The sequence below is a fragment of the Amborella trichopoda genome, chromosome 12 (genome assembly GCF_054954075.1).
Source record: "Amborella trichopoda isolate Santa Cruz 75 chromosome 12, AtrichopodaSantaCruz75HAP2 v2.0, whole genome shotgun sequence".
NCBI lineage: Eukaryota > Viridiplantae > Streptophyta > Magnoliopsida > Amborellales > Amborellaceae > Amborella > Amborella trichopoda.
Window position 1 is genome coordinate 30,084,299 of NC_142347.1, and position 144,179 is coordinate 30,228,477.

Here is a 144,179-nt window from a genome sequence, read left to right on the forward strand (position 1 = left end):
CTCGTCACTCTGACTCAAGACCCCAGTGAGCCAGTTGACAAATTCATCGCTCGATGGAGAGAGTTGCCAACCTTTCATGCCACTCCTATGACTGAAAAAGAGGTAGTTAAAACTTGCATACGAAATATGCTGCCCGAGATCACTCTGCATGTTGAGGCATCCAATCCACCCTCCATGTCAGAGCTCATCTCTAAAGCAGTTCATATAGAAGGTCAATCCAAACACCATGGCGGATCTTGTCAGCAGCCATCTAGCTCCGAAAACGACTGGGGCAATCCTCACTCCAACAATCGGGGCAACTAGCAAAAAGTGGTGATTAGTGCTGCTGTCACCGTGACCGACACTAACAAAGCCGCCCCTCAAACCTTGGACGTCCCCAAGGCACAACCTCTCAAACCAGGGGCAAGCAGCAGTCCTACAACAGGGTCCTGTCCCCCAACAATACAAATCGAAATGACTTTTGGATCCAGCACCAGAACAAGGTGTACCCCTTCGAGAAGGAGTAGGTTCCTGCGCTGCTTTAGCAACTGCCAAAGACATTATCGAAGCCCTTATTAACAAGATGAAGCTCGAAGAGTTAAAGATAGCATATGGGGCAACAGAGGCTGCCCACATAGTGAATATCCAAGAGGATGACGAAGCACCCACTATCCTCTGTGAACTATTCTCCAAAATGCTCGAAGAAGGACTCATCACGCCAAAGCCGACAAGGCAGCCCAAGTTCTTGCCCCCAGGAACTGAGAACCTCTGGTGCTCTTATCACTTGATACTAGGTCACGACCTGAGTGAATACAGTGGCTTCCATGAGCTCTTGGCAAATAAGATGCAGCAAGAATAGGAAGTTCATGGTAACCTCGAAGGACACCCCCAAGTCTCTCATCCACTAATGCAAAGAACTCTCGACACAAGCCCAGGGAAGCGCTAAGCCAGACCCTCTGCAAGCCCTCTTCGAGGTAATGCGCAAATAAGGTCTCGTCACTCCCAAGCCTGTTAGGGAGCCTAAGTGTCTTACCGAGGGTACGGAAAACCTCTGGTGCCCATATAACCAAGTATGGGGCCATGAGCTAAAAGAATGCTCTAGGTTCGAAGCTATAGCCGTGAAGAAAGTCCAGAAAGGCCACATTGTTTGTGTCATCCTCTCAAAATGCTTCCAAGCCATCGCTCCCACTCAAGAGGAAGCCCCACTATAAGCCCCCTATGAGCGTACACTGGACCTTTTAGAGCCCTCGACTTCTTAGCCCTGGGAAGTCTACCATGGGCAAAGTAGGCTCAAGTCCCTAAAGCGTGAGGCAGTCCACCAAGCTAGGACAACTCACCAGCCCGATAGGGCTGACCAAACACCTCCTCATTGCTCCAAAAGGAGACGAGCACCTAGGTCAGCCCTCCAAAGGAACCACATCCCTTAGCCACCAATCGAGGAAGAATTTCTCAGGCCTCTTCCCCCACTACCGACCTTACAGGACTTCTTCCCAGGCGCAACTCACCTTATCCCATCATCTGATCACGTGGACATCCTTGAGTCATCAACTGCTCGGGACTCGTCCAATATGGGTGACAATGCTAAAAGCATCCCTCAACGGTCAGAGCCGGGGCAAGACCTTAAATACACCCTGCACACGTCCAATTCTGATGATGAAGTAAAAATTTGCCCAGAGCGTACTAACTCTTCTTCTTCTCCCTCCTCTTCTATTTCTTCCACAGGTGCGGTTCGATAATGCCCAGACTTCGAAACTTTAAACAGAGAGCTCAGAGACACCAACCTCAGCAGGTCACAATGGAAGCACCTAAGAAAGATGCTGGCTCAGGCGGTTGGATTCTTGACAGTCACCGATGCCCTAGCCCAAGCCAAGACCGAACCATCTCTGAGCTCTTATTCCCACGAGGCCTGCCACATGATTCAAGTTCATGAAGCGTCACCCAGCTCGGGGCCAGTATCAAGTGACCCACAATCATGAGAACTACGAATTATGAACCCCTATCAAATCAAATGCTAAGGGGAAGCAACTGCTCCCCCATTCAAGGTCATTAGAGCCACGGTAAGCTGTCAGAAGATGAAGCAAGGAGTGGGCTATCCTTTTTCATCTCACACGGTGAAAGGGCAAAAACAACGAAGAAGAGAAAAAAAAAAAAAAGAAAAACAAAAAAGAAAGTGCCTTTTCTTTACATTAGAAGGAATAAAGAGAAAAATAGAAAGAAGGCAATAAAAAAGATCAATGATCTCAATGACCTTCCCCCTGCACTCTTCGGCCGAGGCCCTGGCTCGCTTGATCCACTCTTAGTTCGCCCACCAGCTCCGCCTCACTCGAGCGGCCAAATCATGACGCTTGCGTACCCGATCGACAAGAAATCAATTGCATTATGTGTGTAAGGTCAGTGGCTATCTCTGGTCCAAACCTCACTTAAGATGAACATGTGGATTTCACACATAGAGGCATTGAAGCTTCTGTAAATTTCGACCGCCAGATTTCAAGATTCCGGCCAAAAACTCAAGACGACGAAATCTTCATCCAGACATGAAATCGAGCTGCATTTGTTGCAACGTGATTGTGATGGCATACTTAGTGTGATTCAGCGAATAAAGTAAAGAAAAACATTAAGAAATGAGCACCCAATCGATCAAAAGTTTTCAAGATTCAAGCAAATTTCAAGTTTCATGATCATGGCTTAAAAACATGATTCATGGTTGGAAGTTCGTATCAAATCGATCGTCATGCAGAGCCCCACTAGAAAACAATCATCTTTCAATCAAACAGGCATCAAAGCAACATCGGATCAGTCATGGAAGATCACGCAAATTCTCGAGCAGCAATAGGGACTATTCTGAAATTTCACACATTGTTAAGTAGGGGCAAAACAATCCTTTTACACCTATTTTGAGAATTTATTTTAATTCAATTAAATTGTAATTATCTTCAATTCTATGTAGTTTTTGGCCATTCACCTATGTTTGGGTCCAATTCTATATAAGCATGTAAAGCCAAATTGTAAAATTCCCTTGGGTTCAATCTTAAAGATTCAATAAAGACTTCATTTTGCTTAAGCTCGTGGGTTCGTCTTGGAGAGAGAGAGAGATATAGGAGAGAAAATATAAGGGCTGATACCTTTTGATAAGGTAATTTTCTCTCTCCTTCCCTCTATATCTCTCATCCCCTCTTTCTCTCTCATCCCCTCTTTCTCTCTCCTCCCCTCTTTCTCTTTCCTCTTCTCATCTCTACCTCTCTTTCTCTCTCTTTTTCTCATGTTTACCTCTCTTTCTCTCTCTTCTTCTTATCTCTATCTTTATTTATCTCTCTTCTTCTTATATCTATATCTCTCTCCTTCTCATCTTTATCTCTCTTTCTCTCTCTTCTCCTCATCCTTATCTCCTTTTTGCTCTTCTTCTTAAAACACAGCCAGTAATGCCTAGCGCTGATTGTGTCTTTCTCTCTCCACTCTTCTTAAAACACAGCGGCAATATCTAACGCCGACTGTGGCTTTCTCTCTTTGTTGTTCTTAAAACACAGTTGGCAATGCCTAGTGTCGACTGTATCTTTCTCTCTCCGCTCTTCTTAAAAAACACAGTCGGCAATGCCTAGCCCCGACTGTGTCCTTCTTGCCCCCTCTCTTTATAACACAGTCGACGATACCTAATGTCAACTGTGTCCTCTCTCTCTCCTTCTTGCCCCCTCTCTCTCTAACACAGTTGACGATACCTAGTGCCGACTGTGTGCTTTCTCTCTCTCTTCTTCTTCTAACACAGTCGATGATGCCTAACGCTGACTGTGTCATCTTTCTTTTCTTCTTCTAACACAGCCGGCGATGCCTGGCACCAACTTTGTCCTTCTCCCTCCTCTCTCCTTCCTTCTTTATTCTCTCACACTCTTCTAATTCTTTCTTTCCCTTCCTCTCTTTCTTTCTCTTCTCCTCTTATTCTCTTACTTCTTATTCTCTCTTTATGATTTTCATGCCTTCTACTATCCTTTTGTTTGACTAAGAGGGGTTGAAATTAGCCTCTTATGGTAGCCCTATCATCTAATCGTAATGTTGTTGTGCCAGAATTACTGTGCCCGCTTTATTGCCACGATAAACTAACCATCGCGTCTAGCTAGTCAGTACCGGTATTGACGTCTAGTAATAACTCTGTTGAGCTAGTCTTAATTATTGAGCCCGTTTTATTGCCATGTCAGACCAATTACCTACCAACTTAGTCACTGTGCTGATCTCCCAGCCTAGTCAAATTCTTTTCTTCCCCACCTTTCTTCTCTCATTATTCTTTTCTTCTTTGAATGTGCACACCTGCATTTGTTCATCAAGAAGGACATGTGAGGTCTGCTGACCCACTTATCTTATAACCTTTTCCATATGTGTGTGTTTGTAGAAAACAGGAGAATACAAGCGAAAGGGAAGCGACTTCAAACCAGTTTCACGACTGGGAGGCTTTCTTCATGATCTAAGAGGGCGCCCACGCGAGCCAGCTCGAGTAAGTCCCGAACCACCTTAAATTCCTCTCTCATCGGTTGGTAATACCTGCTCTTATTCTCGGATGAGGTTCCCTACAGAGAGATCTCAAAACGTCCTGGGTCACCCCTGAAACTTGAGACACGTGCGGCCTGATCATCCAAATCTAGATGGTGAGATCGAGGCACCTAACCAGCTTGGCAACTCCACTAGGGACTTACTACCTCTTAGTCGGATCGTACTTGTTTAGCTAGTTTCTCCTTTTTATTTTTTGTATTCACACATCACTTATGGCTTGCGGGTTCTGTAACCCATTCTTCTAGATCAGGGATTTTCTCATCACTGCATTTTCAAGTGTCCCTAGGGAACAAGTTTCTCCAACTTCGTTCCCAACCATCCTTTTGAGCAAAGACCCCTTGTCTAGCTCCTAGGTCTTTACCTGAATTGGTGTGAGGAGGGCCTTGAAGGTCTCTCTCTCCCCATCTCCTCGCTCTGGTAGAACCTCCGCCAAGGCACTCTGCATTAGCAGCATGTCTGTCGCCACACATAGCATGCACCCAGCCACCGGCAAGTCACTTGCCAGTCATACTGCCGAGGTACGCCAGAAGGCTGCCCAGTCCCTCTTTGCAGAAGGCAAGCAATTTGCCATTGCTTTTGTGGGTCGCTGCAAGGCTGGCCCCCACCTTCCTGCACCACCACAAGTCCCTATTCTTAGAGGCTCGACACATAGAGGCGGAGGCCCTGTGGCCTCCACCTCTCACAGACACCATAAGGCTCGTGGGTCACCCACCCGAGCCACACCTCAGGGCAACTCTTATGTTAGCTCGAGTCCGTCCAGAATCAGACCCCCCAAGGCCAGGTCCTGCACATGCTGCTCATATGTATCCCACCACACGGGGCAATGCCGTCATTGCGCCAACCCGAGTACACAGCAGACGACCTCCTTGTCCTCCTACTCAGCACACACAAGCACACCCTGTAAGGGGCATGTCTCTACCTGTTCTCTTACAGATACCTACTCGCAGTTCTCTGCCTCCTAAAGCCAGATCACTTGCTCGAGCTCATGCTAACCCTCAAGTCCCCCGTGATCCTTCTTCAAGGGGATCACACGCGTCATCGCCACAAACATCCCCTCGCCCTCGACTCAGACCTCCTCATGAGTCAACCCTACTCCTGCCTGGTCCTACTTCTTCGAGCAAGCATCTTCAGCCTTGGTATTCAAAGACCTTCCCCAAGAGTACCATAAAAAGGCAAGAAATCGACACACAAAAGCAATTCCTAATTTGGGCCTGAACATTGCCCTAGTCTGAGTGGCACCACTCATGTTGCCCAGTCTACGTTGGGCGACACACCTAGTGTTGGCCAAGCCAAAGTTGGCCCAAACTAAAAATTTATACTTCAAGTGTGTTCCTCAGCCTCTTGTGAAGCTCTCAGAGAAAATTTGGGTCAAAACGGATTTTTCTACTATTTTTAATGATTTTTTTAGTAAAACAGGGTGTTTACAAGTCTCTGGATGAAAACAGGGTATCTGCAGGGTTTTGGGTAGGCAAAATAATTATGGGTCACATGGTAGGCGATGTGGGCTATAGATTTGGGTTTACTAGGATAATGCGGTTCTAAAGGTTCAAAAAACCATAGAATTTGCCATATTTAAAATGGGGTGTCTACAATATCTTTGTCCACTTTTAAAAATATCATTAATATAGTCAAACGAGCTCAAAAAAAACTAATGAGGTGGTTAAACAACTTTAATTATATTATTTCATTTCATTTGTGTACTTTGTTAAACAACACTGAAAATGCGCCTTGTTATCGTTTAGAATCCTCAATAATCAAGTGTACTTTAGTTTTGTTGCCTAAGAGAAAACCGGGTCCAAAGTTATCAAGATGCTGCCTGTTGAATTCCACAATCATCATTTTTAATGTCAATATTATCAACCTTTTAAATTTTTGATCCAAAATCTAGGGCTGGTCCATACATGTTGGGGTCTTTGCACGGTTGGTCCTAACCATCCTTGACTGGGCTAAAAGGGCCACTGGCCCATTGGGCCGGGCAAAGCCCTTTTGGCCTGAGACGGGCTTTAATTAAACAAAAATAAAAATTATGCATGCCTGGTGTGGCTCGGCGTTGTCATGATTCTAACTTGGCTCTCAGGCCACATTTTTTTCTCCCACTCACTATTTTTTGAGGGCCGGGTCACTAAGCTCATTTCTAGCCATGCCGAAATCCATCCCAGATATTGACGTAGAGGGCAACCAAATAAACAAATGAGCCCGCTAATGGGTCGAAATCTCGAATTACCAACTCTGATTTTTAGCTTTAATGCGTAAGGGTACGTCCATATCGGACCGCGTCCCCGGAGAAAATCCACATAAGATCAGCACCATATCGTAAATGGACGCGTCCCCGACGCGCCAAACCCTACTCCCGCAAGTAAATGCATGCGGAGTTTCGTTAACAGTGAACATGGTTTTTGACGTTTATGAGGGTAGTTGGTTGCCGACCCTCTGCTCTGCCTCTCTCTCTCTCTCTCTCTCTCCAATTCTTTGTTTTTCTCACTCATCGATTGACTAGTCAACAAGAGCGTCCTCCCTTTCTCTCTCCCTTCTCTAGATTTCTCGGTGGCTCCAAAGTAAACCATGGAAACGGTTATCCAAGTACATTGGTAGCAGACAAGTGTCCATAATCCATAAAGCCCACATTTTAAGCCAATGTCAAATTTCTCGGCCTTTTGACCTTAAAAAACCAGATTCCCCACCCTCTGGGCAACTGCCCTCCCTCTGTAAGTAAATAAAACAGCTCCCACAACAATCATCTTTCTCCTTCTCCTCGTCCCCTTGTTTCTCCTCCTCGATCATCGTCATCATCTTCTTCTGCCTGTTGGTTCCGTGCTTTCTTTTCTTTATCTTTTTGCTTTTGTGGGAGCTGTTTTAGGGCTTGATGTCTAAGAAGATGTCTGATAAGGAAGGCTCGGATGGGTCTGAGACTGGTTCGGAGGAGAGGTCGGTGGGTTACTCAGGATGGGTCTACCATCTTGGTGTCAATTCAATTGGCCGCGAATATTGTCATCTTAGGTATCTGGTTCTTCGCGGTCAATATGTTCAGATGTACAAGCGCGATCCCATTGAGAATCGCGGTTTGGTGAGGATGTTTCTCTGTCTAAAAAGTTCATGGTTCTTCTCTGGTTGTTGAATTCGTTTTTCACTTGGGAACTTGTGGGTGTTAATTGGTGATGAATTTGATCTTATTGAGAATTTTTGTTTGATGAATGTGATCTTATTGAGAATTTTCTACATTTTCTTCTAGTTTTCACTTGAATATGTGGATTTATTGGTAGCGTTTAAAGATTTACAGATTTGCTAGTTGGACTCTTGAAACTGGGTGATATAGAGATTTGTTCGTTGTGTTTTTATCTACTTACTAGTTGGTTAAAATTGGGGCAGTAGCATATAGGTATAACTTATTTTCCTTGTAAATTATAAACTGATGATTCGATTTTGTCTGAGATACATGAAACAGCACTTTTGTGGTGGCAAGAAATTCCCTTATCGTTCGTATTTTATCCTTGGAGTTGCCAGTAAATCTTGACCGAATCAGCTTCGTTGGGACATGAGTGAATTCCCAATGCTACAATTGCGTCTGAGATACTTTCATAATTTCCATGGCATTGAAAGAAGTCATTGTTAAACCATTTGATGTTATTCTCTGAATATATCTCAGTGTTAGCTGGTCCATCAAAGTACTTTCACAAAAGCAACCTCCTTAGAGGGCCTTATAAGCATTAGTCTTATTTGAACATTCAAGTACACTGGCCCTGAGTAGCACTTAAGTATCACATCGACATTTCTGATAGCCCCATTTCTACTAGCTTGGCTGAGGCTTCTTGGAATCTTTGTTGAAATCAATGTTGATGGAATTCCTTTGAGCAAGCTTGGCCGAGACATTTCTGATAGCCTTATTTGCCAGGCTTCTTGGAAGCTTTGTACCAACTCATTGAGGGAGTTGAGGATCTAGAGAGAGAAAGTGAGGAAGAGTGAGGTTTAGAGAGGGGGAATCACGAGGAGGCAAAAACAAGAGAGGATAGGAAGTCACGGTGGGTTCTGAAATCTATCCACACGTCCTCTCTCCTAGTATGTATATTATTAATTTTAACTTGTGCACAATGATATTCTTTTGTGAGGGAAAGCCACATAAGTCCTTAGGGACTTAAATACAATGGGAAAAAGTATTAACTTTAACATGCACAACACTCCCCCACAAGGTGGTGCATAGACGTCCCTCATGGCCAACTTGCTTAGGTTTTCACGTATGGAAGGCAAATTTCCTTGGTAGCAACTCTTTTTTGAATGAAATGTTGGTCTACCTCCACCTTCTTGGTTCTATCATGCTGGACTGGATTCTGAGCTATACTAATGGTTGCCTTGTTATCACAATACGAGGATATTGACCCTTTCACAGGATAACCGAGCTCTTGTAATTAGAAATTTAACCACAACAATTCACATGTTCCTTGAGCTATCGATCATTCCTCTAGTTCTGTGCTTGAACGGGCTACAATTGACTTTTTAACTCCCAAGTCATTATGCTACCCCCAACCAGAGTACAATAGCTTGATTAATAGAACCAACCCAATCTGCATCTATATGAGCGTCAATTCGTAAGTGTCCATGATTAGCAAACAACAGGTCTCTACCAGGCGATGATTTTAATATGTAGGAACTCGATAAGCAGCTTCAAGATGAGTAGTTCATGGAGCATGCATGAACTGACTAATCACACTCATTGCATATGCAATGTCTTGACATGTAAGTGAAAGATATATCTACCTGCCCACTAACTTTTGAAACATACCAACATCTTTGAGAGCGTCGTCCCTTTGGTTGTTTTGTTTGTCGTTTTGGTCCATAAGAGTATCAATTGGTTTGGTCCTAAGCTTTCCCATTTCCTTAAGAAGGTCCAACACATAATTCCTTGGAGAGATAAATATTCCCATTGTAGACCTACCACTTCAATCTCAAGAAAATACTTCAATCTACCTAGATCTTTAATTTCAAACTCCCTGTCAAGAATCTCTTAAGTTGAATTTTTTAAAACAATTACCTATTATGGCAATATCATCCACATATGCAATCCACACAGTGATACTAATTTCGGTATGTTTTATGCACAATGATACTAATTTCGGTATGTTTTACAAATAAGGTATGGTCTGCATGATGCCATGTTTATCTTATTCTTTGAACAACACCACTAAACCTCTTAAATCAAGCTCAAGGAGACTGCTTTACTCGATAAACGGCCTTTCTCAATCTACGAACTTTTTCTTCATAGCTAGGAGTTGTAAAACCAGGTGGACGTACCATTTACACTTCTTCTTGACATCCTGTTGGTTCAATGACCACTCCAACTTAGCTATTAAAGAGAAAAGGACACTAATGGAGTTCATCGTAGCCATAGGAGCAGATGTTTTACAATAGTATATTTCACATGTCAAAGTGAACCCTTTGCCTTGTACCTATCAACTCTACCATTGCCCTTGTGCTTTATAGCGCAACCCATTTGCAACCAACCAATTTTTTTTTTTTAGGAGGGTGTACCAGATCCCCAAGTACCATTATTGATTAATGCTCTAATATAAACAAATAAAGCTTCAAAAAACATTGGATGGAATAACAGTACAAGATAAAGAAGACAAGAAAGCACGATAGGAAGGAGACAAGGATTCATTAAAACAGAGTTGCGAATTAGGTGCACAGTGCAGCTTCATTTACCTTTTTGTAAAACAATGTGCATATCAAGATCGTCACACTGATATCTAGTGGGATTGCCAGAATCTGAGGTATGCAATTGGCTTAAAAAGGCTTGCCAACTATGGTGGTCTCCACTTTTTTTTGTTTTTGCCGAATATAGACTTTTGATTTTTTCTCTTTACAATCATAAGATTGCTCCCCACTTTCCTCCTAAGTTCCAGAATCAGGGAAAATAGGAATAACAGGAGGAACAAAAAATCCTATTCCACATCACGCTCCCCTTGAATAAAGGTGTGAAAAAATGGGGTGGACACAAAAAAGGTTACATCCATCAAGCCAAATGTCTTCCTTGACATAGGATCATAATATTTGTAACCCTTTTGAGAAAATGAATAACCAAAAAAACTACATTTTACACATTTGGGATCTAACTTCGTATGGTGCGGACCAGGCATGAGCAAAGCAAACACAACCAAGGACTCCAGGGGATTACAAAACTGTGGGCAATCAAGACGGAGAAGTTTATAGGGAGATTAGTAGTTGAGATCATGACTTGCATCTGATTGATAAGATAAACTGAAGTGGGCACAACTTCGGACCATAATTCTTAGGTACATTCATTTTCAAGAGAAGAGCATATAACCAACCTCTAAGCAGTGTCTATGCTTTCGTTCAATGACTCTTTTTGTTTTGGTGTAAGAACAAGAATTTTGATGTTACAATACTTCCCACCTTAGTCAGATCTTATTATCGCATAGATCATCTTACGAAAGATCTTGAAGATATTATGAACTTCATATTTGGTCTTCATAGTTGAAATCCATGTACACCTTGAGTTATCATCCACCACAAAAAAAAAAAAAAAAAAAAAAAAAAAAAAAAAAATATATATATATATATATATATATATATAGGGTTATGTTTGGGTGCTGACACTATGGAGCATTTTAGAATTGTACTCAACAAATTTGGACACTTATATACCTTGTTTTGTATATGGAGCATTTTCTTAGTAGGGGTATTTTTTGTCATTAGGAGGGTTGTGAATGTGACGTCATCCACATGGGGTGTGACGTCACCCTCATGGAGTACACTTGTGGCATTTGGGATCTTGGATCTATAGCAAACCCTTGGGTTTTTAGATTTAAAGTTAACACCTTTAAATGGTTTGGGTCTGAAAGAGCCATCGAAAAGTTCGGAAAATAGTTAAAGTAAATCGGGCCATTGCATAAACTTGATTCTACAATCCCTAATAGGGAATCAGTGAACCGCCTATGTCTGTTATCTCTAAAGGTTTTATTTAGACCAGTTCTAGTCAAGGGTTTTATTGCTGCTTGGACCAACCCAATATGCAAATAATTGAAATTTTTTCTTTTATGTTCCTCTATTATCCTATTTGCTAGGAGCTGGAAACTATCTTGGGTTGGCATGACATAAATTGTTTTTTCAATTGTCTTAATTGGAAAGTCTCTTTTGAAATCAAAGTGCCTTTCTTGTAAACATCATGAACTGGGACCTTAAGGATGTTCCAGTTCTGTATTTGTTTTTCTATGTTATTGATAATTATTTCCTCTTTATTATTTACACGTAAAATATTACTAAATTGTACTCAACTATATTTCCTTTTGCACTACAATTGTTATCATGGTAACCATCGTTGAGTAATAACTTTATCTATAAGGTTCACATATTCTTGATTTCTCAACTGAGTTTTCCCCAGAATATTGCAACTTTTTGTTATTGGTGGTGTTGGTAATCATTCATTAAGTTATCGAACTCATTTTCATCATTCAGTTGTTCTTTTCCCTTAAGAGAGGCTGTAGCAGCTAACTCTAATACTTGGACTCTAGTTTTAAGAGTCATAAGTTCGTTGCGAACTTCATTCAGCTCATGTTTTAATTTCGGGATAGATGGCTCCCTTACGGTTTGATTCTTATCTTGGACCCTATGGAAAATTTCTATAAAACTATAATCTTCTCTAGGTGGAATAAAAGAAGGTTTAGGGGTGACAGGCTTGGAAGTATTTTTGGCCATATTGATATATTGGACTAAAGCCTCTTTTTTGGCTTCAGGATCATTGATTTTGTTAATTAGTTCCAGAATCAAATTTTCTTCTTTTAAGAGGGTATTTAAACTGAAGCCGTTCATATCGATGATAGCCTTATAAAAATTACAATGGCAAGGATCACTTTGATCTTGCTTCTGGCCCTCATTTGAATCAAAATCAGAGCTTGAGAAAATTAGATCTTCGTCTTCTATTTCTCCTAATAGCATTTTTTCATCTAATTCAGAAGAGCTATCCTATGATTCTTCTTTAATTAAGAAGATATTAAATAATTGCCTCTTGATACTATCTTCTATTTCAAGAGTATTAATTTTCTTTTTAACTCGGCATTTATTTTTATAATGTCTGACCTTTCTGCAGTTATAACAAACTGGTATCTTCCGTTTTCCTTTTTTTTTAAAAGACTGATCCTTTATAAACTTCTTATAAATTTTTCTTTTCTTTTTTGAAGATGAATCATGTCTGGATTTGCGGGGATATTTTCTCCCTCGACCGTCATCCTCTGCTTATCTAATTGTCTCTTAAGCTTAAGATCTGTACAAAGGGTAAGTCCTTCGGTAGATAATTCTCTTAGAGTATACTTAAGTATGGGATAATTCCAATATGCTTGTTTTTAGGTATTGTCTTGACTTTCTCTGCATACAGATTTGGAAGATCGGAAATAAAATTTTCTTTCCAGTGATCTGCTTTGCTATCTTCTCTTGATAACAATCTTGAGTAAAAGACATCCTTGTACCATTTAAAATGAGATAACGTTGGACATCTAAGATTGGATAATAAATCTTCTGACCTAGTAGCTAAGAGAGCAGTACTTCCTACAACATGGAGTGTAATTGTATAAATCAATGTATTGACTGCATCCCCTTCATCTACTAAGGTCTCATGGATTTGTCCTGGGCCTATTTCTGTTTTTACAACCCATTGCCTCGTGGCGTTTAAGATTTGGTTTCTAGCGGCTTCATCTAAGTGGAAATCCCACCAACCTCGAAGCCAGCCAGTAAACCCACATCTCCGCAATTTCATGGTCCTTATTACCACTGGTTTTGCATGCCGTAGCATACATGGTCATATGCTTCATTAAATTGTGAATTTGGGTTTCTGACATACCATCTATGTTCCAATTAACAATAGATCTACCCGAATATGAAACTGAACTTGTTATAAGATCTTCTTCTATTTGAAGATCTATATGAGTAGCCCTGGGGTGTAATACATCCTCGTTTGGGCTACAGGCCTAGTTTTTCTTCCATAGTCAATTCTATTCAGTTCTAGACTTTCTGTTCTAAATGCGTTTTCTATTTCGACTTTTTCTTGATCAGTATAATTCTGATCCTGTTATAGGACATGTAAGTCTCCTTCAGTAGGGATCTATCCTTTCTCCTTTTCTGTAATACTCAATTTAGAGACTCTCTTGACCAACTCGTTTACCAGTTCCTAGTTGTCTCCTTTTTTTTTTCATTCCTTGCAGGCTAAATTTCCTACTTCAATGATGGGTGGAGGTTTGAACAACAAAGCTTCCACGGGTTTTTCTTTCTTTTCCTCTCTTAAGGTGTCTTTAAAGCTATTTAGGGTATTTTCAATCCTGGTGGTTTGGTTGCCTAAAGATTATAGGAACAGGTTTGTATAATTTGTCCTGTTCATTGATATGATGTATACCATCTAATTGGTCTTTTGGTCATCACCCTCTTTTGGTCCTAATTTAAAAGGTGCGGCTTTAGTTTCAACCTTTCTTCCTCTAAGCTGCAAAGCGGTTTTAGGAGGATGTAAGGCTTCAATAGTTCTACCGTCACTAGTATGAAAAGTCTGAAAAGTTTTTTCAGCCATATTTATTTCAAGCCTTGGAAAAGTTGGAACATATATCCTTCTTTGCTTGAGGACATACCAGAGCCATTTGAAAAATTTAACATTTTTCTTATGCTCCATCATGAATCTATTGAATTTTTTATGAAAAGCGTTTTGGAGTTTCTCTTTAAATTCTTAAAAAATCATTTCTGATATCTTTATTTTCATCAGAGTAAAAATCCTTTGCGATCCATTCTTTATCAATCAAAAATTCTTCTTGTTCTTGAATAACATAGGCTTCAAACTGAAAGGCTGAGAACGTAGGTTCTTCTTGCTCAAGTCTTTTGGTTGGATGAGAAATCAGCAGTATCAACTCTAAACATAGGTTGTTGAACCTGATCTGAGGTTTTTCTTAAACCATCAAGAACAATCCTTTCATTATGGGATCGTTCGTAATCTGTTTGAGGAATAGAGGAGGTAGATAGAGACTCTAGAAGGTACCCTAGGAGGAGGATTAGCTATACTCAACCTCGTCCTCCTAGATGATGGAAATTGTATTTCAATTTCCCCATCAAGGTACTCAACAATTTGTTCAGGTTCTCTGTTTTTAAAAACTCTCGACTGAGTTTCAGATTGGAGAGACCACCTTTCTGGTAAGGTAATCTGACTCCAGGATACCGTCTTAGGTATCACAAGATTAGACTTTTCAACATTTTTTTGAAAAAATACAGTTTGACCCTTAGTATCCATCTCTGCCTGGCGTGAGGGCATAAGGTATTCATTACCTTGTAACAGATTTTATAAACAAAGGCAAGGTTTTGGGATCCTGGATTCATATCAAACCTTTGGGTTTTCAGATTTAAAGTTAACACCTTTTAAAGGTTTGGGTCGAAAGAGTCACCGAAAAGTTTGAAACAGTTAAAGTAAATCGGGCCATTGCATAAGCTTGATTCTACAATCCCTAACATGGAATCAATGAACCGCCTATGTCTATTATCTCTAAGGCAAAGTAAGACAGAATTATTTAGGCCCGTTGTAGTCATATTTTTATTGCCACTTGGACCAACCCAATATGCAAATAATTGAAAATTTTTCTTTTATGTTCCCCTATAATCCTATTTGATAGGAGCTGGAAACTATCTTGGGTTTCCATAACAGAAATTGTTTTAATTGAAAAGCCAGTTTCGAAATCAAAAGTTCCTTTCTTGTAAACATCATGAACTGGGACCTTAGGGATGTTCCAATTTGGTATTTGTTTTTCTATGTTATCGATAATTATTTCCTCTTTATTATTTACACGTAAAACATTACTATTTAGACTAGAGCTGGTAGTAGCCGATCTATTTGATAAGGTTCTGAGGAATTTTCCATTTGAATTAATATTGCAACTTAGGTCCGAGTCAACAGGAAACAGTCCCTATCCCTTATTACGCCTTCCTGGCTTTATAGGGATTATCGGGTCATTGTGACTTTAGAACGTTACTGTAATATTAATTCTTCAGACAAATTTTTGACAGTTAACCACTGTTTTTCCAAGCTCTGATACCAAAAAGAAGATGAAACACACACAAATGAAGTATGGATAGAATATCAAAGTATGCATCAAAAGGAAGATGAAACACACAAAAGGATACAAACTTTATATAAATTTCATAAAACAATCACAAGCTTTGTACATAAACAAATACAAGCTGAAAACATACGTACATAGCACAAGCTCTTTCTGGAGGCAGACTGTAGAGAAGGAAGCTTACACACCACCAAATATAGAGAAAGAAAGAGAGAGAGAGAGAGAGAGAGAGAGAGAGAGAGAGAACACTCTGAAAGACTCAGGCTCCTATATCTAGGCTAAACTCGAAGTGTCCCCTTCTAAGGTGAGACCCCCCTTTTATAGATTGAGATTGCGGATTTCAAAGATTCATAAATCCGTAATAGTATGTCGGTGGACTTCAAACTCTTTTAAGTCCGCACAGTAAGTTGGTGCAGAATCTTGAACAATGGAAAAAGGTTGCCGCAGTGTTTTGCATAATTATTGCTGCAGTATCTTCTCGTAATATTAGATTCTTTTGGGACATGTGCCCTGGATAAGGTTGGAGTCGTATCTTCCCTTGCTTTAGTAAAGTAGATGCTTTGCTTAAAGCACAATTGGCTACTTTATTTTTGTCTTAGGAGAAAAACTGATCCCTGCACAGTCATCCCCATTTAGGGGGCTATAGTGTTCTTCTTCATCTTCTCCTTTTGTTGATGTTGACATATTATCTTCTTCTTCTTCTTCTAGGGCCATTAGTAATTTTTTCTTAAGTTCTGCCTTAGATAGTTTAGGATTATGTTGTTGCATCATTGCTACGTAATCCATAAGCTCATGATTTTGGGGGATGGAACTATTTTAAGTTCGAGATTCTCTATTTTTAAAGAAGTGTTTTTATAATTATTGTACCAGTTTACCAAAATTTGCCTTTGAAGTTCAGGGATATAATACCCATCTATCATTGTTATCCTCGGTTATTTTGTATGACCATTTTAGGCTCCAAGGGACTTGATATAAAGCCATAAAATAAATGTGATAACTCCTTTTAGGAAAATGCTTATTAAAGTCGACAAATTTTCTTTGAGATATTAGTACCTCATCAGGGAGGATTTCTGTGCATGATCCCCATAAAAAAACCAGTTTTTGAACCAGTTTGGGAATTCGGTAAATGCATTGAGTTTAATTTGGATATACCAGCTATGAGTATTCTTAAGATTTTGATAAGCAAAGATTTCATCCCACGCTTTGATATATTGAAAGTAATGATAAGTTTTAATTTTAAAACCTTTTGTATTTAGTATCCTTGGTTTTAAAGAATCAAGTCCCCAATCTCTGTAAGAGATGATCTTATGTATTAGAAGCTTTGAGAAGACAATTTGAGAATCATTATTCCTATAGTTATGAACTATAGTTACCGATCCTGTTTCAATTAAGATTGCTTCATAATATTCCCTGCATCTCTCCCCCTTTATTTGGATGCAAATGGTTTTTTAGATATATTGCTGCTATCTCAGTAGGGGGTTTTGCCATGTGATCATCCTCTATAACCATTAGAGGTATATATGCAGTATCCACAAAAGGTGGCCTATTAGGACTTTGAATTGCACTATAAGTCCTTAGGGGCGATTGTTGATAAGATATTTCAATCTCCTTATTTTGCCTTCATATTTCAACCGTTGCATGAAATTGTTGTCATATATATATATATATATATATATATATATATATATATATATATATATATATATATATATATAGGGCACAGTTTGTATAGAGCCAAGGCTCTAAACAATCAAATTTGAACCCACCTTCAAATAGTGTTGAAAAATATGGTTTTAATATTGGAATTTTTTGTAAAATATTAAAATATATTTGCACCTTTAATTATAAACTTTAAAACTTTAAAAATAGTGTAGATCGAGCAGATCTATGAAAACTTTAAAATCTTGAAAATTGACGGAAAAAAGTGTTACGAGATGCACTATTTCCAAAACTTGAAATCCATTTTTTTCTCATGTCCATGCATCTTGATGTCGAGATGATCAATTTGATGATATTTGGGTATCAAAACAACCTCTTTTAGTGAAATTTTTGAGATAGGATCTAATTTGATTGTTTAGACCCTAGGCTCTATATAAACCTTTCCCATATATATATACTGAGAGGCAGAAATGGATTTAATAGGAGAGGGACCTCAAATATTCGAATGGCAATAACGAAAGGACAATGCTTGACTATTATTGCATAAAAAAGAGTTTCTATAATGTTTTGGCTATTCGTTGACCTCATATTAAAACTCTAACATATTAGTCGAGATAAACAACTTAGGAAACAAAAGTTCTAATGACTGAAAAGATAAATGGCCAAGTCAGAGGTGCCTTTGCCAAATCTAATAACTAAAGGGTTTGAGGAGTAATGTTGCCGAGTCTATAATGTAGAGACCACCAGCTTCATGACCACTGTCCATCATCTTCCTGGTATTCAAGTCTTGAAAAATATAGTGGCAAGGAAAGAAGGTTATACTTCAATTTAGCCTCTTGGTAATGCTACTGACAGTCATTAAATTTTTTGCAAAACTGGGGTGAAGATTTGATAAAAATGACATTTGAGGGGAAATATTTATATTTCCTTTTATAGAGATTGAAGTAAAAGATCCATTGACAATCCAAACTTTGTCTCTACTAGAACAAAGGGAATAAGAAGAAAACAAGGAAAACGTTGTCTAAGGCTCATGAATCAATAATCTAGGATGGTTCAGATGGTGTAACAATTACATGATGAGCGAAAACACGAACATCTGAGTGGGCAAAAGATGAAGTGTAAGTAACGGATGGGTCATACTATTGAGAGAGAAACTGACGAAGGCATTTTAAGTAACGGATGGGTTATACTATAGGATGGTTCACTCCCTAGGTTTTGCAATCAGCTTTCCTTTCACCTTTACCAAAAATAACCAAGACATTTTAATTGTGGTGACATCAAAACTCCGCTCTCTAGAATATCCCTCGTTCTCTCTTTCTCTCTCATTAAAATCTCCTGGTCCCCAATGAAGAGAAACTACTACAAGGTGCAAACTATTATTTTTAATCTTACGCATTCCTCCCTTTGTTTTTGTAGCAACCACAAACAACGTAGGGTTTTTAACTACCAAGTCTGGAACAACACCATAATCTTTTAATTTCTCAGCTAGGTTTCTCGTCAACTTCCATAGAAATCCTAAGGGTTTGATCCTCGCATTCTTTGCAACTCTTCCTCGAGAAATCCTCGAGGAAGCCCCTTCAATCAAGGTTGCATGCTTAGAGCAGCTGGGGCAAGAAAGAGCACAACAGAGGCTGAGAAGAGAGAGAAAGAAGCTCGAGATAAGATCAGTACTGAGATGAAGCTGAGGGTTCTAAATCGCAAGCTACTGAGAACAAATAGGAAGAAGCATAGAAGAGAGCAGAGGCGATGGTTAAGAAAGTAGAGGCTCGAAGATTAGCTGAGCCTGAAGATAGAGATGGATAAGTTTGGTAAGATGCCTGATAAGAAGGCGAAATAGGGTTTCAATCCATGTTCCTAAGGTTACTGAGGCTGGGCGGCTAGACTATATAGATTTACATGTTTTCCTTGTCCTCTTCTGCTGAATCTACGCAAATGTGGCCGAATCTACCCAAATTTGGTCGAAGCGACTTGATCAAGCCGAATCTGTGGATTTTTTCTTCACTTCTCTTCGGTGTAGAGGGAGAAGTCTTTGGCCTTTTCGGTCGAAGCGAAGCGAACTTAACAACACTGATTATGAATATTGAACTGACTTGAACAGTTGAAGCTAGCTGGCTGGCTAACTAGATCCAAACAAGTTCCTTTATTATGACCATGACTCGCACAATGATCAGATGTCATCTTACTTTTATAGCCTTGATTAGGCCCCTCTTTTCCAAATTTTGATCTCTACCTCGTTATTGGTTTTAGGAGGTAATGAGACTAAAGTGGGAGTGGATCGATCAACTACTTGAACAGATGCCATGACATTTTTTCTACTCTCCTCATTCTGGACAAAGGAATATACTTAGCGGGGCGACAAAAGAGCATCCTTGATGAGTATTTGAACCCTAGCTAACTCAATTTAGGTTATGGTTCTGCTCCACAAAATGCTTGTATTTTTTCCCCTTCTTCCTTACAAACTGTTGGTAATGGTGCAACTCCTCCCACATGCTACATTGTAAGGAGAAATACGTAGCAAGAGATGTCTTCCCTTGTCGAAGATGAGAAATTTCCTGTCTCGGTACACTAGAGCTACAATTTTGCTTTAGGAGTAGGTTTGATATGTGAGGCCCCAAATCTTCTTGTAGTTCAAATGAACAAGAAGCCCATACTAATAGATGATTGCTTAAATTGTAATAACCAAGACATTATGGTCAAATTCTCAGTTTCGCACTTCTCACGTAAGGGATGTGTTTCTTTGGTTTCAATAATCTTGCCATCGACGTACCCCATTTCCCAATCCATCAATTAACATTTTGAAGACTATGATCACCCTAAATAATTCGTTTTATCAAGTTTGACAGTCGTAGCTTGCATTTCAGGGTTATCTCCATGGATATGCATATGGGAGGTCACACTTGGACTAGTAGAGATGGTAGAGGTATTAATAATATTAGTCAGGTTGGCCTATAGTTACTGGGATCTCCTAAGAAGGTGGCACTTCGGATATGGAAGCTCGATCCTGTGCTCAGGGATAAGGGATCTGGATTCTAAGCATTTTTTGAATTTAGGGATCTCGATCTGCAAAATCGGGGATCTAGATCCTTGGTATATGGGGTCCAGATCCCTCTCATCCAAATAATAGGTTGATAAATAAGTGGAATCAAGCCTCCACTAACATAAAATCGATTTTTTTCTTTATTGGTATTGAAGATCACGAGATTCAAGTCTCATGTACTGATCACCCTCTCCTTCCTCCTCCTATCCTCTCTTTGATTCCCTAGACAACTCTCTCTCTCTCCTCACTCTCTCTTTCTCTTCATAAGAAGTATGCTGACAATCCCCACGATTCGAGTCCGAGTTGTTGGAACTGGAATTGGTTCGGCAGCGGATCACGAAATCTTGGCGATCTTCTCTATCTGATTAGTGGAGTCCTTTTTGTTAGCCCTCTATCTCTCTCTCTCTGTACAACAACGTATCAAGAAAATTCTGAAATCTGAATGGGCTTTTGGTGTAAAGATCAAGTAGCTGAGAAACAATCCCAATGTACCAGTGATTTAAAAAACGGACCGCCCATTGCCTGGGCAGCCGCTTAGGCTGTCTAAAAGGCCTGGGCTCATCGCCTAGGCCTAGGCGGGAAAAAAGGCGGAAATCCCTGGGCGCCCGAGAACCAGCCTAGGCTGATGCCAGCTCCTAGCCCTGGGTGGCTGCTCAAGGCCTGCACCCCACTCAAGGGCGGAAATGTCACTCGTTGGGGGCCTTTTTTGGTCATTTTTTACATATTCAAGGGGCAAAATTGTGGGTTTTAGGTTCATTTGAAATCTAAAACCTATTAGAGCCTATTTTAGAGAGAGAAAAACCCTAAAAAACTAGTTTTTGGTGATTTCCATAGGATTGAAGGGTTTCTCAAAGTTACGAGAAATTGATCTAAGCATCACCCATTAATATTAGATTTAATTTTTGATATTTTATTAATCTATTAGAGGGTTTTTTAGAAGATTTTGAGTCCTTAGAAACTGGGTTGCCCAGGTTCAAGGTGCTCTCCCAGGCGCTGGGTGGCTTGGACCCCCGTGGCCGCCTAGCGCTCTTTGAAACACTACAATTTATACAATAATAACTACGGCTTGAAGCTTAAAGTTTGACCTTTGAATGTTAAAGTTTGACCTTTGAACTTTGAGCCACTAAAATAAGCACCATGACATGCTGACTGCTATCATATTATGTTATAGAACTCGTGGATGAAGGAGAGAAGCTACAAAGCTAAAGCTTTGCCATGTCCTACCCTAATCCTTTTCATTTCACTTATTGGTTTTATCCAATTGATCTTTGTCTCTAATGCGCTCATGTTGACCATATCAGAGACCCTTGCATATTGACCCTTTCTTTGCTTGTGGACCCTTTTTTTCCATCTGAATCTAGAGAGCATTTGACCAGTTGCATGCCCAATCGCTTGTAATTGAAAGGACCTAAACTAGGGAACACAAGGACAATGCATTTGCATCAGACATTAGAACTTCTTTCTTGCTTGAGGACTGAAATTTGAATCTTCATTTTGGGTTTTGAGTTTCACTTCTCAGTTATGAAAAGCACTCCAATGATAACAAAAAATTTGAAAATATTTTAGCATTTGGATTTTTTGTATTTAATGATATTTTGGTTTTCAGATTTAGAAAAAACTATTAATCATATCATTCAATGGATTTTGTTCCTTAGGGAGCCTCAACTCTTTGCTGGACGGACCTCGATCCCATATACTTTATATTCGATCCTCGATAAATTTGGATTGCACTCCGTTCATTGGGATCACAATCCTTGTAACTCATGGTGTATGGATCTCGATTCCTATCCCATTTATCTTCGTGCATCTCTCGATCCCTTGGTTCTGGTCCGGATAATACTAGTAATTATGTGTTGTGGCCAACATATATCAAGAAAACTCACTAATTAACAAAATGAGTAACTAAAACCACATTAATTCTACAACTCAAGTTACTTCTTACAGGGATCCATGACAATCCATGCAAGAGATCTCCATAAAGGGAAATTATTTCATGCAATGGTTGTATAGTTATATAATGCAATAATCTTCAAAAACAATATTAGGGCCATTTGTTTGATCCAAATTTGAAAATGTACACTCTTTTCTTTCTAATGAACAATCACAAAAAAAAATGAAAACACAACGTAAAATGCATTTATTTAGCGCAATTAACATAGACCGTCCATTTTAATAAGATGCTTAGATCTAGGCCTTAGAAGGATTTTTTCTTTTCCAATTTTTTTAGATGAACAATGCTAAAAAATAAAAAAATAATTTTAAGTTTGTAAAGGTTAAGATCTTGAAATTCACCAAATGAATGGTCTAGATTCGTTGTTGGAAGGGACTCATTTTAACCATATCTACTGTTCAAATTGAATTTTTACTTTTTTCGGATTGATTATTGAGATGAAGAGAGCATGTGTGCAAAATTTTTAGTCGTACAAATACTACAAACATGGTTTTCTAGAAGTGTGGTTGCATTATAATATGATACAACCGTTGCATTAGATCATTTCTCCTCCATATATTATTTAGTCCCACAACTCAAAAATAATGGTGCAGCCTATTTAAGGGTTCCAGCACACCATTGAATTATCTTGATTAGATCTAATGTTTTGAACATCATCCCAGCCAGTTCTAGGATTTTTAACACCATAGAGTCATCCTAACCAGATCTAGGGTTTTTTACAACCAGATCTAGGGTTTGTAAAATATCATCCCAGTTAGTCTTAGGGTTTTTAACACCATTGAGTCATCCCAGAGTTATAATCCAACATCAAGAACCTGAAACCATGGTTTATCAGTCCATACCTAGTTTTCCAGATTTGGTTTTCTGACTTTACGGCCGATTGAGACCCTCGATGTTCAGATTACATCATTAAGGTTGCAAGAACCTTTGTCTAAAGTCTCTTGCCGTGTTACCAAGATAAAACAGAAAGAAGATAAAGAATGAGGGAATTGAGGATCTAGAGAGAGAAAGGTAGGAGAGAAAGAGAGGAAGAGAGAGGTTTATAATCTTGATTACATGCAAGCAACTGCACCAACAATTTAACAAACTGACTTACCTCTGGACTCGTCCTGGTGTTGAGCTGAGTTATATTGGCTTTAATCAGCTTATCACAATAAGACTCGATCGAGTCTACTTGAGTAAACAAAAAAGGAAGGAGCCTGACTCGGGCAAGTCTTGTGATAGAACACGAGGCTTGCTCGGTTGCTGAGTTGGGTTGATTCGGGCACTATGTTACAAGGACATAGATACGAAAATCTGTGTAACTCAGATTTAAATAATCCAACTCAGCTATCTATATTTTACCAAGTCTAGCACAACATGTCTGTACAAGCCCTTGCACACATCTGTTTAGAACTTTTTATGTAGCGAACTAATTTTTTACTTTTAATAATAAAATTAAACTTAACGCTATCTATATTTTGCCAAGTCTAGCACAACATGTCTGTACAAGCCCTTGCACACATCTGTTTATAACTTTTTATGTAGCAAACTAATTTTTTACTTTTAATAATAAAATTAAACTTAACGAAAAACGTGTTTGTTCGAATCAAAGATGCATGTTTACATCATATGACATGTGCCCCTTGATGTTTTATAAATGGAAATGCGCCTTGTAATGTAGATGGCATATCTTACACACGGATCGTGAAAATTTTTAGATATGCATGTCGACAGGATTTCTCATCTGTATGTGTGTCATGCTTTTCAACACATACGTCTAGTGTGTTGGCATATTGGGTTCTCCTAAATGCATATGACAGCTCGGGCAAGGCACTGGCAAGAACAAGTTTTAAAACATTCAACACCCTATGAAATGAAGACTTGAAAGTTTTACCAAACCATCTATACCAAGAATATCTGTCATCCATTTCCCACTTCTTTTATTTTTGTTTAATGCGTGTTTCCCACTGCCATTACAACATCATTCGTTATTTCACTAATCATGCCTACGATGAGTGATAAATATCCGTCAACCTCTTCGAGTTCTTAAACTTTCTTATTTTCGATGAAACTCGATTAACTCCCCCATTACCAAGCACCAGTTCCATTTGGATTGCAGTTCCTTTTTAACCAAAGTAATTTCTCAAATTTCCAGGTCCTAGAGCTTTTTATTCACATAAGGATTACTCAAGGACCCAAGAAGAGAGAGTCCTGTTTTCTGAAAGTTTATATTTAATGTGGGCTGCGTATTTTCTAGTTCCTCCCAATTGAAAAAATGTAATTTGATTCTGACTGGTTTCTGGTGCATTAGTCTGTCGTCAGCATGAAGTCGATATTACATCATTTCTTTCTCTTTATAAATTTCATATTCAATTAGTATTGAAACTCGAATCTCTTCCATTTGTCCTCTTAAATGCTTTCTTTATGTTCTGCTGGCACTGCCGCCCAGAATTCTAGCAATGTTTTTGATGGCCTGAATTTTCACACTTCTGTTTTGTTTGCTGTAGAAACCCATCCGGAAAGGTGTTGTGGGACCATCTCTTATGGTGGAAGAACGAGGTCGTAAGAAAATCAATCATGGGGTAATTCTCCATTGGTAATTTGTATCCGGAAGTACGATGTTTAATGATGCTTCATTGTTCAGGAAATTGATTGACTTGTTTTTCCAATTGACCTGTATTAGCTTTTTCAGATAAATGGGCTAAGTGGCTTGCTTCTTATCGTTAGTGAGAAAAGATTGGATAGTTAGCTTTTAATGTAATGCTTACAGTGATGTTCTCTGCGTAGGATGTTTATGTGCTGAGGTTTTGCACTCCACTGGATGATACAAAGAAAGGAGAAGTAAGTACTGAATCTATCTCCTAAGAGTATGTTACTCCATGGTTTGTTGTTGCCTAATCGTCTATAGGTCGTTGCCGGCTTCTGCTGGAATGTTTTGAATACCATTATGTCTGCTTTTCTGTTTTGAAGTTAACATGGTGCTGATGGTTCTGTTACAAGTATGGGATTAATCATTTGAAATTCCTTAAAATCTTCCAATTTGGCATTAGTGTTATGTTTTACAACTTTCCTATTTTAGTTTCATATAGATAAATTTTTGGCCTGTTTATAATTTTAATCCAATATGATGGGCTTTTTCCTTCTCTTCTATCACTTTGCCACCGTAACTTACTACTGCTCTGGTGGTTGTGTGACTTGTCACATTAGATTAGTCACTAGAAATAATTGCACTCCTATGGTCCCTGGATGTACTACCGTTGTTGGAGATGTTATTATATTGAAGGTGATCAGATTAATCTGGTTGTATAATTGGAGTTTCAGGGAATTCAGATAATCTGGTTGTAAAATTGGAGTTTTAGGGAATTCAGACCATGATATACTTACTGCCTGTATAAATATGGCACTCCTCTTTACTATAGTATCTTGGGTATACTGATTGGATCACTTGAGTGCTTATGAACTTATATCATGGTTTATTTCAGCATTTGTTTCTTCTTTGCTGTCCAGTTATCAATTGAATAGAAGCTTAAATTCTAACAAGGAAAGATGATTCAGTAATTTTTCCATCTCCTACCTTGGAAAACAAGAACATGGAAATTAATGGCATTTATTATAGCTATGAGAGGAATGATTTGGTAGTATCTGGTTCTACTTTAACTATTATAAGTCAAAGAGTAATCCTGTGGGATCAATTCCTTTTTATCATGATTTGTGGCATGTAACATGCTGATCTAACCAGTGTTTCAAAAAGCGCTAGGCAGGTCCTAGGCGGCTTGGGGGGTCCAGGCCGCCCAGCACCTAGGCGGCCGCCCAAAACCTGGCCTGCCCAGTCGAATAAAAAAAGGATGCCCATTTGAATAAAAAAAGGATATATAGTATAAAAATTAAAATTAGGTATTTAGGGTACTTACTTTGAGTTTGATTGCTCAATCTTCGAACTTCCACCTCAAAGATGTTTCTAAGGACTCAAAATCTTCTAAAAAACCCTTCAATAGATTTATAAAACATCAAAAATTAAATCTAATATCAATGAGTGATGTTTTGATCAATTTTTGTCAACTTTGAGAAACTCTTCGATCCTAAAGAAATCACCAAAAACTAGTTTTTTAGAGGCTCTCTCTCTCTAAAATGGGCTCCAATAAGTTTTAAATTTCACATGAACTTAAAACCATCATTCTAACGCTTTATATTTTTTTAAAAAATCAATACAAAAAAAAAAAATTTTCGCCTCTAGGCGGGGTGCGGCGTTGGGTGCCCGCCTAGGCGGATTCCGTACAGCCTAGGTGACCGCCGCCCAGATTGGCCACCTAGGCTTGGGTGATGCGCCCAGGCCTTCTGGACCGCCTAGGCGGCACTGGGCGGTCCGCTTTTTGAATCACTGGATCTAACATTATCTGGGTAGAATCAAGGTGAAAGGAGAATGATCTAATGTTCTTCTGCTTGACGTTATAATATTTGGGGTAGAATTGCTTCCTAGCTAATCATTCCTCAAAGTTTAATTATATGCCTGCATATTTTTTCTTTTGCATCTTTTTTCTTTTTGTTTTCATTTTCTGTTAGATTGAAACATATATCTTGAAAAATAGGTTAGCCTTTAGAATCATATCCCTATTGACTGGCCACACAAATGCAGCAACTGACCGTGTTCATACAAAACGTAGGCAACAAATTTGATCCTGAAACATCAGAGACTCTTCTAAGAAGATTTTCATTCCCCCTCCTCTCTTCCTAATTTATATGACTTCACTATTTACTTATTAAACGTCCTTTTGGGAGAACAGCAATGTAAATGAATCATTTGAAATTGAAATGATTTTCCAACACATAAAAATCATAAAACGCTTCTGTGGATGTACTATGTCATAGTAATGTCACATACTAATACTATGTCACATACTAATCTTTACCCTTTTCGTTCTTATTTTGTATTCTACCAATTGAGATATTTCTGTTGTTATGAATTGTTCAAGCATCCCATGCTATAAGAATCTTGGAGTTAAGTGCTATAAGAATCTCAGAGTTCAGATGTACTGAAATAATGGACACCCTTCATCTCTCTGAAGATGGATTTGGAGCATCAATAACTACAATATGGGACAGAAAGCATGCGGATTGCAATGCCATTGAAGCTACCAAATTTAATTTCTGCCCTGAATTTATCTGCTTCATGCATATAAAGATATAGTCTTTTATGAGTTCCATTTACCTATTTCCTTGCACGCTATAGAAATTTCGCATTCAACTATCTACTTTAGATGACATTGTATTCACAATTTGATGTAACTAAGTCTATTTTGTTCTTTAAGATTGCTTGTGCTAGTGCTGGAGATGCAAGGAAGTGGATGGAGGCATTTGAGCAGGCCAAGCAACAGGTACCTTTTTTAATAGTAGTCCTTTCTGTAAAATCATATGTTAATAAAAATTATGAGATATGCCAAAAAAAAGAAATTAATATTTTATCAAGAGAATGTTTGGTTCAGTTACCACTTTACATATCCTCTTATGATACTGTTTATTTCATATGTATTTCCTTTTTGTTAATTGGGGTTTGCAAAATCATTCAGGTGCTATGGATTTTTGTTTTTTTTTGAAGGAGTTAGGGTGCTATGGATGTTACTTGCCCAATAAAATTATTCATGCTTTTTGTGGAATGAAATCCCGCTGAAGCCGATGCATGCATATCATTTTATATTATTTCCGATAAGAATGCTAGGATTTAATAGTATTCATACATACAAGCTGCTAATTTGCCTGCCTTTAGAAACATTGCACCTAATTTAATCCTTGACATAGGTCTATTGTGCTTCAGGTTACTGTCTGCCAAGTTAGATTTTTTATTTTCCTCATCTATTTGATTCGGCTGCTTTAATGTTCTTCTCATAGCACTCGAATGCTTTGGATTACTCCAGAGTTATCAAATTCCAAAAATCTAAAAACGAACTTTCTAAACTTTAAGAACCACCCTAGGGTTTATTGTTTTGAAACTTACTAACTGTGATACAGCTAATGAAAAATTCTAAGGACCATAGAAATATTCAACAGTGTGGAAAGTATGGAAAGTATTATAAAATATTACTGTTGTAATGAGTCTTCGCATGCTGAAATTTACAACTACCTTGAAGTATGTGACCAATATCCAAAGCATATATAAATGGAAGTATTTACTTAGGACAATGGTAACATTTACAAAAAAGTTCCATATGATTTTAGGTTCGTATCATAGGCCTAATGGAATTAGAAAAATACCCCAAACACCATCTGATGTAGGGACATCACCAAATAATTCCATTGTTACAATGATGGAGTTTTTAGTTGGGCTTTAGCCAAACCCTTGTGGTTTGAGGATCCTTCTTCAAATCTTGTATGTGACTTGAGGTTTCCCCTTGAACTTCATTGAACTAGATATATGAAGAGAATGAGGTTTTAAGGGCTGAGTTATAATGTTTGTAACGAGATCAATGCATGCTAGACTTGTGTTGGAATTGTTAGTACTACATTCGCCAGTGGAACAACATCTGATATATAAAATATTTTCTCTTAACTTAACATGGTGATCCATGGAGAGTTGATGTATTGATTTGGGTATATTGGTAGCAAAACCTAGATGCAATGATATTTTTGGGACCATTGGTTCATCAATAATGTCTTCCTGGTGTACATTCCCTTGAAATGGAGGAACAATCATGAATCATGTTATCTAATTTTTTGTCAGCAAAACAAATGAATCTTGTAGTCTAGGTTGCCTCATGGAGATAACTAACTCTTAAAAGTGGTTTCCCATTTTTTTGTTAACATCCAAAAGGTTTGATTCTCCAACATTCTAAATTTAAGATTATATGTACATGCTGAGGAACTGGAAGCAATTTCACTCATGTAAGAAGGCAGCCAGAAAAAAGAATAATGAATTTTTTATTTTTTATTTGGAAAAAGAAGTTCAATGTGTTCTTGGGGAAGGCATCAAAATTTTACAATTTTTATTCCTGTAGTGCTGTTCTATCAGATTGATGTGCTTTCATTAATCGGGAATATGTAACTATCTTGAATGTTTGGTTTTATATTTTCCATTTTATTTCATCATCATCATCATCATCATCATTATCATCTAAGCCTTATCCCTACGATTTTGCGGTTGGATACATGAATCCTGTTCTGCCATTTTGCTCATAGGTTTCAATTTATTTCTACGTTCATATTTCTGTCACTCTAGGATCCAAGATGACCTGGAACGGTTTTACAGGCTGAGCATGCGCTTTTGAGGGGAGGTAGCCGGCATATAAACAATGAAAATGAGTATGCTGTGATTAAGGAATGATCACGCATGTTACTTTCTTTCTTGTTTCTTTAGTATCTTGAAAATTAGAAATTTCCATTTCCTTTATCATTTAGCAAGGTATATCTTACTTTGCTATTTGATTATGGCAGGCTCAATCTTGAAGGCCATCGTCGTCATGTCCGAAGATATGCATTTGGCCTGAGGAAGCTCATAAGTATTGGAAAAGGTATTTGCTGTCCTAAGTTAGAATTTTCCATGTGAACTTTTATTTGTGAAAGTATATTATATTCCTAAAGACTATGACAAAACCAAAGTATTTCAGGTCATCACCATACATTAAAATTATGGATATTGTGGACATGAATGAGAGAGAGGGACCTACCATTGGGTTCATATGTTGTCTGCATTCCTCTCCTCTCTGACACCTCATCACCGTCGTTTTCAAAGGATGGTGATGACCAGTCAGCGCATTATGAGTCATCCTAGTTGGAGATTTGCACTTTTGTTTCTTACCATGAGATTCTTTGTTGTCAGCGCTCCTTGATGCTGATAGTTCTTACCAGAGTCCTCGTGCTGACCATCAATCTTCTTTATTTAACTACATTATTCTGCCGACAGTATTTCTTTGAAAATGAGAGCTTAGAATGATGCAAATTGCTATCTTTATTTTTATCATAGGTCCGGAGAAACTTCTGCGCCAGGCCTCAAATTTAGGAAGTGATATTAGGTCTGATAGATATATTGGAGGGGATGTTGGGGATGCTGTTGAGCCGCATCAATGGAAATGCGTTCAAGCTGTTAATGGTATCATTCTTGGTCCTTTCAAGAGAACTATATAAGAGGGATTTCAAATAGGATTAACTGAACTTCATTTTTATAATTTTTCATTTGTTGTTATATGCCATGATGGTGATGACGTAAAGTGAATATGTACACACATGCATGTACGTATGTGCCATAATTGAAATTGCGAATATGAACTAATTATCATCAATTATTGGGGTTCCTCGTCTCATATACATAGCACAGAGACATTAGAATTACCTTCTGGGTTTGTATTGTTTGAGTAGGTTGCAGATGGAATTAACTGCCAATAAGCGAAAATCATATTTTTGTGGTCTGTCAACCATCTTAAGAATTTAGAGATTGCAAAGTGCCTATCTACAGTCTGAATGCTAATATGCCCCTAGTGATAGAGTTAGTGAACAAATCTGCATGTGGTCTCAGGTGGGTGAGCTAATATGCCCCTTGGATAGGGTCGATGAGCTACAAAATATGCTTGTTCATGAAATATTGGAGAATTTGTAATTTGGATTGCAGTAGTTCTGCCAGAAAATAATGGAAATGGTATTGTATAATAATCGTGTTAAGCTTGAAGCCGTATTACTTTGCTTCACTTTGAAGAGATAATTTATGCATATTCTTTGCACATGGCTTTAAGATGGTCAAATGTGTCTTGCCTTTTAAGATTCAAGAGAGGCTCAATGAAAATGAAAAACTTGAAGGCAAATCACAATATCGTGTCATCTGTGTATTTATTCAATTCTTGCTAGATTACATAAGACATTTCATGAGATGACAGAGTGTAATAGCCATGTTCAACTGATACTTTGATATAATTAATAATGTGTCATAGGTTTTTGAGGTATATGTGCTTGATTCTGGAGTGAGGTGGCTGCAAACATGAAGTTCGTTGGTAATATTGGTTAAATGCTTCACCAATAGAATAAGTGCCTTGACAATTTGTCTACATTCACTCGAAATTAAAGGCATAGGTACAAGTATTAAACCCCTAACCCCCAAAAAGGGTTTCTGTGTGGGTTGTTTTAAGTCATAATTGGTCAGGTTTATTTTAGTATTTTGAATACTGCTATACGTTCTTTTTGTATTTGTGGTTCATGTTCATTGTAAAGGACAAATATGTAATTTTTGGATTTTTAGTACTTTTATACAGTTTTCACTGTCACCTTTTTCCCGAAAATTCAGCATCACTTCCCCTTATTTAAGATAGTGCAAGAAGACTAATATCAGAACACTCCTAGTACTAGTCAGACTCCCGTAGGAATCGGAGCAGATTTTGGAAGTTACATCTGGGAATAGAAAATCTCTTAGTACCAATCAGATTCTTGTAGGAATCGGAGCAGGATTCAGAGGTTATATCTGGGAATAGAAACACTTCTAGTACCAGTCGGATTCCTATAGGAATCAGAGCAGGATTTAGAGAGTATACAAAGTGACAGTGTATTTCCAGGTTTCGGAGGCACAAGAGGAGCTCGCTTTCTTTGAAGTCTTGATCACCTCGTACCTACCCGGTACAAATTCGAGATGAAATTAAACAGAAATTGAAAATTAGAATAATTTTGTCTTGCATCATTCTTCCCTGGTTGGAGAAAACTCATCCTCGAGCTTTGAAATAAGTTAGAATGAATTCTACGTTGAACCCATGATATTCTTCCACCTTGAAGGCCTTGTCATGCTCCTGAGAACTATATCTAGATTTTCCTATCTCAAGATACACAACCGCTCAATAGGATATGTGTTCGTCATCCATCTTTTTATCAGTGAAATAAGATGCATCATAATCATCAGCCTCCATGCGTTGTTTGTAGTTCTTGATCATATTCTCAAAATCCTCATATATTGTATTCCTAGGCTTCCTGCTTTGTGTCTCCTTCATCACCTTATTTTCTTTCTTCTCCTAAAATCTTCACAGGCTTGATCTTGATGTAGGCAGAAAATGTGTGAAATTGAATCCACCTTTTTTTTGAACCTTAAACTAGTCAAATCAGCAATAATTGGGGGGAAAAAAACATGGCTGTAAATGAAGCCAAGTGAAGAACTTCTTTCTTCTTTTAGAAAATAAAATTCATTCCAACAACATAAGCTTCCCACAATGTGATATCTAATCTTTTAGAAGCTTACGAAACCTGAATATGATTTGATATCCAAGTACACATTCAAGACTCTAAAAATGTCCCAAAACAATGCTAAAGTTTCAAAAATACCCATGTGAACAGCAATGTGTGAACCGTATTTATTAAAAAAAAGAAGTAATGTGTGAACCATTCCTATGAATAGTAACATGAATAATACCCATGAATAGTACTAATTTGAATAATAAATAAAAAATGAAAATATAAAAAAAAAATGTAGATTCCCTAGAAAATTTAGAAGCCTTAAAAATAAATTCTAAAACTAAAAGTAAAATATAATTCTCTTGAATTAAACAAAAATTAAAAATTAGAATAATTTTGTCGTGCATCATTTTCCCCTGAGTGGAGAAAACTCGTCCTCAAGTTTTTAAATGAGCTAGGATGAATTTTGCATTAACCCCATGGTCTTCTTCGACCTTGAAGGCCTTGTCACAATCCTTAGAACAATATTCAAAATTTTCCATCTCTAGATACACAACAATTTGATAGGATTTGTTTTCATCATCAATCTTTTTATCAGTGAAATATGATGCATCTTCATCATCAACATCCATGCGTTTTTTGGAATTCTTGATCATATTCTTAAAATCCTTAAATGTTCTATTTTCAGCCTTCCTACTTTGTGCGTCCTTCATCACCTTATTTCATTCTTCCCTTAAACTCTCCATGGGCTTGATCTCCTGTGGGTTTGGGTCAACATTCTGCTTGTCCATCTCTCGTTGATGAGAAATTTAGATATCCTTGCTGCCTCAATGCCAACTTCTTTCATTTCATCTTGTTCTTTATAAAAAATAGGACCTTCATCAAATATGGGGTCACCTGTGACATCAAGGAATGATGATTCCAATTGAAGATCCAAACCTACTTGTTCTTCACCTTCAACTAGTTCTTCAAACTTTGGTAGATCAACTTTAACGTTAAACAAGTAAAATCAACAATAATGGAGAGAAAATATGGCTGTAATTGAAGCCAAGAGAGGAACTTTTTCCTTTCATTAAATAAAATTAATTCCAATAACATAAGCATCCCAAAATGTGATATCCAACCTTTTATAAGCCTATAAAATGCTAAAATTAATTTGAGATCCAAGTAAACATTTAAAACTGTAACCCTCAACAATATTAAAATTCAAAAAATGCCCCTATAAAAAATAATCCGTAAATAGTGCCCATGAACAGTAACATGAACAATACCCATGAAAATATCAATAATTATTAAACAAAAAATAAAAAGATAAAAAAATTTCTAGAATCCCTTGAAAACTTAAAAACCCTAAAAATAAATCCTAAATCTAAAATTAAAATATCCATCTCGAAATTAAACAAAAGTGGAAAACTAGAATAATTTTGTCATGCATCATGGGAAACTATAGCCAGGCCTAGAGTTTGTTGTTTTTGGGCCAAGTTTTGTCAAATCTGCCTAAATCTTGTTGTTTTAGTGAGTTTTTGCTGATTATTTACCTAGGGTTTGCAATTTTTGCGATCTCATGTCAACGAGAAGGGGCCGTAGAAGGGTTTTTTTTTATATCCACTTCATGATCCTAGAGATGAAGAAATTGAGAAACTTAGAAGGCAAGTTCAGTAGTAGACGCAACAATTTTCAAGCATCATTTATGGGCAAGGCGGTGATCTTGCCGCTTAAGTCAAGTCCAACTTTTTTCACTTTTGTGCTCTGCTTGAAGAGTCGAGTGAAGAGGAAAGCAATAAAAGACTTAGACATGGGGAACATCACTCTAGGGTTTTTGATTTGTAGGATGACACTTTATATTTTGACACATTGTGTAAATTATCAATAGGTTTTAGATTGGGATTTCCCAATAATCTTGGATATATATTCAGTTGAACAACAATATATATTAGGAGATCCGATCTACGATAAGAATCAAGATGAAGATAAGATGTTTCGAAAGAGGATCTTGCTCCTCAAAATATGGAGAGACGGCAGCAGGGGGGCTGATCAAAATCATGGCCATTGAAAATCTCAAAGATTCGATGAGGTGGACCATTTCAACAGATTTTACGCATTGGAATCAGAGTAACACAATGGAAGCATTTTCAACTCATAAACTGCAAATTGTGGCTCTGATTTCAGAGAGTAATGAAATAGATTTTGAGAAAGCCTCTAAAGGCCAGAAAGTTGAGTTTGAAGTTCCCTACTCAATTTTCAATGCGAGTTCAGCGATAGCTAAATTTGTTAAGTTTATGTCAATTCCTTATTATATATATACCAGGATCCGTTTTTTAGGATCTTCTTCTTACCATGAATAATATTTGAGCCGATAAAGAAGAAGAAGGTTGAAGAAGGTGGTTTTGATGCTAAATTCATCTTAGCACACTTCAAAACTCTAGGATGAGTTTTCTCCAACCAGGGGAGAATGATCCAACCAGGGGAGAATGATGAAAGACAAATTATTCTTCTTTTTAATTTTTATTCAATTTCAAAGGATATGTATTTTAATCTTAGTTTTACGTTTTACTTTTAGGATTTCCAAGCTTTTCGAAGGACTCTAGGGTTTTTCTTTTTATTTTTTATTCACTATTCATTGGTTGACTTAATACAACACTGGTTAGGAGGTGTGATTTGGTTCAAGTGGAAGGCTCTAAAAGGAAAAGAAGAAGGCCCAAAAGGACATGGATAGAGGTGCTATGAGAAGCTAAGGTGACTTTTGGTCGTATTGAGGGAATGACCTTGATAGAGAAGAATGGAGGAACATGATTAATGTAGCGGAGGCCAAAAATTGGGGTAAGGGTTGGATGATGACGATGATGATGATGATGATTAACTATTCACTGGTACTATTAACATATACTATTACAGGTATTGTTCATGGGTTACTGTTCACAAGGGTATGATTGTCATTAACATTTTTATGTTTAAGTTAAGACTTTTAGAGTCATTTTGATTATTGTATGGACATTTGATGTCTGTGAATATTAAATTATAAATATATATCTTTAAGTGTAGCCCCTCACTCAAGAACGAATTAGGAGTCATGTTACTCTTGCTTGGCTTCCTCTCCATCCATCTCTACATGTACTGCAACATGTTCTTTTCTCTCAAATATTCAAGATGATATTTTAATAGGTTGGATATATAAAATTCAATTTTTAGGGAGTCTCAACTTCTGTTGGAGATGAATGTGTTACTGTAATTGGCTTGACTTATGATGGATTATTTTTGAAGAGGAATGTGTAAGCTTATTGGCTAATGAATATCTTTAGCCATGATCTTTTATTCAAAATGGTTATAAGTGAGATTCATGATGGAACGATGACTGGAGCATTTTTATAAAAGAATGAGAATGCCATCCACTTGTAGTAAGATAATAATGGATCTGGATATGTTTGGAATGCACATATAGAGAATTTTGTTCTTGGATTGTTGTAGCTGGTTCTCTTGGATTAAGTGTCACGTTAAGGTTGTGCAAATTCTAATCTCCAGGAAATATTGATGGATTCTGAAGATGTGATTATTTTGGTATTTGGCACATTCTTTAAATGGTTGACAATAGCCCCTAACGGCCACTATCAACTTTCATACTTACTCGCTCACTTTAGTCGAATGTTTTTTCTATGATATTTTTTTTTTTTTTTTGAGTGATTTTTTTTTTTATGATATTATTGGGCAACCAATCTAGCCTTAAATCTTTCTAGACTCTAGAGTTTCACTTCGATCCAAAATTTGCCGATCCAAATCGGGAATTACTGATCCAGATTGTGAATCGCTAGTGATTGCGCTAATTCTCTACCGGTACCATCGATTTTTTAATGTTGCATATAACATGTATATTATATAACAGACGATCTAAAAGGATAACTTGGTAGTGCATACGTCTCTCTGGCTACATGTTGAAGGTTCGAATGTCAAGGGGTGCAACATGTTCTTTTTTGAAATGTTAAACACTAGATAAGATATATTCAAGGTTTATTTGGTAGGGTGTCTGTCGTTTGTTCAAGATGGAAGAGGTTCAAACCTCTAGGCTTTCATTCTATTTTTAAATGTGAAGACCTTTATTTGTCTTTAAAAAATTTCAAAAGCTCTCACACGGATATAGTGGGGGATCCAACCTTTGACCTTGTGATCATGGTCACGAGGTCCTCATAGAAAACCATGGACCTTCATTTGTCTTAGAATGCAAGAAATATAATATATATGTAGTAATCCCGTCTTTTTTTCTTTTTTTTTTTTTTTTTCTGCCTGATCTGGCCGATCTAGTGCTGTTTTGGTGGGTGGTCGATCGACCTCACAGTTTTGTTGTTTTAAAACATTGGTTTCACTCAGTGTTTAACAAATTGCTTATTCAGATCGAGAATTGTCGGTGGCCGTGTCGGTTCTAGTCTTTATTTATAATATATAGATTTTTTAACAAATAAGTTAAGAGGTCTTGTTGGCTAAAACTCCTGCGTTCTCATCTAGTTTTGGGGGGTCCTACCACCAAGCCATCCATGATTTGTGGTATATAAACACTATTAAATATATAATCTATTTTTTAACTTCAATTTTTTATTGTTTAAAATTTGTTTTGTCGAAACGGCTGATTTGGAGTGGGATTCGGCGGGGCGGGGGGACGATGTTTGAAATACTGGTTTCACTTGGTTTTTGTCACCCCATTCAAATATCTAGTTTTTATAGTTTTTGTTACTAGAGGTATAAAAACCGTGCTTTATATAGTTTCACACTGATTCTTATGGCTTGGTTGCATCCTCTTTGGTCGAAAAGATTAGTATTTTTTCTTTTTTGAAGAAAAAAACTTGATTGAAAGATTAGTTGCTGCCCTTTGTAGGTTATGGGTTTTGAAATATCTTCATAGTTGCATGAAATGCTCGTCGATATTATAATTTGTTCAAGAAATAAAGTATAGATGGAAGAACATTACTATAATCTTGTATGCAAGAAAAAATGTCAAAAGTAAGCAGCCAACGCAAAACTTTGTCAAAACTTTCAATGAATCGTGAATCTATGATGATGGAATTGTCCTTTATTATTTTAATCTATCTAGTGAACATTTTTGCTTGTCAATAGATGTTTCTTATTTTTGATATCTTTTCTGCCTATGTAACCATATGTCTTAATGGGAGATCATGCACCTGAATTGTTGTATTTGGGGACATAGCTATATTAACGCTATTTAAGTTCTAGAGGGAATAAGAAGCAAGTCTTCTCTTCATTCTTAAAATTAAAGTTGCTTTAGCTCATGGGTAGTAGTTGCCACCATAAAAAAAGGAGGGAAAAAAAACATAAAAGGAAAATAGGAAAAAAGAAGAAGGAAAAAGCGAAAAATTTAATAAAAAAAAGAGAAAAACGAAGAAAAGAAATAAATTTTTTTTCTATTCGCTCTCCTACAGGTGTTATGGGTGAGTGTTCATCACAGGGGAGGCAAAAGCCCACTCGTATGCTCTTGGGATAGTAATTTCCACAATATGCTACGTATTAAAGCACTCGGTTGGGCTGCCACCGCTTGGTACTTCTACCCTCCTTTGCCACACTGTTACCCTTTGAGCTGCACACGGTCTTTAATTGGCACGATTTCTTCTTTATATTTCATAGTCTCTTTGTTCTCCCATTCTGTTACTCTTAACCCCCATTGCATCTCTCTATGTTTTTTTTCTCTTACTCATACTGTTACTCTATCTCCCTACTCTATCCTGCTCTTCTTCTTGTCCATCTTCTCTCTCCTCTCGACCCCTAGTATTACTTTTGTTAATCTTTTTTCTCATTCTTTTCCTCTCTTTCTTTTCCTTTTAAGTTCTTTCACTGCTTTTGTAAACCCCTTCTCTTAATCACCTCTCTATTTCTGTATCTCTCTTCTCCACTCCTCTCTTACTATTTGCTGATGTTGTTATAATATTACACTTTATTAGAGCTCCTGACATGTGGGTAGCCTTTTTGGTGACTTTTGTTATCTTTTCAGCCCATAAGGGAACCTATCTCCTTGTTTAGTCATCCAATCACCTTGCACAACAACGATCTATCAACCAAGATAATACCTTTTTGGTCCTCTTCTTGTGTTCATCTCCTCAAAGATTGGCACCTCGTGGTCTACCGTGAATACAGGAGTCTTGATGGATATTTCTTTATTTTTGTTTTTGTGTACATCATTCATGCATAGGGCTTTATTTTTGTTGGGTGTATGGGAACCTATTTTTTGTATAGAGCTTCCAACATGCGGGCAGCCATTTATCTATCATTCTATCATACTTTAAATAATACAATCAGATCCTCATCTTCATTATCATTCGAGCCTTATCTCCACTATTTGGGATCGGCTGCACATATCATGTGCTATTCTTTCATTTCATACCCTCAGTCAAACTGTAAGTCATTATATATTTTCTCACTACTTCCACCCATGTCCTTTGCTTCCCCTTTCCCTTTTAGAGCCTTCCACTTGAATCAACTTACCCTTCTTAACATATGTTGTTCTAGGTTCACTCTGCATATGACCAAGCCACCTGATTCTATTTTTCCTCAATTTATCGCCTATTGGAGCTACCCCTAAGTTCTTTCAATTGTATTAATTGAAAATTCTATCCTTGTCTTACCTGTTATCCATCTTAATATCCTCATCTAGGCTATGCTTAGACATTTCTTGACCGTGTAATTTTCCATCCGATAAAGCATTGTTGGTCCTACAGCCATCTTATAGAACTTCCCTTTCAGTTTCATTGGTATTGTGATGATTATATAAGAATCCAAGAGCACATCTCCACTTCGTCCATCGAACTCTAAGTTTATGAGCAATTCCTTTCTCTCTCCTTTCTCATGGATTATTGTCCTAACATATAGAAAAAACTACAGTCAATATTCTCAAAAAAAAAAAAATGTTTCTTTAGCTCATGAAAAATGCTAATGGAGTTAACGATTGATGGTTTAGAATTAGAAGCATGCAATGTTCTAAAACTTGGTTGATATCTTCTCCTTCTGTTTTTAACTAGTAGTTTCTCATCAAATGATACTATCTTAGTGCAATATGGCTCTGTTTTGAAAGCGTTAATAGAGAATTGTAGCCTTACTTCAAAAGAATATTTATTTAATGCTTATGCAAGATGCTACTTCCAATTTTGAAAGTGCCGTTGGATTTGCAGGCATAAGAATATTTGAGGATGTTGCAGAGACAAAGGTAAGAAGATGGAAGTTTTCATAGATGTACTTACTTGCATTTTTAGTATACAGTGTGATATCAATGACTTGTGTGCATGATTTCTTAGATGGACAAAAATAATTTTTACCTCCGTTTACATTTGTTGATAATGGCTGTTGTTTGATGACTTCCAAGAGTCTCAGAATCAAACTGCTGGTGGTTCAAATTCCGTTAGTTTGGATAACAGTGCTGGGTCAACAGAATTTGAGGATAATTCTGGAGATTGTAAAAAGTATTAGTGGTTTTTGTGCTACAAGTCAAGAAGATTATGAGAATTTGAAAATTCAGAATAAGATTTTACTCTATTGTTATATATTTACTTATTTAGATATTGGTTTTAAAGAAAGAAAAAATCCCACATTGCTCTATTGTTATATATTTACTTATTTAAGTCTTTCTCAGTAACTTAAGGGAGTATTGTGATTATTGGTTCATGTATTACATTGAATCTTCTGTAAACCAAGATCATTTCTACATCACGGCAACTAAGATTTTTGATTTTCCAGTGTGAACTAAATATGATGAATGGATGAAGCCTGGTTCATGTAGAAATTTAACATTCAGAAGTTGGAAGTTGTCTACCATTTTAGTAGATCATTTCTTGTACAAAACTTCACATTGTATTGAGGCATGCCCTAAATTGATGCCTTGAAACATATATGAAGCTAACCAAGTAGAGTTGACTAAAGATCTAAAGTAGGTGGGTAAGCTATTTGCTGGGAGAGTTCATATTTTTGTATATATAGATCTAAGGACCCATGTGGGAATTTTTCTTTCTGTAGTACTGGTTTTGTCATTCTCCAAGAATGATTAGTCCGTTTGTCAATGTTCCAAAAATCGCCGGGCCGTGCCTAGGCTGTCGGGGGACGGGGGGGTCCAGGCCACTCAGCGTTTAAGCGGGTACCTAGAACCTAGGCAACCCAGTAGAATAAAAAGTTGTATTAAGGTTAAATTTTGTGTAAAAAACTAAGTACATATTGAGACATATTTTAGTCCATAATTCCATGCATTTCAAATTAAAAAATCAAGTTTTGAAGTCAACACATAAAAGCATGGGACATTAGAGTAGTAGGCCATATCCACAATCTATATTATAATCCAAACTTCATGCACTCCATAGTCCATACACAATAAAAACTAAAAACGAGAAAATATAATCCAAGATAACAACTTAGCAAGACATCGATTCATGATGTAGCAAGTTGTTCCACCTGTTCACAACCCTCTTGATCACTATCACCATGGGTGATGTTTAGATCGATTTCTTGTAACGTTGAAAACCTTTCGATCCTATGAAAATCACAAAAATCTAGTTTTTTGAGGTTTTTATCTCTCAAATGGGCTCTAATGGGGTTTATGTTTGAGATGAACCTAAGCCCCACTTTTTGCAATCTTATATTTAAAAAATGCCCCTCAATGAAGGGTATTTTTGTCTTTGAGCAAGGAGCAGGTCCTAGGCAGTGACCCAAGGCTGGGCGCCCACCTAGGCGATCGCCTAGCGCCAGGTGGTCCACTTTTTGGAACAATGCCTTTTGTGATTTTTGTGGGACAAAGTTGTCCTTTGTAACTTATTGTAATACATAGAGCACAAAGCCTAGGCCTATCGTTTGGCCTCCACCATGCCTCCTTTGCTTCTCTCCGTGTGTTCTCTCCCTTCCCTTCTCTTACTCGTGACGTGTTTTCTATTGATCTCTCGTATTCTTTCTCTCTTAGAGATTCAATCCAACAAACTTTACGTAGCATATATTAAAAAAAAAGAAAAGAAAAAATCTACTTACATGGGCCATAATATGTTGCTGTAAAATTAAAATAATGCCTTAGATACAACCTTGGATCTTTATTTTCACTATCAAGAGTAATAGAAACTATCCGGGACCTTGAAACTATCTTCCACTATAACTTTTATTACAAAATAAGTTCCTGGAAATTTACAAAAAACAATAGGCATAATATTGTAAATTAATTTAAAACTACTAGTATGACTTACTGGAAGATGCGTAGAGTTACCCTACGAGGACTTGGTACACCCCAACCCGATTCCTTGACTAATTGTGCACTTTAGCTCCTTAAGGTGTTGCTGAAAATTTTGAGATAGGGAAGCTTTGTAGGCAATACTTCTTTCTCTAGAGTTTTAGAGAGCTTAAAAATAAATTAGAGTTTATAGAAACCCTATTGGAACAAATTAGGGCTGAATTTGTGACTTAATCTCTCTCTAGGCTGGGGTTCTCTCTTCTTTTTTCAAAATACAGCAAACTCTTGCTCTAGGGTTTTTCTATAGAGCTACCTATATTTTTCTTTAAGACAAAATATTCAGGAGAGAGAGGGTGGAGTGAAAATTATGGGAAAGAGAATTTGGGTGTGAGAGAAAGCGAGAGAGGATCTATTTGTTATGTGAGAGAGGGAGAAATATCATGTAATGAGAGAGAGGGTTCAAACAAGATCTTTATATCGAAAGAAATCTATCTCCTAGATTGAATTGGGATCCTGAATATTGCCTTATCTAGTTTTCAGCTACAACTTTAAGATAAATAGGAAATATGTGGGGTGAGAGAGATTTAATGAGAGCCATCCATTCCATAGATCGGCCATTATGATTGTGGACAGAAAGATGGAAACCTTATCATTTTAGACTTTGACCCAAGTCTAACCCCTATTTGAATTTGAAATATAATCAAACTTAAACTTTATCTAGATTCTCCCATTCGAATTTGAAATACAATCAAGCTTAAAAATTATCTAGATCTCTGTATTTCCCATAAGGATAGGTAACCAAATCTAATTTAAAGTCAATAGGATTTCCCATAATATTTGAATCAAATATTAAAAAGGTAGGGTATGCCCCCATTTCTCCTATTTAAGTGGCAGTGCCAGTATTTAAAAATAGAACTAAAATTGGGGCATGCCCCCCTTTTTCCATAAAAAGGTGGCGTGCCAAAATTGTTTAAAACAAAATTGGGGCGTGGCCACCTAGGGGGTGCCACGTGGTCCCCACAATTGGAAACATAAATCACTCATGTAGGCTGGATCCTTGGTCCCACATGTGTTATTTTAAGTTCAAAAATTTCAAAAATGCCATTTTAATAAAAATTACAGCAGATATGATATTTTCAAATTTTGAAAAAACATTTAAAAATCATAAAAATATTTATAATATCAAAATAAAATATGTTTCAAAATTAACGACACTAAGGACACTCCACTCGCCTTAGAAAAACATGATCGACTACTGTTCATATATCCAATCTAATAAAGTCCCATAACCCACAGTCGTTTTGTAGGGGCTCATGATTGACTTGTCAAAGTTGGATGATAGACAGTGGGATCATGATCTTGGAATGTAGATTTTAGTTCCCCTTTTTTAGAGGAAGTCTTGCATTTGTCACCATAGTGCAAAATGAGGCTCTCTATGCTAATTTACACATGTCCCTCTCTAGGTCTGCTTCCCAGTAATGCGACTACCATGTGTATATGCCATGTGGAAGTTTGTTGAGGCTTTGACCCTTGCTCTCACAAGCCTACAACTGCTCACAAGAGACCACACAATTCTCTTGGTCTACAAACATGATCCCTGGGCATCTCTCCAACCTCAATAACGGATGACCCACTGCAAACCCTTCTCGGCAGTGCTATATGCCTAGGTCCAAGAGTTTTGGATGTGATCATGGCTATAAACCGCTCAATCCCTGGTCAGTCAATGCACACACTCTTATTGAAGTGCATATTCTGCTATAAAATATCATTTGTACAAGCTCTCTAGGCCGTTAAAGGCCACAAAACCCAACAAGGTTTGCAGTGATCATTACTTGCAACATTCAGATATTGGAGTTGAAGATTGGAAGAATCCAAAGGGTTTGAAGCCCATTTGCAATGATCAGATATCTGCACTTTTTACCCGAAATAATCAGTACTGTTTTTAAGTGTTTATGGATTGCCCAAGTATGTAATATCATCTTTGGGTGAGCTTTCTTTATCACATTTTTTTGCTAGCAAGTTATCTTGTCCATTAAATGGCAGATCAAAGGAATCCATCCTCAGCAGATCCAATGGCCATGCAAATTACTACTGTTTGGTTAAATGGAAATGGTAGCAACTATACTGCTGGGACTGATTTGATCAGAATAAATGAATGGTACATAAGTGAAATTACAAGAGTCGGACACATAGATGGTACATCCAAGTGCCCTGATTCTAACCCTAAGTATGAAGAGTAAATTGGCAGCAACTATATTTCTGGGACTGACTTGATCAGAATAAATGAATGGTACATAAGTGAAATTACAAGATTCGGACACATAGATGGTACATCCAAGTGCCCTGATTCTAACCCTAAGTATGAAGAGTGAATGGCATCAAGTCACTTATTATGGCATGGATTCTCAAATTTATAGATGAAACCATTAGAGATGGATTATATATCCCTGATTCAGCCCTAGAAATCTAGGACACCTGAAAAGAGAAAGTTTCTCAAAAATATAATATTCTCAAGGAGAGCAATCTTTGTCCGAATATAATGGAACACTCAAAGGCATGTGGGAGGAATTCAAACTTTATGAACTCTCACCATGAAGTGTCAGACTGCCATTTCTGAATAGCAGAAGCAAGTTGATAAGAGGCATACATTCAAACTCGTAGCTACAGTTAATGATGATTATGGGATAGTTCATACTCATGTACCATTTGTTGAAAAATTAGCATTGATAGATGCTGTCTATGCTCTCCTTCAAAAGGAAGAAAAGCACTAGGAAGTAACATGGGTTGTTTCGAAGGTCGCTGATCTAATCCGACCTTTGTTACCGATTTTCAATGCAAGAAAGGATAATCTGGGTACAACCAGCAGACCTAAATGTGGACATTACAGTCAATTAGGCCATACAAAGGATCGGCGATGGGCCTTGCATGAGCAGCCAGAAGCACCACCAATTATTCTAGCCAAGGTTGCAACTCACCAAGTGACAGACTTCTCATATGAAAAAATCAGTCAACTCATTGTGGTCCTTCAGAGCAAGGAATCCACCAAACCCTCTATCAGTGCAACTGCATCTCGAGAGACAGGTAATCATCAGTCCCTCTTCTGCACATTGGATTATTGACTCTGGTGCAACAAAGCAGAGGACTAGTGAGCTCCCACTACTCGCCCTTACTCCAGAAAACTCTGTTGATTACAACAGTTAAATTTACCCTTGCCAATGGCGCTCTCTTGCACCCATTTAGGGTGTAGGATCAGTTGATCTCACTCTTATTGCAAGTCTTTCATGAGTTCACTGTATTCCTTTTCCCCTAACTTACTATCTGTGTTGCTCATTGTTGAAAATTTGAATTATGGTGTAACTTTTTCTCCATCTTGCAGTGTCTCTCATAGTTGGAGGACCGGTAACATGACCGGTAAGGGGCATGAGACAATGTTACCGCATCTTCAGAAAGGAACCTGCAGCTGTAGTATTTGATAATAGAGAGAGATCTTTGGCATACTCATTTGGGGCATCCCTCAAGTCAAGTCCTTAGGAATCTCTTGCCGTCTGGTTCTTTTCCAGACCATATTATTTCTTTACGTGAAGCCTGTTATCTTTCTAAGCAATGTCATTTGGCTTTCATAAATAATAAAGTGCCTTGTTCAGAATTGCTCTCTCTTCTTCACTCTAATGTGTGGGGTCCTACACTTGTGAAAACTATCATAGGTTTACAATATTTTGTTCCGCCATTGATGATTGTTCTTGTACGGAAATCGAAGTGGACGTGTTTGAAAGTTTTAAGGTTTTCTAGAAAATGATCATTACTCGGTTCAATGGTGAAGTCAAAATCTTTAGAACTAATAATGGAATAAAGTATGAAAACAAGAACTTGATCCTTTATTTGCAAGAAAATGAGGTAATTCATCAGACCTCAGTCCTCGTAACACCACAACAAAACAATGTCAGAGGAAGACATAGAGTAGTCCTTGAAGCTACACGAAGTTTCAGGTCCTTGAAACTACAAGAAGTTTCAGGACTTACATATATGTTGCTTAGTCTTTTTGGTGTGTTTCTCTTGCCTTGTTAGCTTATTTCACACCTCGATTCTTAGTTGTTGTAGTTCCATTAAAAGAATAACTAGGAAAGCAACATATATGTAACATAAGCTAACAAGGCAAGAGAAAGTAACATATATGTAGGTCCTGAAACTATTGCCACCACCTTTCCTGTCAACCCCACCTCAATCTTGTCAAAAGTATAGTCAACCATTGCCCCACCTAAGATTTAGTTTTTCAATTGGATAGCCTGTTCCCAAAGAGCACTTACGGTGGACCAATTACAAAAAAGAGGGATTTCAATCCCTAATAGATGCTCTCTGTGTCTTTGTGAGGAGGAAGCCAACCCACACCTCTTTATTCATTGCAAATTTACCCATAAGCTGTGGAGTCTTGTGCTACAACTCAATAGGTCACACCACCCACGGTTAGGGCCCTTATATCTTACAATCTGAAAGCTCAGTGGCCTTTGGCCGGTAAAACCTTATGGAAGGCCACGGTGGCTGCTACCATATGGACAGTATGGATAGAAAGGAATAACATAATTTTTAATGGACTTCAACTCCATCCACCAGCTCTCGTCTATAAGGTTACCTCGCTGACCTCGTTTTCGGCCACCAACCACAAAATTTTCTCGGGATTATCAAGGAACATCTTCCTTTCTCAATAGGAAAGTGTCCTCCACCATAGGCTACCAAATATCTCAAGAGCTAGCAATTGGCAACCACCACCAAAGGGCAGCATCAACCTAAACTTCGATGGTTGCTCACTTGGAAACCCAGGCTTGATACGTGCTGGGGGCGTCTTTAGAGACTACCAGCGAAATGTCCTCCTCACCTACTCCATGTACCTCGGAATTAATGATTCCCAATACGCAGAAGCCATGGCTTTATTATTGGGTCTTAAAAATTTCAACCCATCTTGGGGCACACATCTGATTGCGGAAGGAGACTCTCAAAACACTATATCCTGGGCAAGTGGCACGATCTCTCCCCTTTGGCAACTGACAACAATTTTTGATGAAATTACTTACATATGCAGGGATATGAATGTCTTATGGAAGCATACATGGAGGACGTTGAACAAACTCGCAGATCTCATGGCGAAGGAGGGAGCTAGCTTCCAAAAGGAAGACCAGGCCAGGACCCACTCCTTTTTTGTTCAGGACCACAGCCGCACTACATAGTATGCTTCCACGTGAGCAACCAACAGCTCTAATGTCATTTTTTTTTAAAACCATTGTATATCTTGATACATGGACGAATCTTATAAGCCTTTTTGTACATGACTGACTAATGTATTTTTTACTGAAAGACACCCATAATTAGAGGGAGTCTTCAGTTCATCACAATTTTGTAAGTATTACTGTCTTAGTAATACAATGTTAACAATTCTCAAAAAAAAAAAAAAGATTCACTAGGAAAGCACCCAATTTATGTCATATGTATGTCTTTCAATGTACATGTTTTGGGCACCTTGATGAAATAACTAGTTGGATGCACGCTTAGTGAAGCGTATTTTCTTGAGGTCTTTTACTCAAAAAGGATATATGTGCTAGAATCCAAAGAAGAAGAAACAATACGTGTCGAGGCATGTGGTCTTTCTTGAGAACATCTGTTATGTACGTGAGAATCCCAAACTTTCAGTTGATAGCCAAGGGAACATTTGTTGGGGTTATGTCACCATTTAAAGCCCTTTTGAGAGCATGTATTAAAAATATTTATGGTGATATGCTGGTTCCAATGGGAGTGTGGTCTAGTTTGAACTATCAGGCATTGCTAATGCCATAACTCACCTGAGCTTTGACTGGTTATGACTCAGGTTGATGTTTAAAACCCGTAGCTCTAGGCATTTGTATGCAACTGATAAGGGTTTCGATGCGGGGTTATCCTTCGATGAGGTCATAGTTGTGCCCAGGGCGGTTGGCCAAGGGACTATGTGTGACCCATGTGTGTGATGTTGGCTGGAGAAGACAAGGGCTAAAATCCTCATCATTACCATCACACATATACACTAGATAGCTGTCTGGGAAGTAGCCCTCTTGATGAAACTGCTGTTGGGGTTATGTAGCCATTTATGGCCTTATGAGAGCATGTACTGAAATTATAGAGTCCGATGTTGGCTCCATTGGGAGTGTGGTCCACTTTGGACTACGTGGCATTGCTAATATCGAGACTCTCGTGAGTTTTGACTGGCTATGGCTTAGCGTGATGTCTAAAACCCGTAGTCATTGACATCATGTGAGCACAACCGATAAGGGTTTTGATGTGGGGCTTATCCCTTTATGAGGTCGGAGTTTTACCCAGGACAGATACGTTAGAGGACTAGATGTGAACTATGTGTCTGATAATCGATGGAGAGAACAAGGGCTTAAATCCTCGTCATTGCTATCACACGACATGTACACTAGATAGCTTTTTGGGAAGCAGCCCTTTGGATAAGGGTGTGTGATATGTATATGTATGGAAGATATGACTTTGTGCAACACTGGACTGTGCTGGAAGGACCTATGAAGCATAGTGCTGAAATGGGGCCTGGACTTGTTGTCAGGGAGGGACCTGTAATCTATAGACTAGGATTGTGTCTCCTTCATTTAAGTGGCAAACTTTGATAGTCCAATCATGAACCCCTGCGAAGCGTTGTGGGTCATGGGAACTATTGGGTTAGTTTGAGAAGGTGCAGTGAAATGCGGTCTATAGAAAGGATGAACTCATCAATATATTTGTTGTAATCCTAATTCTATGGATTCAATTCCCATCAAAATTTCTTAGATATGTTTTAATTATTTATTAAATAATTAAAATTAATTTTTAGAATTTTCTGAGTATTTTATTTTATTGAAAAATAATTTTCAAATAAGAAAAAATCAATTTTTTTGGTTTTATTTTATTCTGAGAGAAAAATAATATTTAATGACATCATAAAATGAAATTTTAATACCTGTAAATTATATTTAACCTATTAGAAGCCCATTGGGATTTATTGGGCCTACCAATTAGTGGGGTGTGGGACCCACATGGCCACCCATAGCGTGGTGCATATTTAATGACATCATAAAATAAAATTGTAATATTTGTAGATGATATTTGACCCATTGGGGGCCCATTGGGATTTATTGGGCCCACCATTTAGTGGGGTGTGTGGCCCACATGGCCACCCATAGGGTGGTGTGCCCCACCTCCTTATTTTCTCACTTTCATAGTTTTGTGCCTTGTGTGGTAAGGCATGCAATTAAATGGAATTTTTTAAGAAAGAGTTGGTGCAGAGATTGTGATAGAATTCAAAAAGGGAAAGCGTAAGAGATTTACTAAATTTGATTTTGTATTTTCTCTACATATTTTTTTATGGGAATAGAGTTTATGGAAACAGAGGGATAATGGTTCCATCTCATTTCTTTAATCATGATGGCTAATCTAAAGAATGAATGGATGAGACCTCTTCACCCCACAGGTCTCCAAGATCAAAGGTCAAGAATAAGTCTCAATAATGGCAAAACCTGAACCCTAGATACCCTAGCCTTTATATTATATAAACCAGCTATGGGGGTCATTCTCAACATGCCACACAATTTAACTCTCTTTCTCTCTGAGCCAAAGGGGTGGCACACCCCTCTCTGATCTCTTTCTTCTTCTCTCTCTAAGATTAGGGTTTAAGAAATAAAAATAAACCCTAAGCAATGGCACGCCCAAGCCACAAAAGCCTAGCCATAGGTCTTAGCCTTATTCTCATGTGTTAAGCCTTGGTCTATATTATCTCATGTTACACTCTCTACTAGTTTTGCCTAGGTTTCCAAAGTTGTGAGACAAGTTCTTGAATCTAGATCCTGTGCTCCATTGGTGGAGGAGACTAGGTGTGGGGTGTACGAAGTCCTTTGGAGTAACTTGAGGCAAGGTATGTGTTAATTTTCTATTTTATGCTCTTATAATTTGATTGCAACTTTTATGCTCTCTTGATTTGATTGCAACTTTCATAGCTATGTTATGAATGTAATTTTGTTTTAAAGGCAAGTGGGAGTCCTTCATTTGTTTTTTTGAGGAATGTTGACATTTGTATTGCTATAGAGAGGAGTACAAAATTGTGTTTATCCGAGAGTTCCCTCTAGGCGGGATGGTTGTTAAAAATTAGGTCAGTAGACCCTATACAAAAAATTGGGTTAAAAGATTACCCCTTTACAGAATTTTACAAGCAAATGCCAATGATAGGGCTTATAAAAGTGCGCATACACAGTGAGATTTACGGTGCGATATGCACGAAAAGGGACCCAAAAATTTTTTAGGTTGGGGTGTGATCCCGGTTTGAGCAACTTGACCCCGACTTCTAGCACCCTCCGTCGTTATACGATCTGCGATATCGTTATGCTGCCATGAGATGTTCGTAACCCTGCAAATGTGGTGAACCTTGTCAAAAACTGGGATCAAATGCCATGGTGGATCACTCGTTCGACTAGTCCTTCGCATTTTATTTGGTTCATACATTGTATTTGGGCACTTGTGGGTAAATTGGGTAGCAATACATAAGAAAAGATAAAAAAAAATTTAATCAGTATTGACTTGCTCGGTCACATAAGTCCTCCTTTCAGGTGTGTGTTGTGTGTATGTGCCAAAGAAATGACTCTCTGCAACACCAGACTGTGTTGGAATGACCCATGTGGTATTGATTGAAATTAGATTTATTAAAACATAGTATTTTATCTACACAATTATTTGATAGGAATAAAGTTATGGAAACTGAGGGATAATAGTTCCACCTTATTCTTTTAATCATGGTAGCTGATCTAAGGAATGGTAGGTTGAGATCTCTTCACCCCACATGTCTCCATGATCAAAGGTCAAGATTGAGTTTCATAATGATGGAAAAACCCTAAACCCCAAAACCTTGGCCTTTATTTTATATATACTCTATATGGGGGATCTATTCTATACACCTTGGATTGACCTCTCTGTGAGCTCTAGAGGCAAGTACACCCCTCTCTCTCTCTCTCTTATTTTCTCTCTCCTTATAAGAGTTTCAAGTTGGTAGGAAGTAGAAACCTTTGAAGGGCTCACCCAAGCCACAAGGTTGGCTCGCCCTTAGGTTATGTGCATTGAGTTTTGGTTTTGTATTGAGCCTTAGTGAAAGCCCTATCTCATGTCATGCTCTCAAGAGGTTTTACCTAGGCTTCCCGAGTTTTAAGACGAGGATAGACCAAGATCTCGTGTGTCACTGGTGGAGGAGACCTGGTGTGGGTTGTGCGAAGTCCTTAGGGGTAACCTCAAAAGTTCTAAAACATTCTCAAAATCATTTTCAATAAAAAGTACTCACTATGGCATCAAAATAAAATTGGACAATGGGTAAATGTGATCTCTAGGCTAAAATCTAAGTATTCGAGTACTCTACTGGGCTAGTCTGATAATGTTATTCTATTCCCTAGGAATGACCCAACAAGTCTATGCTCTACAGTCTATGTTAGGGACGCATAATATGACTTATCAGAGGCACCCCAATTGATGTCCTAACAATCTCAACTGACAGCTGATTACAAGTGCACCCCTGCGCATATAGTAACACTCGTATACATGGTCCTCTCACGACACATATCCACAAGCTCTTCCTAGTTGGATCATAACACATAAGAAGAGTGGCTTCCTGCGCAATTGTGGGTGCACATGCTATAGGGCAGTCTCGTGTTAGGGTATGGACTCATATCCCATGAGTCATGACTATCTTTTACTGGGCCACTGCGTTTAAGGTAGTTAGGTTTTGATCTCTTTTTGGTTCTCTTAGCCCTGGCCAACTCATAATCCCATGACGCATATAGTCTAAGTATACCCCTGACTTAGAGGTGACCCTCACTCCTCTAAAAGCGATCTTTCTCTTTCACCTGTATTTCTCATTGCCTCATGTACTTGGGGTATATGATTCTAGGCCTTAGTGTTGCAAGCACCTATAATCGTCTTCTCGGCGACAAAATCTTGGTTTAAGGCCTTACGTTCCAAATACAACAATCCTCACTCATTACACTTTGATATCAAATATTAGGGGCCTCTTAAGTTCTTTCTAGTTATAGAAGTTGTGACTTCCAAGCAGGGGACATTCATTTTTGACGCAGGAAGGAAATATGAGAAATTGAATCCACCTTTTTTTTTTGAATCACAAACAAGAAAAAATCAACAAGAATGGAGAAAAAATATGGTTGTAAATCAAGACGAGAAAAAACATTTGTCTTTCATAAAATAAAATTCATTCCAAATAACATAAGCCTCCCAAAATGTGACATCCAACCTTTGAAAGGTGGACTATGTGACCGGGCAAGTCAACACCAATTAAAAATTTCTGTCTTTTTCTTATTGTATTGCCACCCAAGTCCCTTACATATTCTAAAGCATGTAAAACAAACTGATAAATTTCTCCAAAACTAACAGTTTGAATTGTGAGTCCTTGGTTTTCTATTGTCTTGATGGCTTCTTTGCCCAAAGTAGGAGGAATAGATTCCAAATAATATTGCGTGAGATTAACATCATCGATTCCTCCAATTTTATGGTATCTTTTGTTCATTTCCATAAAATGTTTTTCCAGATCATGCTGTTTAAAAGAACAGCATTTGAGTTGGAAAAATTCTTCTCTCGCCGTAATCTGTTCATGTCTGACTGGTCCTGTGAATTCAGCAATGAGATAACTAAAAAACTCAATAATGCATTGACTGTTTCTTAATTGTGTCCAAATACAATATAAATCAAATAAGATTGCCAAGAGCTCTCACTTACTTGCCATTAAAACAAAAATACAGATCTGAAAATGAAAGATGCAATGAAATAAAGAGAGTATAAACCAAGAGAATACTTTACCTCAGGTTACCCTCAAAGGCTTCGTACACCCCACGTCGGGCCTCCTCCACAAAAGGCATACAGGATCTTGGTTCAAGATCTGATCTCGCAATTTGGGAAGCCTAGGCAAAACCACCAAGGATCATAACATGGGATATCACTTGACCAAGGCTCAACACATGAGCATAAGATCAAGACCTAGAGCTAGGCTATGTGGCTTGGGCTTGCCATCCCTTAGGGTTAGGTTTCTTTCCTAAACCCTAAGCTTTAGAGAAAGAAGAAGAGAGAAGTTTAGAGAGAGGCGTGCCACCCCTTTGAGTCTCAGAGAGAGAGAGAGAGAGTTTAGGTGTGTAGATAATGAACCCCCCATAGCTAGTTTAAATGGAACAAGGCTAGGGTTTCTAGGGTTGGGGTTTTATTATCATTGTGAGATTTAATCTTGACTTTTGATCTTGGAAACCTGTGAGGTGAAAAGATTCCATCCATTCAGTCCTTAGATTAGCCATTATGATTAAAAGAATGAGCTGGAAGCATTGTCCTTCAGTTTCCATAACTCCATTCCCATCAAATATTGTGTAGAGAAAGTAAAAATCTATTCTAATTATTTTCTTACACTTTTCCTTTTAAAAGCAATCGAAATCTCTACACAAAACAAATTCTTAAAAACTCGAAACAACCCATGGCTTGATTGCCATAATACAAAATAGGAAAGTTTGGCGGTAGGGTGCACCACCCATGGGTGGGCCATGTGGGACCCACGCCCATATATTGGTGAGCCCATAGAGCCCCAATGGGCCCCCAATAATTAAAATAATATTTTCAGATAATAAAATAATTTTATAAAATCTTTAAATAATTTATTTATTCTCTGATTAAAATAAATCCAAAAAATTGATTTTTCTTATTTTAAAATCATTTTTTAATAGAATAAATCTCAAAATTCATTTTAATTATCTTAAAATTAATTAAAATATATTTAAACATATCTAAGTATATTCGATGGGAATTGGATCCATAGAGTTAGGATTACGATAAATATATTGAGGACTCCATCCTCTTTAGAGACTGTATTTCACTGCACCTTCTCAAACTGACTCAATATATCCTATGGCCCACTGCCTCTCGTTGGGATTCATAATTGGACTATCAAAGTCCGCCAATAAAGTGCAGGAGATAAGATTCTAGACCATGGATTACATGTCCCTCCCTGAGGACATGTTTAGGCCCCATTTTAGTAGTATGCTCCATAGGTCCTTCCAACACAGTCAGTGTTGCAGGGAGTCTCTCTTAATACATGTACACGTCAAACACCCTTTATCCATAAAGGGCCGCTTCTTGGATGGCTATCTAGTGTACATGTCGTGTGATGGTAATGATGAGGATTCAAGCCCTTATCCGCGCAAACCATCCATCACACACATGGGTCAAGTCCATACCCCCTGGCCAATTGTCCTAGGCACAATTCCGACCTCATCATGGGATAACCCCATATCGGAAACCTTTATCGATTGTCTTCACATGTGGCCAGGACTACGGGGTTTTGGACATCACATTGAGTCATGGTTAGTTAAAGCTCAGGTATGTCTATGCATTAGAAATGCTTCATAGTCCAATGTAGACCATACTCTCATTGGAGCCAATATTTCACTATATGTTTTTCAGTACATGTTCTCATAAGGTCCTTTAAATGGCCACAAAACCCTAACAATCTTGTATAAGCCTACGAAATCCTAAAACTTGCTTGAGATCCAAGTAAGCATCTAAGACTTTAAAATACTCCTAAATAATACAAAAATTCTAGAAATACCCTGTGGATAGTAACATGCAAGTAGTACCCATGAACAGTATTGTGAACAGTACTAATGAATAGTAGCCACTTGATGTAGGAAGGAAGGGTGGGAAACTGGATCGACCTTTTCTTAAACCGTAACCATGTAAAAATCAGCAAGAATGGAGAAAAAACATTTTTGTAAATTAAGACAAGAGAAGAAGAGCTCTTTTCTTTCATAAAATAAAATTCATTCCAAACAATATAAGCCTCCAAAAATGTGACATCCAATCTTTTATAGGCCTATGAAATCCTAAAATTAACTTGTGATCCAAGTAAACATTTACGACTCTAAAATACCCTATAAGCAATACTAAAATTTCAAAAATACCCCTTTGAACAACAAAATGTGAACAATACCCATGAACAATGACACGAATAGTGCCTATGAACAGTACTTATAAATAGTGACCAATGATTAGTAATACAAAATATAGAAAAACCTGGAATCCCAAAAAAATTTAAAAACCTAGAAATAGACCCTAAAACTAAAAATTTAAATGTATATCTTTTGAAATTAAACAAAAAATAAAAATAAAAATAATTTGCTCTGCATCAATTTTGCTACACAATTATACTTTTGATCTTTTACATTAAATTGGGAAACCAACTTTTGAACCTCTTACTTGTCCACTCGATCTAATATCAAGTTGGATGCATCTTCTGGTGAGGTCCTAATTGATGTGGGAATGTACCAGAGGCTGGTTGGTCCCCTTATTTATCTGACCATTACACAACCAAATGTCACTTGTGTAGTCAGCCGGGTCAACTAGTTTATGCATGCTCTACGATCTTTACATTAGAGGATGTTACACATATTTTCTGATACCTCAAAAGTTTTCTTGGCAAGGGACGTTTTTTTAGGCATAAATCTTCTATTGATATAGGCGACTACAAAGATGCTTACAGGGCTCGTTGCCAGTTGATAGCAAATCAACTGTGTTATTGCACTATGGTGGGAGGAAATTTGGTTATTTGGAGAAGGTAAAAGCTGAGTGTAGTCTCGCAATTTATTGTAGATACAGCATATCAAGCCATGACGTCAATAGCGTGTGAGCTTTTATGGCTCAGAGTGCTCCTAAGGAATATGATAGTGCATATCATGTCACCTATTCCTATGTTCTATGACGATTATGCTGCTATACTATTGCCACTAATCCCTTATTCCATGAGAGGAAAAGGCACATTGGGGTTAATTGTCCTTTTGTTAGAGAATATCAGCAGCTAAAATCATATCCACTCCATGTAGGAGGAATGAAAATCAACTAGCCTATATTTTTACCAAGCCAAGGGATCGAGTCTGCCTTTGTACCTTTATATACAAGTTGTGCATGCAGGGCATACATGCACCAACTTGAGTGTAGAGAGTGTATATATTTTTATGGATATAGTTCTAGGGACCTATGTGGTAGTTTCTCTTAGTATTGCTTTGGTCATTATTTTCAACTGTTTATTCCTTTTGTAAATTTTGGAGGACAGAGCTATCCTTTGTAACTTATATGTGTACCAAATACATAAACACAAATCTTAGGCCTTTATTCCATTTCTCTATCTCCCATTGTGTTTTCTGTTGATCTTCCTCACTTCCTTTCTCTTCTCTCCTAGAGATCCAAGACAACTAATTTTGCACCTATCTATAAACCAGCATTTGTGTTATTTTTTAAGGTATTAAATCGAGCAAAGCATTCTTGCTTTAATGTTGCACTGTCTGCCAAGGTCTCTATTTTATAAAGAGATCAATGATTGACATACATATGTTTTCATGGTATATATAGTGGATATTCACATAGAATAGAAGTTCATGGTTTCCTTTTATTTGTCAACTGCCAATAGATGGATTCATGACTTCAATATGTGCATGTAATTTTATGTCTCACTACTTAGCCCTTCTCTAGTCGTACTGAAGGTTACATTTTTGCAGAAGGGAAAAGGGGTTCTTGTGAAGTCTGTCGGTGTAGTTGATGCTAGCTTGGATACAGTTTTTGAAGTGGTTGTTAGTCTTGACAAACGCCAGAGATATGAGTATGTCAACAAAAGCATTAATAATTTTTGGTGCATTTTCCATTATTTATTATTCATCTAAAGAAATGGAACCTGCAGGTGGGATATGTTGACTGCTGACTTAGAAATCTTAGACTCATCAAATGGGCATTACGATATTGTTTATGGGACATTTGATCCGAAGTATTTATCATGGTATGCATTTCAATGTTATATCTATTATGGTTCGTTTTATTATTTTTTTATGTTGCTGGAGACTTTGCATAATTTGTTAGTGTTATTATGAACCTCTTGTTTCCTATTGATATGTAGAAAATGAATCCTTGGGTTGTCACATCTTTTGCAAGTACATAGTGACTTGTTTTTATTGTAATCTACATTTGTCTTTTCAATAATTTGCGTCATTTTTGCATGGAAAATAGTCTAACCATAAGAGCATTAGCTTCATAGGTTGCGCCTGGTACTGACACATGCCATAACAACCATCTCATTTGATGGATGTCTTAGTGATGGAATTGCAGCTCATATGTATCAACATGTAGGTCCATGTGATGTGCACTCAATTTTTCATGACAATTAGTTCTTTCCCTCTGTAACTTGTGTTGGGTTTTGTGGCCTTTAAAGGCTTAGAGAGCTTGTAAAAATGATAATTTATAATATAATATGCGCTTCAGTGGGAGTGTGTATGTTAATTGACCATGGGTTGGGCATGTTAATTGACCATGGGTTGGGCGGTTTATTGGCCTAGATATATCCAAAACCTTACCTTTGAGCAAGTGGCACTACCAGTAAGGGTTTACGATAGGTCATCCCTTCTTTTGGTCAGAGAGATGCCCAGGGATGATGTTTGTAAGGTAGGAGAATTGTGTGGTCTCCTGTGTGCGGTTTGGCTTGTGAGAGCAAGGACCAAAGGCTCAACAACTTTCTGCATGATATGTGCACGTGACAACCGCGTTACTAAGAAGCAGCCCTATGGCGGGGCACATGTACATGTGCATAGAGAGCTCCAATTGCACAGTAGTGACAAGTGTTGGACTTGCTCTCTAAGGGGGGAACTTAAATCCACATTCCGCGATCATGGCTCCACTGTTTATTTTTCAACTTTGACAAGCCAATCATGAGCCCTTACATCAAGACTGGGTCAGTCATGGGTCTTTGTAGGGCTGGATTAGAAAATAGTAGTGAATCATGGTTTTTGAGTCAAGTTCAGTGCCCTTATTGTCGCTTATTTTGACCCATTGGTACCAATTGACTTCTAAAATATTTTGTTTTGGTATTACAAATGTTTTTATGATATTTACAAAATTTTCAGAATTTTAAAAATTTATTTCTGTTTTAAAATCCTTTAAATTGCATTTTCATAATTTCTGAAATTTGGAAGGGCATGTGGGGCCCAGGATCCAGCCCCACATGGGTGCCACCCATGAGTGGGATGTGGGCCATTATATGGACTACTTAATCTGTCGTGGGTGGCACACCCACTTTCGTGTATTTATATGACATCTCTTTTTTGTTAAAGGTTATTTTGGGGGAATCTTTTAAGGGATTCTATACAATGAGGCCATTTACCTTTGGTATAGGGGAGATCATAATTACTTACAACCATCCAACGTGAAATCCGATAGCTTAAGTGTGTCACAAAGTTTGAAAAAATTTCTTTTGAACTTTGAGCTTTGTCAATGAAATATATGCAACCATCAAAATTCACATCCTATGGTCGATATTAATTGTGAAATATATGCAACCATCAAATCCAGCACTTTGTTCCATGGCTTCCCATACACAATCTTAAAGGGGGACCTCCCATTTGATTGGTTGGCTGCGTTGCTATAAGAAAACTCAGCTGGAGGTAGGATTTGACTCCATTGATTAGGCTTACACAGGCATGGTTCGTTAGTATGTTTCCCAGATTTCGATGCACAACTTTTGTCTGTCTGTTGGTAGTAAGGCGCTACTGTATTGGAGTTGGTTGGTTAATTTCTTCCATTGTGTGCACCAGAAAGCCTCTCAAAACATGTATCCTGATCAGAGGTGATAGTCTTGGGGGCACTGTCTAAGTCTAACCACTTCCTTGAAGAATACATCAGCAATATGTGTAGCTTTGAGGGTGTTCCTACAAGAAGCCAGCTTCAAGAAACGATCTACCGCTATGAATATGGTTGATCTCTGGTAGTGTAAGGAAGTCTACTACAAAATTCATACCGATATCAGTGTAAGGGTCGGTAAGGAGTGGCAGCGTAGTGTATAAACCAGTATTTTGAGACATGTTAATCCTAGACCTTTCCATGACATCTCGCTTAAGTCAAGGCTAGTAATACTTGTTTTCCTCATCAATCCATTTTAGGTCCTCTTCTGAAATCCCTGAGTTCTCTTACTCCAGTTTACCCCTCCGCTGGACAACATTATGAACCACATGATGATCTGAATATTCAAAACCCCATGAATGGCTTTGGCAGCTGAGGTTGCCACTCGGGTACATGTAAAGGTCAGCAGCATAACCCTCAGAAAGCTCAATTTTGTATGTCTTGCTGCCCGTTCTTTGTAGCACTCGACAATGATCAATTTTCTTGCATTTTAGCTTGGGTGCCGACCAGAAAGTGTTCTCACAAGGTACATCATCAGTAGATCTCCTTCACTTTTGCTCGTCTAAGTTGGTCAGCATCATCCTTTTACTTGGCATAGTTTGCGTTTAGCTTCTCTCACACCTGCCTATGGATGTCTTCAAGTTGCTCGGCCGGGTCTATGCATCATCACTAGCTCATTCTCAGGAAAAGGAACCAGGTCGAGCGCTTTGCTTGGCTACTGTCCATACACGACCTCAGTAGAGGACCTTCACGTTTACCTATTGATAGTGCTGTTGTAGGCGCACTAGGCTTGAGACTGATCTCACTACTTGGGCTTGTCCCAGGCGAGACACTGAAGAAGATTTCCCAGGATTTGGCTCACCACCTTCCTTTAGCCGTTTGTTTGTGTGTGGAAAGCACCACTGTACTGAAGCTTGGTGCCCAATGTCCTCAACAGTGCGCCAAAAGTGACTCATGAAGCATGTATCCCGAGCAGAGGTGATAATTTTGGGGACTCAATGTAGGTGGGCCACTTGCATGGGTTGCATTGAGGGTATTCCTACATGAAATGAAGTGTGCCATCTTCAAAAAACAATCCGCCGTGGCAAAGATAGAGTCCCATCCTATGGCAGTGTGAGGGATTCCCACCACAAAATCCATGCTAATGTTTGTCCAAGGGTTTGAAACCACGGGCAGAGGGTTGTATAAGCCTTGTGTTTTTGGACCAGCCTTTGGCCAACTGGCAAGTTTTGATAGTGTATGGAACCAAGGCTAGGATACAAGACTTGGTACTTTCTTTAACAATGGACAATGCAACTTCAAAATACGGCACAATTACATGACATATGGCTACTTTTCCCTCAATTACGGCCACTTAAAATTGAATTACATCAATGTTAATTACATGCATACACTCTTAAAACCAAGGATTACAACTCAACTTGGGTCCCTTCACAAAAATCCAAACAAACTATGCACAGAGATTGAGCATACGCCCTCTTGAAATTCAAGTGCCATAAAAATCCAGCACTGCTCAAATATACAATGCCAAATTATACATGAATTTCAAATATAAAACACCACAAGACTCAAATCTCCAAAATGCAAACTAAAATATGCTCCAGTGCTCAATGGATCGTGATCATGGGAAGCCAATTGGAGCTCAACGTGTTTGGTTTATGGCAAAGGTCTTTAACAACATACGGTAGAGTGACTATTGGATGGCATTAATACTTATTAGGCCAACATCACATAATTATCTTAATGGAATGAAATTAAGCATCATACAATCTACACTTTGTGTTGCAATTTTAATGAAGAAAGGCTCAATTGACTTGGTACTAGAAGCATAAAAAACGCGGAAGAGAAATATATGTGAAATCTATTTCAATTTGGTGAGAAATCAAGAAGCATGACATGGGAAAGTTTTGGCATGGTTTCCCCTTATAATGTCACCGAATTAACTCAAGTGGATGATTTCATTAACTGGTTTGGATCCAAAATATAAAAAAAAATCACGTAATTAAATATCATGAAATCTCAATCAAAATTCTCCAAATCAATCTCAACTAAAAAACTCATGAATCAAGGAGGATTACAGCCACAAGAAGCTTTAAGGATGCATGGCTTTGATGAAGAATTCCCAAAATTGAAACTCTAAGAAGCTAGGGCATGGCCTTCAAGCTTGTGATGAAGCTTTCATGGAGCTTCAAACTCAAATTTTCTTACTTAATTCTCACTCTTCACTCCACACTTTCTCACACTAACAACTCAATTGAAAGAGAGGGAGAAACCCTAAGGGTTGGCCGTGTCACACTAAGAGAGAGAGAGAGAGAGAGAGCCAAACGAACAAGAGAGATAGAGAGAGAGAGAGTGCCAAACGAACAAGAGAGAGAGAGAGAGAGAGAGTGCCAAACGAACAAGCAAGGAGGGATTTATAGGCAATTGTAGAGATGCTTCTACATGAGTTAATCCTGGTCATTGAAATCAATCATCTATGGTATGAGAGGGCCAGGATTTAGCCACTCATCACTCATCATACCATCTTGATGAGTTGGTGAGATTGGACACCATTATTCCCCACCATTATCCTCCTAATTAACCTTAAATTCACTCCAAATTCCCTTCATTAATCTCTATTTTCGATTCACATCAAATTCAACTTGCTTCCATCATTGCTCATGCAAAATCAATTTAATAAAATGAAAAAACATAAGTAGGGGTCTGCGCCTCTAGGTTATTAATCTCACATTCTAGAAGCAATTTGAATTTGTAAATTGCCTCCAATTCCTTGTCACATGGGTGTGCAGGTGCACTCAATGATATGATGCCACATAGGATAGGTGGTTATATGCATATTGCATATATACTTAGGGTTTCAATTATAATTCCAAACCCTATGACCCTCCTAGAAGATCCTCACATGTGCACACAACCAACCAATTCCACACAAAGCATGTGCGCAAATAATTTTCACTATTTTTGCAAATTCACAAAATCCATTGTAGAACACATAATGAACTATTACACAAAAATAGGTCCTCCATGGATGTTGACGTCACCCCCACCTCACCTCCATTTGGGCCTTAATGTGGATTCCACTTGGTTCCATGTGGCACCATTGGCCATTTGGGTGTCATGTGTGGGACCCATGGTGTCGTCCTTGTATGTCATATTTCCCAAACAAATTCTTAAATCTACAGTTTGAGCTTAGAAAAATCCATAAAAATTCTCAAAAAATGCTCCAAAGAGCACTCCATTGTAATTACAGAATTTGGCATTATATAAAATTATTTGTGACGAAAATTAGGATCCTATGGAGATGAATTGAGAATCAGAGCAGTAGGCTTGATTAGAAACTGAAGCCAAAGTTACCTTCACAAAATGGCCCAACAAACCCATAGTGTCAAGTCTGGGCTTATGTTTAGCTTATCAAAGTCAATTCAATATATGGCTCGAGACTCTCAAGTTATAGTGGATTACAAGTGCACCCTTAAGGACATGCACTCTGGTGGATTCGGGGGTCCTCTCTCGCCACATGCATATCTCTTCCTAATGGGTTGGCTATGGAAGAGTGCTTCCTATTTTGGATTGTACACATGTCATGAGATGGTTATAAGGTCAGGGGTTTAGGCTTGTCGTCTCAAAGCCTTAACCATCACATTTGACTCACCAATCAATCACAACCAATCTCATATACAATGCCCTAACCATCACATAGTAATGAGGCATAAATCAAAACCGACCCTAACTAGAGGTAACCCTCAACCCTCTTGGTGCCTCTCACACACTGGCCTTATTACAGTCAGGGTTTGTGACTCCTGGTTCCAGTGTGCCAAGATCCTAGACTCACATCGCTCTCAATCACTTCCGATGTGCCAAGAGCTATCAAGAGCTATAATAAATTGCGGTTCACTACATTGAAAGGCGCTAACTCCAACAAGTTTGACGCTAAGTCATGAACTGGGTGATATCTCAATTGAGTCTAGGCCAATTATACGACTTTTCAACTGCCACAATTGTCTTAGGTCGCTCGAAGTGGCCATTAGGGCTTCCACCATGCATTTCAGCAATGATATTGAGCGAAGCGACCCCTCTGGAATACACAATCTACACCCTTTGAAAAGGAAGCCATGAAAAGGTGACCAGGAACTGATGAATTTATTGAAAAGAGGAAGCTTTTCAAGTCAAGTTTCAATAGCTAGCCTTGGTAAAATCAGGAATCATAATGTATCAAAATCGTAAATCATCATTAGAGCCTTACTCCCAACTATTTGGGGTTGGCTATATGAATCGTTGTCCTCAGATAATGTAGATTTAGGGTTCATGGAAAGTTTTGGCAATGTTTTACGTTGGATGCCTACCTAACGCAACCCACATCCTTTATCTGTGCTTGGCATGGGTTAGCAAAATTTAAGGTCCTCGCCCTTCTTAAACCACATATACCCTTACATCTTCCTATGAATTTATATCCCTTCTTACACCACATATGCCCTTACATCTTCCTAAAAAGTTATATTCATGGACCAAGCCCTAACCTAGATCCAATCTGGACTGTTAAAAAAGGAAAGAAATCGTAATAAGAAATAACAATTGAACTAATGAAGAAGAAAAATCTACCATGAAAAGCATCATTGGAAACTTCAGAGGCTGGATTAGGGCTTTTAGAGGTAGTTTTTGGCAAATCTGGTAGGGAGACAAAAAAAAAGCAGGTTCATGTGTAGATTTTTCGATCACCTTTGAAAGGGCTGATCATATGCGAAAATCGGATGTATACATGCAAAACGTAATGGCCTTTGGAAGGTGTAATGTCTGAGTCGCCTATATTAAATGATAATTCCCCCCCTCCCAACAACAGACACGCGAAACCCAGTACCCACATGTCAATGCAATATGAGAGGTATTGTTATGCCCTTATACATATCAACATATGATATAATATATTATGAATAGATGGCTTAATTAGTAATAGTAGTAGTAGTAGACTAGGAGTACACTAATAGTTTAGTACTGATACACTTTTTCTTATAGGTGCATACAAAGAGAATAAAGAGGTTTGAGCAAAGGAAGCTCAATGACTTGTTTTTTGTTAGAGAGAGTCCAAGGCTCAAAGAGAAGTTTAATTAACAAAAGAAGGATCCCATCGCGTCAAAAGACATGGAGAATGCTCCTGATTGGCTAGTTGAGGACCTTGGTATTGAGGAGGTCTTCTTTGGGAGAGTTTGACCTGAGAAATGGTCGAGGAGGCTTTGGCTCGAGCTTCTGATCCTAGGAAGGCCACCAGAGCAATGCCTGTTGCTGGTACTTCACACTCACAGAGGGAGAGGGAGATAGAGGAAGAGGCAGATTTTGAAGAAACTACAGAAGAAGAGCAATATGTTGATGAGGGTGACAATTCTGATGATGACAACCTTGACTCTGATGCAAATGCAAGCAATATTGATGTTGATTCTGATTTTTAATGAGGATGATTGCAGAAACACAAATCCTCGCTTCTTCTTTTGTAGTATCTTTATTGTACCATCTTGGTTTGGAGTTTAGATATTTGGATAGACTTTCGGTTTTTCATCTATTTTATTGTTTGGTTTTATACTTTTGTAAGTTTCTTGAAGACTTGGAGAGTTGGAGACTTGGAGTGAAAGGAGGAGTATGTGACCTGGGCAAGTGAATACCGATTAAATATTTTCTATCTTTTTATTTGTATTACCACCCAGATCACTTACAGGTGTCCAAATATAATATATGAACCAAATGAAACCACAAGAATCCCAAGGACTCTCACTTGCTCGCCATCAAAAGAAAAATACATTTGTAACATGAATCTGAAAATTACATATGACTTGCAATAGAATTAAGAGAACATGAAACAAGAAAATGCGGCATTCCTTGCCTCAAGTTACCGCCAAGGACTTTGCATAACCCACACCACACTAGGTCTCCTCCACCTATGGCGCACGGGATCTAAGTCCAAAGTTGTCTCATAACTTGGGAAGCCTAGGAAAAATCTGCAGAGAGCTTGACATGCGATAGGGCTAGATCAAGGTTCAACACATGAGCATATGGCAAAACAAATGGGCTAGGCTCACGTGGTTTGGGTGTTCCACCCCTTAGGGTTTCTTTTCTTTCTAAACCCTAATTTAGAGAGAGGAAAATAGAGAGATTAGAGAGGGCGTGCCACCTCTAGAGACTAGAGAGAGAGAAACTAAGTTCAAATGTAGAGAATGAGGCCCTCATAGCTAGTATATATAATATAAGGGCTAGGGTTTTTCGGGTTATGGTTTTTCCATCAATATGAGACTCAATCTTGACCTTTGGTCATAGAAACCTGTGAGGTGAAGAGATCTTATCTATTAGATCAGCCATCATGATTCCTTTCAATGAGGTGGAACCATTTTGCTGCAGTTCCCATTACTCTATTCCCATCAAATATTGTTAAATAGAAAGTGCTATATTTATGTGGATCAATTTCACTTAATCTCTTACACTTTCCCTTTTGAAATCAATCAAAATCTCTGCACCACACTTTCTTAAAATTTTCCATTCAAAAGGATGGCTTATTACACGAGCGTCAAAATAGGAAAGAGAAGAAGAGGTGAGACGCCCCACCCTATGGGTGGCCATGTGAGCTCCATGCCCCTCTAATGTGGGCGCAATGAACCCCAATGGGCCCCCAACACCTTAAATAAAAATTTTATATATTAAAATAAATTTTATAAAGCCATTAATATTTTATTTTTCTCTCTGATTAAAATAAATTTTTTCTATTTAGAAATTATTTTCCAATAATATAAAATACACAGAGAGTTCTAAACAGTTATTTTAATTATCTGAAATCTAATTAAAACATATTTAAACACAATTAAGAAGATTTGCTGGGAATTGGATCCATAGAGTTAGGATTATGACAAATATATTGATTCCATCCTTTCTAGAAACCTTATCTCACTGCACCTTCTCAAACTGGTCCAATAGTTCTCATGACTCACAACTGTTTATAGGGGTTCATGGTTGGACTATCAAAGTCAACCAATTAAATAAAGGAAACACGATCCTAGTCCATGGATTACAGGTCCCTACCTGAGGACAAGTCCAGGCTCCATTCTAAAACTATGCACCATGGGTCCTTCCAACATAGTCTATTGTTGCAGGGAGTCAACTCTTCAACACATGTACAAAACACACGCCCTTATCCAAAAAGTCGTTTCCCGGACGGCCATCTAGTGTACATGCTGTGTGATAGCAATGATGAGGATTTAGGTTCTTGTCCTCTTCGGCCAACTATCATACACAGGGGTCACATCCAGACCCTTGGCCAACCTCCTCTGGCACAACTCCGACCTCATCTAGGGATAACCCCACATTGAGACCCTTATTGCTTGTGTTGATAATACTCAGGGCTATGGGTTTTAGACATCACCTTAAGCCATAGCCAGTCAAAGCTCAAGTGAGTCTTGGTATTAGTAATGCCTCGTAGTCCAAAGTGGACCACATTCCCACGGGAGTCAATATTTCACTATGATAATTTTAGTACATGCTCTCATAAGGCCTTTAAATGGCCACATAACCCCAACATGGAGTCCATGTTATTATGAAATATGAAGAGGTAGAGATTACTACTAATACATAGCCTATTAGATTTTTAAATTCTTTTAAATTTTGTATGGTTTGAATTTTGAAATTTTGAACACGCTTTTTTTTCTCAACATGAGAGACCATATGGTTGTTTATAAAAAAAGTATGTTACAATATTTTCAAATGCACTAAATCGTAAATTGACATAAATATATGCATATATCTGCGTTATATATATATATATATAAAGAGGGCGATGGGCGTCAGGTTGGCTGCCTAGGGGCAGTCTGACGGGTTTTGAATCCTTGCACCTTTTAGGAAGGAAACATATTATCTTATGAAATAAGCAGCTGGTGTTCCAAAACACGCCAGGCGGTGCGTAGGCAGCAGGGTCGTTGGTTCCTATCCACCCAGCACCTCGGTGGACCCCTAGGTGGCTGCCTAGAACTTGGACGGCCCAGGTGGAATAAAAAGGATAGGAGGTGCCTGATCCAACTATTTTAGGTCCAAATTTTGTGTAAAAACGAAAGAATGCTTATTGAGGTGAGGTCCGAAGTATTTGAGATTGGGACAATTAGTTAATAATACATTAAGAAAAATAGGAAAATATAGTCCAACATTCAAAATATTCAAAGTCAGTCATCAACTCATCATCAGGAAAAGGACCGAAATAACACATAGTCCATTGTCCACATACACTCCATGACTCTACTCCATAGTCCATTGTCTACATACCCAAAGTTTCACTCTTTTGATGTTTATCTCTCTCTTAAATGTCACAAATGGGGTTTAGGTTGCATAAGAACCTAACCATCGCCCCCTTCCGCCCCACCCCCACCCCCACCCCCACCCCCACCGCCACCCCCGGCTTCACCCCCCATTCCCCCTCTCGATTGCCCCCTTAATTTAGAAAGAAAAAGATGAAAATGGCCCTCCTCAAGAGGCATTTTTGCCCCTAGGCAGGCGCCTAGGGGTGCCACCCCCTTGGCCCACCTAGGTGGCTGCCTTGGGGCTTGACGGGCTGCTTTTTTAATTATTGTAAGCAGCATAACTCTTAACATTTTCATATCATGGTTACAAGAAATATATTAATAATATTTTAACGTCATGATTTTTATGTGCTAAAATTGATGGCTATCATTTCTCTTTAGAATTTGCAAATTTGGTTTTGTAAAAGCTTAAGCTTGTGTAAATTTTTTTGAAATTGATTCCCAAAAATACTACGTCAGTTCTTTCTTGTCCGTTTCTTATTCTTTTGATATTGTGCTTTGATTTCACTAGATTGGTATGCTCATTAGATTATTATGTTGATGCAGGTGGCATTCCAAAAGGGATTTTGTGTTCTCTAGGCAGTGGTTTCATTGCCAGGATGGCTCTTACAGTGAGCCCCTTTCGCCAAAATCTTCTGAATTTGCTTATCTACTTCATGCATTCTTGTTTTCAAGTAAAATCTTCAGTGGCATTGTTTAGCAAAATATTTATGGGGCAATTGAAGCCTATCTTCTATTTTAAGATATAACTTAAATTATATGATGGGGAGTCTTGAAATCTTAATCTTCAATCAGACCGCAACTTCCAAGCCTCCTCTCCCCAAATTCACAGTACTCTCTCGACGTCATCCCTTGAGCTTCATGTATTAGCCAGCCTCTCTCCACTTTCCTTTCGCTCGAGTACAGACGTCACTACAATCCGTGTTGGTAAAGGTTTGATCAACACTTGGATAACATCTGCTGCAGGAAGAAGACTTATCTTTTAGGACCAGCATTAGCCACGGGGTCACAAACCACCACTCACTTTCCTTAGTCCTTCCAACCTTCCCATCCTATTGCACAGCATCCTATGGTAAGGCATATTTATTTTGTATACAGCATACAGTGTACAAATGACTTCAGAGAGCCATTGTTGTGTACTCTAGTCCCTCAAAGGCTGTTTTTTCACTATTTACCTCCTAGCTGTCCTAGGGAATCTCTCTCATTTTGTGTTGTAGAGCTCCCTACTCGTGGATAGCCACTTCACTTTCCACCACTCTCTCTTTATCCCACCTCTCTCTCTCTCTCTCTCTTCCTCCCTCGCCCCCTCCCCCCCTCCCTCACTTTTCTCTCCACCTTTTCTCTTATTATCATCTGTATTCCCTCATCCCTCTCTGCTTTCTCTCTATTTTCTAACTCAGGGGATATGGTCCTTTCCTTTGTTCTAGCTTTATTTGTACACTTTTGAGCACCCGGAATGCGGGATACCACCACCACGCCTCGTGGTTTTTGTTAAGCATAAACTCTACTTCAATATATAGTCACCTTTTCTTCAAGAAAAATAACTATAAAATCATAAACTGGCCAATAAATGGCTAGCTTGGATGCTTCTATACAGTTACTGGAAGCACCAAGAAAGTGTTTCTGTCGGTAACAATTTACATTATTTTTACAAAATTATATATGCCTAAAGAGGATCTTGGTACATCTTTATGACATACATAATCATTGCCATTGTCTTCAAATTGCTAGACACTGTCTCGAAAATTTTAAGTACCCACCCACCTCCTTTTGTCCCAGATTTACTTCCGCCATGATCTTTTACAGAAGGTGGGCCATAGGAATAGCCACTTTTTGATTGATGTTTGCCATTAGAAGAAAGGTTAGTGCGCCGCCTCTTCCTTGTTCTAGTATATTTCTGTATTCCCAATGGAATAAAGCCAGTTTTCTGCTTGTCCATGAATTACGTGAACATTCTGTTGAAGTTGAGATGCATTTATAGTGATTGACCCTGTGGAGTTGTAATAGTTATCTGGATTTCATTAAACTGGGAATATCCTGTATATGCTGGTGCTAATATTCCTACTTATTCGTGTTGGTGTTTGCAGTTATTTTACAGTCTCCAGTTGTGCATAAGAAGCAGCCTCCAAAATCTGGCTACCGACGTACAAAACTTAATCGTGAGGACCAATTCAACTCTTTTCAAAATTAAAATAGGAATCAGAATGTCTTCATTTAGAAATTTCCCTAGTTTTCATTCATTATTTCTTTTAACATTTTCTGCCATTATAACTTAAGGATTTTAGAATGATCGATGAACAGAAAAGAAGGCTCGGTGGATTTTAAGATAAAACATGATTATTGCTATGGTGTTGTGCATTTTCTGTCTTTCTTGGAATTGGTTCAATTCAGTTGCGGCAATGAAGCCTTATGGAGGCATCACCATAACCATATAAATGTCTGCAGAGAAAGTTTTTCTTGATGATATCATTGGATAAGATCTAAATTTTGTTTTTGTGTTGGTGTAGCATCTATTTGGGAGATTAGAAGGTTAGACCCATCAACTACCAAAAATGCAAGATGTATTGTGACACAAATGATGGAGATACACTCCAGTGGTTGGGGAAGTTGGAAGAAGCATCACTTTTCAAAATTCGAGAAAACCATTCCTTATGCTCTATTGTGTCAGGTAGCAGGTTGTATGAGTAACTTGTTTGTTTCTCCTTTATCATTCTACCTTTTAATGTAACTCCTCTATTGGTTCCATTCTGTTGACTTGGAATATCCACTTATGCTTTTAGTGTTTGTTGGTAGAGTGAAAAGAATAAAGTTGACATTTTTTGTATTCTGAAATATCTCTTGTTGTCAGAAGATTGGTTGAACTAGATGGTAAAAGCAAAATAGATCTGCTAGTTATGAGTGAAAATGAGCTCTAAATATTTTCTGTTTGATTTTTTCTCTTTAGAAAACTAATATAAGTATTCACCGTTTAACAGTTTCAAAAAAAACTAATACAAGTATTGGGAAAGATAATCTGAAATACAATCCACCCAAGTCCAGTAATAGTTTTTCATAATTTATTTTGCATGATATGTGATCTGATGTATGTTAACTAAGATTAAAAAAAAAAAAAGGTTGTTGGGATGCATGATGATGGTGTGTTTGACTTGCAAAGGGGTTGGACCCGTGCCAACAAGTAAGCCTTGAACTAACCTTAGAAGCAATGTTCTTCTCCAAGAATTGTGACCCACTGCCAAATGTGGCCATATCCTTGTGAGGACTTCCCTACTAAAATGTTTTCTCCCTTAATGTTCCCCCCAAAACTTTTAATCTTGCTCCCCAAAGAATGTGGCATTTAATGAACTGAGAGGAGCAATATGTGAAGGTGATAGTTTCTAAGGACCAGTGGTGGGATGGTGCACCTTTTATGAAATGGCTTCAACAATTGTAAATCAAGTAACATTTCAAAAAAAAGAACAAGCGTAAATCAAGTTCAGTGGTTCCTTGGGTTAGGAAGTGTTGGTTTAAGTATTCTAGTTCGAGATACCTCAAAATAGAGCCTAAACCTTTCCAATTAAAGTGGTAATAAACTGCATTAAAATCAAAGAATATAAATGAGTAGTAGAGTATTTACTAAAAATTAGTTTATCTATTTTGCTATTTTTGAAGACCTTTTTTCCTTTTACATATTAAATTTTAGGTTGTGGTCCTTTTTCTTTCTTGAAAGAAGAAAGGTGTGCACAGATGGGAGTTTTTCCTGATGAAGGAACTTCTTTTCCTTTTTCCCTTCTCATGAAGTGCAATTTCCTTGTTCTTGACCAGCTTCTCACTTCTTCAGAAGAAAGGGGCTGCAAAGATTAAGGGCTGGTCAGATGTGATGACTGATTAGAGAGAGGATTCAAAGGTAAGGCAAGGGTTCATGAGAAAGGGGAGAAATGAGAGGGATGATAAGAGGGAAGTTGAAGTTCGAGCGGCAGAAAGATGAAAAATGGAAATAAATCTCGATAGTTGAGGTGGAACAATCTTTTAGGATAGCTAATTAAGTTACTGCACCTTATAGTTGTATGAGTTGTGGAGATTGTCATTCTATGTAGCATTCTGGATGTGTCATTCAAACACATGATCCAAAACAAGTTACTAAGCATCATTAGGATCTTCACCATCAGCTTTTGCATCCAGAACCATGGTTAATGATTGAGTGGGCTGATTTTGTCTAGGTTGTACATCCTGTACAACATATCTATATAATTACATATAGCATTTAAATAGTTAAATGTTAAAAAAAAAATATGGGTAAGTTTGCTTTCTTGGTCTCTTGTTTCAATTTGAACGGTTGATACCATCATCCAGATTCACTTGGAAGTATTGTTTTTTGATTTCAAAACACTTTACAGGATTGCTATGCATCTGTATCATCTTTATCATAATCTAAACTCTTGCATTCTACAGGTCTAAGAGAATACTTTGGAGCCAACCCTACTCTTGCAAATGACTCTCCAACAGTTGTTCGGAAAACTTTCTCCGATACATCTGATATAAGTGTTGATTTTGAGGATGCTGAGTCCAAAGATGAATTTTATGATGCAATTTCTGCTGACGTATTACTTGAAAACGAAGATAGCGATGATGATGATGATGATGATGATGATGAAGTAGATATAACCAAGGTATTTCCTTTGTTTTTATTTTCCTTTGCAACTTCTATGGACCACTAGTATGATATAATGGTAGTTACATTTGGCCCTTTGTGGTGGGATTCTCTATTGGGATAGATTAGAGTAGAGACATTTCAAGGCATCTTGCAAAATATTTATACATATATTTGTCTCAAAGAAATCATATTGTATCTCCAATTGACTGGTCTGTGGTTTTCATCAGGAGGGAAAAATAAAGTTGAAGAATGTTTCATGGGCCCTTACAAGCTTGGCTTTGAAGAGCAAAGCAGGTTCCTCTCACATACTTTGGTTGGAATTGCATTTGGTTTCTTAATCTCTATCAAACTCATTACGTGGAAAATGCTTGCTTCAAAATTTTGATCTTTCACAGTACAGAGTATGAAGGTATTATACTGCACTGCAAAACAGGTGGTCTATTGACAAGCAGTTCACGACATAGTTTAAAGATCAGACTTGTCTTGAGACTTGACATAGTCTATGGCTAAGTCAACTCAATGCGACTTAGCTGAGTAACCCCATACAATAATCAGACTCAGTGGAGTCTTATAAGACTCGGCCAAGACTCAATTTCCTTAGTGAATTGACTCAGGGCAAACGAATTGTTCGCGCGCATGTTACTAATCCCTTTAATTGTTGGGCTTTGTGGCCTTTAAAGGTAGTGAGAGCATGTAAATAAAATTGTTTGTAGTGTTTTTGCACTTCAGTGATAGGATACTGTGATGACTGACCTAAGGCTTGGCAGTCTATGGCCCTGGTCATGTCTAAAACCCTTTTTCCTAAGCATAAGGCCTTACCGTTGAGGGTTTATAGAGGGCCATTCGTTGTTGTGGTCAAAGAGATGCCGAGGGGCGTTGTTTGTGGGCCACAAGAGTTGTGTGGTCTCCTGTGTGTGAAGATGACCTTGTGAGAGCGAGGGCCAAATCCTTAACAAACCTTTCGCACGGCATGTAGATATGATAGTTGCATTTTGGGAAGAAATTTTATAAAGGGGGACACATGTACATGTGCATATAGAATGCCTCCCTTAGCACTGCAATGATATGTGCATATAACTTGTTCTTAGAGGCAACCTGTAATCCACATATTGGAAATATGATTCCACTGTTTATTGGTCAGTTTTGACGGGCCTATTATGAACCCCAACACTTGAGTATGGGTCAGGGGTTCCACTAGGTAGGTTTGGGAAGACAATAGAGCATCATGGATCTTGGCATGGGTGGAGTGCCTTGAGATTCACTTGTTTTAGACCTATTAGATGCAAATCCACTTCTATTAAGTATTTTTGAGTATACTAAGGTTTTTAAGGACTTCAAAAATATCAATTTCAACTAAAATTGTGTTTCTGTTATTTTTGGATGTTTTTTAGAATTTTAATATTGTTTCTAAATGCATAAAACTCCTTAAAGGGTATTTCTAGAATTTTATTTACACTGGGGTTTTGTAGAAAATTTTTTATATTAGGTGTCCCCCTTTTTTTGGTTGTGGTGGGGGAGGGGGAGGGGGTAAGGGCCCAGCCTGCCACACATGTGGGGACCACTTGGGCCAAATGCCCCACATAAAGACGTTGTTGATTTATTATGAAAATATTGTATTAATTGAGAAAATCTGAAAATATTTTGGTAGAGATTTTCCTATAAACTTATTTTCTTAGTGAAAATTATTTATTTGATATTTTCTTCTGGAAAGTTTTCCATGTGTCGGGGGACACTTTTTTACATTTGTGTCGCCCAAGGAATAAAGCATCCATTCTAAAGATGGATGCCAATAGGTGGTCCATCTAAAATCAGTTGATACTAACGGTCTAAATGTTTTCTTCACAAAACTATTATTTTTAGTTTTTAATATTTATTTATTTTGTCATATTCATGATCACCATGTTGGAGATTATATGTCGTTAAATTGACCAATTTTAGTTGTTTGAATTCCTAATTATCCAATCCCTTTGTGAGAGAAAAGTAATTCAAGATTATTCTAGATCGTCAAGAAGATAAGTTTAATAAAGATAGAAGTGGATAATGGGTCAAATCTCAGAGGGTAAACTTCCTAATATTCTCTTTAGATCATGATGGTTGATGTTAGAGATGAATGGCTCAGATTGATTCTCTCTGACCTCACAAATTGCCTAATTAATTTTATATTATGTTAAATCCTATTCTGGCTGGGACTACCTTGGGGCCTAAAGGCCTATATAAGGTGGGGTTTACTCCCCCTTCAAAAATAGATAGAGCTCTCCCATCTCTCTCTCTCTCTCTCTCTCTCTCTCTCTCTCTCTCTCTCTCTATTCTCCACCACGCCCCTCTCTGGGTGGAACACACCTTCCCAGAGAGGTAAACGACACAATCTTGGTTCTAAGGGCGGTGCCATCTTAGCATTCCCCGCGTGAAAAAGGTTCTTTGTGAAATTCTAATTGTGACCATAGCTCTCATCCCCATATGTTTCAGATAAGGGTCTCCTAGACGTGCTTCCTAGGTTCAAATTAGAGGATTTAGCTAGATATAGGATTTCAAATGCACCATTGCTTAGGTGATCGGGTGTGGAATGTGCTAAGCCCTAAAGGGGTAACCCTAGGCAATAGTCAGCAAGTCTTCCCTCAATTATTTAATCTTATTTTTTGTTGTTCTTGTCTTATTTTACTTCCTAAAGCTATTAGTTTGTAATTCAGTTTCAATAAGTTTTATTTTTTGGGCGTTTAGCTTCAAATTATACTTAAGTTAGGACCTTTTGGTCAAAAGTTAATTGTATGGACAAATATTTTTCAAAACAATAATTTTCCAATATAAATAATAAGGACATGGATGGGTTGGAGAGTTATTCATGTATTCCTCTTTAAGAAAAGAAAGACTTTGTCTTGTAAAAGAATCCTAAAACTTGAGCCCTAGGTGAGAGGAAGCCTTAGGGTTTCTCCAAAATTGCTTGTGTCAAGGAGCTTGCTGATTTTTCTATGTTTCATCAAGTTCTTACATCAAGAAAAATCATATGAAATAGCCTCAAAAAACACTATAAAAAGACACTCAAACTATTTTTTGCTCTTCTTGTTCTTCTTAGAAGCCCTCTTAGGTTTTCATCCTCCTTGTGGCTATTTGTTATGCTTAGATCTCTATCATCCACAGACGGATGGCCAGACTGCAGTGGTAAACCGTACTCTTGGCAATCTTTTGAGAAATATTGTAAAGGAAATTAAGAAACAGTGGAACCTAGCTCTGCTTCAAGCTGAGTTTGCCTATAATATTGTTTGCAATAGATCTTCTAGTAAAAGTCCTTTTGAGGGGGTATATGGAAAAAACCCTACTCATTCACTTGACTTGGTTCCTGTCTCGGCCAATGAAGAGGTTCATGCTGTAGTTGAGGACTTGATTGAACAAATGAAAGGAGTGCATGAACAAGTGCGTGCTACTCTAGAAGCCAATACAACCAAATACAAGGAAGCAACGGACAAGCATGGCCTTTCAAGGAGTTTAATGTGGGAGACTGGGTAATGGTGTATCTTAGGAAGGAACAACATCCAATGGGAAAATACAGCAAGCTGAATGATTGCAAGGCAGGACCATTCAAGATTTTGAAGAAGATGGGCAACAATGCTTAAAAGGCCGTTTTGCCTTCGGACATGGAGACTTTGAACATCTTCAACTTTGCTGATCTATTAGAGTCTCATGATGTGGAGGTGCATGAAGATGAAGATGTGAACTCGAGGGGGAGTTCACCTCAACCTAGGGAGAATGATGGAGATCTAAGCACAAGAAGTAGCCATGAGTATCTTCTTTTGGAGCGATAGATTCCTCCTAATTTTTTCTCATAAATGGAGGATGAAAACCCTACGAGGACTTCTGAGAAGAACAAGAACAACAAAAAATAGTTTGGGTGTTTTTATTTCTAGTTTTTTTGGGATTTTTTTTATTATTTATTTATTTATTTCATTGCTAGACCAGTTAGGGACTTTCTAGATAAGTCAATTAAAATTAGGGAGTTTATACTGAAGTTAGGACCTTTTGGTCAAACGTTAATTGTATGGATAAATATTGTCCAAAACAATAATTTTTCAATATAAATAAGGGCATAGAGGGGTTGTAGACTCATTCATGTATTCCTCTTTAAGAAAAGGAAGACTTTGTCTTGTAAAACAAGTCTAAGGCTTGAGCCTTAGGTGGGAGAAAGCCTTAGGGTTTCTCCAAAATTGCTTGTGTCAAGGTGCTTCTGTTTTAAGGTTTCTCCAAAATTGCTTATGTCAAGGTGCTTCTGTTTTATTTTTCTATGTTTCTTCGAGTTCTCCTACATCACCTATCCAGAAAAGAATTAGTGGGGAAGAGGCCGTGATAGATGAACTTTTCTTAGTTAGATAAAACAATGTTAGGGAACTAGTCACACTCCTCATGATAGAATACCTACATGTTGTAAATGGATCTATGAGAAGAAACTAAATGCAGAGGGGAATTGGGAAAATACAAAGCCATATTATCTGCAAAGAGGTTCACTCAAAAAGAGATAATTCACTATGTTGAGACTTTTTCCCCTGTAGCTAAATTCCCTCCATTCGGACCTTGATAGCCATAGCAGCCTAGTTCAACTTTGAACTCCACCAGATGGATATAAAGACAGCCATTCTAAATGGGGAGTTAGAAGAAGAAATTTATATGAAAGAACTAGAAGGCTTCGTAGAAAAGGGAAAAGAAAATTGTGTGTGAACTTAAGGAATCCCTATATGGCCTAAAACAAGCGTCTAGGCAATGGAATATAAAGTTTCAAGAGACCTTGTCAAAAGCTGGCTTTGTGCCTAACCAGGAGCGTTATTGTATCTATGTCAAGTTCTGTGGGAATGATGTTGTGTTCATCTCTATGTATGTGGATGACATGTTAATTGCCAGTAGTTCAATGACTCTTGTTTTGAAAACAAAAGCTTTCCTATCACGACATTTTGACACGTGGGATCTTGGAGGGGCTTCGTATATTTTGGGAATCAGGATCAATAGAAGAGAGAGAACTATTCAGTTACCACATGAAACATATTGCAAGAAAATATTGTAAAGATTCGAGATGAATAATTGTAGTCCCATATTGAATCCCATTAATAAGAAGACCAAGTTAAGCCTAACCATGTGTCCTACAATTATAGAGGAAAAAGAAGCCATGCAGAGAATTCCATATAGAAGTGCAGTTGGGTCGCTAATGTATGCCATGCTGGGGAAGAGATCGAACTCATCATTTGCGATGAGCGTGATTAGTAGGTTTCATAGTAATCCATGCATGGAGCATTGGAAGGTATTAAAAGAGTTCTTCGATATTTGAAGGGAACTGTTAATCTCGTGCTCACATGTGGAGTAGGCTCGGTTACTCAGATGCAAGGATATTCACATGCTGACTACCAGGGCAACCCAGATGAAATGAAATCCACATCCAGGTATATCTTCACACTTGCCAGTTTAGCTATTTCTTGGTGCTTGAGGAAACAGGACATGGTTGCACTCTCGACTATGGAGTCAGAGTATGTGGCTTGTCTCGCTGCAAAAGAAGATGTCTGGTTGAAGTTCTTGAATCAGCTCAGATTCGAACATGTAAAATGCCCATGTGTAAGGATCTTCTGCGACAATAAGGCAGCGATTTGTGTGGCTAGAGTGCATGTAAACAAAATTATTTATAGTGTTTTGTGCACTTCAGTAGGAGTGTATTGTGGTTGACTGAATTAACGTTTCGCGGTCCATGGCCCGGTTCATGTCAAAAGCCCTTTCTCGTGGGCATAAGTCATTACTATTGAGGGTATATAGAGTGTCATCCCTTGTTGCGGTTGGAGAGATGCCGAAGGACATTGTTTGTAGGCTAGGACAGTGTGGTCTCCTGTATCCAGAGGTAGGTCTGTGAGAGTGGGGCCAAATCCTAAACAAACTTCCACGCAGGACATACATATAATGCCCGCATTTCGGGAAGCAACTCTATACAAAGGGCTAGTTGTACATGTTCATAGAGAAGCCCCCAACACTATAATGATATGTGTGTCTGACTTTCTTTAGGGGGGGAACTCTATTCCACATACTAGGACTATGATTCCACAATTTATTGGTCCTTTTTTTTTAGCCAATCAGAAGCCTTTGCACTTGACTGCGGGTCATTGGTCTCATTGGGTTGGCTTGAAAAGGCAGTAGAGCATCATGGATCTTGGCAGGGGTGGAGTGCCTTGACATTCACTTGTTTTTGACCTATTAGGTACCAATCCACTTCTATTATGTATTTCTGAGTGTTTTAATTCTTTTAAGGACTTCAGAAATATCAATTTTAACTAAAATTGTGTTTCTGCGATTTTTGGATATTTTTTGAATTTGAAATTGTTTCTAAATGCATAAAAACCCCTAAAGTATTTTTGGAATTTTATTTATACAGGGGTAGTTTAGAAAATTCATTTTATTAGGTGGGACCCACATGGGAGGGGTAAAGAACCCAGCCTCCCACATGTGTGGGCCCCACATAGGCCACATCCCATATAAGGATGTTGTTAATTTATTTTGAAAATATTATGTTTATTGAGAAAATATCTTATGAAAATATTTTGGTGATATTTTGGTACAAATTTTAATTATTTTAATTCCTAATTATTCCTTTATGAGAGAAAAGGAATTCAAGATTATTCTAGATCATTCTAGATTGTCAAGAAGATAAGTTTGATTGGTCACATGTCTAGTTAAAGATACTAGTGGATTATGGGTCAAATCTCAAGGTAAAGTTTTTGAACATTCACTCTAGATTATGATGGCTGATCTTAGAGATGAATGAATGAGAGTGATCTTCTCTCTCACTTCATAGTTTACTTAATTTTAGATTATGGTGAATCCTAATATGACTGGGAGCCCAATATAGGAGGGGTATTCTCCCCCTTCAAAAATAGACACCTATCTCTCTCTCTTTCTCTCTCTCTCTCCACACCCCTCTCTAGCCTTCTTCTCTCTCTTCTCTCTCTCCTCTACCTAGGTGGCACACCGTCCGTAATAAGTGTTAGGGTGGCATGCACCTGTTGGGGTTATGTGGCCATTTAAAGGTCTTATGAGAGCATGTACTAAAATTATTTAAAATGAAATGTTGGCTTCAGTAGGAGCGTTGTCCACATTGAACTGTGAGGCATTATTAATGTCAGGACTCACCTGAGATTTGATTGGCCATGGCTCAATGTGATGTCTAAAACCCGTGACCCTGAGCATTTGTGCACAATCGATAAGGGTTTCGATGTCGAGTTATCCCTTGATGAGGTCGGAGTTGTGCCGAAGGCGGTTGGCCAAGGACTAGATGTGATCCTTGTATGTGATGGTTGGCCAGAGAGGACAAGGGTCAAAATCCTCATCATTACCTTCACACGACATGTATAGTATATAGTCGTCTGGGAAGCAGCCTTTTGGATGAGGGTGTGTGGTGTACATATGTCCAAGAATTGACTCCCTACAACACTGGACTGTGTTGAAAGAATCTATATGTATCATGCTAGAATGGGGCTTGGACTTTTCGTCAGGGAGGGGCCCGTAATCCATAGACTAGGTTTGTGTCTCACTCATTTATTGGCTGACTTTGATTGTCCAAACATGAACTCTTGCGAAAGGGTGTGGGTCATAGGAACTATTGGGTTAGTTTGAGAAGGTGTAGCGAGATGTAGATTTCTAGAAAGGATGGAGTCGTTATATTCCTAATTTTTTGGATCCAATTCCCATCAAATTTTCTTACGTATGTTCAATTATATTTTAATTATATTTTAGATAATTAAAATGAATTTTTAGACCTCTTTAGATATTTTATTTTATTAAAAGAATTTAAATAAGGAAAAATCAATTTTATGGATTTATTTAATTCAGAGAGGAAAATAAAATATTTAATGGATTTATAAAATTTTCCTATTACCATTCAAAAATATTTTTTAGGGTGTGGGGACCCATTGGGACTTTGCACTTATCACATGTAATCCCACTAGTGGGGGTGTGGGGCCCACCTGGCTCTCCATGTGTAGGGCACCCCACTCCCTCTTCTTTCCAATTTTGTGTGGCTTGTGTATTCAGCCACCTTCGTGATTGAAAAATAAGGAAAGTGTCATGAAGAGGATTTGATTGATTTCAAATAAGCATGTGTAGAGATTGATTGAAATTTTATTTGTAAAACTGTAGTATTTTCTTTATACATTATTTGAGGGGAATAGAGTTGCGGTAACGAGAGATAATAATTCCACCTCATTTCTTTTACTCATGATGGCTGATCTAAGGAATGAATGGTTGAGATCTCCACCCCACAAGTCTCCATGTTCAAAGGTCAAGATTGAGTCTCATAATGATATCAAAACTCTAGATCCAAAAACCCTAGCCTCTATTTTATATATACTTTCTATGGGGGCCTATTCTTTACATCCCTTGACTTAGCCTCTCTCTTTAAACTCTAAGGGCAAGTATGCCCTGCTCTCTCTCTCTAAACTCTAAGGGCATGTATGCTCTGTTCTCTCTCTCTCTCTCTCATTAGTTAGGGTTTAAGTTTGTAGAACCTAGAAACCTTGAGAGGGGATACGCCCAGGCCACAAGGGTGGGACGCCCCCAAACCTAAGTGCTCCTCCGTTTGCTTATGTGCAGCCCTATCCCATGTCATACTCTCAAGAGGTTTTTCATAGGCTTCCCTAGTTATGAGAGGCTCGATAGAGATCCTGTGCGTCATTGGTAGAGGAGATCCGATGCGGGGTATACGAAGTCCTTGGAGGTAATCTGAGGCAAGGTATGCGGTATTGTCTTATTTCTTGCTTTCTTGAATTTATTCAAAGTGTTGTGTAATTATTAGATTTATGTTTTGAATGTATTTGTTTTGATGGCAAGCGAGAGGCCTTGGCATTCTTTGTGGTTTTATTGATTTATATATTGTATTTGGATACTTGCAAGTGATCTGGATGGTAAAATAAAGAAAAAATAAAAATTTTAGTCGGTAGTTACTTACCTAGGTCACATAGTCCTACTTTCAGCACCAACTGAGAGAGGTAGAGGACACGCCCACCCCTAATCTTGGTTCTAAGGGAGGTGCCCTCTTGGCATGGCCCAAGTGAAAAATGATTCTTTCTGGAACCCTAGTTGTACCTTTGCTCTTAGCGCCATAAATTTCAAATAAGGGTGTCTGAAATGTGCTTCCCATGTTTAGATTAGAGGATTCAGCAGGATCTAGAATTTCAAGTGTGCTATCTTCAGGTGATCAAATGTGGGGTATGCTAAGCCATAAGGGGGTAACCTTAAGGGAAAGTCAGTAAGTCTTCCCTCTGTTATTTAATCTTATTTTGTGCTGTTCCTGTCTTATTTTACTTCCTAAAGTTGTTAGTTTGTAATTCAATTTCAATAAGTTTTATTTGGCAATAAATTTTAAAGATCCTAGATTAGTATGTTTAATTTCTGCATTATTTTCTGGCCCTTGTAAGTTAACTTTCCAGCAATTAATAAAGAAAACAAAGAAAATTTTGAATTTGTCATCTGGAGTTCTACATTGCCACACCCTTCATTAATATGTAGAAAATATAACAACATATATGTCAATTCTCTATGTATTTACTTTTGGAAGTTCTTGATTATTTTATCCCAACCTAATTTACTGAAAGGGGATGTCCAACTAATATCGTTGTTGAGGTTGCCCCTGGCATCATGTTTATCCATTTATGTTGATTCATTTTCTTAAAACTCAGTCTCAAAGAATATCCACATCTATGGGAAACTTCATTTTGTGCTAATTATTGAGAATAAGGGACCATATAGATCCTTTAAGTTATTTTTTTTTTTAATTGGAATGTTAGTTCTTCTTCCCAATTTGGTTCTCTCTCAGTCTAATTGTTTCTAGCTCTTCTGCTTACTGGTTTCCATTTTTGTTCAAACCCAATTCCTGAATTGTATTCTATCGCCGCAATCATTCCAGCTACAACTTACAAATTAGAACTCAAAACAGCATGGTTCATCCATCCACTCTGACAAACTATTGAAATCTATAGTGAAAACATTGAGATAACTCGTGTATTCTTGACCATCCAATTTGACCTTGTATGCGGTTTATTGCAGACCAAAGAGCTTAGTTTCAGCATTATTTCTCCTTTTCCTAGTTAATAAGCAATCGCATATTTTGAATTAATCTCTAGAGTCTTATTTTTTATTCAAGGATAGAGAACATTGAAAACCTGAAGAAAATTCAACCCACTAGTCATCACTAGGTCGATCCAATCATCAGTTTCTAGGGGGCCAACAAACACATTTCGTATTCTAACTTCTTACTCTTGGACTTATGCTCACTGACATCAGATTGAACTAAGAGCTCAGCAATGATATACTCTTAATTCTTGACAATTCACTTCTACTCAACTGGCATAAATGAATTATTGACGTACTTTCTTGTTGGCAACAGTTAGTGATGCGACTAATCAATTGGACATTCATTCAAACCCAATCAGTATCGATGCAAGTCAATTTCATGGCTCTCTACATCAAGGAAAAGATCAGACAGACTCAAATTGTTGGACTGAACCTGGTGGTGAAGGATTTATGATAAGGGGGAAAACATACTTAACAGATTTCTCCAAGGTAATCTATTATTATGCCTCTGATTCCCAATGGACATCCAAAACCTCCTATTTATTGAGATTTGTGCAGTGCTGTCCTTTTCTCTTTTGCTTATATTATGTTGTTTGTATTTTCCTCTGTGTTCTTGTCTAAATTATTTTAAATTTCTTTTGGCATTCAAGTTGAATTTTTGTATCATTGGTTGAATGTATTGAAGGTGACATCTTGATACATACATACATATATATGAGTACATAGGGCTCACATGAGTCAAACTCTAGCTTCAATGTGTTGCTCACGCTTACATTCTATATCTCATAGCTGGAACTCTCAAGCTTAGTTTCATGCTAGGATTTTTTAAGCTTAGTACTTTTTAAGATTACATCACTTTGGACCCTGTCTGGATGCACCAATAAGCCACTGAACGATGCAGAGGAAGACACTTTTTTTCTTTAATTGGCAGCATCATCAGTACGTCTGTTCTTCACTCACAGAGATTGACAGAACACTATATTTATTGATGGCGAGAAAGTTGGAACCAAGCAGCCTGTGCATATAACATGCGTCCAGACCGTAATCTAATCTTCCAGTAGACTTTCATTTGGCGGGATGCTGAGTGCAGGATAAAGGATTTGAGCACCATTTTCCATATCTGGTCAACTTAGTTCTTCCAGATTTTTGTTAGTGATTGCATGGAGAGGATAAGTGACATGGTGATTCATTGCCCTTGCTTTAGAAGGAACCGGCTTGATCCAGAGATTGTGTTAGATTTGTTGTTTGAATCAAGAAATTCTTTCCCATTTAGAGGTCCTAACAATAGATTGTGGAATGGGAACATGTTTTTTCGTTAAATTGTTCCTAAGAACTATCTAGGACGGGGGAGTGGGATTTCTCTTCGGCTTCTTTGATGGTGTGTCCAGTCCATAACTTATGCCACGTCGTGATGATTAGCCATCTCTGATTAGATTCACTCCACAGATCTTCTTCAAAGTTGAGGTTGGTCTTAAGACTACATAAGTGAGAATTTCCAAAGATGAGGTTGGCTCACAAACCAGAGTCTTAAGACTATATATATGATCTTTAACATTTCTTGGAAAGACTGTATGCATCCTATAAGCTGTTGAGAATCATTTTTAGTGCCGTTTGCATGTGCCGAGGTCACATCTGCCCAAGTGTGTCTTGCACACTTTACGAGATCAAGTCTATTTGAGATTCATGGTCGAAATCTTCTCGCTATGGGAAGCATATCTCATGTTACATCAGTTGTGAGGTTCACGATAAGGAGCTAACAACTGTTGAAATCCCAGAAAACCAAGGTGTCACACTAGTTCTTGTGTGCACCAGTCAATCCCTTTGACTCATTTTACATTGGCACTCGGTCTTGCACTAATACTCACTTGTGGAATATGCATCCTGAAGTATGTGTTGAGAAATATCAAAGTTAACATATATTACAAATTCACGATAGTATTAGGAGACCCCGAAAGAGTATTGCAGATTGATCTAATGATTTAAATGACTCAAAGCTGATTTGATAGACCAGGATATATCCTTTGCAGGGCACAATTTATCCTAATAGTTTAATCTATTAAACGATGCTTTCCATTTCTTGATCACCAACAACATTCGATATATAATCCCTTCCATTCTTCAATGACATCCTCTTTCCTTGTGATTTGTAAAATTTGATAAGATGGAATAAAAGGTCAAAGGCATCTCAGTTAAGTGGTTAACTACCTCGTCGTGTTACAGCTAAGTTCCCAAAGATCATTTTCCATATGTTGTGACTTCATTGAATTATATTTGTGGAATAAGAAATTTTGTAAGAGATGAACTATTATCAAATCAGACTAGAGCTAGAAATAAGATGGATATAACTGCAGAACAGAGTAGTCTATTGCAGATGTAGTAGATATGTTTGGATGTGGCCTTTATAGAGCAGGCATCTGGATTTATTTGTTAGTTCACTCCAGCTGTATTTCTGACATAAAACTTGAAATTCTTCTTTTCCATCTCGGTTTTTATCCTAAGCGTAATATGAGGGATTTGTAGTTGATTTGAGGAAAACACTTTTTTCATTAGAGTTAGCATGTTAATAGGATGCATTTGATAGCTTTTACTATGCAGATACTGTTTGTATTAAGTGTTAATTTTCCTGTCTGTCTTTCGTTTGAATACCTTTCCCTAAGGAAGTCTTGAACATACTCTATTTACAGGCTTAGTCATAATCACCTTTTTCTTAACATGCCAGGTTCCAGGAGGAGATCCTGTTTTGAAGCTCTTAGCAGTTGATTGGTTCATGGCTGATAGTAATGTTGAGAAGGTAGCTCTACATCCCAAATGCCTTGTTCAGGTAAATAAACTAATTTTTTCAACTGTGCAATGTCATACTTATTTGAGAAATTCAACTGTTTGTTACTGAATGCTTATAGTGTGGCCGACACATGGTACTCTTAAGGTATCTCATGCAAACTCTCAGGAGTTAACAACGGATGCATAATTATTCATGTGTATGCAGTAATACTTGCAAATACCAGCATGCATGTCATACATAATTACATGCTGGCATATATGAACACCCACATAATTACACATATTTAAGATATTTGTTTCGCCTCTATATTAATTTCGGTGAGCTACTAGAGAAAGACAATACTTTTAGTTCCATGGATTAGAAACAACCAGGTTCTTCATGCATGCAATTGGTAGAATTCTTGATTTAAGATTGTTGTGAATGATCATATTTGGCAATCTCTCTGGTTCTTTCATTTTCTAGTGTTACTATTTACCAACCCCTATATTTTGCCACTGCTTTCCTTTCCTGATTACCAATAATCTACTCTCAATCTTTTCTTTTATTTTTTTGTCTGCCCATTGAGATGCATTATGCAAAACATCACCGGTAAACAAATGAGTGAAAACCACATGGCTCTCTCTTATGAATCTGCTAGGCTGTTGAGTGGTGTAATTTGAGAATGGCTTCACCTATTGTTGCTTACCTCCGTTTGTTAACTCTTTTTAAGTTCCTATGTGAAGATCCTTCATCTTTGAGGAAAGGATAGACCTAGAAGTTTAGAACCAAGATGCTAACATAGGTTACAAGGAAGTTGCAGAACACCATGATAGTCTCCTAAATGAGGGCTCCATGGAGAGAGACAGATCACTAGCTAAATCTATTGGTTTACTACTACAAAAGGTTTGATATATTTGCCTAACATCAAATAATAAGCTTTAGGACATTTGCATGTTGGCCCTTGTTAAAAATTAAACTACTTGTGGAGTGGTTATGAATGCTTCTGCAGTTTAGGGTATCTCTTTTCCTTTTCCTAAACTTTAAGACATTAGATTTCAAGGTTTCATTAAATTACTTATAAAGGGGCATTATTGTAATTTGATCAACATCTACTATAAATAAACAATTAAGAGGTGCTTGGAGGACAATTCAACCTAAGGGAACTTGATCTTCTCCACACCACCTCCCTCCCTCTCTCCCTCCCTCCCTCCCTCCCTCTCTCTCTCTCTCTCTCTCTCTCTCGATATATATATATATATATATATATATATATATATATATATATATATATATATATATATATATATCACGTCATTGTCTTTCTCATGTTTCTCCTCTTCTTCTCATCTCACGTCTGTTTCTTCTGTATCCTTCTTCTTGTGATTTTTTTTTTTTTGTTTCTTGACATGCTATCAAAGCAGAATTGAACCGATCTTCGCATCTTCCACTTCCCTTCAAAAAAAAAGGGAAATCCTAACCCTTTGGTGTTGATCTCATCAAGGAGTACCTAGTTTTCCTTTTTCGTGGGCGCAATGCCAGTGTGGTGACCTGTAAGTGTTGTGAATGTTTGTTTTGCCAAAATTTCCTCTCCTGGATGTTGAAAGCCGTGAGGAATATTTGCTGAAATGTCTCGAAGTGTATGGCTGAAGCTGTAGGAGGCCTGTTAGGATTCATTCGTGAGTTCTAGCAGATAAAGTTTTGTTCATTAATGCATGAGTGATAAGTATTCTCTCCATAAGTGATTGAAAACTTGTTGGTTGTGTTGTCCTTTACCTTGCAACCAGCTGTTGTTTTGTTACTCATTGGATTTATAAGGTCCAATTTAGTGTTTTAGGCTTCTAATAGTGCTCGGCTTAATATATCCTTGTGTGCCCATTTTTCTGTTATTGTCTGACCCTTATGGTTAAAAAAAGTAAGCCTGGAATTTCTACCAAATACCAAAAATCACATGATAGGAATTCCAGCAACTTCTGTGAAATTAAATGGGCCTAATTACCTCTTATGGCCCAGTCTATAAAGGTATTGGAAGGGGTAAGATGTAATTTTTTTACTAAAACATGGGCCAAAAGAGTCAGACAGTGGATATGAATAGTAGTGTAAGGACAACTATCAAAGTAGAACCTGGTTGTGCGACAGTATGGAACTGCATGTGAGGGCTAATGTTATGATATTTGATACTGCTAAGGAATTGCGGGATGATGTTCATGAGATGTACCCTTCTGATAGAAATATCTCTCAAATTTATCAACTCTATGGGAGCATGTTTCCTTTATAGCTAGGTGACAAGAGTCTTAGTGACTATTATAGTACACAGACTTTTGTCAACCCGTATCAAATGATGTGGAGCTCCTAAAGAAGCAAAGGGAAGAATTTAGTGTTGTAAATGAAAGTAGGACAATGTGATCTAGTCAAGTATATACAATTGGATTTTTTCTTTTCTTTCTTTTACTCAAACTAGCTAGAACACACAGGTGTTTAAAATTGCAACTTTGTTCATAAAATATACCCTTATACAATCTAGAATCTTCTCTTGCATATCATTGCAATTATTTACAGTTAAACAAAATACAAAACCTCTTGAGAGCATGACATGGGATGTAAGCAATCTCATAACACAAGCAATAACACAGGTACCATCTAGTCTAGGGCGTGCCACCCTCTAGTGGCTTAGGCATGCCCCCCTTAGGGTTTACTATAGGCTCAAAGCAACTCAAAACCCTAACTAGAAGAGAGAAATGAGAGAGAGAGAGAGAGAGAGAGAGAGAGAGAGAGTGAGTGGGGCATACCTGCCAATGGGATAGAAAAAGAGGCCAATCCAATTTCACAAGTGTAGAGAATACACCCTCTAATGGCATGGGCGTGGCCCTTAAGGTTTACTGTAGTCTCAAGGTAACTCAAAACCGTAACTAGAAGAGAGAAATAAGAGAGAGAGTGGGGCATACCTGCCAATGGGAGAGAGAGAGGCCAATCCAATTTCAGAGTGTAGAGAATACCCTCTTATAGAAAATATATTATAGAGAGGATGCTAAGGTTTTTGGGGTCTAGGGTTTTGTATTATTATGAAACTTAATCTTGACCTAGATCTTGGAGACCTATAGGGTGAAGAGATCTTAGCCTGTCCATTATGATTAAAGGAATGAGCTAGAACTATTACCCCTCAGTTTTCATAACTCTATTCCCCATCAAATATTTATGTAGAGAAAATACTATGTATTTAGTTTTAATCAATCTCTGCACCTTCCTATTTTAAATCATTCAACCTTATTCCATAAACCTTCCTTTTATTTTCTAAACAAGTAGGTGGCTTTCGTCAAAATCCACTCACCAAAAAGAAATAATGGAATATGTGGGGCATCCCACACACAGTGAGCTATGTGGGCCCATCTAATGGGCTCAAATGTGGTGGGCCAAAAGTCCTAGTGGGCCCCCAACCCCAAAAAAAATTTTAGAAAACCAATAAATACTTTTTCTTTCTCTTTGAATTAAATAAATCTAGAAAATTTACTTTAATTAAAAATTCTTTTTCACTAAAATAAAATATCCATAGTGATCTAAAAATTCACTCTAATTATCTAAAATATAATTAAAACATACATAAATATACTTAAGAAGATTTGATGGGAATTGGATCTAAAGAGTTAGGAATATTACAAATGTACTGAGTACTTCATCCCTTCTAGAAACTGCATCTCATTATCATCTTCTCAAACTGACCCAACAGTTCCCATGACCCACAGCCCTTCGCAAGGGTTCATGCTTGGACTACCAAATTCTGCTAACAAATGAAGGAAGCACAATCCTAGCCCATGAATTACAGGTTCCATCCAAGCCCCATTCTAGTACAATACCTCATGGGATGAACTCACATCGAAACCCTTATCGGTTGTGCACCAAGGCCCAGGGCTACGTGTTTATAGACATCAACCTGAACCATAGATCGTCAAAACTCAGGTGAGTCACAGCATCAGTGATACCTCAAAATCCACCCTGGACCATACCACACATTCCATCTAGACTACACTTCCACTGCAGCTATCACATCAATATAGTCATAGTTTTACATGCTCTCATAAGGCCTTTAAATGGCCACATAACTCCAACAATAAAATTCATGTCTGACCTTAGTTTTGAGTACCCTTCCGTTTGTGAGCAGATCATAACTAGCACTAACCTTCCTTCTCTCAACAAAGTGGACTCCTATCTTCAAGGGGTCACTATACCTACTACTCCATTGGCTGTCAGTACTAGTTGTGGATCTTCCTTGACTTCCTCCACGGGCAAGGGTATTGGTACAGGTTATGGTGGTTGTAATAAAGGACATGGTTGGGATTTAGGGGGAGATCGTGGTAAAAGGTTGAGGTAATGGGAAGTGCACCCACTGTGGACGGACCAACCACACGGTTGAAAATGTTGGTATAAGTTTGGTAAGCCCGCTTGGGCCACTTAGGCGGCCTTTGTTTCTGAGAGTGATGATATGCATCTAGTTGGCTCCAGTGATCCGAATCAGGCTCTTAATTCTGCCAATGACTCAGTTTTCCTCTCGCATGAAGATGACTATAAGCAAATCAAGAATAGTCAACAGCAATATACTCATCCCTCTTCTTCCACTGCCACCTTGGCAAATATATGTATTTCTACATTCTTTGTATCTCAGAGGCCATCTCCTGAGGCCACTGATTCAAGAACCTCTAATCATATGACTGGTGAGTCTTACGTGTTTTCAATCAATTAGATTCCACTGCTTCTATTGCATTAGTTGATGGTCCTTTATCGAGTGTGTATGGTAAAGGCATTGTTTGTCCTACTTCACTTTCATTGTCATCTATTCTTTATGTTCCAAAGTTTTCATTTGGCTTGCTATCAGTCAGTAAAGTAACCGAATTTATTTAGTTTTAGCGACTTTCTATCCTTTAAATTGTGTTTTTCAGGATCTAAAGATGAAGAAGATGATTGGTGGTAGTCGTGAGTTTGGTGGACTTTACTATCTCAATCGTAGTTTGGTGTTGCTTTTCATTCCATTGTTTCCCCTCATCAATGGCATTGCAGCTTGGCTATCCATCTATCAATAATGTGCAGTTGTTATTTCCTTCATTAAAGTCTGTATCAACCCTAGAGTGTGAGGCTTGTGAGTTAGGCTAGCATCATAGGATTTATTTTCACCCTAGAGTCGATAAATGAAGGTATAAGTGTTTTACAGTTGTTCATTCAGATGTTGGGGTCCTTATAGAGCTCAGAGTCGACACAAAGTTAGAACTTTAGAGGGATGTTCTAGAAGCTAATAGTTTCAAAATTAGTTGGACTAAGAATCTATGGAATGCATGTTTAGTAATAATAGAAATAGAAATGAGGAAGTAGTTAAGTTTGATGGCCAAGAATTACCTAAAAGAGATTATTTTTGATATCTTAGTTTGATAATCTATGAGAACGGAGGGATTGAGGAAGATGTCGTGCATAGAATGACCTAGGTAGGTAAAGTGGAGATGTGCATCCAGAGTTTTATGTGGTCACCGCATACCAATGAAATTAAAGCGGAAGGTTTATAGGATGGTTGTAAGATATACGATGGTTGTAAGACCAGCCATGCTCTATGAAGCGGAATATTGGGCTGCCAAGAAACAACATATACATGGGATTGGTGTAGCTGAGATGAGGATGTTGAGATGGATGAGTGGCAAGAAAAGAAAGGATAGAATGGCTAACATATAGAGTAAAACGAAAGGATAGATTTAGCTATTCAAATAATGTACATATAGAGTAATGGCTCACACTGCATATGAACTGATGTGACTAAAAACCTTGATGCAGGAAATAATATTCTTTGTTACTGAGCTAATGAAAATGCTCTGTGACATTCAAGCAGCCATACATATCACTAGAGTACCATTTTATTCGAAATAAATGGAAATTTGATTACAACTCCATATGTGAAGTTAAAGGATCAATTGGCTGATATATTCACCAAGGCTCTTGGTCATAACCACAGTCGGCAAATATGTTCTATGTTGGGCATGGGTGATATCTATTCTTGAGCTTGTGGGGGAGTGTTAAATATTAATTTAGTTTATGGTGTGATGAGTGTTTTCTGCAGTGTGGGTATCTTTGTCCTTTCTATAAACATTAGGACATTAGGTTTCTAGGTTTCATTAAATTACTTACAAGGGGCATTATTGTAATTTGAATCAACATTGGTATAGATACATTAAGAGGTTCTTGGGGACAACTCTATTGGGTTTTGTTGCCTTAGGCCTAAAGAGCTTATAAAAATGATAACTTTATAGGGGAATATATACTTCAGTGGGGGTGTGTGTGTTGATTGGACATATGTTGGGTGGTTTATGACCCTGGTTATGTCCAAAACCCTTACCCTTGGGCATGTGGCACCACCGAGAAGGGTTTACAGTGGGTCATCCCTTATTGAGGTCAGAGAGATGCCCATAGATGATGTTTGTAGCCCAGGACAACTGTGTGGTCTCCTGTGTGCAGTTGTAGCCCTGTGATAGCACAACTCAACAGACTTCCGCACGGCATGTATACGTACATTATTTGAAAGCAGCTTGTAGAGGGAAATGTGTACATATGAATGGAGAACCCCCTTTGAATTGTAGTGACAAGTTATCGTCCCACTATTTGTTGTCTAACTTTGACAAATCAGGCATGAGCCCCTGCATTGAGACTGTGGGCCATGGGTCTTTGATGGGTTGGGTGAGAAAACAATAGTGAATTGAGACTGTTGTCCAAATTTGACAAATCAACCATGAGCCCCTGCATTGAGATTGTGGGCATGGATCTTTGTTGGGTTGCTTCCGGAAGTTTAAAAATTTATTTATGCTGTAAAATCTTTCAAAAGGGAACTTTTGTTATTTCTAAAATTTAAAAGGGCTCATGTGGGGCCCAAGATCTAGCCCCACATGTGTGCCACTTATGGGTGGGACGTGGGCCATTGTGGGGACCACTTAATCTCTCTTGGGTGGCACACTCCCTTTCTTTTATTTATGTGACGTTTCTTTTTTTGTTAAAGGTTATTTTCGGGGAATCTTTTTAATGTTAAACGATGTTTTAATTAGGAGTTTGTTTTGACTCTAATTATTTTGACTTCCTAGAGATTTTGGAAAGATATTAGGAAAGTTTTGGATTGGTTATAATTATTTTAATTTAAATATTGACTTGGGTCATATTATAAGGGGATAAGGTTCCCAACAATCCTCCTAAAATCATGGTAGTTGATTTGTGTGATGGGTGGCTCAAATTTGTTCTCTCTCACCCCACAGATTTCCTAAGTTCCTATTCTTCAAGCTGTATCATTGGATAGGCAATACTTGAGGAAGAATTCTTATCCAAATAGGAGAATGAATTCTTTTTATTTAAACACCATTTTGACCCACTCTCTTAATTTTCATATTTCTCTCTCCTCCATGGACCAAGTCTCTCACTCTCTTCATTAAAAACTCGTTTTCACTTTCCCCCTTCCAAAAAGGGTCATGCCATGCAAATTTTGATTTTGATAAGACAAAAGGTGGCACATTGAAATCCTAATTAGGGCTTTGTTGTTTGGAGAAGAAAAAGGGGTATACCGACCTATGGAGGATTCTATGCCGTCAAGTCCAGCCCGAATTTGTTTATAAGGGTTCTTACAAACCCTAGTTAGGTTTCCATGCTATCTAAAACCCTAGAGTAAGAAATATTGCCTATGAAAGCTTCCCATCATTGAAATTTCAGCAAGATGAAAGGGCTCCATTCGTCAGGGAAGCAGATGCGGGGTGTATCAAGCCTTGTGAGGGTAACTCCAGGCATCTTCTAGTAAGTTTTCCTAGTAGATTTTATTATTTTTCAATCATATTTCGTATTTTTTGTTAATTTCAGGAACATTTTTTGTATTTAAAATCACAATGGAACATTAGTTTTTTCTACTGGTTGTTTTTTATTTACTTTGGCAGTAAAAATAAAAATCGTAGGTTGTGTTTAGGGTTTTAAATTTAATTTACAGCAGTGTATAGTGGCCCATATAAGTGGAATTCAGTTATATTGAATAAAAGAAAAAGAAATTTTTTGAATTTAATAACTTAAATTCCACATAGCCACTCCTTTCAAACTCAACCCTAAGGGAACTTGATCTCCTCCATGCCACAACCCTCTCTCTCTCATTTCATTCTCTCTCTCTCTCTCTCTCTTGCTCTTGTTTCTCCTCTTCGTCTCATCGTGCATCTTCCTTTCTTTTCTTTTCTTCTTCTTCTTGTGAACTTTCTTTTTTTAATAACAGCCCCAAATTAAGATTTTCCAGAAGATATGCTCAGTTTGACCAAAATTGCCATTTTTACTCATTTCTGCCTGGTAAAATTTAAAAAGTTTTTCAATTTACATCTATGACATGTTAATCATTAGTTGCATGAGTAGCTTTCTAGGATGTACACAAAAAATGCATTTAGATGTTCAGAAATTGAGCTGCAGGCTCCAAAACTATTGTTGTTGACTTGTTGTTGGAAACTGGACGTAGGCACTGTTGGTTTTGCCATATGAGGTTCTCAGACTTATAATTTCCCATGTTCTAACATTGGCACTATTTCCATGTTAAACTGAAATAAAAATGACTTTTACAATTCTTAAAATCTGGAGTTAATCCCTTTTATGTGAATGGACAAAAAGGCAAATACTGATTGCGTAATGCTGATTGCTGAAGCAATTGTCTGTTCAAGTACAAATCCATTCCTGATTCGTAAGAATGAATTTGGGTTTTGCTTCTACTTGTATAATGGATCAACCAGCTGGAAAGAGTAATCTAAAGATGTGAACCAATATACGATGCTCATTTTCATAAATTTTAATCATTATGCTACATCATCTCTATGGTAATTCGCATTAATGTAAGACCTACACGTCTTGACTTTGTATGTTACTATCTAATTTGGATTGTATTATATATTTGGTAGTTGTCCAATATGATTTGAATTTTAGTGCTTCTGTCCTAACATTCTTTCGTTGTCAGTCCAATGCAGGAAAGAAGCTCCCCTTTATCTTTGTTGTAAATCTAGAGGTAAGTGGTTCACAAAGCTTACTTATCAAAAGATAGTGAAAGCTTCTATTTCTTCTTTTTTATTTCAGCTTTCATGTTCGAAGGGATTCACAATATTCACAAGGGTATCATTATTAGATATGTCAATTCTCTTGACCTCGAAATCCTATTCGTGATATATATAATGCAACTGCAAGTAAATCTAGAACACAAAAAAAGAAAAAAGATTTACAATAGGTCATTTCTCCTGCATAATTTTGTAGTTGGCACTACAAAATCAAGCAAAGCTTGTCCTATTTTGTTTCAGAAAATTAGTTCGTTTGCTCTTGTAGTTGCTATTATTGGTCCCTTGCTTATTATGGAAATCTGCTAGTGACTATTATGGGGCCCTCGCCTATTAAGAGCCTGCGTAGTGATTATTATGGACCCCATGCCAATTAAAGGAACCTATAGTAACTATCATGGACCTCAAATCAAGAAAATATCCATGTGATGGCAAGGCACATAGACCAAGAATCCATGCATTTTTGGACACCCAATCTGCACCAAATTTGTATAATATCCTTGTATGTCTGGATGCTTTTTCTGTTGTAACCTGTATGCATGATAGTTGCAACTTGTATGCATTGCCTCATGATTTATGCAATCAGAAAGGCATCTATATCTTACCCTTTGTGTGCTTGAATATTTTTTCTCTCTTCTCTTTTAATCTTAACATAGTATTAAAGAAAGGATTGAAACAATTGGAATTTGTGGCCTTTAAAGGCCTTGAGAGCATCTTTAAAATAATATTTTTATAATGGATGTTCACACTTCAATGGGAGTCTTGTTGGACTGGCCTTGAGGTTGGGCGGTTTATGGTCCAACGTCATTGGTAAAAACCCAGAATCCCTGGGCATAGGCACTACTGTTTTCAGTAGGTCATCCCTTATTGAGGATGAAGAGATGCCAAACGATGCTAATGAAAACCTGGAAGCTGTTGGGATTCTTCCATTAGGTTGCAATACTATGAGGGCAAGTGCCAAATCCTCAACAACCACTATACGATGTGTACACATGACAGCCGCATTTTGGGAAGCATCTCTAAAGAAAGGGAACCTTGTACATATGTATAAGAGAGTGCCCCGATTGGTTGTAGTGATGTGTGTGTGCATCCACATAGATACGACTTGCTCTTAAGGGGGAACCTGAACTCCACACACTAGATTCGTACTTTCGCTATCTATTAGCCTACTTTCACGAGCCAATCAGGAACTCCTGTGATTGACTGTGGGTCATGGGTCCCTTTGGGTTTGTTTAAGAAGATAGTTGTATATCAAAATTTTTAGCATGGGCGGATTGCGTTTTATATGTCACTTTTCCTAACCCATTGGTACTAATTCGCTTCTTGATTTGTTTTAATGTGTTTTTAAAAATTTTGAACCTAGGAGTATAAATTTTCTAACTTATGCTTATATTCTTAGAGTTTTATAGTTTAATATTATTCATTAAAATCCCTAAAAAGGCAAGTTTTGGAACTTCTTATCTTTCTAGAGTCATGTTTATGGAGTGGACCATGTGGGGGAGCCATGCACCCAATCCCCACATGGGGTGGGATGTGGGGCCTACAAGGGTCAAACACCCCGCATTAAACTGACGCCTCATAGTACTCATATTATGTTGGGAGTTAGTTAAGAAAATCTCAATGGGAAGGTTTTAGTTCGTTAGAAGATATATTTTTTACTTTGAATTGAGATCTTCCTCTTGACTTCATATTTCGAAAATAATTTGAAGTTATATTTATGTGACAGAGTCCAAATTAAATTGGATTTATGGAAGGTCATAAAGGTAGATATTAGTCGAGGATCTGAGGGAAAATGGTTCTAGGATTCCTCCTTGATCATGGCAGATCTAAGGAATGGATGCTCAGATTTAATCCTCTCTTCACCTCACATAATACTTAGGACTTCTTGGTCAAATTTGAGTCCTATAGGCCATGTGGGCCTATATAAGGAGGGAACCCCCTTCATTCCTATCCATCTGTATTTGCATAGACCTCTCTCTCTCTCTCTCTCACTCTCAGGATAGTTGATGGCCCAATAAGAGGGTGGCACTCCGCCCTAGCTTGCTTCAAAGGAGGCACCCCAATCGACTTTTCTGTGGTGGTCTCAGTTTTAAAGGGTCGAAAAGAAACCGTAGTTTTTTCATTCTCTTAGCCTCAGTTTTGATAGAGGGTTATGGCATAGGTGCTTCCCACATTTAGAAGACGCAAGCAGGTCCAAGGATCAATGTTGTTGGATCTATGGCCATTCAAGGCTTGTGGGTTGTTCGCATAGTTCTAGGTCGCAATGGGAGTGACCAGGAACACTAAGGCTGCCAAAATCTATGTACTGGAATCTGGATAAGCCTAAATAACCCCGATTGCATGAGGCGAGGTTCTTAGGCCATGCTATGAACCGAGAGGTTTGAGGGTTCACTAAGAATAAGGATAAGAGAGGTGAAAATTATAAAGGGAATCAAGGATCTAAGAAAAGGAAGGATTTAAAGAATATCCTGTATTAATAATTGCAATAAGTGCCTCTGGCTTCAAAGCAAACATGGCAAAGAATAAAATGATGGGCGTCTGCCTAGAGAGTACCTTAGTTCAAAGTTTTGCTGATGGATGGGGATGTACAGGCGAGGACTTCCCATTCTCTTACCTAGGCCTTCCTTTATGCGTTGGCCTTTCGAGGCTAAATCAGTGGAGTTCAGTCATTGACAAGTTTGATAGTAGGTTGGCTGGGTGGAAAGAGAGATTTCTCTCTCCCGCTGGTAGATTAACGCTTATTAATGCTGCCCTAGCTAGTAGTACTCTCCTCTTTCTCATGTCAAAGGAAAAATGCTTTGTCTACACATGTGGCGTGTGGCACACAAAGGGCCAATGTGTGCCGCACATGCATCCCACGGGGCAACCACATCATTGGGCATGACATGGAAACCCTAAACCTAAACGTGGGACCCTTGTTTGGATATGACACATAACAGATAAGAATAATATGTTTTATGGCACATGCCTGAATCACATTTGTGGTGACATGTGCATATTAACATGTGGGATTAGAGATTTCACATTTTCATAAACTAATTAAACTCCTAAATTTATGATTTGAAGATCCCTTAGATATTTGAAATGGAGGGATTTGATTGGTGTGACGAGGATGAGGGGGACATACCATGACATAAGGTGATGTAATGTCCCTCCTTGATAATGACATTTCATGAAGCTTAAGTGTGTTACATGATTTCATAACTAATGAGCTAAGGGGTGACACGCCACCCCCATTAGGGTTTTATAAATGTCTTATGAGATCAAAGGTGGAGATTTGATGATTGAAAGATGTATGGTGGAGATTTATTGATTTTGAAGAATAGGGATTAAGGGCACTTAAGATATTGTTGGAAATTTAAGGTGTTATGTGGATATGGTGATAAAGGTATAGTCATTCATCACCATCCATGTGATAGCCATCATTGGTGATTGAATAGTCTAGGTCTTTAGCCTCTCTCAACCCTTGGATCACTCTATGGGTGGTTGAGATCTAATATAAGGTTTATGCCCCACATGAAAAGTCTATAAAAAGACATCTTCCCACTTGACTCTTTAAGTTTGTTGATTTTCATTGTGAACTCTCTATCTCTTCTCCTCAAGGCGTCATGCCCCACTCAAAATACTCTCTCTTCTACTTCAAAACTCTCGTGTTGCCTACCCCTTTCATAGTTGCTAGCTCATGACCCCATGATGAAGGCATAATGTTCATTGCCTCATCATGGAACGCCTATTGAGTCATGGCTGCTGTTATGCCAAAGTTTGGCTGTTGTTATTCCAAAGTTTGGCTGCTGTTATGTCAATCAAATGCTGCTGGAATTTGTGACAAAAGTAAGCAACTCTCATTCATAGTATTCTCTTCAAGTGCGTAAGTTTTAGAGATAAAAGGCCTTTCCATTTTGTGCATTTGTTGATGTAGTTTTATGTTATCTTGTACAAACTATTGGGACTTCAATGTTGCTGGAAATGTTAACATATGAAGCATAACAGTAACCTCTTCTTTAGCTCCATGCACCAATCTTAGCCATTTTGACCCATAGTGGTTTGGACCTTTGAACCAAACCTTAGAGCTGAAACTATTCTATTTCGAGCCCATTTTGGCTCCGAATTCTCCCCCCTTTGTTTCACATGGTCTTATGCCCAATGTTATATTGTTTTTGGGATCTATATGAGAATGAGAACTCTGTAATGTGGTGGTAAGATAGTTGCTTCCCGAGTTTAGATCGAAACCATACCCTTCTTATGCTATCGAAAGTGAGTGACAGTCAAGGGTTGTAATTATACCGTTGCGGTGTTGGCACGGTGGTTGTTTAGAAATCGATTTCCCATTGAATACTTTAAGCTCATGCACAATGCTACTTTAGTCTTTACTGTGAAGTATTTTATTTCATTTGAATTGTAAAAAGATATGCTCAAATTATAAGGGCACAGTTATTGTTGAAGACTATTGTAAAGTTTGTTCTTATAGTTTGTATTAAGTAGGGCTTTTCCCAAGGTGAAATGAAAGATTATGTGAAGTTCTTGTAAATTTTTTATTTTATGTACCTTGAGTGATTCCCTCGATACTACTTCAGTTGGAACCCAAACTTTTGAAGACTCCTCACTAAGGATGAAATTAGTGCTTTCACGGCTTTATCCTCCATCCTTGCTTAATTATGCATTTTGCTGGTTGGAGTGGACAAAATCATATGGTTCCCAAATGCATCTAGGATATTCTCCATATCCTCCTACTACCAAGTTATCCATCCTTCTCTTTCCTCTTCTGCTGCCTCTTTCTCCATTGCTGCTAAAGCATGGTTCCCGTCTATTCCACCCAAGGTCCTATTTTTTAATTGGGTCACTTTACATGAAAGAGCTCTCACTCTTGATGGACTCCAAAAGAAATGAATCCCTCTACCCAATAGATGTGTGTTGTGATTGAAGGAGGAAGAAACTAATGGCCGCTTATTCATTCACTGCGACACTGTCTTTGCTCTATGGTTCTACGTACTACACCTTTTCAACTGGACCTGGGTTACCCTTCAGTCTATTCCTCATCTCTTTGCTTCTTGCCTACATACTGCTTGGACAAGCACTAGCTATTTCCTGTGGAGAGCTTCGATTTTAGCAATCTTATGGACACTTTGGCTCGAAAGAAATCGTCGCATCTTTCTGGGGGAAAAGGCCTCCATTCTCTCTTTGCTTGAAAAATTTCGCACTCTTGTGTCATTTTGGACCAGGAACCACATTACCCTTTACCCTCGGAAGCTTCTCCTCTTCCAACCTCTTCCACAACTAGCATACTTTATGGATCCCAGGGCCTAGAGGATACTGAGCTCTTCTCTGTGGAGCCCCTGAAGTAGGCCACTTAAAGCTTAACTTTGATGGCTGCTCCCTCGGTAACCCCCTAGTCCATCTGGCATTGGCGGCCTCTGCAGAAATTCTGAAGGCTACACCATCCTTTCATACTATTCACGAATTGGCTTATGAGATTCCACATATGCGGAGGCTCTGGCTTTGCTCAAAGGCCTTTGGAATTCTAACTAAACTGGAACCTGGATTTGGGGGCTGAAGGAGACTTCTGTAATGTAATTACCTGGGCTTCAAGGCTTGCTCCTTGCCCATGGAGACTTTAGCCTATGTTCGATGAAATATCTTTCATCACTGGATCCTTAAGAATTACTTGGAGACGCATTTTTAGGGAAGCAAACGCTGCTGCTGACAACTTAGCTAGGGATGGTGCAAGCCTCAATCCTCTGGCTACTTAGAAGTCTTTTACCTCCCTTCTAATTGTGTCACTATAGAGCTTTTATGGGTTAACTTTTAACCCCTTCCTGGGTTTTGTAAAGGCAACTGCTAAGCCAGCATGCCTGAGCTTGTAAATATGTTTATACACACATGTTTTACACTGTTGCTCCTTACTCTATCAATACAATTGTGAACATTATAAAAAAAAAGTATAAATTGCTACAAGTATGGGCACATTGCGACATTGCAAAGCCCCAAAGAATTCGAATCCCGGGGCTTGCAAGGAGCATTCTTGTGTGGTCCTTGAGACCATGCTAGCTGACCCTATAAGGACTCATGGTGTTGTCCGGGGTTCTACTGCCCATGTGTCTAGCACCAAGGATGGATTCAGAATCTTTAAGCATGCTGCCTCAGGAGACCTGCATATTTTTATGGGTGGTAATCAGAAGGCAGAGATATTGGGTATTGGTGATTATGTCCTTAAGTTAGAAAATGGCAAGTGCATGGTCTTAAAGCAAACTCTTCATGCTCCAGATATGAGAACGAGTTTGTTTTTGGTCTCTAGAATTGCTAAGGCAGTATATTCCAACATATTTATTGGCAATAGCATGGAAGTTAAATTGGGCAACGAAATTGTGATAAATGATCTGCTTGTAGATGGTTTCCTTTCAGTTGCAACAAAAAATTTTATTTCTTATGTCTTGAGTTACGATGATGTTGATGATGCATATGACTTACGAGATTGGGGCATGTTAGTTATAAGAGGATGCAGAGATTATAGAGAGAAGGATTACTGAAAAACCTTAGTGGGGATTTGACCAAAGTGTGTGAGTCGTGTATAAGGAAAGCTAGTTAAAAAACCTTTCACTAAAGCTCAAAGAGCAACCAATGTATTAAATGTCTAGAGTGATTTGTGAACCTATGAATTTGGCCACTGAGGGCGTAAGAGGTACTTTATCACTTTCATTGATGACTGCTCCCGATTTGGCCATGTGTACTTTTTGAATGAAAAATCAGAAACCCTAGACCATTTCAAGGAGTACAAAGTTGGAGTAGAAACCGAACTAACCAAAAAATTAAAATCCTTAGAGCCGATAGAGGAGTTCAGTATTCCTCACAACATTCTAAGGAGTTTTGTACTGAGTATGGTATCATACACCTACCATGCCATACATTCCTCAGTAAAATGGGGTAGCCGAGAGATGGAATAGGAACTTGGTGGCGATGGTGAGAAGCATGATGGGATATGCTAAACTCTCCATAGAGGGAGTAGTAGTTTTGAGAATCAATTACTTTCTTAACCGAACTCCCACTAAATTTGTCCTACTAACTCCGTGAGTTTTTCACTAGTCGTGCTCCGTCACTTAACTGCCTAAGAGTGTGAGGATGCTCAGCTGATGTCTTAATACCCCCACAAAATAGGACAAAAGTAGAACTTGAAAGCATTTACTGCATCTTCATAAGATTGCCACAACATGGTAAGGGATGCCGGTTTTACAAGCTAGATACAACGGTTGTGTTGGAAAGTAGGGTTGCCTACTTCTTTGGGGATGAATTCCTCGAAGCATATGGCACTCATAAGCAAGCTAGGTTTTATGAGATAGTGATTGACACTGGTGAGAACCGGGATCCAACCGCCTCGTCCTAGGAGAAATAATTGTATTTGGAGAAGACTTGAATTCTTCACCTTCCTAAGAGGGTATTATGAGCGGATTGAAGAAGAATTTTTATATGAACCTTGTTCCTATCAAGAAGCGATAACCTGTATAGAAAAGAACCAGTGGAAAGAAGCCATGATTGATAAACCCATCTCCATTAGGCAGAACCATGTCTAGGACCTAATAACTCTACCTCATGATAAAACATATATGTTGTGAATGGACCTTCAAAAAAGAAGCTGAATACGGAAGGGAAACTAGGGAAATATAAAGCTAGATTAGTAGCCATGGGGTTCACTCAGAAAGAAGGAATAGACTGTAATGAGACGTTCTCCCTTGTGGCCAATTTTTAATCCATTAGAATCCTAATAGCCATAGCAGCCCTTTTCGACTTCGAACTTCATTAGATGGATGTGAAAACAGCCTTTTTGAAAAGGGAGTTAGAAGCAGAATACTATATGAAACAACCAAAGGGCTTAACATAGAAAGGAAAGGAACACGTAGTGTGTAATCTGCGGACTCTTTTATGGCCTAAAGCAAGCTTTGAGGCGGTGGAACATCAAGTTTCAGGAGACCTTTGGTTTTGTACCAAACTAGAAGGATTATTATATATTTGTCAAGGTCAGTGGGAGTGATGTATTACTCATCTCTCTATATGTGAATGACATGCTTATAACTAATCGTTCAATAACTCATTTTGGAAACAAAAGGCTTCTTGTGACATCACTTTGATATGAAAGATCTTAGAGAGGTTTTATTTATTTTGGTTATCAAGATCATGAGAAAAAGAAGAGAGAGAACCATCTAGTCATCACAAAAAATGTATTGCAAAAAGATTCTTGAAAGATTTGGGAAGGAGAACTATAGGCCCATATTGAGCTCAATTGATAAGAAGACCAAGTTAAGCCTAGCCATGTCTCCCACCAGTTCAAAGGAAGGAAGCCATGCATGTAGAAACTTCCATACAAAAGTGCAGTTGGTTTGCTGATGTATGTTATGTTGGGGACGTGACCTGATGTATTGTTTATGATGAGCAGGATTAGCATGTCTCGAATAACTCAGTCATGGAGCATTGGAACGCAGTAAAGAGAGTGTTGTGATATTTAAAGGCGACCGTTGATCTTGTGCTCACTTATGGATGCTCGGATATTCAGATACAGACATACTCAAATGCGGACTATCAGACTGGTCCAAATGAGATGAAGTCTACATCTGAGTATAACTTCACACGTGCCAGTGGAGTTGTTTCTTGTTGCTCAAAAGAAACAGAACGTCATTGCACTATCGACTATGGAGTCAGAGTATGTGTCTTTTAGTCTCGTAGAAAAAGAGTTTGTCCTCAGTGCATAGTCCATCTACTAACTGCTTTATTTTTATCTCCCATGGCATACTTCCAATATTATTGAGTGCTTGCAATGCAATTTTCTATGGGCAAGATCTTCTGATATCAAGGAGTTACACTTGGTTAATTGGAGCACAATATGTCTAAAATTTGATGAAGGGGGATTGGGGATTCGACATGTTCAAGATTGCATCATGGCTAGAATGATGAAATTAGCATGGCGGGTCGCCTCCAATCCGTCCTTTATCCTGGCCAGATTTTTCAAACATTGATATTTTTTGTGTTTTTCGGTGTAGTATTTCCAATCAAGGACTTGCTCGCAAGCCTGGCAGGGAATTGCTTTAGCCATTAATATATTACAGAACAATGTCATGTGGGTAGTCAGTGACGATAAGATGATAGTTTCATGGGCTGATCCATGGTTGCCAGAGAGATCATTGTGGGAGGTATGGGATTCTAGGTGTTGAATTATGTGGAGGGAAATGAGCTCTCCCATCCCCCACCCCTCGGTACTCTAGTTCCCTCATTTTGGCTTGGGAGGAGATGTCTTCGTATATTCTACCAATATGCCCCCTCAAGGATAAATTGCTGTGGATTTATTCAACAGATGGCATTTTTTCAGTTAAAAGTGCATGGGAATATATTTGACAGAATGCTCATGTACAACTAGTTTTCAAGGCTTTATGGTCTTGATCATTTCATCCAAGAACAAAATGGTTTTCCTGGCTTGCATTGCATTCTCATTTATCGAATACAGGTTTGGTCCAATCAAAGTTCTTACCTTTAGTCTCCAGATGCCCTCTTTGCCTTCAGAAGAAGAGTTTACTAACCATATTATTACTCAGTGCTCTTTCTTGCAGGTTATTTGGAGATCTATTCTTTCTAGATTTAGCAAAAGGTTAATTTTTTAGCAAATTACTATGGCCCGCCGAGTCAATCTTACCGTAGCTCGTAGGTTAGGCAAGATCCATCTTACTTACTTCATATGCATCTCCGAAACTCCCAGAGAAGAACTTTCCTTCCCTATTTGTCTTCTTTTGTCCCCTCCCTCCCTTCTTCCTGTTCGTCCATTCGGGACGGGGCAGGCAGCCCTCATGAAGAGAAGAAGAGGGCTTCCTTGTCTGTCGGTCGAAGAAGGCCACAAGTGGAAGCAACCGATGCTTTGGTCATTCAGTTTACTCCTTGCTGCCAATCCATGCTTGTTGTCATGTTGAATGATGGCTAATTGGATTCAATTCAGATTTAAATCCATAGGTATGGAATATGTATGGTTATCTGTCTTCTCAATCTCCATTCGGTGCCTCTGGATGGAGCAGAATTCACGCATGCATGATGAGAAGAAGACGTCGAGGGGGCATCTTCTACAGCGGATTATTCACATAGTCAGCTCACTCGCTAAAGTTAAAGAATGAGCCTTTCATCCATCAGACTTCAATGTGGCCAACAATCTTGGATTACAATGGCGTATGAAGGCCCCCCTTGCAGTATCCAGGTCGCATGGTCATTCCCTCCTCCAGATCATTTCAAGCTCAACATAGATGGTTCATCCTTACGAAATTCCAGCGTCGCTGGTTGTGGTGGAATCATCAAAAATGATGTAGGCGGTTTAATTGCAGCCTTTGCAGCTCCCTTGGGTAACAACTCCAATAATGCTGGTGAATTTCAGGCATTGGACTTGGGCATCTATCTTGCAAGGAAGCTTCACTATGTACCCCTAAGTGTGACTCTGAATTTCTTGTTGAATCCCTAAGTCAGTGATGTAAGCCTCCATGGAAACTGCGCATGGTCTCGGCCAACTGAAAAGCCAAGCTCACATCCTTGCAGGCCATCAGGGGCAAATCCTTCATACTTTTAGGGGAGGCAATATGGCAACTGATCACCCGGCTAAAAGGGCTGCTTTGATGGATGAAGCAACGGTGTGGCGCTGTCACCACCCAAATTTTCCATCACTTTTTCTGTTACCAATGTTGTTGATGTTCCCTTTCCAAGAATTGTACAATGCATGTTTATGTTGAATCCTTTTTTTTTTATTGGTTAATAAAACGGGTAGGGCCCTGTCATCCCCACTGGTTTGCCAAAAAAAAAAAAAGCAAAAGACGCTTTTTGGTTAAAAAAGTTCCTAAATCCGCCCAGATTTGATCATGTAAAGTGCCCTTGTATGAGAATCTTTTGCAAGAACCATGCTACAATTTGTGTGGCTAAGGAGGCACAGTTTCATACGAAATCGAGGCACATCAAAGTGGACTATTACCACATTCGCAATGAGATCCGAGCAGAATAGATTGAGTTCACTTATCTCCTGCACAAGCTATGTTTGCATATCCTTTAATTAAAGAATTAGTGGTGAATGTGTTCGCCAAGCGTGTACATGAATGGGCTTGAGAGAGAGAGAGAGAGAGAGAGAGAGAGAGATAGAATGATTGTATAGTCTTCAAAGGCCTAGTGGAAAATGTTGGGGTCTGTGACCTTTAAAGCCCTTGAGAGCATGTAAAAACAAATATTTTATAGTGGATGTTCACACTACAATTGTAATTGTTGTTTGACTGAGGTTGAAAGTAGGACTATGTGACCAAGGCAAGTGTATACCGTTTGAAATTTTATTTCTTTTTCTTTATTCTCACCACCAAGATTACTTACAAGAGTCCAAATACAGTATATGAATCAATGAAATCACAAAGAATGTCAAGGAATCTCACTTGCTTTCCATCGAACAAAAAATTCATTCATGGCATAAGTATGAAAATTACTTAACACTATGAATGCATTCAATAAAGCATTAAATAGAGTAATATCACATACCTTGCCTCGGGTTACCCCCAAGGACTTAGTACACCCCACACTGGGTGTTCTCCACCAATGGCGCACGAGATCTCAATCTAACCTTATCTCATAACTCGGGAAGCCTATGCAGAACCTCTTGAGAGCATGACATGGGATAGGATTTTGATTGATGCTCAAGACATGAGAAAATCTCAATGCATATAGGCTAGGGCGTGGCCCCTTTTATCTTGGGCGTGCCCCCACTTAGGGTTATACCTTGTAGAAATTAAACCCTAAACTAAGTTGAGGGAGAGAGATGGAGAAAGAGAGGGTTGTGCCTGCCCTAGGAGAGATGCTAATCACAAGGTGTAGAGAAAAGAACCCCCATGACGAGTATTTATAATATAGAGGCTAGGGTTGTTGGGGATTAGGGTTTTGCCATCATCATGAGACTCAATCTTAACCTTTGATCATGGAAACCTGTGGGGTGAATAGATCTCATCCATTCATTCTTTAGATCAGCCGTCATGATTAAAAGGAATGAGGTGGAACCATTGTCCCACAGTTTCCATAACTCCATTCCCATCAAATATTGTGTAGAGAAAATACTATCTTTTTGCAAATCAATTTCAATTAATCTCTATATTTTCTTTCTTCTTTTTTTTTTTGATTTTTTGATAATGTTAACATTGTATTAAAAGGGGAGAATTACATGGTTACAGGATTCCGAAGTCCCCCACGCAGGGTGACTTGGTAAAAGATGTCGAAGTCTATCATGTACAAAAAGGGGCTTATAAAATCCGCCCAATTACATTGATTTACATGAAGCTTTCAAAAAATACAGCTGGGTTGGAAGTTGTCGAGATACAAGGTGTTTAAGCTATATGCTAGGGGTCCTGAACAAAAAAGGAGATGGACTCGGATTGAATTTGTCCTAGGCTTCCTCGGCTTCTAGATCCCTCTTTCGCCAACAGATCTGCGAACACGTTGGACATCCTCCATATATGCTTCCAGGAGACGTTTGTAGCCCTGCAAATGTGATCAATTTCGTCAAAAATAGAGGTTACGTGCCATGGTGGGGAAGACGTCTTGCTTGCCCAGGAGAGGACATTTTGTGAGTCTCCTTCCACTATCAGGTGTGAGCCCCAAGAGTGGTTGAACCTTTTCAATCCTATTAAGAGGGCCACGGCTTCTGCATGTTGCTTTTCAATCTATACACTTTCTTATTTGGAATCAATCAAATTCCCTACGTAACAATTTCCTTTATTTTTCCAATCGAGGTGGCTTAGCACACAAGCCACACAAACAAGAAAGAAGAACAAAGTGGGATACCTCACACATGGATAGCCATGTGAGCCCCAACTAGTGAGCTTATTTGTGGTGGGTCCAAAGTCCCAATGGCCCCCCCATAACCTATATTATATTTTAGAGTAATAAATTATAAATCTATTAATTATTTTACTTTCCTCTCTGAATTAAATATATCCAAAAAATGATTTTACCTTATTTAAAAATCTTTTTTCAATAAAATAAAATATCCAGAGAAGTCTAAAAAATCATTTTAATTATCTAAAATATAATTAAAACATAATATAATTTAATGGGAATTGGATCCAAAGAGTTAGGACTATAACAATTATATTGAGGACTTCATCTTTTCTAAAAATTGTATCTCGTTGCACCTTCTCAAGTTGACCCAATAGTTCTTATGACCCACAGCTATTCGTAGTGGCTCATGATTGGACTATCAAAAGCCAATAAATTTAGGAGACATGATCCTAGAGTCCATGAATTACAGGTCCATCCCTGAGGACAAGTCCAGGCCCCATTCCAACACTATACTCCATGAGTCCTTCCAGCATAGTCCAGTGTTGTAAGGAGTCATCTCTTCGGCACATGTACACAATATGCGCCCTCTTCCGGAGGGCCGCTTCCCAGATGGCTATCTAGTGTATATATCGTATGATGATAATGATGAGGATTTCGTCCCTTTGTCCTCTCCTACCACCCATCACCCACATGGGTCATACCCAGTCCCAAGGCCTACTGCCCTGGGTACAATTCCGACCTTATCAAATGATAACCCCTCAGCGAAACCCTTATCGGTTGTGCACAAAATGCTCAAGGCTACGGGTTTTAAACCTGAGCCATAGCCAATCAAAGCTCAGGTGAGTCTCGGCACTAATAATGCCTCACAGTCCAATCTGGACCACACTTCCACTGGAGCCAATATATTATTATATATTATTTCAGTACATGCTCTCATAAGGCTTTTAAATGGCCACATAACACTAACAACGGTTGGGTTGTCTGTGACCCAAGGTCATGTCCAAAACCCTTACCCTTGGGCATAGGCACTACCATTGAGGGTTTTGTAAGTTACTTCTTTCAAGGTTGAAGAGATTCCAAAGGATATTGACGAGATCTAGGAAGCGACGGGATTCCAACGTGCGGTTATGGGCCTATGAGGACAAGGGCCAAATCCTCTACAACCACAGCACATGTACGTATGATAGTTGCATTATGGGAAGCGGCTCTATATAGAGGGAACCGTGTACATGTGTGTAGAGGGTCTCCCCCTTTGCATTGTAGTGATATGTGCATCTCCATCCTTATTGATATGACTCACTCTTAAGGGATACCTTATACTCGTAATTCATCTATTTATTTGTCAGTTTTAATCAGCTAATCATGAACCCATTCGTTTGATTGTGAATCACAAATCCCAGTGGGTTGGTTCAAAAAGATGGTTGTGGACCACGGATTTTAGCCTAGGTGGACTGCGTCAAATATGTCACTTTTATTGACCCATTGGTACCAATCCACGTTTAGATTTGTTTTAAATATGATTTTGAAATTTTTGGAACCCAAAAATATTATTTTCCAACTTAGGGCTAGTTTGGATGTCAAATAAAAAAAATCCCATTATCCAAAATAGTTCTAACGTTTTCAAGTACAAATTCAAAAAGCTTAGAGTTTTTTATTCTGATACTATAAAGCCGTTGGAATGTAAAAATAATCTTTTGCTACACCTAGCTACACCAAGATGGCAATTCCACCGAAACTCTTTCTGAAACCCCTCACCAAGATGGCCTTCTCTCACTCTCTCTCTCTCTCTCTCTCTCTCTCTCTCTCTCTCTGCTACTTATGTTTGCCCAAACCTTTTCCTTAAATCTCCCAATATTATGTTGATGCAGCCTTTTCCAACTCCATTACACCGGAAAATGTCAAATTGTGAGCAATCTCTGGAGAACTATTGCTCTTTGTAATTCCAAGAATTCATCCCTTAGTCTCGAGAAATCGTTTACAAAATCATGGGGAAGAACTAGCCAGTACATAATCATGTTTATGTGCACTACCAACCCTTAATTTGGCTTAAACTAATTGTCACCATCGAATCCTAATTTGAGGGCTTTGCCAGGGCTTCCCCAAGGCTTCATCGGCCTAAGACCATAACCCCCAGTCACACCCATGTTTTGTCCTCATCTGATGAAGCTGTTGCCAAACCCTAAGATTTCAACGTGGTGTTTTGGCTTCGCTCATAGGTCCTGGAAAGTGGGATTTGATAGCCCAAGTCTACATTTTAGAGGGGTTTTGTAGTTGTTGAGTGGGTGGTAGGCCAGGGTCTTTTGGTAACAATAGGCGTTGGAGCTCATTGGGTGTTGTATGGTGAGGAGAGGTTGAGGGAGCTGAATGGTGAGTATGACCATTAGATGGTATATGTTGCTGCAAAACAATGCTTTGTGACTATTTCAATTGAGAGAGAGAGAGAGAGAGAGTTGGGTGTGTTGCATCTACGGGATGTATTCATCAGAGTCGTATTCTGGTACAGAGAGAGAGTATGAGGTTTGTTGGGTCTGCAGGGGTGTCTTCATCATAGAGTTGATAAAGAGAGAGAGAGAGAGTATTGGGTGTGTTAGGTCTGAAGGGGCATCCTCAAAGTGCCCTACTTTGAGAGAGAGAGACAGTGGGTTTGGAGAGAGAGAGAGAGAGAGAGAGAGAGAGAGATTGGGTTTGCAGGGGATCTAGAGAAGGTGTAAGAGATAGGGCTCATTGGGTGGGTGAGTGAGATAAAGAGAGAGAGAGAGAGAGAGAGAGAGAGAGAGAGAGATGTATTGGTTTCATAAAGGGGGACAGCGTAGAGGACGGGGGAGAGGACCCGTCTTCACATGCGAGGGGCCCACATGGGGTGGGATGGGGCCCACAAGGCCACACGCACCACATTAACGTGACACCCCATGAGACTTCTTTGTTTATCAGAGTTAAGAAAATTTGCATGGGGAGATTTAAGAATGTTAGAAATTATATTTTGTTTTCAAATGGAGATCGTTTTCTTGATTTTTGGATTTCTAAAATAGTTAGAAGTTTTTCTTATGTGAGAAGTCCAAATTAAATTGGATTTATGTGAGGTCTAATCCTAGTCTAAATAGAAATGGATATGGGTCAAGGATCTGAGGGATAATGGTTTGGGATTCCTCCTTGATCGTAATGGTTGATTTAAGGAATATATAACTTGGATTTAATCCTCTCTTCACCTAACAAATAATTTAGGATTCCTTGATCAAATTTGCATCTAATGAAAGATGACATTGTTGGGTATTTGTGGCCACTAAAGGCCTTATGAGAGCATGTAATCAATATTTTGATATAGTGGAACAAAAAATCACTAGGATTATGGTCTAATTGGACCGAGATAAGAAAATGTTATTTGCTGATACTCAAACGATTTAATGCGCTAGGCCAGTCCAGTTGGAAATCCCTTAATTACTTGGGCATAGAGCACAACCAAGGTGGGTTAGTAGGATTATCCCTTGATGAGGTCGGAGTTTCTTAGGGTAGAGAGCCAACGGACTATGTGATCCTTGTAAGTAATGGTAAGCCTGTAGAGACGAGGGTCATAGCCGCATCTTTGAACTATCACATGGCATGTACATATGATAGCCATATTGGAAAAGGGAGTCTCCATTGAGGGTGATACGTGTATATGTGGAGAGATGACCCCTATGCACCATAGAGTTGTGGTTGCACCAGATCTATGTGACCTTGGATTTATCTCTAGAGGAGAACCTCTAATCTATAGACTGAGATTGTGTCTCTTCACCGATTGGCTTACTTTGGTGGCCCAATCATGAACCTCTGCGATGGTTTGTGGGTCATGGGAACTGCTAGATCAGTTTGAGAAAGTAGGTGTAGATTATAATCCACAGTAAAAGATGGAGTACTTCAGCAAATTTGTAATTCCTTAACATAGTTGGATTCAAATCCCATCAAAATTATTTATAATTAATTATTTTGATGTTAAATGATTCTTAAATTGATAGTTTGAATTTTATAAATCTCTGGATATTTTCTTTTCCCAAAATGGATTTTATAAATAGAAAGAAATTGAATTTTCAGTATTTTAAGTATTCAAAGAGAAAAATAAATTATTTACTCTTTTCTAAAAATCATTAACTGATTCTTATAAATCATATATTATATGGCGGCCCACCATAGTAGCACATGGGACGTGTGTGGAGCCCACAAGGGGGCCCCATGGATGGCACGCCTTTCTCTAGGGTCTTGCTTTCCTATTTTGAGACCTTGTGAATCAAGGCATTCAATCAAATAAAAGAAAATGGAAAGTTTGGAAATTAAAGATATTCAACTTTCAATTTTAGAACATGTATAAGAGATTATGGAAAGGAAAGGTAAGTAATATATTTTTCATATTTTTGTTATTTGATGGGATTATGTTCAGGAAGCTAAAGGATAACGTTCTAGTACTTTCTTTTTAATCATGATGGTTGATCTAAGGATTGTATGACTCGGATCCTCGACCCTACAGGTCTCGTACGATCAATGGTCTGGATCTAATCTTCATAATGATGGCTAACCCTAAGAAACCCTAGCGTTGGAGAAAGTTTATAAATAGTGCCCCAATGTATACAATTTCGCTACACCTCTCATCTCCCTCTCTTCTCTCTGGGTGACACGTCACCCTCTCTCATCTCTCCCTTGATCTCTCCAACCCCTCTCTTCCCTTAGAAATATTAGAGTAGTAAAAGAAGGGGCATACCCCAACCTAGATCCAAAGAGGGGGCACGCCCTACATATAAGGCATTGAGGCCTTAAGCTTGTGCATTGTTCCATTGCACTCATATGTGATTAAGGGTTGTGGCCCATGGTTTCTCATGCTTCAAAGATCTGAGATAGACTATTGATCCCGTACGCCGATGGAGAAAGACCAGAGTGGGGTGTGCAAACTCCAATTGAGGTAATCTTCTGGCATTCTCCTTTGTGGTATGTAGTCTTAAAGTTTTCTTGTTCCCATTGCATTATGAGATTTTTTTCTTATTGAATAACAGAAGTTGTATTAGTGGCAGAAAGTCAAAATCTCTTTTGGTTGTTTATTTGTTTTATTTTGAGTTTATTTAATTGTAGTTGGACCTTTGTAAGTGTTCTATTCGGTATAAAAGAGAAAAATTAAAAACCGTATATGCCATGCTAGTTCACCTTGTCCAACTTTCAGGCATACCCTTGGCCATGAGGACTTATATGACGGGGGGGAACCTCCTTCATTCCCATCCATCTGTTCTTGCACAGGCCTCACACTCTCCTTTTTACTCTCTCTCCTCCATGCTACTCTCTCTCTCTCTCTCTCTCTCTCTCTCTCTCTAGCATCTTCTCTCTTGTGATAGGTGATGCCCCACTTAGTAAGGCAAGGATGGCATGCCACCCTGGCTAGCCTAAGAAGACGCATGCCCAGCCTAGGTTTTTTGTGGTGGTTTCAGTTTTAAAGGGTTGAACAAAAACCTTGTTTATTCATGCTCTTAGCCCCAGTATTGTGAGAGGGTATTGCTATATGTGCATCCTAGATTTGGAAGTTTCAAGAGGGATCAGGGATCAGGGATCAGTGCGCCATCGATCTGGTAATCGGGTTTGGTGTGTGCTAAATCCTCCAATGGCAACTCAAGGCAAAGTTTCATTTAGTCTTCCCATCATTAATTTTGTGTCTATAGTTTTCTATTTCTATTTGTATTAGACTTCCTATTTGTATTAGGATTCCTTCTTGAATTAGGATTTCTATTTAGTCTGGAAGGCATATGATGTAAACTTCAGGTTATGAATAAAGTTTTTTTTACTTTAAGTTCGTGAGAGTTAAGATCCATAGCTTGTAGTAGGTTATATTTTCTTCTTCCACTGTGTAATTTTGGCATTGTAAGTAGAATTACCCGTTTGTTAATGAAGGAAAAAGTGAAAAATTTTATACCTTGGGAATCCTACATAACCACTACTTTTAAAAACCTTTAAGATATCCATTGTTTCAAACATACTAGAATCATGATTTCTTCTTTTTTTTCCCACTTGGGCCTTAGGCTCTATTTTATTAGCAACCTCATATTTGAGCAAAGATCATCTTGTTTTTTTACTAATAAGTGAGTTTATCCCAAATTCTTTTCCTTTCTAGTAAAAATCTTAGACTCTCTTCTCTTATTTATTTGTTATCCCACACAAGTATCAGACTAATTATATTCCATATCCATTTTGCCCGAACAAAACAGGAAAATATATTCTATAGCCTTCTTGCCCAAACAAACTAGAAAAGGGGGCCTTTCCAGGCTTTGAAACAAGGGAATTAGTACCATACAAAAAAACTATCGATTTAGAGAGAGGGTATATTATCAGAAACCAAGCACAATATTTCCTTGGGAAGCAGTCAACTTTGCCACCTATGATTGATGATCACCACGATTAATTTGAATAGGAGAAATTACTTAGAATGGTCCTAATCTTCCAAAATATTCATCAGAAGCTTGAGAAAATTGGGTTACATCATAGAAAAGGTGAAAAAGGCTCCTATAAATGATCCATGTCGAAGTGAATGTGAAAGTGAGAATCTGACATTAATGGCATATGGCATATCAACAGGGTATCATTGTTCCTTAGAGCTAATATATGGGAGGCAGTAGCCAATACATACTTAGGGGATGATTTGGCTAGGATTTACCAATTCCATAGAGAAATAGTGAATTTGCCGTTAAGGGATGCAAAGTTCTAAGGTTTCAAAAAAACCCTAGACCCAATTTGTGACCCCAGCTCTCTATAGGGTATTGACTAAGGATCTTCCTATAGAATTCAGCAAAAAGGTTCAAGACGTTCGCCATCGGTGTGGATATCGGGGTGTGGGATGTACCAAGTCCAAGTGGGTGACCCTATGCAAAGTTTAGTAAGTCTTCCTTGCCTAATTTATTTATTTGCAGATTAGAATTTCTTGATTTGTATTTATTTACAGAAGTCCTATTAGTATTAGAATTTGAATTTGAAGGTTTGAATTCCTTCCTTGAAGAAAGTTTTATTTTGGCAATCAAAGTCAAAGATCGTAGATTGTAGTAGGTTTAGTTTACTATTTCTGCATTATATTGTGGTAATTATAACTAAAAGTTTTAGTTATTAATAAAGAAATTTTTGAATTTATACCTCTGACTTCTACATAGCCACACCTTTTAGAAGAGTCGGTTTATGCACACACCATGCTCCCATCACCTGGAGGTTGTTTATTGCATTTTGTGATATTTAAAGTCAGTTCCAGTAAGAGGACTGCTTTATCCCATAGTTGCTAGATCTCCCGAAATTGGTGGAAATCCTACTTCAGAATCTCAATCCGGTGTTTCGAGAAAGGGATCTTGAAAAAAATATCGATTCTCAAGTCTCTTGGATCTCAATCCCCCTTGTTAAGGATCTTGATCCTAGCCTTACCGAGATGATGATTTTCTAGCCAGCTTGCAATACAAACACTTTCAATATTGTTGCATTGCTGGCTGGTTATGAGTAAGAATATGCGTACTTTAAGGGTATGTTTAGTCCTAGATTTTATACACTCTTTAAGGTTAGGAGCAAGATCCCCAAAAGGTTGGGATTGAGATCCTTATCATTTAGGGATCTCGATCCTATACATGGTATGGACTATGCCCTCAATCATAAGGTTCTTCTAGCCTTTCACGATCCCTATCCTGCTTCTAATTCACTCTTCAACAGCTATGTTTTGTACCAGTCATGGTCACCTATTGGGCTGGGTGTTCTCTTGATCAACGATCTATCAATAGCTACTTCATGATTGTAGGTGGTAATTTTGTCACCTATAAAAGTAAGAAGTAGAGTGTTGTAGCCAGATCTTCAGCAGAAGCCGCCTATCGAGCATAGACAAGTGCTCATGTGAAACAATTAGGCTTCGTTTTCTTCTTCAAGAGATGGTTGTTCATGTATCAGCTCTTATTCTCATACATTGTGATAATCAAGCAACAATTTATAGTGCCTTAAACCCCATATTCCATGAAAGAAACAAGCATATTAAGGTCGATTGCCACTGCAAAAGAGAAAATGTCACTTCAAAGACAATATGTACTATATTTGTTCTCTCCAAGAATCAATTGGTAGGCATATCTGTCAAGGCTTCTAATCGGGCTCAACTAAAAGATATTATGCACAAGTTGGACATTTATGATTATAAGCTTTAGGTTTAGGGGGAGTGTAGTGATTATTATAGGCCCCACACCTATTAAGAAAATCTGTGCAGTGACTGTTATGGGCCCTATGCCTATTAAGGAAACATGTAATAACTATTATGGGCCTCACGCAGGTTCAGGAAATCTCCATGTTTTGACAAGGCACATTGACGAAAATCCATGCTTTTTTGGAAACCCAATTTGTACCACGTTTATATAATATCTTACTATATCTGGATGCTTTTCCTGATGTAACCTGTATGCATGATAGAGGTAACTTACATGCGTACTGACCTATATTGCAACTCCCATAGGGATGCATATATATGCATAGGGCACATTGTCCCATGATTTACACAATGAGAAAGGGAAAAAGACGACGTCCTTCAAAGCCCGATGAACGATGCCTACGTTTTTCAAGTACCAGAAGCTTTTAGCTAACTCTACTTTAAGGCAAGACACAAGGGTCTTACTTGCCCTTACTGAACCTTAAGAGTACTCGTATTACGGGGAGCTTCCCCTTCCTTAAGCTGACTTATATACAGGTCTTAATCGACTTAATGCTATATTTGACCTAGTCGTATGCTTAAATCTCTCTCTCTCTCTCTCTCTCTCTCTCTCTCCTCTCTCTCTCTCTCTCTTAACAGCTCTTAATCACTTTGGATTCATTTTTCAGAGGTAATTTTACAATTCTACCTAGTAGCAAGTATTGCGTTTTCTATATAAGATGGCAGGGCGCTTTTGATTATATTTCAATGCGACAATGAATCAAAGAACAGAAAGGAAAAGTTCCTTCTCATTGATTCGCCCATTTGGCAGAATATTATTTCTCTATTAGGTCTCTTTGCTCTAAGGAAAAGAAAAAAAGTTCCTTGATTATCTTAAATATGATTTCCAAGTGATTCAATCTGAGCATTAAACATTTCTTACCTAAAGAAAGAGGCCCAATAATTTTCTTATCTGAATCGTCTAAACATTATATAGACGTCAATAGATTCGTGTTCTCTTCTAGGAATCAAGGACCGAAGAAATCTTTCATTATAAGTTCATTGTGAAAGCACGTGTAGTAGTTATTTCTACCTCCAGCCAGCTTCTCTATTATGTCGCATGGGTTCCTTTCAAAGAATCCCTGACCTATTTTTCTTCTTTGTTGAACAGAACAAATTCAATGCCAAATCCAATCACCAGTATGTTTTACGGGAAGGTTCTTCCAAACCCAACCCCTGACCTAGTTTTCTTCTCTGTTGAACAGAACAAATTCAACACCAAATCCAATCACCAGTATTTTTTATGGGAAGGTTCTTCCAAACCCAGCCTTAATATTGCGTCCTGCAAAATGAATAAAATCTTTTATGCCTGAATCTTAGTAGAACATGCGTCCTTACTCTTGACCTATGTAACTTGGACGCATGTGTCCAAGATTCTGGGCACGTGCCCAAATGCCAGGGACATGACATGTAGCCAAAAACGAATTTCTACTTAAATGTTTTTGTTTGAAATTTTACTGTGAAAGTCCTTAACTTCACTTAATGTTTTTCACCTCCGATCCTCTCTAAATGATGCACAGAGTTGTCAATGTCTGAAAGGCCAATTATGGGGTTGTCATTATTGACATATATGTCTTGGAGGAACCCTTGTGTCAGAGTCCTTGTACCATAACTCCTAACACAAACAAGTGTCTCATAATTGGACATGTATCTCTAGAATTTTGGATATGCATGTCCAGATTAACTTTTGAGAGATGCAGGCACGCAGGCATGTCTGTACAATATGTAAATGTCATGCCCCATAGGGCACTTTTATTGATGACATGTTAAACATGGGATGTCCATGCCAGACATGGACTCACATATGAATGACCTTATAACATGTGGACTCATCTAATTTGAAGATTTTTTAATTTACTAGGGTTGCCTTAGAGTAACACATCTATAGCCACAACTTGAGCAGACTGGATTTATTGGAGTTTCCATAGACATAGCAAGAATTACCATCCCCTGATGCATTTTTATCTTGATTTGATCCCTTTCCAGTTGAATATCCCAAACTGTTGCTTCTGAAACTTCTCCAGACTCCACTTGCTCACAGAGAACCAAACGTTTTCTCAATTCACCTTATGATTATTGGATTGACCTAATTTCCATGGTTGGCGGACTCTGCTTTACTTATATGGTCTAATGTCATCTCAAAGAGAGGTCCAAACGTTTTCTCAATTCACCTTATGATTATTGGATTGTCCTAATTTCCATGGTTCTCGGACTCTGCTTTACTTACTGGTCTAATGTTATCTCAAAGAGAGGTTTTTCCATAGCATTATCTTCCCCACCTTTCCTAGGAAAGATATAAATCCCTGAGTAGATGGGAAACATCAGTCCATCCCAAAATTGAAAAAGCTTACCCTATTTGTAGTATTTACATAGATTGGTCTAGATGCTGCGCACCTAAAGACATCGATTTAAAATGGACCAAATACAGTGTATTATCAACTACTCAATAATGGAATTAATTAAGTGCTTTGAAGTTTCAATATAACTCTGTTTGCCTCTTTCCCTTGCTAAGTAAAATGTTGCTTTTTATGTTCTTTGATTTCAGTAGTTGTCTTGTCTCCGATTTGCAGGTTCCTGCAACACCAAATTACAGTTTGGTGCTCTACTATGGAGCTGACCGGCCTCTCAAGACAGGATCCTTATTGCATAAATTTGTAGAAGGAAGTGATGTGTATCGCAACGCGAGATTTAAGCTTATTCCGAGAATTATAGAGGTAAGAACTATTGGGTACTGAAGATATCTGTTTGCTCCCCAGAAGTCAGATAGGTTTTCTTATTGTCCATTATCCTAAATAGATTACTAAGTAAAGAAGTTTTCAGGGCTATTGGATGGTTAAACGTGCAGTTGGAACAAAGGCTTGCCTCTTAGGGAAAGCAGTTACTTGCAAGTTCTTAAGACAAGATAATTATTTGGAGGTAACCATCAAATGAATCATGTTTTCTTGTGGACTTTTCCATAATTGAATATTATGATCCATATTCACCCAACAAAAAATTTATTATGATCCATTGACAGTCTTCACCATACCTCCTCTCATTTTGTAGAGTTGACCTACGTACTGTCTCATGTTAATTTGTTGATAAAAATTGCGAAACTTTTAGATAGTGAGAGGCTCTTACATGATGAAGAAGTAGTAGCCTTTAATTGCATTAAATAGCTAATTGAACCTCAATTCTTTAGACTGATATCCTGGAATTGTACCTATACTCAAGATGTTGTGTGGTGCTTTTATTCTCACCCCCCAAGTTGCATGTTTGGATTGGGAGCTTCTGTAAGGAGCATACTCTAGCTTCAATTCTAGAGCAGAACTAGTCCTGTAGGCTAGGAACCACCTGGTTGTCATTTTGTTCCATCTAGATCTCAAGGTTCACTTGATCTCACTTGTGATATTTTCTTCAGACAATTGAAAATCGGATTTATGTAACCTAAATATTATTGATGGCATCAAGTATATTCCTGGGTTCTGGCGTTTTATTTACGATGAGGATAATTTTTCTTTTCTGTTTTTATCTGGACACAAACACTCTGTCCACTAACATAATGTTCTTAGATTGTTATTCGTCCAAAAAGTTAAATGATGATTGAGTTGTTGCAAGCTTGTATCTTTAATATCATTTGTATGGACCATCTTAGAGATTAAAGATTTCCGGCTATTTGTTTGTTTTGATACTTAATTGAGTTTCTCTCATCTGTAAGGACTACTACTTAAATTGTATGGACCATCTCAAGATATGAACCATCGTAGTTCTTAAAAGATTTATGACTATTTGTTTTCTTTAATTTAGTTTCTCTCATGTGTATGGAGTTCTGGTACTTCATATTGTTTCATGAGAACCAGATTTATTTGTTTTTATCTTCTTGTAATAGTTAAAAAACTTATTATTGAGAGAGTCTTCATAAAGGACAACCTTTCCTTTGGATATGCTCTTTCACTCTCTTTTGAAGTCCGAAGGAAATAATTTTTTTCCGAAATTCCATACCATGCAGATAGATGTGGATATTGGTTCTTCATCTGTTGCTAGGAGCATCATTGGTTTGGTCCTTGGATACATTACAAGCTTAGTTGTGGATCTTGCCATTTTAATTGAGGTTTGTTCTTTTGTAGTAAATTTTCTTTGGATTTTTTCTGTTTTTTCCCATTAAAGTTTGATAAATTATCTAGTGAAATGTTTGAATTTAATGTTAGCCAAAAATTAAAATCCAATCTTCTTAAGTTGATGTATCCAGATTTCTGTTTCCAGATGCTAGGGATGACACATAAAGACATGCACAACCTCATGTTCTTTTTGTACATTATACTGATTTAAATGTACAAGAGTGCATGCCGCAGTATATTGGAAACTCCAAAAACAATTCCTGATTACTAAATAGATTGAGTAGAATTGTCACAGATGGGATGAAGGGAAACATAGAACTTCAGAAAAAAAATGTGGAATATCTGATCGTCACTTTGCAACCAAAAAAAAAAAGAAACACCAGATAATTGTTACATCAGTTCAAAACATTGTTTTTGCTGCACTTGAGGGGAAAAAACCAAGGCGTGAATAGATTTCATCGATCACCAATCAATATTTGGCAAAGCAACTGTGCCAAAAGATTTGAAAGCAAAGGACTTGGGCAAAACTAAGCGAAAATATTATTAAAACGACAAACCACTTCAGAAGATCATGTGCCCCCAGAGGTCTTCTTGCCTCATAAAAAGATATCCCAGCTAGGAATATGTGAATGATGTAACATTAAAATGAGAATGTAACTGGGACTAGGATGATATTACTTCCAGTACATGAGATGAAACTAGCTCTGCACAAAGCACTTAAAAGTACATGTGAAAATGTCGCTAGATCACTGCTATGTAAAAATCTTATAGTAATTGCAAGAATTTATTTACTAAAAAATTGGACCTTTTGTGCAATATTTTCAGGCCAAGGAAGAGAAGGAGCTACCAGAACATATACTTGGAACAGTTAGACTGAATCGTGTCAAACTTGATTCAGCTGTGCAAATATGAGGTTCATTCATACCCTGGCTATTCATCCCATGACAACATGTCTTATTATATTAGATTCTTGAATATTTCCCATGATTTTCTCAAAGAAAAAAAATGATTCTGTGCAACAATAAATATTTCTTATAATTTAATATTTTAACTTTTATTCATTGGAATATTTTGTCAAAATGACAAATAAGTGTATGTGCTCATGCTATAGATATTCGAATGCATTGTTCTGTAAGACCGCTCATATGTGGTCATTTCATTTAATTACTTTTTATACTTAACATCTTTTTTCAAACATAACAATGATGGTCCTCGAATCAGTTTCTTTTGTTTCGAGTTTCCCATGTGGCTTAATGAGTTGCCCCACGAATTTCAACGGAGTAATGGGTGAAATTTAGCTTTTATTAAGTATTTTTCCAGGGAATCATCCTTTTGGACCTTGCATTTATTGCATTTCAGGTCTTCAATTTATTGTCATTGAATTTGGACAAGCATTAATGTTAACGTGGATGCTTGCTGATTGCTTTTACATCGGCAAGTTTCTAGAACCAATTCCTGTTCTTTTATGACTAATTATAGTCCCAGTGAAACCATAAATTTCTGGACCCTAACCACCATACTTATAATCAAATGCTTGGCATGCACAACATGGGGCAGAGAAAATCTTTCAAATGTTTGATAGATCTGTACAGTTTGACTAGTCGTCCCTCAGAATATTCTTTGAGAAGCTCCAATTTTACTCATTGTGAATGAAATACTTCAATACCCTTAGAAAGTAAAATGCATGCTTTGAGTGAGAAACTCAATAGGAATGGCATAATGGATTCCGTGATGGGTGACTGTAAAAAATTACAGTAAGGAGAATGGCGATGTATGTGTGTATTTGTTGGCAACTGTCCAAGTAGCGTCACTTTTTCTTGCACTTCTTGCTCATTGTGTTTTACTCAAAATTTCTGTCTTTTTTATTTTGGTTTCCTTTTGTTTCTTTTCCAATGTGGTTACGGTCAGGATATGCTCACAATGGGCTGTCCAATTGATTTTAATCAAGGATCAATCATAGGCTGGCAGTCATATCCTCTATATAATAACAAATAATATAAAGGGGAGTGATTTCATACAATGGTTCTATGGTTATATAGTAATGTAATGAAACGATCATCAAAAACTATGTTCAAGCCATTTGTTTGACTTAATTTTTATATATATATGATTTTCATTTTAATGAACACACAAGCTCTAGTTATAATGGCAGTTTTAGGTTTTTCCATCTCGTGTATTTTTGTTGTTTTTTGCCTAACAATGAGGTGACTCTGTCTTTTGGCTTGCGGTCAATTCCAGAAAGCCCAAATGGCGTCATGATTTATTTGGGAATTTTTGTGTTTTAAGTTTTGTCTGATACCTCAGCCTCTGCAACTACAGTAAACAAAAACTTTAAAACCTTAAAATCTGCCCCCATTGGGCCCGGTTCTCCCACCCAATTATGCTCCCTCTCAATCTCACCCTCAACCCAAATCCCATTTACACACCCAAATACCCTTGAAACCCTGTTAGTCGTGGCACCTTTCAACCTCTTGGGTCCACTTGAACACGCTGTTAGACCTCCACCTGGACACTTTCCCAATCTTTCCCCCTATAAGTTTACTAGGTTCTTGATGCATATAACCCCGAATCTATTTTTCAATTTTCAAATTCCTCGAGAATAAAAAAGTAAGCTTCTTTTCAAGTTGGTTGATGGAAATTTTCATTAGTCTGGTCCAGACCGTTAACAGGTGGCAATTAGATCAAGCACAGTATATGCATTCAAACTTTTCTTTATTAAAACCACTTAGAATCTAAAATCAATCAAAATAAACCGTATTACAATCATCCTTGGTTGCCATAAACCAACTTTCCTTTATTCCTAAAGACAAAATACGAAGCATAAATAGAATCAAGAATAATGGGAAGCCTAGTGGAACTAGTTGACTAGGATCACCTCTCGCGCCCCAATCCGGACCACCTAGCTAAAGGGCACACCAATTTAGGAGCTTTGTTAAAATCTCCTTAGGATGGGAAGTAACTATGCGGACTTGATTGTTCCGGTAGAAAGCATTATCAATATTCAAGACTTGGGCTTTCACATAATTCATAATACAATAGGGCTCACTATTTGGGCGCGTGTGCCCCCGATAGGCTCTAGGAAGGGCATGGCATCCCTAGGGTTGGAGAGGGAGAGAGGAGAGAGGAGAGGAGGAATGAGGAGAGAAATGTGTAGAGCGATCTTTCTTTGTTTTTTTTTTTTTTTTTTTTGGTCTTAAATCACCTCCCAAGTCTATCGACAGAGGTATCTTAAGGGTTACGGTTTGCCGTCTTAATGAGATTCAATTGGGACGGTAGATCTCTAGTGATTTGTGTGGTGGCTTTAAGTCTTTGCCCTACATTCCTCGAATCAACCATTATGATGAAGAAAATATTCTAGAACTATTATCCAGCAGTTTCTTTAACTCATTGTCTTTTAATTAAATAATTTTATTGAATTTATTTTTAGTTTCTCAAAAGTCCAAGTTATGGAATAACTTTCCAAGAAATACACAAATCTCCTTCATTCTCTACAAAATCTCACTTCAGAAAAATATTCAGTCCAACTTCTAGAAATCAGGTGTGATAGAGAGAAAGAGAGACGGAGAAAATTTTAGAAGGTCACTTGTGGCCCTTGAGTGAGCCCCCCAGGTGTGGGCACATGGCCATTTGGCCCTCATAGTTTTAGTATCTCGAGGAAAATTTTAAAAGACAAGTAGTCTTTTTAAAGTAGCTCTATAATTTTAAAACATGAAAAAATGTTGCGTATCTATAAAAATCTATTTTGTAAAAATAAAATATGTGAAGTAGAGCATTTTAAATATTATTTTCAATGATCTATAATTCTTATAAAATGTGGATCCAAATTAATTGGTAAAAAGCTATGATGATGATGATAGTTCTTGTAAAATTTATTTAAACACAATTAAAATAGAATTAGATCCATTTGGTTATGAGTATACTAATTACGAAGGAATTCCACCTATACTAGTACCAGAGGACACAATCATATTTTCAAACCAATATGATGGAATCCATGATGCACATTATATCGTAGGGGCTAACGCATGGTCTATCAAAGATGGTCAATAAATTAAAGGAACACATGCCTAGTATGTGGATTTCAAGTTCTTCCTTTAGGCCAAGTCATATCCTACTAGACGTGCACATTGTCATGATGCGGCAGGGGTCTTCTCTTCCGTACATGTACACGTGTCTATTGTACGTCATTTTTGACGTACGTACATCCCAGGAGAAAATAAGGAGTGAGCTAGTGACGATCTGGTCTTGCCAGTGCCTAAGACACCGCCAGATCGAGGGAACACTGCAAAATAAGCCTAACACTAGGCAACCCTAGAAAAAGTACTATCCCGCCAGAAAGAGACCTTGCAACTACAGCCCTATGCTACGGGCTTCAAAACAATATCAGACCGCTGCCATTGCATTAAGAACCTTGAAAAATCCCCAGAGATCAAATTTGGGCTCAATCGGAACTCCTAGGAATATTCGAAGTCCAAATTACCATAAAACAGGTAGGTCGTACTCTATTGTGGTGTGGCCTCACCAAACCAGACCCCAATCATGGAGGTTGTGTTCTTCACATCTCGGGATGACCTGCAAACTCCTACACGTCACTTGTTTGAAGTTGGAGCAAGCTCAAATTCGAACACAAGCTAGGCCTGGACGACCCGATTATGTTGACATATGGCACGCGTTGTGAGGTGACCCAGAACCAAAACTTTTCTATAGAGAAGATGAGCTCGAAACCATAGAAATTAGAGCTTTTCAAGAAAAATATATCTCGAACTTCGTGAAGCAATAACTCTAGATTTGTACATCGGATCATCATAAATACAAGTCCGATGAGACCGTATCACGAAGGGCTATAAGATGGTATAACTTTTACATTCAATCCAAGGTCGAATAATCGCAAATTCCAAGATTGAAGAAAAGGAAGATCACCCGGTGGTCGGAATCCCTTTTTTTGGCGATCTCCCGAATTCAGAAAGAACTTCAAGCAAGAACAAAAAAGGACAAAATTTGTTACAAAACGACTGTGGTGCTGACTTCGTCGGGTTCCTGAGACTTCTGAGGTATCACCGTCCGATGTTGACTTCGTCGGGTCTTCAATTCGGCTGTGCGGACTTGCAACATTTCAATCTCATCCTCCATGGCCAGGATCTCGTTACAAAAACTCGCCTCTTCCTCCACGAGGTGAGCTTGATGAGAAGTGAGCAAGGCCTTTCCCTTCTCATAGCCCTTTCATTAGAGCCAGCTGTTTAGCTAAATTTTCCTTTAAAGCAGTCAGGTGCGTCTCATGGGACGCATGCACTTTAGTCTTACACTGAAGAGCCTCGGCTCCCCAATCTGCAAGACTTTGTAGCAACCCCTTCAACTGGTCAAAGGTTTCCTCATAATAATACATAGCCTTCAAACTGACCTCATAAGCCTCAACCGCTTATATCTCTCCCGGGAGGTCAGAAAGAGCACACTCCCTAAGCCCATGGGGGCTTGATTGAAGCATGCACCTCACAACAAGTGCCTTAAAACTCGGCGTTGACGGAGGCGGGGATGAAGAGCCCACTGCAACAAGTGGAGGAACATCAAGAGATGAATCCCTGACCATGAGAACTAAAGGTTCATGGAAGGCGGCATGAGGTTCAGATGAAGGCTCTTCAGCCTGCGTCCCTGAAACAAGCACCTCTAGGGCCAATGCTGCCACTGGCTCCGAAGAAGAAATTTCTCAGCAAGATTCTGGCCTCAACTCCACTTTTGAGAAAGTCAAAGTAGGCACCTCTAAAGTTGCCACTTCAACGCTTGAGACCTCATTCGTAGTCTCGAGATTCTCCCCTTCAGCAAAAGTCGCCAAGAAATCTCCTAGACTCAAGAAAGAGCACGCAGGGGACCCAACAAGACTTCCGGCAAGAGTTGTTGGTACCACCTCTACTTCAGAGGGGGGCCCTCCTGACTAACGCGTCAAACGAAATGAGGTCAAGCTTGACCTTTCGGGCCAAGCCACACTATTTTTGGCTCTGTTTTCGGAGCCGGAACGGATGCCGCAGGGGATGGAGTCAAGATTGTACGTACCTTCACTCTCGCATGCTTGGCAAGTGGAGGTGGCGGTGACGTTCCCGCAATGGACAAGCCATTTTTACTCACGCGGGTCCCTCTCTTCAAAGCAGTGGAGATGGACTTGGGACTATGCGTCTCCTTTCTCTTTCTTCCCCCTTGCTTCTCTTCCCTTTCTCTTAGGGACTCACTTCTCGGCCCAATAACGGCGGGAGCTCTCTAGCCATGCCCGGGCCTAACAGCTAGGCCAGAGCTCGGCCCACTTCCTATCAGGATATTCAAGCCCTAAATAGGTCTTCCGTCACGGCCCGAGACCACACCTCCCTTGGTCCATCTGAAGATGGAACTGAGGTCATCAAACAAAGATATGGTCTCGCCCTTCAGAGACAAATACTCTAATCCAACATCGTCCTTGCTCAAAGAACGAGGCTTGGCAAGCTTTCTCCAGTTGATAGGAAAGTGGCTCAGTTAAAAATCTGGGGGAAGGAAGGGGGAGTGAAGCGCTTCCCAGCCCTGCCATCGCGCGTGGCACTGTTGACAGCCTGCCATGAGTGGTCGGAGCGTCAGTACATGCGGTTGGTAGTATCCCACCACCGTTGATAACCCTCTGTCGTGTGACCCACACGACCGTAATGAGGGACCACAAATCTGCTCAGCCTCGTAAGAAGAAAGCAAGTCTCCCACGCCATTCTCATGTCGAGGTCGGTCCAGACCTCACAACTCATTCCAGGGGCCTTATGGTCATGCAACATCCCCTTCTTCCCATACTTCTTCTCAAAAAGTATGGTAAAGCAACATCCCTAATCCAGGTCATGCTGATGCGCGAAGCGATGAGGGAAATAATCGTCCTGCTTTCTATCCCCACACCTCTGTACATAAGGATGCAGCTCCTCACGCTCAAGAGGTACATGACCTCCTTTGTCTCCATGGTCACCCCGTCGAAGACTTCACCGAAAGCATCCATATACACATTATCAGTAGGGCCACCCACTGGTAAGGGACTCCCACTGGTAAAGAAAGAGGCATCTATCAGAAGCTTTCGAGCCTCCTCCGACTCCCTAAACACAGCCTTCATCCCCACAATTTTCAGCATGTGAGAATAGGAGGTATCCGTGAGACCTTCATTAATCTCGTATACTCAAGGGAAGTATGTCGAGAGTCACCCGAAGGCAGTGGACCGGGAAGCTCGTCGTGAAACACCCGAGAAGGCCCTCGTCTACTAGAACCTCGCCATTGTTCTCCCTCGAAGGATCTTTACCATGCGTAATAGACCCTAGCCCATGTGCACAGAACAGACCGTGCCAATGCAAAATCCTTTCCTTGGGCCATCATGCAAGCCACACAGAAGCAGCCCGGCCGAATGATATAGCCCCTTGCCCCTAGCAGGGCAAATTTACATAAGAACAGGACCAGGTAGGCGGCCAGGTATACATGGTCCTTCTCCTCTCTTCTGGGAGGAGTAGTTGGCCTCTTCGAAGCCTTGATGGCCTCCGCTTTCAGTGCCTCATCAGCTCACAAGGCACTCGAACTGGTGTCCTCACCGTCTTGGCAGTCACCATGGAAATTGTCTCTCCATGCCTCAAAGTGCACCCCTTCAGACTTAAGTTTGGTCTCCGAGTGCAAAAGCAGGTAACTCTCGAATAGCTCTCGAAGATCAAAAGCGGCTGGCTTTCCATTAATGGATTGGTTCCCAAAAATAGCCCGTTGTTGAGTACCAACTCTTCGTACATCTCCTCTTCACGGGGCAGCTGGTTTATGTCATGGATTTTCACTGCAAAGAACCAAGGAAAGAGTAAGCAACATATAGGTTTGCAACTTATACCCCAACCAAGGCATGCAGACACTAGAGCTCAAGCAGCACTCAAGATGCGTGCACACGCAATCATTGCATACACCGTGTGCACGTGCGCAACCCTAAAACACAAAGTCCAATCATGCGACAAAACATGCACGTACAAACTGGAACACGTGCAAAAACAAACGAGATGCCTCGTGTAGGCCTTCCCAACAAAATGTGCACGCACAAATCGGAGCACACGCAAGGACCAAGCCTCACTCAAAGCATACACACCAAGGCTTGCCAAGACTCAGCAACACACGAGATGCCTCGTGTAGGCCTTTCCAGCCAAAAGCGAGATTTGCTCACAGCTAATCTCGCTAAACCAAGCCATGGCTTGGCTGGAAAGCTCACGACACACGAATAGAAGCATAACCATGCTTGAGCACTATCAATGCAAACCAAGCCACCATAAACAGAAGGCAACAAAAGAGATACATGCCCGCAAGCCTCAACAGACAGCAAGAATGGCTTCAAAAGAAGCAATGCCACAGTCAACCAAACATCCAAGACTCAATAAAGGAAAAAAGCACAACAAAAAAAAAAATAAAAGAAAAGAGAGTAAATCAAAGAGAAAGAGGGACTCTACCTTGAGGAAGGACCGAACTAGAACTAGCCCAACACCCGAGGGTGAGGGAGTTTACTCGAGAATGGTGGTGAAAACGGCACAGGCAGAAAAAAGATTAGGGCTTTTACTTCGGATAAAAATCTCGGGTAAAAAAAGAAAACTACCCCTGCTTGCCATTTTTATAACTGAAGAAGGATAGCGTATCGCACAAGCCAATGAAGTGACACATGCCCAATCATGTGGAAGCATAAGTGGCACGCGAGCAAAACATTGCACGATTCAGATACACGGAAGCACAAACGGCATGCAAAGCGAAGCGAAGCGACACATGAGCAAAACGTCGCACGTTTTCGTCCCGTAGAAGCACAAGGGCATGCAAAACGAAACGTTACACGTTGCCATCACATAGAAGCACAAGCGACACGCAAGCGAAACGTCGTGCGGTCCCGACGCAGCTGAACACAAATACCGCGTGGTTCTATCGCTCCACGCACACGTCTCTGTTCGCCCAAACGGTTCGAAAGGGGAGCAAACCACGAGAAGAGAAGAAACATAAGCCACAGAGAAGGAGAATTCAAACTAAAAACGAAGATTTATTTCATGAATAAAAAGGATTACAAAGTTGTGGTTACAATATTTTGTACGTACAAAACGATAGATCTGTGCTGAAATGAGTCTCCCATCCGGAGATATAACTCTCCAAATGCACCGCCGCCCTCTAAAGCAGTAGTGTCTTCCAAGATGAGGTATCTTTCTTTTCTAAAAAAGGGAGCTTGAAAAGAATGAAAGTAACCTCTTGCTCCTTTTCACCCACGAGTGAAGGCAAACAACCAAGAGGAAGTTAAAGGAGCAGCAACAAGCAAATATCCGAGCAGGAAATCTCATGCTCGACATGTTGACAGTTCACCCAAGTGCTGAACATCAAAGTTGACCAGATCGTTCATTTAGTCAACCATCATGAAGAAGATGACGGGCCAGTGAAGATCATCACAATCTGTCATCATGTTTGGAGGGACGAGATTGGGTTCAGGCCTGACGACCCTCAGAATCTTATGCACAGCCTCGAACCTTGCTCTCGAAATCTCAAGCAAACAATAGAGATCTGAAGGCACAAGCCCACCATCCAGTGCAAGTCTATCATCAGCACTTTCGTAGGGTCGAACATCTTCACCTAGGAGGGCAGCGTTTGGACGCACTCCAAGACCTGAGACCCAAACGTCGGCCTCAGCAAAAGGCATGGCCCCCCAGACGAACAATTCCAAAAAAAAAAAAAAAAAAGAGATCTCTGCTCCCCCTCTACAAAGAAAAAGAAAAAAATGAGGTGAAGAAGTTTCTCGAAAAGAAGGAATTGCCCTGCTGCTCTCTCTGCCTAGCCTTTTTATAAACCGTAGGCTCATCATAAATGCACTTCTTCTAACCACACGGACATGTGTCACTATGATGACGCTCCATCTGGCCAGAGGTCAGTCTCTCATCACTTCGCCTTCCAGGTGTCACTTTCGATGACTACGAGCCAAATCTTCCGCTGCTTTGCCTCCCAGTCGTCGCCTTATCATGGGTCAAAATCCCGCCGTTTTGCCTCCCAGGCATCACTTTTTCCCCTCTCCGCAGGCCTATCACGGAGACCTTCCGCCTTCCTAGCGACGTTTCTTGTACACGCTGGCCCGTCATTAAAACGACCAGCCTTCCCTAGCAACATTTAGCGTCCCCGCGGATTCATTCCGCCTCACAAGTCTCTTTTCGACAATCAGCGGCTCATAAAGAAAAGCGCTTCATGCGCTCATACATGATGCGACTATGTCACACTGCTATCCCTTGACAGCTCATCCACAGAGTTCACTGCTCCAGTGAGCCTATCCAAGCAGGACCCCTCCAAGAGAGAGTCCCTGAGAGAAAATAAGAACCCAGGCATGATGAGAATCATCATGAATAAAAATAGAAGCTTCAGGCAGACATAGCCACAAAGCTATCGGTAAAAATTGCTAAAAAGAAAAAAACTGGGCATGGTGAAAACCCGCAAAGGCACCATAAGTAAAAATGACAGACGGGCATAACCATGAAGCCATGAGTAAAAAGCGTCCTGAGAACAAGAAAATCGGGCATGGCAAAAACCCGCAAGGGCGTCATGAGTAAAAATGGAAATCAAAAGGTGGACGTGACCTCGAAGTCACGAGTAAAAGTCCCTCAATGAAAGGAGTCGGCGAAAACTACCCTTATGGCACCACTCCTATCCAGTTCAGGTGAAAACCCAAAAAGAGCACCTGGACTAATAAACAGGTTGATGTGTCTTCTTAACCAAAGACGACGTAAGTCATCTACAAGAAGAAAACATGAAGATACTCGGACCAATCCTTCCCCAACAACTAGAATGGGATCAAACGCCTACCAAGGCACTCACTAGTAGAACTTAGAGCCAAAACAAAATTCATGACCCCATAACCAAAAACAAAATTCACGCCCCAGAAACAAAATTCCTGGCTCCAAAGCCAAAACAAAATTCCGGTCCCAGAGCCAAAACAAAATTCCGGCCCCATAAGCAAAACAAAATTCCCGGTCTTACAACCAAAACAAAATTCCGGCCCCAGAGCCCAAAAAAATTTCTATTGAAACAAATCGATTTTAAAAAATCAAATCGTACGCAGAGGATTTTTTAAATAATTAAAAAAGAAGAAAAAAGTATACAAATAATTATTCATTGCCAAAACACTTTCGAATTTTTGTTAAAATAATAAAAAACATTCAAAAACACGTTACAAACAAATCGCTTATTTCTAATAATTTTATATAATTTTTTATTTTTCTAAAATACTCGACCGGATCACCAAAACCAACCATAACCGGATTGGCCCCAGTTGTAATCTGGCCGACTTAACACTGTTGCCAACTAATGGATCGAAATCAAGAAAACGTAGACACAATCACGCAAATGGCGAGGCAACGGGGGTTAAACTCCTCCGTATTTACGAACCAAGGGGCGCAATGAAGTCGAGCGCGCGTTATAAATTATGGGCTTGGACAGCTTCTTAATTGAATGCAATTAATAATGCCTTGTCTCATGTAAACGAGTCGCATGTTTTGCATGGACGAATTGAGAGTGGATAGACTAAGCTTGGACATTGACCACATGTGAAAGCACTGCTCATTCCACTCCCTCACCAACCCCACATACTCAACTTGCTCAAAACTCATTCAGTCAGGTTTCTCAAAATGCAAACATTCTCTCTCTTGCCTCCTCTCTATTCTTAGAGAGGACGAGTTTACTTAGAGCCGAGGCTCTAAACAATCAAATTAGAACCTATCTCAAAAATTTCACTAGAAGAGGTTGTTTTGATGCTCAAATATTCTCAAATTAATCCTCTCGACATCAAGATGCATGGACATGAGAAAAAAATGGATGTCAAGTTTTGGATATAGTGAATTTGTAATGCATTTTTGGACTGTCAATTTTCAAGTTTTCATAGATCTATCTATCTACACTATTTTGAAGCTTTAAAATTTATAAATAAAGATGAAAATATATTTTAAGGCTATCAGAAATATTTCCAGTATTGAAAGCACCTTTCTCGACATTATTTGAAGGTAGGCTCTAATTTGATTGTTTAGAGCCTAGGCTTTATACAAACCGCACCCTTATTAGAATGACCCAAACATTTTAGGTAAAATGCTATCTCTCTATATATGTTTTGGGATTGTATACAATGAGACCATTTACTTTTTATATACGGTGGTCGCAATTCTTTACAATCACTTGATGTGAATTTGATAGCTTGGATGTGTCACAAGATTCGAGAAATTTTGATTTGAAACTTGATCTTGGTCAATGGAATAATTGCAGCCACCGAATTTTATATCCAATGGTCAAGATTAATGTGACTATCTTGTATCAAAGGTAAATAGTCTCATTCTATACTTTCCCATATGTTTTTTAGGCAACTCACTAGGAAAAAGGCTCCCTACCGTTTTTCATTAAATAAAAAAAAAAATTACTAGATTTACAACCCTACAATAGTATAGTTGCAAAACATCATGGAGTAAAATAAGTGAAATACAATTAGGCAGTCTAGTGCACCAAATGGTGGTATTAGAAAAAGCCGAGGCTTTTTTAGCGAGACATACTAGCGCCAAATGGTGCATACACACGCATTAGCTAGGAATATTCCAGTTAATTACCACCTCAAAATCCTAATTGAATTGGGACTTGGACGGAAAATTGACTAATCTAGGTGTGTCGTGTGGCCCGAATAGCCATGTGATGTGTAGCCCATGTGCCACACATGATGAGTCATGCCTAGGGGTATTGTGGTTATTTTGGTCAATAACCCCTCAAGGCCATATCTTTCAAATAGAAAGTCCGATTGAGTGATTCTTGGATTGCTGGAAAGCTCCTGAGGTTTACTACATCTTGGGATGAGTTTCGAATTTTTTTTATACAGTTGAATTTGGTCTAAGTTTACTATAATTTATTAGGATTTGTGTGGTCCTTAGGATTCAAAATCGGAATTTCTAAGAATTCCCTTAGGCATAATTTTGAGGAGTTGTATCAAGTTTTTGACATGTTTTTAGATCTACTTAATTTGCATATAACCATGGCTAAACATGAAATTTTGAGTCATAGTAAGGTTTTCTACATCAAATCAAGGGCCCTCAAATCTACATATTCTTCCAAAGTTTAAAGGTGCACCTTCCTTGTACGGTACAAGGTGCACAACTTGCACAAATCTTACGCTTTAAATCTACTTAATTTGCATATAACTATGGCTAAACATGAAATTTTGAGAAATAGTAAGGTTTTCTACATCAAATCAAGGGCCCTCAAATCTACATATTCTTCCAAAGTTTAATAGCGCAACTTCCGTGTACGGTACAGGGTGCACAACTTGCACAAATCTTACGCTTCAAAACAACCGGATTGTCTATAAAGAGACCGTTTATCTTTTGTACATGGAAGGTACAATTATTTTTGTCTCTTAAATTTTAATTTGGGTAATTGTAAAAATGTCATTGAACAAACACAAAGTTTAAAAAATATATATATTTTTTGAACTTCGTAACTCACCCAAGCCATCCAATTTGACATCTAATGAGTGAGAATGATTGTGACCTCCATATAAAAAAAATAAATGATCTCTTTCTAGACAATCTCATAAAGTAACATCCAAATTGCTGGTCTCTTGACTGTATATTTCTTCCGCAGTAAATGGTAGCCAACATTTTGAAATAGCCAATATTTTGAGAAAAGTACGACCCACCTGTCGTGTGCGGAAGCACTAAACCCAATGAGTTGATTTTTTGACAAATAAAGTATGAAAAATAAAACATGAAAAGCACACCATAAGAACGTGAAGGTTATGTAGTTCACCCCATGAGGGCTGCATCAACGGCCATTGCAAATGGAAATCTACTATACCAGTGAAAGTTACATAAAAGATTTTGGAATAAACATCGACAAAAATCCAAGTCAAGCAAACCCTTTTAAATTACTCTCCTTTCATTATCTTTACTTCTGGTAACTATTACCGACAACACCAAATAGAGATAGGAGAGGCGAGAGCAACGAAAAACTGACTTTCTCTCTAACTAAAAAGATAAACAACCCAAAATCTCTATGGGAACCGCTTCTCTACAATAAACAAAGACACACTAATTATTTGCACTTTCATCCCATATATATAAGATTAGGAGTCCACCCATATATATACGATTAGAAGTCCATAATAAATAAGAAATTTCGTATTGATGCTATATATATATCTTAGAACCTTGAAATAAATCCAAAAGTCATAATGTTTTTTTTATTTCTATTTCCTTTAGTAAACTTATCAATATAAATCTCACTCCCACAAGATATGAGAATATCTCAATCTCACATAATAGGAGAATATCTCAACCAATCCTAGAGAATTTTGTCGGTGATTTTGGATAGCACCAAATCCAACATCACCATGCTGAATTGGACCTTATCTACTGTTGCCGAGTCATGAATCAATGATCAATGGTTAGCTCATTGTGCTTCAAACCATGTGTAGCATATGCATAATTGGTCAAGTATTTTTAAAACCACTACTCTATTGGTCCATATCCCATTTAACCAAACGTTTGCTAACATTAATTACATTAAATACTAATATACAAAAAGTTTTGATGTCGGGATTGGAGAATCCCTTAATTCCTTTGACTCTCTCTCCAAAAGACGAGGTCATCGGTCTTTTTTATAATACCCAATAACCCACCTTTTCACTCTCGGGAGTCCCCAACAACCCTCTTCGCTTCGACTCGTGACCATTGAACACTCGTCATATAGTACATGCGCAGGTAGTATAGAGCAATGGTCCAAAGCAACGGTTGAATCATAGTTTAATGCAACAGTTGTATTATAATATAATGCACCGATACTTTTAGAAAACTATGTTTTTGGTATTTGTATGACTCCAAATTTTACACATACACTCTCTTTATCTCAATAATCAATCCCTTACCCTAAAAAAAAAATCCAATTTAAACCTTAGATATGGTCAAAATGAGTCCTCAAAAAATGAATCTAATCCATTCATTTTGTGAATTTCAAAGTCTTAGCCTTTATAAATTCAAAATCATTTTTTTCATTTTAACATTGTTCATCTAATGATAATAAAGCCATCCAAAAAAAATGGAAATAAAAAAATCTTTCTAAGGCCTAGATCTAAGCATCACACCAAAACGAATGGCCTATGTTAATTGGGCTAAAAAAATACTTTTTAGGTTATGTTTTCAATTTTTTCTTTTTTTGTGATTGTTCATTAGAATGAAAAGAGTGTATATTTCAAAATTTGGATCAAACAAATGGCCATAAGATGGTTTTTTAAAGTTGTTGAATCATATTACTATACAACGGTTACATGAAATCATTGATCAGTAGTATAAAGAATGAAAAATAAGAGTATTAGTTATTCATTTCTTCCATCTTGTGCTAAGGAGAAGCTTTGTTTTGGGATTTAAGCAGGTTTCCTCTCCAAAATGAAGCACTTCTCTCTCTTTCTCGTCGTTCTCTTCCTGTCTTCAACCGTTGTTTTCAAGACTGCACAAAGTAGATCAGTTCCAGGTATCTCTTTTGCAAAGAATTATGAAGCCCAAACTAGATCAATTCAGGGTATCTCTTTTGCAGAGAATTATGAATATGAGGAGCAAGCAAGTACGAGAGAGCTGGAGAGGCCAGGAGGTTTGGCTCTGCCCACACCATCAGGATCTCCGGGCAAGCACAAATCGGAATTGGGCATTCAGCTGCCTGGGCAATCTGTATTTTGAGAAAGAGTAACAATTTTCATTCAATAACACAACAATTACAGAAATGCACAGTTTCAAAGAACTGGCAAATATACATCGGTAACTACACATGTTGCCTGGCCAATATCGACCGCGATTTTTTACTTCACGTTAAGGATATAGAGAGGATTAACTGAAATGCAGCCGAATGGACTCACTCGTTCTAACACCCAAGGGAGAGAGACTGATTTTCTATGCTTTTTGAGTAAGGTTAAAAGACCAGTGCTTCTCAGGAGTGCTTGTAGAATCCTTTTTCTAATGATAAATGAATGATTGTACAGTCCATTACCTTACAATCCTTTGCCCTTTTATTCATGTGACCTTTTATTGGTATTTCCTTGTACTAATAATTGAAGTTCATTTTAGAGTGATTTACATATGGATCCTAAAAAAAGAAAAATACAAAATCCTCCATTTATAGGCAAAAATTATAAAGAAGGTCGATAATCCGTTTTTTTTTTTCAAAATTGATATTCTATCAAAAGATAAAATCCTCGATCTGATTTTTAATTTTTTTTTTTTTTTTTCGTTAGTAGGGCAATGCCCCAATATTTAGGATAATATCCTACTAACGAAAAAACTAAAAAAATAAAATAAAATTTGGACCGAGGATATTCTCAAACCAAGAGGTAATTTGTGATAAAATTAAAAAAAGTGAGTTGGCCTACTTTCTTTGTAATTTATACCTATAAATAGAACATTTCGTATTTTTGAAAAAAATTTAAGATCCATACATAAATCACTCTTTATTTTATTATTAAGTTGTTAAGGGAGCGAGGGAAAATCCAACACGGACATACTATTAACAACTCTACATAGAAAAGAGAACAAGTAAGAGGGTGCCAATTATATGTCTGACTACTCTTCTTTCCTTCTGACCTACATTTGTTTCCGTCCCTTTCTTTTTCTTTATCTTATCTCTCATCCCTGAAATCCCATTACTTTATGAATTTCTTACATTCGGTACATAATCAGTGACAAATTTGCCAAAAAATGGAAAAAATATATAACAAAAGTTTGCCTATTATGTGTCTACCACCCTCTCCTATCAATGGGCACGTTTGTTTCACGGGAAAGAATTCTATGTTGGATGATTATCTTCTATGTTTGCCTCCAGAGAAAGTGCTGGTCATATAGTAGCTGGAAAAGTACTTTTCCGGCTTTTTCCAGTGGTCCAGATGTTTTTGTGAGAAAGCGGTTGCATACTTGTTCATGTGTGCAAGTGCTTTTTCATGTTGATGGAAAAGCTCCTCAGTACACCGTTTTCAAGGCTACTCTTCTTTTTCATTTTGTGCCGCAAGACATTTTTGGATAAAAATTAAGACATTTTGGATAAAAATTAAAACATGGCTCTTTATAGTGATGATAAATGGAAATAATTTTGGAGATTTTTTTTTTTTTTTGGCTAATTCAGTGGGAAAGACCTGCCCCAAACCGTTTTTTCAAGTAGATTAGAAGTTAGCTCTTTGAAAGTGTTAGTGGGGTGATGTTATTGATGGGTATGAAAACTACAACATGGCGACTATTCGGATTTCAAAAAGCACAGTGCATTGGATTTTCTTTTGTTAAGAATTAAGGGAGAGAAAGATGCATATGGGCAAAGAGGGGCAAGATTTCCATGTTTTCCCTACAGCATAGAAGTTCTATCCTCTCCCTTATCCAACCGTCCATTCTGAATGAAGGGCTAAGATTGTCTCAATCACAATGTCACGTCTCTAAACTATTTTATTTTTAATTTTGTTTATAAACTATTTTGACACCAAATTTTGGATGTCCATTCCTCTACTAAACATGCACTAGCGAAAAATATAAAAAAATATTTTCAATAAAATAAAATGACCAAAATACCCTTGAAAGATTCAAGGGGTATTTTGGTCATTATATTTTATCAAACAATTATTTTAAATATTTTGTATAAGTGTGCCCAATGAGAAGATGGCATGTACCAAATTTCATATTCATACAATTTGTATAAAAGAAAACTAAAAATAAAATACTTTGAGACGTCGGATCTAAGATCAAACGGTGAGTGGTTCTCTTGATCAAAATTGGACGGCTAGATGGTAGGGGGATGACAGAACTTCTATGTTGTTGGGGAACCATAGAACCTTTCCCAATATAGAAAGAGAAAAGAAAAGACATAGAGAATGATGGTTCACGTTGCATAAGATACAAGTTTTTCTCTTAGAAAGAAGAGAGCTTCTTATGGAGAGAAACATTGTGATGGTACCATCTTTTAGACTCCTGAATATTGAATGACTTGTTTCTTATAGAAAAGCAGTTCTCATTGAGATTTTGGGTCGTTACCTTTTTAATTAAACAGAAAGGCAGTTTCTCGTTGCTCTCGTGTTTTTTATAGAGAAGCGGTTCCCAATGAGATTTTAGGTGGTTTTCCCTTTTAGTTAGTGAGAATGTCACTTTCTCAGTCTTGCTGCATCTTTATCTGGTATTATTGGTAATGGTTGCCCGAAGTAAAGAGAAGGAAGAGAGAGTGGTTTAAAAGGGTTTGCTCGACTTGGGTTTTTGTTGAGGTTTATTTCAAAAAATTTAAGGTAACTTTCATTGGTCTAGTGGATTTCAGTTTGGTGTGCCCGTTTATGTAGCCATTTTGGGTGAATCACGTAAATATTTGTGTTCTTGTGAATGTGTTTTATGTTTTATTTCTCATACTTTATTTGCCAAAAAATAAACCCATCGGGTTTAGAGCTTTCGCGCACAACACTGAACCCACCTTCTCTCTATGAAATAAGGCCCTATACAAAATTAATTAAATTGCTGTAGAGGATAAAAACCTAAGATTTGGAAAAAAATAATAAGAAAGAAAAATAATATAGAAAAAGAAAAGTAAAGAGACAATGATTTACGTGGTTCGACAAATGATAAAGTTCTTTTCTACAAATGATAAAGTTCTCTTCTACTAATCAAAATAGCATCATACAACCATAGAGAATTCAAGGGATTATGGAACTAACCATTTCTCTCTTACACTTTATTTTTCTCCTCTTAAATAAACTTATATATATCAAGAGAAAAACCATATCGAGACCCACGTGGCCCATATGTTTTCTTCTCCCATTCTCTATAAAAATTAGACAATTTTTCTAAATCAATGGGATTCAGTTTCCCACAACATATGTCTTTTATTTGGCATCAAAACTAGCTCACCTAAAGGGCTTGTGTTAAGATTTTATCTCCGCTACGAAATAGGAGATGAGAGTTAAAGGAATCACGTATTCCCTTTCTAAAGCATGGTTTCATGCCAACAATTGGAACCCACATAATACTTATATTATTTAAAAAAGGAAAACGTTTATATAAGGTTCCAGCCTTAAAATGTAGAACTATAGATGCACCTCAAAAACAGATCGAATCGAAAAAATTTATTTTAATGTTGAAATCTAATTGATCATCTCGATATTGAGATGTATGAATATAAAAAAACAAAAATATTTTAAGTCCAAGAAATAATGTATCTTGCAACACATTATCTAGACCGTCTATTTTCAAGATTATCATATGTTTATAGATTTATTTGATTTTAACTATTTTTGAAGTTTAAAATTTTATAATCAAATATGAAAATAGATTTTGAAGTAATCCTAAAAAAAATTTATGCAAAAATTATATATTATAGTAAAATTTAGAGGTAAGTCTAAATTGAATTATTTAATGTTGCAACCTTATAGAAGCCCCCCCTTTAAAAAATGACTAAAATCTGATACAGTTGGATCGGATATTCCTGGTGCGAACTCCCACCCACCAAAAAGATCCGGAGCAGCTATTCTGAATCCATATCATCGGCAATAGAACCCTGTTAACGTGCATTCAATAAGTTGGCCATTTCGAACGCTAACAATTTGCCAACTGGACCTTAGTGAGAGCCGCATAATAATGCCCGAAGGTTCTACCAAAATTAAATCAATTTTTCTAAGAAATTTTCTTCTCCCATGGAAATATACTATCCATTTACTCTCTTAGACAAAACACATACTAGGTATATTATTTGCGTCTCAAATTTTGGGGATGTAATATTTACAACATAGATTAATGTCAATAAAAATAAGGACTCGGTTAGCACGTGGCCAAGACCTCACACATGTAGAAATACGGGGCTTGGCAATAAATATATTTTTCAAATATAAGTTGTTTCTAATTTTTAAAGAATATATAATCTTTAACATGAAGATCATAAATTTAAAAAAATAAATAATTTTTGAAAACTAGAAATAATAATTATAATAAAAAACATTTGGACAATTAGTTACAATTGTTTTTAGATGGACCACCTATTTGCATCCATCTTAAAGATGAATGCTTTCTACCTCTGGACCGCATATTGTACAAATGTGGTCCAGCCTGTATGAAACAATTGTTCTAAAAATAAAATCTAAAATATACTAAAAAGGTTCAAACGCCTCAGGATTCAATAGAGGCCGTCCAAATTTTGAATGGCTAGATCTAAGTGTCACAAAACTCAAAATTAAAACTTTTTTCTTTTGAAAATAATCATCTTGTAATCCCTGTGTGATTCCCAAAATTTTAGAAAAAAATCTTCTTAATCAGTTTTTTAGTGAGGAACTAGGTGCACAGTGTACTACTACTGCAGGAGCATAATATATGTGCTTATCGTTTTTAGTTATAGTTTCCAAGAAATGCTGCTTATCTAACATGATAGATGGGCTGTAAAATCCCACACCCAACAACATGATCGGAATCCATGGTGAGCTCACGTGAGATTAAAAACATAAATAACTAATCAGGTTACCGAGAGAGAACAAAAACAAAACCAGTTAGAAAGGAAGGGGAGGGGTCGAAGGTGGCAGTTGGGATGAGCTAAAACAAAAAAGACGAGAGGAGTTAGGAAGTCGTAATTTTAAAATAATTACATCCAACAACGTGTATGTATAGCTTGGTAGCAAATACATCTAGAACCCTCATTCTTCTCACTATAACTATCTACTAACCTATCGATCAACTGCATCAAATCACCTCTCTCTCCCTCTCTCTCACTCTGATTAATAGTTGCACCTAAATAAAATAAGCATGGGTTACAGTAAATGCAACTCCAAAGAATTCGCTTTGCTTTTTTATGTAGCAATGGCATGTGCAGCTGCAGCAGTTACCAATTCTTCTTCAGCTAGAGAGTTTAATGTCATGCAATAGGGTGCCATTGCTGATGGCGCCACGGACAACAGCAAGGAAGGTAAACGTTAAAGAGCCTTACAACACTTAATTTATAGTGCACAAGAAATTATGCACTGAGAATTTTGAATGTTTCTCATGGTAATTGAAATTATGCACTCATTGAAATTCAGTTCCATAACAAATGGGGAGATAAGAGGCATAAGTTCAGTGGATAGCAAGCTCTTTCAAATCCTATTGTTTCGCTGCAAAAATATGAAAGTCCAGTCCATCAAAATCTCAGCACCAGGTGACAGCCCCAATACTGATGGAATCCATATCGGCTCTTCATCTAATATCTCGATCTCGCAATCTCGCATTGGAACTGGTGACGATTGCATCTCCATTGGTCCTGGCACCGCCCAAGTAACCGTGAGAGACGTGTTTTCTGGACCAGGACATGGCATTAGATGAACTATAGCATTTTGTTCTTAGTATTTTTCTTCCAAGGATTACATGGGTTTACGAAATCATTTGAGCCTTATAAAATGAAAACTAAATTGATCCTCATGGGTGCATCTTTTTATAATTCAGTGTTGGAAGCTTGGGCAAGTTCCCCAAGGAGGAGGATGTGCAAGGGATACATGTGGAGAATTGCACCATCTCAGATACCACCACTGGTTTGAGGATCAAGACTTGGGCAGACTCAGCCAGCAGCTCTGCCTCCAATTTCACATATGAAGATATCGTGATGAACAATGTGGCCAACCCCATCATCATAGATCAACAATATTGCCCATACTCTTCTTGCCCACAGAAGGTACATTAAAGAGTACCATTTCTTCCTTCAAGACACAAGCACACTAGCATTCAGAGAGAGAGTGCTCGTGTCATCCATGGAGTTCAATACATTGAGATACACTGAAGAACTGATTTTCAACACAACCTTCTCTTTGTGTTTTTGCAGGATCCTTCTCCAGTCAAGATCAGTGATATAAGTTTCAAGAACATTAGAGGAACCACTTCTTCAAAAGTTGCAGTGAATCTCTTGTGCAGCGAGGCTTTCCTAAGCCAAAATGTCAAGCTCGATGATATAAAATTGGAGTACAACGAACAGGGGAGACCTTCGACCGCCTCGTGTACCAATGTGAAGGGGGTCTCTGCTGGAGTACAAGCGCCACCAACTTGCCTGTAGAATCCATCTTCTCCCTCTTTCTGAGTTCTCATCATTGGTGTTTATGATGCTCCATTGTCTTCATCAGCTTGATGGCTTCCCTTACGTGGGGCAGTGGCATGTACACATGATGACATGTATGATCAAAATTGATTGTTTTTATGCAGTGAAAAATTGTTTCTAGCTTCCTGCTCAGATTCTTGAAAATGAAATAATATACAATGTGAATTTACAAATTGATTGTTTTTATGCACTGAGTTTCTTTGTTTTCACCAAATTCAACAGCTGCTTTTGAAATGCTCTTTTACTCATCCAAAATTCTCTACCAAATTGGATGGGGCAACACTCAAACACAGTTACCTAATAACAGAGGAAGCAGCAAGAGATGGATAATGATAGACCAGCAGGGCCGCAAGATCTTAGCAAATGCTTAGTAGGCCAAGGGTTAAAAATCAATGAATTTCATTTCATTAGGAAATTTTTGGATACAGTGACTATTCCGACTTTATAAAACCACAAGGAAATGGAGCATAACCAATATCATATTGTTCGCTAAATGAACGAATTAGAATGCCATATAAAACCATAAAAATTCTCTAATCCTAGAAGCAACAAGATCATTTTTAGTATTGATATACATAGTTGCACTCTTAAATCAAAAGTAGGCCATGGTACAGCTTACCAACTTCAACTATTCACTTAGGGCCCGTTTCGAGAAGAGGAAATTAGGAATCCAGGATATTTGAAATTCAAGGAAATCTATGGACTTTCAATATTAGGGATTTTTGTCATGGATTCCTCAAATCTCTTGTTTGGATGAACTATACAAAATTCATGGAATCTTTGCAATCATTTCCATGTCTATTGTTTGCTAACAAAACTTGATACAATTTCTCTCTCTAAAATATTTTTATACTTTCTTTCTCTAAAACTCAAAATTTGAGATAGTGTATCTATAAAATATTTGAGATAGTTTCACTCTCTAAAATTTGATATGGTTTGTTTCTCTAAAATTTAATATACTTTTTATTCAAAATTTAAAATTTGAAATTATCTATCTAAAAATTTTGAGACAATTTATCTCTCTAAAGTTTTTAGGTGCTTTAAACTCTCACTAAAATTTAATATAGTTTCTCTTTCTAAAATTTTAAGATACTCTCTGTAAAACTTAAAACTTAAGATAGACTCCCTCTTCAATAATTTTGAGATAGTTTCACTCACTAAACATTTTCAAGTAGTTTCCCTCTCTAAAATATGATATAGTTTTTCTCTTAAATTTTAAGATACTTTCTCTTTCTAAAAGCTAAAATTTCAGATAATTTCTCTCTTAAAATTTTGCTATAGTTCCTTTTTCTAAAAAGGTTTATGTACTTTCTCTCTCTAAAATTTAATATAGTTACTCTATTAAATTTTAAGATGTTTTTGCTCTCTAAAACTTCAATCCTGAGATAGTTTCTCTCTCTAAAATTTTGAAATAGTTTCTCTCTTTAAAATTTGATATAATGCCTCTCTAAACTTTGATATATTTTCTTTCTCTAAAGTTTAAAATTTGAGATATTTTCTCTCTCTAAAACTTTAATTTTGATATAGTTTCTCTCTATATAATTTTTTGAGATTGTTTCTCACTCTAAATATTTCATGTATTTTCTCCATTTAAAATTTGATATAGTTTATCTTTCTGAAAATTTAATATACATTCTCTCTCTTAAACATAAATTTTGCGACAGTTTCTCTCTCAAATTTTGATATTGTTTCTATGTCTAAAAAATTTTAGGTTGTTTCTCTCTCTAAAATTTTATATAATTTCTATTTCTAAAATTTTAATACATTTTTTGTTTCTAAAATTCAAAATTCAAGATAGTTTCTCTTTAATACTCAAAATTCAAGATCGTTTCTCTCTCTAAAACATTTTTGACCATTTCTCTTTCTAAAATTTATAATAGTTTCTCTCTAAAAGGTTAATAATATTTTCTCTCTCTACAATTTTAAGAATACTTTCTCTCTTTAAAACTTAAGATTTGATATAGTTTCTCTCTCTAAATTTTTTTGAAATAGTTTCTATTTCTAAAACTTTTTAGGTACTCTCTCTAAAATTTGATATAGTTTCTTTCTCTAAAAATTAAAAAATGAGATTGTTTCTCTCTCTAAAAATTTTGAAATAATTTCTCTCTCTAAAAAATTGATATTATTTCCCTCTCTAAAAATTTGCACATACTTTCTCTCTCTAAAATGTGATAGTTTCTCCCTAAAACGTAGAATTTGAGATAGTTTATCTCTCTAAAATTTTAAGATAGTTTATCTCTCTAAAAAAATTTGATACTTTCTCTCTCAAAATTTTTAACATATTTTCTCTTTCTCTAAAAGTTAAAATTTGAGATAATTTTTTTCTCTAAAATTTTGAGATAGTTCATCTCTTTAAAAAAATTTGTTACTTTCTCTCTCTAAAATTTTAACATACTTTCTCTCTCTAAAATTTTAACATACTTTCTTTTTCTAAAAGTTTGCCGACAAGTTTTGATTTTACCCCAACTCTAATGATATGAGTGAAGTCGGGAGATAACTGTAAATAACAAGGTGGGTCGCACCCCCCAAATTGTTATAGGGTACCATACATTAGGTCCTCCAATGGTAATGTAATACCCTCTCGCCTAAAAGCGAAAGGAGAAGGCCGTGTCTTGCATGGCCTCGGCCTACCAAAACCCCAAATCACGATGGGGATCGGGTATGTGAGTGAGGACACTATGAAATGGGACCTCCATTTGTTATTGTCCTCCCTCCCGAATGAGGGTAAAAGTTTCAATTTGCAGGATTTGTTTAACCTGATCGATGTGACTTCTATTTCGTGAGTAAATGATTATGTTTATGTTTCTATTTCTGTTTATGATTTTGATTCTATTTCTGTCTATTGGAATTAAGTTTCTGTATGATTGTCTGACTGTGACTGTGATAGGCATCAATGTAACTGCCATTTCGAGAAACATTAGATGTTCTGACTTTTGAACAATACTCATTTTATGTTGTTAACGTACATATTCAAGGGTACGACTTTAAGGATAAATTTTGAAGGTGCATTGCAACCTTATACAAACCATACCCTCTTTTTAAATGTCAATTCCGACATATGTCAATTCCGAGGTCACACGCCAATATTCAAAAAGAAAAATTTCAATCTCATTGGCAGGTGTATTCTTGTGACCTATGGGTCTGTTTGCGAGCATGGATATCAAATATCTTGGATATTGTCAAAATCGACCATTTGGATTGTTTAATGACTAGGATACTTAAAATCAGGAAAATCAAAATCATGGAAATATGACCTACTTTTCCATGATTTCATTTCCACACCAAAACCAGTTTTTTTGCATTTCCAAGGCCCATAGATTTCACTCATTGGCTCCCTCGACCCGAAACATAGGGAGTATTTGGTAGGTATGAAAATTTTAGAGAGAAAAAGTATCTAAATTTTCTAAAGAGTGCGATTATCTCCAAATTTTTAGAGAAAAAAACTATCTCAAATTTTAAATTTAAATTTACCTACCCAAATAAAACATAAAAATACTATTAGGCAATTATCTCACGGGGTTATTTTATTATATAATTAATAATTAATTAATTAATTAATGGAGTTAAATATTATTTTAGAGAATATTTTAAGAGAGAAAAATAACACTAACTCATATCACTTTAGAATTTAATTCTACATTGACAACCAAATCTTTTATTTTATTTATTTTAATTTATTTGTATTATAAATTATGTAATATACTATTTTTTCTTACAGTTGTCAATAATACATTTTGAATTACATGATCTTATAAGATATTTTGGATTTATTATTATTTGTATAATAAAATAACCAACAATTTCAAT

At 38.1% G+C, this 144,179-nt stretch overlaps 2 protein-coding genes across 14 annotated transcripts; both read left to right on the forward strand.

Annotated features, from left to right (window-relative positions):
- Positions 1-7,171: 7,171 nt before the first annotated feature.
- Positions 7,172-119,480, forward strand: LOC18438527 (ENHANCED DISEASE RESISTANCE protein (DUF1336)). 13 transcript variants are annotated; one of them, XR_016046037.1, is made up of 23 exons: positions 7,172-7,579; positions 24,742-24,816; positions 25,022-25,075; positions 27,541-27,606; positions 29,472-29,524; positions 29,657-29,733; positions 30,186-30,311; positions 39,526-39,560; positions 56,138-56,238; positions 56,317-56,412; positions 67,169-67,233; positions 68,710-68,781; positions 69,130-69,297; positions 71,051-71,268; positions 71,480-71,546; positions 79,857-79,995; positions 81,649-81,824; positions 84,055-84,156; positions 93,077-93,124; positions 116,757-116,900; positions 117,007-117,102; positions 118,175-118,276; positions 119,109-119,480. XR_016046037.1 is itself a non-coding variant. In XM_088853986.1 (22 exons), exons 5-22 carry the CDS (start codon positions 29,543-29,545, stop codon positions 119,193-119,195), a joined length of 1,788 nt encoding a protein of 595 aa, XP_088710112.1. In that variant the 5' UTR covers positions 7,172-7,579; positions 24,742-24,816; positions 25,022-25,075; positions 27,541-27,606; positions 29,472-29,542; the 3' UTR covers positions 119,196-119,480. The 13 variants fall into 13 exon arrangements, 10 of the variants coding, with proteins under 10 accessions (XP_088710112.1, XP_006848773.2, XP_088710109.1 ...); XR_016046039.1 differs by having other exon boundaries at positions 69,130-69,290; XR_016046038.1 differs by lacking the exon at positions 79,857-79,995 and having other exon boundaries at positions 69,130-69,290.
- Positions 119,481-139,164: 19,684 nt separating this feature from the next.
- On the forward strand, positions 139,165-140,357 carry LOC18438523 (polygalacturonase). The gene is made up of 3 exons (XM_011626785.2): positions 139,165-139,601; positions 139,726-139,955; positions 140,103-140,357. Exons 1-3 carry the CDS (start codon positions 139,286-139,288, stop codon positions 140,328-140,330), a joined length of 774 nt encoding a protein of 257 aa, XP_011625087.2. The 5' UTR covers positions 139,165-139,285; the 3' UTR covers positions 140,331-140,357.
- Positions 140,358-144,179: the final 3,822 nt, after the last annotated feature.

Bases quoted from the DNA above. Each gene is read 5' to 3' on its own strand.
- LOC18438523 (XM_011626785.2), top strand. From the start codon at position 139,286: ATGTTTCTCATGGTAATTGAAATTATGCACTCATTGAAATTCAGTTCC. The intron at 139,602-139,725 runs TTAGATGAACTA...TCTTTTTATAAT, and splicing joins TTCTGGACCAGGACATGGCA to TCAGTGTTGGAAGCTTGGGC. The intron at 139,956-140,102 runs GTACATTAAAGA...GTGTTTTTGCAG, and splicing joins ACTCTTCTTGCCCACAGAAG to GATCCTTCTCCAGTCAAGAT.
- LOC18438527 (XM_006848710.4), top strand. From the start codon at position 7,379: ATGTCTAAGAAGATGTCTGATAAGGAAGGCTCGGATGGGTCTGAGACT. The intron at 29,525-29,656 runs GTATGCTGTGAT...TGATTATGGCAG, and splicing joins CATATAAACAATGAAAATGA to GCTCAATCTTGAAGGCCATC. The intron at 117,103-118,174 runs GTAACCATCAAA...CATACCATGCAG, and splicing joins GACAAGATAATTATTTGGAG to ATAGATGTGGATATTGGTTC.